Source organism: Oncorhynchus kisutch, linkage group LG16 (genome assembly GCF_002021735.2).
Source record: "Oncorhynchus kisutch isolate 150728-3 linkage group LG16, Okis_V2, whole genome shotgun sequence".
NCBI lineage: Eukaryota > Metazoa > Chordata > Actinopteri > Salmoniformes > Salmonidae > Oncorhynchus > Oncorhynchus kisutch.
Window position 1 is genome coordinate 40,047,311 of NC_034189.2, and position 144,179 is coordinate 40,191,489.

The window sequence follows — 144,179 nt, forward strand, 5'->3', positions numbered from 1 at the left end:
CACCCAATACCATGTGTTTGAAATGTGTCAAATATACCATGGGCGGGGGTATAGCACGAAAAAAACGACAAACCCCAAATGCTATGTAAAAAAATCATTCAGGGGTTTTTCTCTAGGTCGTAGGGTACAAAAGCGCTAGAAACCATGGGCAATGTTAGCAGCGTTTTAGTTCCGATGCAAACAGCACCTCCAGAAACTCCAAGAATCGTTATCGGACTGAAGCGTTAAAAAAGATAATCGGGGAAAACAGTCTAATGGATCTATCGCAAGGTGAGTTCTTGAAATAAATCTTTATTAGATTTGATTGTTGTGGGGAATTGTTTGAAAAGCGTGGGATGTTATTATAATATTAAACAATCATTAGGATCAGTATGCTTACCGTATAACAAGGCAATATTAGCTAAAGTGATTATAGCTTTAATATTGTCGAATGTTTTATAGATTCTGAAGCATTCACGCAGATACTCCGAGGTATAACTGAGCTCGAATCATCCCATGGGGCTCCGAAACAAAGTGCCGACAAACAAACGCCTGCCCTGAATTGTCAACGTAAGTAAGCTCCAAGAATTCCATACATAAAAATATTTATACCTTAAAAACAAAAAGTGTGGGCATCTTATATTAAAAGTTATTTTATATGTTTACAGAGGACCTAAAGCCTAGAAGGTTAAACGATGCCCTATGGAGCCTGAACGGTTTCTGCGAAGCATATGACTACGAGACAATTCTGCCCTACTCCCAGGATGTATTTACACAAAAGCAGCGAACAGAGCCTTTAAACGGCAGGTCAACTCCCCTTGGCCAGGACAACGTTGTCCCCCATATTTCTAAACACCAAAGGATAATTAGTGCTCAGATCCACAGTTCCGCTTCACCCGAACAATTCTACTTGGCCGATATTCACGAGACGTCGTTCCAAGGACTAGGTATGAATCAATTATATATTATTATTTATATATATTATTATTTTAATATTTATATATTTTTTTTATGCCGGAATATGTTAAAACAAGGCCTAATGCTGTTTTTTTGTTTTTTTCAGGCTCCCCATCTACCGGACCTGCAGATGTTGTAATACAGGTTGAACAAAGACAAAAGCCCCTGGTTTCAGAGCTTCTTCAGAACAGCCCTCGTCAAAAAAGCCGAGGTATTTAATTAATGTATTGTTAATATATAGGCTTATATCTGAAATGTATTTGGCATTTTTAACATATTTTAGGGTTAATAACCTATTTGTGTATGTATTATTTTTATTTCAGACTCCTCACCGGCTTATGAACACAACGCACAAACATCGGAGGATGCCCAGACAAGCATCCCCGAGGAGGCTCCAAAGACACCAGCGAAACCTGATGATGTCAAAGATTTAAATGACATTTCTGAGGTAGACGATTTGATGTTCTGTGAAGCTGCCAACCTTCTTGAATCGGCCAATTCTGTGGGGGAAACAGCAGATTCTGAAATAGACCAAGAACGTTTTTTCAAAGCGTTTACCCTGGGTTTAAAATCACGAAAGGCTCTACTCCAGAGGCGCATGTGTATTCTACTCGAGCATCAATACAATCAGGATGTGTCATTCTGGCGTAGCGAGCTACCCCGTATGTTAAAAAACATTAGGGCTAAAACAAGCAAATACCGCCGTTAAAAAACACACATGTAAACACACACACACACACACACACATCCTTAATTAGACAGATGGCGCCCCCTATAGACCAAAGTGAGACAATTGAAACACTCTTAGCCAGGATCCCTACAGAGCTCCAAGATATAGTTAACCATATGAATGATTCGGGGGTAATTGACATAATGACAATAGATGAAAATCTATTATCCCAGATTCCCTCCGAACTCATAGACATTATTACACGTATGAATGAGTCAGGGCCTTCCGAGGAAAACATGTTAACACAGATTCCCGAAACCATCATATCTCTAATTACCCAGCTTAACGCGAGCCCTAGGTTTAATTCGGCCCCACAGACACCTCTAAGACAGCCTTTAACAACATTGTCCGAAGAGTCTGAAAGTCAATATGATGTTTTTGAACAGTTGGACAAATGTCTAGCAAATCTGGAGGGGGGCGGTCTTGAGATCAGTGTACAGAACGAGAGCGCTAGGTTTAATTCGGCACCCCAGACACCTATAAATCAGCCTTTAACACCAATGTCCGAAGAGTCTGAAACCCAATACGATGTTTTTGAACAGTTGGACAATTGCCTAGTAAATCTGGAGGGGGGAGGTCTTGATCGAAGTGTACATGTTTTGCGTCGAAATAAATTCAACAATATTGAGGTTCGCCAGTTTTTCAATTTCGCATGGGGGGGTCAGATTCGGGAATATGCTGTGTTTTACGTAATGCTTATGGACACTTTGAATGAACTGTTAGCGAGGATTAGAGATTATAGCGAACCTAGGGATCTCTTACAGTTGGAAATTTGTGGAGACAGTCTACAGAGCAAGGTATCGCTTATTTTACAGAATGGTGAAGCAGAGCTTGAACAATTTGTTAAACTGCTAGAACGCCTTGTACAGTCAAATTTAAACGTGCTAGCAGATAGGACCCTCGAACTTGTAGTACAATTAGTAAGCCAACCACAAGGGGGCGGGGGTCAGAGACGAAAGCTCGAGAGTTTAATGCAGTCCGAAATCATAAGCAATAAAAGGGCCTATCTCATAAACGTTCACAATCCAGGTAATAAGCTATGTTTTGCCATAGGTTTGGCCCACTTACTCAGCCCCGGATGTACGGATCAAGCCGCGTTACATAAAGCTCTCGAGCTACAAACTGCGGTGGGTCTCGGTATACAGGATGCTGTGGCTTTCTCAGACATAGTCAAATTTGAAAACTTTCTGAACATCAAGATTGTGGTTTTGTACCACAGTAGGGCTAATGACGCTCTCCTCAAGTTCCAAAATATACCCGAACCACATCCTAAGACTATGTACTTTTATGTGCAAAATGAGCATTACTATGCCGTAACTAACATCACAGCCTTTTTAGGCGCGCCATATGTCTGTCCAGCCTGTCATACCGGCTACACACGCATGGGGGGGCACTCGTGCCGTTACAACTGTTCAGTATGTCTGGATAAACATTGCCCTATGCAGCCGCTAAACTTGACCCCCTGTGCGGATTGTCACCGCACATGTCGTTCGGCCTACTGTTACGAAAAACACAAAACTGAAACATGGCATCCCAAGGCATGTAAATCTGTAAGCAGTTGTGACATTAACAAGAAATGTCCAAAATGTCATTGCAATTACAACCTTAAAATAGATAGCCCTAAACCTCATGTTTGTGGAATTATACACTGCCCAATCTGTAAAGGTCCTTTGAAAAGCAGAGACGCGGAAGCGGTTCAAGAAGTAACACATGAGTGTTACATTCAGCCCTTGGCTGAAGATGAACATACAGAGAAATATGTGTTTTATGATTTTGAGACAACTCAGCAATCAGGGGTTCATTTGCCTATTTTTGTGTCAACCATGACTTTCAAGGGTGAAAAATGGTCGGCCGAGGGACCCGATTGTGCCCGACTCTTTCTAAAACATTTTAGAAAAGCCCAGTACAGAAACTTCACGTTTATAGCTCACAATGCTAGGGCCTATGACTCCTATCTGCTTCTGAACCCTTTGATACAGCAAGGCGTGGCACCCAGTGTCATAGCTCAAGGGAGTAAAATATTATGCTTTGTTGACCCCGCCTTCAAACAGAGATACATTGACAGCTTAAGCTTCTTACCCATGAGATTGGCTCAAATGCCAGAGGCCTTGGGTTTTGAAAACTCTGTCAAAGGCTATTTCCCTCATTTCTTCACATCTGAGGAGAATCTACATTATATAGGATCTTATCCAGCCCCCGAAATGTACGGGTGTGATCAAATGTCTCCCAAAGAGCGTGAGAGATTCATGACATGGTACGAGACCGTAAGACATGGCACTTTTGATTTCCATAAAGAGATGGAATCATACTGTGACAATGACGTTGTTATACTTCGTGAAGGATGCCTCAGATTCAGAGAAGAGGTAATCAAAGATGCGGGCATTGACCCCTGGAGCTGTACAACTATTGCATCAGCGTGCATGAAAACCTATCGTACACACTATCTAACTCCTGAATCTATAGCTATCCCATCGCCAGACAACTACCGACGCCAATTCAAGGCCTACTCTAGTGGTTCCATTCAATGGTTGGAGTACTTGGCCCAGGATAAAGATATTTTTATCCAACATGCTTTGAATCGGGGGGAGAAGGCTTTTGGGCCTTACCATGTAGATGGATACACACAGATTGACGGGGTTGAGACAGTGTATGAGTACAACGGTTGTTTCTTCCACGGTTGTAAATTATGCTTTGTCCCCCACACCTTGTGTGTCCTAACCCAAAAGACTTTTGGGGAAATGTACCAAGAGTTTCAAGACAAACTGAATTCTTTAAAGGCTACTTACGGGTTAAAAGTTGTGGTTTTGTGGGAGCACGAATGGACAGCCCTCAAAAAGGCAGATCCTAGTGTTAAGGCCTTCCTTACCCATTATGACCCTCCAGAGCCCCTGGAACCGCGACAGGCCTTGTTTGGAGGCCGGACCAATGCTTTGACATTGCGTTATGTAGCTCAACCCGACGAGACAATAGGCTATGTAGATTTTACATCCCTATATCCTCATGTAATGAGTTCCTCATTCTATCCTATAGGGCATCCTGAAATTATTCACAGCGACTTTGACGAACCCCAAAATTATTTTGGTTTAATCAAAGCGACTGTCTACCCTCCTAGGGGGCTGTTTATACCTGTGTTGCCTTACAAGGGTCCTAAAGGAAAACTTTTCTTTCCCCTTTGTCGCACATGCTGTGAAAACCACAACCAGGAAAACCCCTGTGATCACACAGATCAAGAAAGAGCCCTGACCGGTGTATGGGTCACTGTAGAATTCTCTAAGGCTTTAGAGAAGGGGTATCGTGTGGCCAAAATCTTTGAAGTGTGGAACTTTTCCAGGAAATCAGACACACTTTTTAAAGAGTACATCAAAACCTTCTTGAGATGCAAGCAGATGGCTTCAGGCTATCCTGCATCGGTCACAGATCAAGAAAGTAAAGACCAGTACATTCAAGACTACCATGACAGAGAAGGCATACTTCTTGACCCTGACAGAATAGAGGTCAACAAAACCAAAAGAAATGTGTCGAAATTGTACTTGAACCCCCCCACTTAGCAACTATCTTGGGGGTTTAACGAGTGAACTCGAAGAGGGTGACCATATTACAGAATGGTCCTCATGTGGTCCAAAAAGCTATGCTTTTAGGACTAAAGCCAATCACGTGGTGTTGAAAGCCAAAGGCGTGACTCAAAACTATGAAAATGCACCGCGTGTAAACTTGGAATCAATCACGCGCTTGGTCGAGGGGTTCGTAAAGGACAAGAATAGTGACTTGGAGATTTTGAGCTCCTACAACAAAATAGTGAGGGATAAAAAGGGGTTCCATCTAAGAAACGCACCACTCACTAAAAGATTCAGGGTAGTCTATGACAAGAGACAGCTATTGCCTGACGGTACCACATTGCCCTTTGGCTACTGACTTATGCTACAAGCCCCAGTGTGTCTTAAAGCTTAAGATATTATGACTGCTGTCGAGGGTTTTGACCCCCGGCTACAATTGCCTTTTTCAGCATTAATTGCCGGCCCTTCAAACAGTGGCAAAACTTTTTTTGTAAAAAGTATTTTAGAGAATTCTGAACATGTGTTATCTCAAAAGCCTGACAATATTGTATGGTGTTATTCATGTTACCAACCTCTGTATGATGAATTATTGAAGACAATAAAAATCAAGTTTGTTGAAGGAATACCCGATTCTCTGTCTGATGATGAACTTCTCCCCCCACATGTAAATAATCTGCTGGTTTTGGACGATATGCTATTTGCTGGTAGCGAACACCCTGAAATTGCACGAGCTTTTACCCAATATACTCATCATAGAAACCTGTCCGTGCTTTACTTGGTCCAGAATGTGTTTCACCAAGGTAAAAATAGTCGGACCATTAGCTTGAATGCCAACTACATGGTATTGTTTAAAAATCCTAGAGACAAACTGCAAATTAGCACTCTAGCTCAGCAGATGTACCCTGGACGGAAATCATACTTTATGGAGAGCTATGAGGACGCTACCAAAGAGCCATTTTCTTATTTAATCGTGGATTTAAAAGCAAATACTCCAGAACACCTTAGGCTACGTACAGGGCTGTTTCCGGGGGAGAGGCCTGCTGCATACCTTCCTAAAAAGTAAACGCTATGTCTCTGCGTTTAAAAAGAAACCTCCCCCTCTTGAGAAGGCTAGTAGGTTCTACAGCTAAAGAACGGAAGGCCATCTTGGGTCGCTGTTCTTCAGATCTCATATTAGCCCTATGTGAGATTGCTTTGAATCTTCTCAAAGGACGCATTCCACTCACCCTGAACCAATTGAAAAAATTAAGGAGACAAAAGACAGCGATCAAACTCTTTGCCAATAAAAGGGCCAGTCTTCAAAAGAAAAGACATAGTATACAACAGTCTGGGGGTTTTCTTCTACCTTTACTCAGTATAGCCGTGCCCTTCATCACCAGCCTTATTGCGGCCAGACGTGGTGGTTGAACACGTGGGTGTGATGGCCACTAAAATGTACTTGGTGCCTCAACAAGAGTTGGATAGACTTAAAAAACAAATGCAGGGTCCTGAAGATATCAGACAAACAGCGGAAAATGATTTGGATACGGCCATGAAGGATGTTTTGAACCGAAAAGGATTGAACCCCTATGATAAGATTCAAAAATACACAAACCTAATGCAAAGGTATTTGACTCGGGTAAAGCAAGGGGAGAGAGAGACTAACCATTTAACCCTTTCCCTACCGGACCCTTTAACAGATGTCGAACCTAACGATAGCCATGCCCCTGTAAGGCCTGTACCGTCGATCTTACCTAGTGGCGATAATATGTCGGGTGAAGCTCAAATGCCATTTGAAGATAAAGTTATGCATGACCTACTGACACATGTGCCTTTACGTAACAGGAAGAATGTTAAATACATTATGAACAAGATAAAAGACTCAAAGGGGATAGCTGCTTGGAACGACTCTGGAGAGTTTATCCTTCAGGGCTCTGTGGTTAGGGGGTCCCATATGCAGGACTTGCTTAAAAGTACCACGGCTGCCCACAAGGTTGCTGATGACCGAAGGCCTCCCGGCTGGCGTCAGTTTCTTAAGGCCCTGGCAATCCTCAACATCCCCCTCTCCGGTGTACCCAACCATAAGCTTCGTCAACAGATTCAAGCTTTAAAACAAAAGCCTTCAACGAGATACAGCACCCCTAAAGATGCCCCAACGACACCGGCCCCATATGAAAGCGATGATGCTAACTCATTTACTCCCATGAACGTCTCAGGACCTTTTCCTAAACCCGATCTCTCGGCGTGGTTAGACTTTTGAAAATGACTTTTGAATGACTATGATTAAATTCAATAAATTTTTTATTTGAAAAATAAGCAAGTTAACATTTGTGGCATTCTTGAAACATATGACGTGAGCATACGCCTTGATTACGCGTTCTTAAAGGACACACATTTGAACACTTTTGATATTTTCTAACAAAACAAGATACAAGGTTATCATTACTTCTTAAATCATCCTTATAAAGAGACATAACATCTTCAAAAGAAACTCCCCGGGCTCTTTGGCACAGGTAAAATACACAGTGGTGACCGCATGTAGTGGAAAGGTTATCTTGCACTTGTTTGATGTTGTAGTAGATCTTTGTACCGTTTAGGGTCAAAAAATCTTTAATAGATTTAGGGAAATGTGAAAAACCGGGGGGAAAGCCATAGGAATCAAAAAAAGTTGAGATTTTTCGTCCACCTTCCTGTTCTAATGTCATAGCTAGCCAATGTTCACCAGGCATGTGTTTAGGATGGGTATTGACAATAAACATTGCAGGCCTCTCAGACCATATCTCCATAGGTAATTCATCACAAGCCAACACTCCACAAAATTGTTTTCCAATCAAGCGGCTCATGAGCCCGTCCAACTCTTGGGTATTCATGTCTTTGTTCAAAGGTCCTTAATAATAATCCACTAAGACCTGTCTTCGGGCATTCACTTCCAAGATTGAATCAGAGCATGCGTAAACAATCATGCTAACTGTACAGGCTAAAGGTGTACGGAAACGCATTTCCAGCCTGAGGTTACCTTGGGACACCACAGACAGATTTCCTGAGGTGTCATCATCAGGTGATAAATTGAAAGCATACAATGTGTAACCCTCTGCAAAATCATTTCTGTCAATAGGTAAAGAGAGATCTTTTAGATGTCGCCCTGTAGCCAGGAATAGATTGTAAAATTCTCGCACAGATATGTTGTTATTAAATTGTGGTTGGAAAGCCTTCGCCGGAACCTGACGTCCGTCCTGACAGAGCGCTACATACTCTGCATTGAAGTGCTGAAAATTAAAGGGGTTTTTATCTAAACTGCCCGTATTAGAGGCGTGATCAACCAGACCTATAACCACATATCTAGGTAAAGGGCCTAGAAATAGGTTTTCTTGACTGCAGATTCTACTGCCCACAGGTATGCTAAAGGTTTTCATGGTAATTCTTTGGAGAGGGTAAAGGGCATTTCCTTTCATCAAAGCATGTGAGTGACCCAGGCGCACGGCCGGAGATACAGATACTTTTTTAATAAAAAGGGTTGCCCCCAACACTTTCAAACTAAAATCCCCGTCTTGGGGAGACATCAGGCAAAAATCATCCTTGGCCCTGGTTAATTTTAATCTTAAATCAACCGAATTTAAGAGTAACCGTTCTTGAAAGAAAATGTCAGAGTGTATAGGGCCTAGCAAATGAAACTCTCGAGATTCGGCGCAGTAGCGAGCTCGTGCCGCTAGTCCTTTGTTTGCACCGGTGGAAGGGTCTGTCGATTCCATAGAGGCTCCTGCAGTATCCTTGCTAAACAGCCCGGCGCTAAATTGGGTTTTGAGAGTGTCTTCGGAGTAGTTTAGTAAACACTCCATGATGGCTCTATAAGGGTATGTAGCGCTGCTTTGACTGATTAGGCGTTCACCCAAAGTCACATCAACTTGGGAGAAAATGGTGGCCAAGGGGTAATTAATGAGACTCACTTTGGCATCGTCTGCAATATTAGACCCATCTCTTTTGGTCACTTTTAGACGTAAATGCACCAAGGTGTTGTTGAGGTCCAGATAGTTGTCACCATGGCCTGGTATGAAAAATTCGATAGGCCCGTTATCGGTAATAGCAGAGAGAGGGGCTATCTCCACATAACTGGATCTATCTATTGAATGCTGCGTTAACGGTGCCGTGAAAAGATCAAGTTCTGTCTTTATAGCTTCAGAGGACATTCGATGTAAAAGAGCCATGTCACTTATTCTTTTAGAAAATACTTCCTAGTATTCTTTTAGCCTGTTTTGGTACAGACCTCCTCACTTTACCCCGTCTTTGACTTACTGAGGTTCTTTTAACAGTTAACCGCCGCTTTTTAGGTGCAGGTCTACGCCTTAAACCAGGAGGTCTCTTTTTTGGCCTTCGAGACAATATCATAAGCCCCGAGCCTTCTTGATGCTCCACCTCTGGTGACGCCCTTCGGGTCATAGCATTGGCTACAACCTCACTTACTATATTTTTAGCCGCTGATTTTAAATGTGGTTTGGCTATGCTGAAGCCTCTCTTCATAAACGGTAAAACCATCCTGAAGAGGTTACGGAATATACCTCCTATCCCCGAACCATACATTGTCGGCGCTCCATGATATCCTGGTAGTCCATTACCCACTTGATCCACATAGTATGAAACATAACGGTTAGGGTCGAGCTGATGGTGCTCCATAACCCTTTTATTTGTATTATGTTTATAAATATAATACAGCTATTATATATGTAGAGAGGTTTTGGTGGGTCTAAAGTGGAGTTTTACAATCGTTTTACCATAAGTAAATTCAATGTTTTCGTTCTGATCCGTTTTAAGCTCAACCAGAATGTTTTCAATATAGTTCTTGCTGACATGTACGTAGTGCGGCTTGTCATAATTGACAGTGACGATGTCCCCATCCTTGCCGTCTATATGAACTGTTCGCAGGAGGGGCACACAGCTGTCTCCGACCCTTTGATAGGTTATGATGTCGGTATAGACAAATATGTTGTAAAAGCCTGCATGTATATCCGCAGGGAATGGGAATAATTTATCGTTCACATACGTCCATTTATTGGGACCCATCCCCAACATGTAGGATAAATTACCGCTGGTCTTTATACCTCCGTTAGCAGGCCCTGAGATTTGTATCCTTTTATGGATTGGATTGTAGAATAGGAATATTTCCATCTTGTTCAGGGTTAGGTGTTCATTCAACTCTGAGACGATCCTGTCGACGGTTCTATAGAAACCTTTTTTAAGCTTAATAAGTTTCGCAGGTTCCGAGAACCTTTTGCAATAAAAATCACGGTCCTTAGCTTTGATATTATACCAACTATGGGGGTATGTAATCTCGCTGAGACCTACTTCCCAAGCCTCTGATAACTCTATAGGCTTTGGAAAATTGGTTGTATACTTCGAACTCTGATTATTACGATATATCTGTGCCGACGCATTACTGGGGAGAGTCAGGTAGAAGCCGCTGTGTTCCATGATGCCCAACTGTGTACACGCGAATGATGCGCTAGTTATCATGACTAGGGGTTTAAATTAACCCCCGTTGCCTCCACCACATCCTGCTCCAATACCCAACTGTTGAACTTTTGAGGCCAGTTTTTCCAGCGGACCAGCAACCATTTTTTACCCTTTTCTCTCTTCTGATCTAGAATCTCCTCCACGTGAAAGACTTTGTCTTTACCCAACTGGACCTTCTGTAATTCCTTCTCATAAAAAGATCCCTCTATAAGATCCCCGTCATAATCTTTTAATTTGTAGACCGGCGGAATGCGTGGCAGACATTCGGTAACGGTAAACAACTCCGAGCTAAAGCCTTGTTCGTATTTTTTGTCGAAAACACCCCTCAACTTTGATATACGCACCAAGTCACCCACTAGGAATTTAAAAGTCATTTTTTTCTTACGGCGAAGTGGGAACAAACCATACATATTTTTAAAGACTTGAAAAGAGTTTTCCGAAGAGACCTCCGAGGGCTTCATACGTATAGTCTTATGGTAGCTGTGGTTGTAACCGTTTACTAAATCCTGAACTATGTCTGTATATCGGTTGGTGTTGTGAGCTGTAAAATAGCGCCACATCCGCTCTTTCAAAGTCCTATTAAAGCGTTCCACAACCGAAGCTTTCAAATCAGAGCCTGTAGCAAAATGTACTATATTATACTTATTCATTAGCTTCTGAAATGTTTTATTAAAAAATTCTTTTCCGCCATCCGTCTGCACTTTCTTGGGGGCGCCTCCTGCCTTCAAGATCGATTCAAAGGCCCTGGTCACCTCTGCCCCGCTCTTATTTTTTAACACCCTTACATAGGCTAATTTAGAGAAAATATCTATAACCGTTAGCATGTAGCGATTTCCATCATTTTTATCGGCAAGGGACTGCATGTCACATAGATCCGCCTGAAATTGGGATAATGGATGCGTAGAAAAAACTCTATTTCTTGGAAAATGTTTTCTTACAGGTTTATGTAGAGTGTAGGCATCTTGCTCTGATAACCATTCATTCACTTTAGCATCGCTTAACAGACTACCTGTTTCTTCGACTATAGCTCTCTGTAAACGCTCTTTACCCCCATAAGACCCGGGGTTAGAGGGATTATAATATATGTTTTTCAACAGCTGCTCAGCCATCCTTCTTGCCTCTCTGAGGTACAATAACTGTAATGAGCCACTTTCATATAACGACAACATTTCAGTTTGTGAATTTTTATTTTAAGAATGCAACAATTATTACGTATACAGACAATTCAGGATTTGTTGCAAGATACAAGTCCCCGTTTTCTCAACAATCACAGCATGCAACACCCTGTATATATTGTTTAGATTTACAGGTTTGTTTCGCTGAATTTTTAAAACACACACGTCTGATATATAAGTATATAAACAACAAATATGATACACATTCACATTAAAGGGTGGTTCAAACAAATAATGTAAAATCTTAGCCAAAGTTATTTCTAGTTCTTCAGAATCCTCAACAAGCCTTGATACCATATGTGACCATTGTAAACTCTCGCCCGTATGTCGGACATGTTTCATGATTTGCTCCATTTTTAACACACGCTCTACAATAACCCCTGTATTGTGGGTTGTGTAGAACTTTACATTGTTCACTTTATTTTCAATAATCTGATGCATAACATTTGTAAGGTCTCTCAAAAGAAAAAATGTATTTATTCGCTCAAACATCGTAGACACATAGTTACCCATAGCTCTAAATAAACAAAATGTCACTCGGTCTCTTGGGATTTATTGAGCCAGAAAAGCATCACATCAGCCATCACAGCTTCCCTGTATTTGTTGTCGTCCACCAGGGTGTGTCGGATTTCTTTGAGTTTCTCATGGATGAAGAGGGCCTCCTTCAGTTCATGTAGGAAGGCTTCGGTTACCCCGTAAACTCTAGGGATAGACGGCGCAATACCCATAGACTCCAGGGCGATGACCAGCGCTGGTATAAAACGGCAGGACCACAGTCTTTTCACCAGCTCCTCAAAATGATTGAAAAAGTAGTATCTAGGAGGGTCGTAGAGGCAAGGATGACGACGCTGGCTGGGATGATTGATCTCACAGCCGATGCATTTTTCTCGTATATATTCGCCAATCACCACGTTTAAAAGTGTAGCTACAGAGGCCTTGATTGTATCCACAAAAACAGTACTGGCCACACCATCAAACACATCCTCAGGCTGGGTAAATGTCGGGGGTGTCACGGGTCTTGCCAGGGGTGCGTAGAGTGTAGGGCTTCGTGGCATAGAGTCTTTAGTGTCGGGCCCCCATGACGTAGTGGCTTCCTCGTAGATGGTCTGGAGATCCATGGTGTATGCTGAAATGAAGAACTGTCTGCTTTTTTTCTTTTTATTGTAGAACAAGGCCCTTGGGTATCTGGGGGGGCGGGGTTAAAGCATCCGCTTACTTAGTTTTCTTCTGACGCTGTATCTTCTTGAGGCTCTTTTGCATCGTAATCTTTACGATTCGTATATATTATGCACTTCTTTAAATGAACAAGGCTCTGACGCTGTTGGCTCTGTACAAAGAGAGCATCCAACGGTTGCAACATTTTCAATTCCAGTACATCCCAACTGTTAAAAGGAATAAGCAGACGCAGTCGGGTATCCCCAGTCAGGCCACCACCCCTAAGTTTGTGGTTTCGGATTGCCTCGGTGCCGATATAGAACTCCACGCTGCCGCACGGTCGGCCATTCTTTCTTTGTATTTTCACCCTGTGAAATATTTGTCCTGAGGAGTCCGGGGTACCTTCCCAACGGGTCTCGTGGCCCGTGAACACACTATACCCCTTGGTGATAAGGCTCAGTTCAGGACACACAACCTTGCGAAAAACCGACCAGTCTTCAACCCCATATTCCAAGCCTACAGTCTGGTCTGTATATTCTTCTCCTTCATCTACCGTATAGAGGGTCACTCTACAGGCCAGGTAATCAAACCGATACCCCCACTGCTGGCCATTAGACATCAACACTTGATCTGTCAGAGCATTTGCTGGCGGTATTTGGGTTCTATACACATTTAAAAAACGTTTTTTTGGCGCATCATATATTGCTGGTTGATACTTTGCCCTTGCTCTATGGGCAACCCGAAGGCCTGTTTCAGTTGTTACAGTCATCACTGCTTTGGTACCGATCCCAAATTCCATGGTTATTCTTAAGATCTTGTGCACTCTTAAACAGGTATTGTTCAGCGGCTTTATAAGGGGCCTTAACCAACCCAAACCGTGAGAAACAGTAACAGGTTGACCTGACACATGGTCACTTACTCAACCCAGGGCATGCACCCTTCTACATGACATAGGGTCATAAATCATTACATAGGGTCATAAATCAGGCTTGGGTCATCAATCATTAACGGCCTGTCAAAGGGACCCTTACTCACCCCATAGCCCCCACCTAACCAGGCTTGTCTATCAGGCTTGGGTCATCAATCATTAACGGCCTGTCAAATGGACCCTTACTCACCCCATAGCCCCCACCTAACCAGGCTTGCCTGACCAGAAGACATGCACACGTCATCACTACATAGGGTTCACATAGAGTTCACATAGGGTCATCAATCAAAATTTTGACCCGTGACATCTACTCTATTCTCTCTAAGGGATCTCAACAGCCATGTCATTCTCCAACAGAACATGTTAAGGAAGAAGCATTAAGTATGAGGAAATAATAATAACAATAATGTATTAAACTTTTATAGTACTTTTTATTACAGACAGAATCTCAAAGCACTTGGTAAACAAAATAAACAATTTAAAAAATACATTTTAGTGGACACTCTTATCCAGAGTGACTTACTGTACAGGAGCAATTAGGTTTCAGCTTGATCAAATCTGTTTGAGGGCTTCTTGAAGCATCCAGCAGATGGGTAGCCATGGTCATGAGGGGATCTGGAAGCTCATAGCACTGGTAGATGGTCAGCGGAGGTGGTGGTCGGAGGTAGTGGTCATGTCAGCATGTCCAAGGGCAGGCAGGCAGCTTGATGGCATCAGGGCGTGTCCGCTGTTTGCAGGTTCTCTGTATTGAGACTCAGTGATGAAGTTGGAGCTCCCCACAGCCCACTCCTTACTTCAGAAGTATCATCTTGACCAGCAAAAGCTGACCCATTGCCAACTCAGGGGTCACCATTGGTGGAAAACAACCCAAATTCAGTAGGTATAATTCAAATTAAAACACACTCCTGCTAGCTAGCATTAGCTAGCTTGTTGACAACGCTGATTTTCATCACGTTACGGCCAGGAATCCAGTTCATGATATCAAGACTTGAATTGCAGTAATTTCTTCAGCTATTTACATAAAACCTATTAAGTATGATTAAATATGTACAATTGGTGCATTCGGGAAGAATTCAGACCCCTTGACTTTTTCCACATTTTGTTGCATAACAGTCTAAACTGGAAAATGGATTCTAAACTAGTTATTTTCCCTCATCAATCTACACACAAAACCACATAATGGCAAAGCAAAAACAGGTTTTTAGAAATGTTTGCTTTAGAAATATCACATTTACATACAGTGAAAGTCGGAAGTTTACAAACACCTTAGCCAATTCCTGACATTTGATCCTAGTAATAATTCCCTGTTTAAATTGGGGGAATTTTGGCCTATTCCTCCTGACAGAGCTGGTGTAACTGATCAGGTTTGTAGGCCTCCTGTCAGGTTCTGACCTTAGTTCCTTTGTTTTGTCTTTGTTTTAGTATGGTCAGGGTGTGAGTTGGGGTGGGCAGTCTGTTTGTTTTTCTATGTTGGTTTTTGAGTTCGGCCTAGTATGGTTCTCAATCAGAGGCAGCTGTCAATTGTTGTCCCTGATTGAGAATCAATCTGAGGTAGCCTGGGTTTCACTTTTGGTTTGTGGGCGTTTGTTTTCCGTGTGAGTGTTTGGTCCACACGGTACTGTTTCGGTTTTCGTTCGTTCACTTTATTGTTTTGTATCTCAGTGTTCAGTTCGTTTCATTAAATATTACATCATGGCAAATATATATGCAAATTGCCATCATACAAACTGAGGCAGCAGAATTTGTGAAAATTAATATTTGTGTCATTCTTAACTTTTGGCCACGACTGTAGACTAGCAAGAGGTCATTTATATTTTGAGATGTTTTGTGTTAGTCATTTGATTTCTCTATCTAGCTATCTTTATGCATGAGAGAGAGAATGGAAGATTTATCACACTGTTTTTCATAGCCTCAACAGTGTATACAACAGATTTTTCTCCTTTTAAAACACATTATCCTACAACAATGTTTCTAGCTCCTGTACATTGAAAAGATGTTATCGGTGTTGTACTTTTGAGTGCTTATTCCGCAACCTCCTTATTCCTACCATATCCATCTCTGCCACCAGTTATATTTAATTGAAAACCTGATAACATTTTAAAACCTCCATTTGGTACAATGTAATGTTGGCTTTTTTGAAAGCAACTACCCATGGGACTTTGAAGTTCACATAGCCAAGCAGTATCTGTATCTGAAAGAGGTCACTAGGTTATCCTTAACTCTATCACCGTGGTCGTGTGAAAGAGGGATAGCTTCTATTAAAAAGAGGAGGATCCCATCAGCTTTCTATAGGATAGGCCTACTACAGTGCATTCAGAAAGTATTCAGACCCCTTGACCTTTTCTACATTTTGTCACGTTAAAGCCTTATTCTAAAATTTATTAAATTGGCTTTTTTTCCCTCCTCAATCTTCATTCAATACCCCATAATTACAAAGCAAAAACAGGTTTTTAGAAATATTTGCAAATGTATTTAAAATGCAAAACTGAAATATCCCATCAGACCCTTTACTCAAGTACTTTGTTGAAGCACCTTTGGCAGCGATTAAAGCCTCGAGTCTTTTTGGGTATGACGCCCCAAGCTTGGCACACCTGTATTTGGGGAGTTTCTCCCTTTCTTCTCTGCAGCTCTTCTCATGTTCTGTCAGGTTGGATGGGGAGTGATGCTGCACAGCTATTTTCAGGTCTCTCCAGAGATGTTTGATCGGTTTCAAGTCCGGGATCTGGCTGGGCCACTCAAGGACATTCAGAGACTTCCCCCGAAGCCACTCCTGCGTTGTCTTGGCTGTGTGCTTAGGGTCGTTGTCCTGTTGGAAGGTGAACCTTCGACCCAGTCTGACGTCCTGTGCACTCTGGAGCAGGTTTTCATCAAGGATCTCTCTGTACTTTTCTCCATTCATCTTTCCCTCAATCCTGTCTAGTCTCCCAGTCTCTGCCGCTGAAAAACATCCCCACATTATGTTTCTGCCACCGCCATGCTTCACCGTAGGGATGGTGCCAGGTTTCCTCCAGATGTGAAACTTGGCATTCAGGTCAAATAGTTATATCTTTGCTTCATCAAATCAACTAATCTTGTTTCTCATGGTCTGAGAGCCTTTTAGGTGCCTTTTGGCAAACTGCACATATTATTTAGATTAAATTAAGAATACTCTGATGGGTGACAATAGTAGCCTATCACTTATGAATTATATATTATCACTTGTGAATAATGCCCAGGTTAAGGCAAGAAACAATGCATACCTTTTTTTTGTGACATTTTCAAATCATAGTTGGGCTAGGCTACATGAGGTGCGGAACTAAAGTGGCCAAATAACTTCTTAAAATTAAGCACATTAATCTGCTTTACAATGGGTGTAGAGCCTAACTGGCATACATAAGCAGCACGTGAGTTTGTGGAAGATAATTGTCACCATAAAAACGCACCTTTATAATAAAAAGCATTACATGCATATCGCATTTGCTGTCACTTTTGATGGTGTTTTACGCTCATGGAACATTTGCGTTTATAGCCTACTACCATGTGCGCATTGTTGCTCATTGAGTAAAAAACGTTTTTTTTTATGCTAGTGGTTGTATTCATTTGGGATCTATCGCATTCCACAACTGTCCCAGACTATGTTTGGAGTATTTCTTTCTCGCAGAGAATAGGTCAACTCTTGTTCTATCGGGGATACTAGATTGACATAGCCTAGTGTTTTTACTGTTCATTAGGCCTACTCATCTTGTTGGTTGAGGAAAAGTAAATGTGGACAGTTCTTCCAATATCTTCAATATATTCCTCCGAATTAGATAAGGACGCGTGCGTTTGCGTCCCCGATGTGTTGTCTTCACTTGTAGCCTGTGAGAAAGACCCAAACGCACGCCTCTCCGACGGAGAGCCATGTGAATGAGACGTGCTTCGGAGCAAGCAGCACGCAGGGAGAAGCAAGCAGCACGCATGGCCTAAAAAGGCATGGATGTTTTTAGGGGGCATTATGCCAGACATAGGGATGCAGCTGGGAAATTTGAGGCATTATTAAGTGCAAATTGTGAATGAGAGACTGATGAAGAGTGTATAGCCTGCGTTAAAAAAAACAAAGCAGAGCTCATGTCTTTCATGCAACTTTTTTCAAATCATCAATATAAAGAATGTATTAAAAATCTAAACCTATAGTCCAACGTTTGCATCGCAACTAAATAAAGCATATAGGAGTACCTGTTTCTTTGTTAACTGCTCAACACAGAATAGTGCACACTACCTCAAATTGTTTGGAGACAATATCCTTTCTATTTTATTCAGCTTTGTTCAATTGTACTCTTTGTACTATAAAATACTACAAAATAATGCCACGTTATTCTAAGCAAATCTTGTCTGCTAAATTAACTAGGGTAGCCCACAAAAATACAATACAACAACATGATCCAGCCTAAAAAAAGCATGTACACTCCTCTGTGAGAGGGAGAGTCTCCTATCAATATTTTAAATTCATTCAGTGGCATTAACATATCTAGATGACGCATGGAATGTAGATTATTCCATGCATCTGGTGCACAAGCAGAGAAGGCAGTCTTGCCTAATACTGTGAATATAGTGGGGACTTTAAGTAGCAACCACCTAGCAGACTGTGTATGGTAACTGCTGGTGTAGAAGGAGACCAGACTACAGAGGTAAAGAGGGAGTTTACCCAAAAGGGTTTTGTAGATGAACACATACAAATGTATCTTTCTGCACATATAAAGTGAGGTCCAACCTACCATTTGGTGCAATGGTGGGTGAGTGACTTGGCATTTGTAATAAAGAGCAAGGATGCATGATAAACAGTCCAGTCTCTGTAAGACGGAGGAGGTTTTATGCATATACAACAAGTAACCATAATCAATTACAGAGAGAAAAGTGGCCTGAAAAAGCTTCTTTCTAGCCATAAGCGAGCCTTATTACGAAGCCTTATTACGAAAATAAAAACCCAATTTGAATTTAAGCGTTGTCACAAGATTATCCACATGAACTTTAAAGGACATCTTGTCATCCAACCAAATACCTAGGTATTTGTAGGATGACACTTTTTCAATGGATAAGCCACCTGATGTGACAATGTTAACGTTCTCTGGCAGAGTTCTAGCTCTGGTTGTTTTTTGTACATTCAAGACCAGTTTGAGACCATAAAGGGAGGCCTGCAGTGACTGAAAAGCAGTCTGGAGCTCTTCAAAAGAATGAACCCGACAAGGAGCACATGAATATATGACTGTGTCATCTGCGTATAGATGCAACTTTGCTGGTTGCATCCCATTTCCCAAATCATTAATAAAAATTGAGAACAAGACAGGAGCTAAAATTGAACCCTGGGGCACACCTCTATTCATCTCAAGAAAGCTAGACTTGTGATTGTCTGTATATGCACATTGTGTTCTGTCAGAAAGATAGTTCCTAAACCAATTTACTGCCCCTTCACTGAAACCAAGGTTTCTGAGTCTATCTAGCAACAATTCATGGTCTCCTGAATCAAAGGCCTTTGATAAATCCACATACAGAACAGCACAATGCTGCTTTTCATCAAGTGCATTAATGATGTCGTTTGCCACTGCCGTAGCTGCAGTTGTGGTGCTGTTCCCCGATCTAAAGCCAGACTGAACCCGCTCAGTTCCGCTTATGTTCTTTCCAATTAAGACGTTTAGAAAAAAAAACTAGTTCACCAGGGATTCATAGACCTAACATAAGGACAACTCAGAGTATGCTACTCTGTTCTTCTGAAATACATTCTCTTCATATCATGTTTAAAAATTTTTTTTTTTAGACATGACTAAAATAAATAATGGATTTATTGTGAAGGTCTACATGGATTTACTAGACTAATGTTCTAAAGGTCTGCATCAGTGGCTTGCAGGCTATGTGTGGAAGCCAGGCTATGTGTGGAAGCCAGGCTATGTGTGGAAGCCAGGAGATGCTAAATGTTATTTAGCGGTCAATTATCGTGAGACTGGAAGTTATTTGCTTGACAACCGTCGTTTGGCGAAATGACATGACAGCCACAAGCCTATCTGCATATCTGTCAACCATCTACAGTTTCTACTACTTTGTACAGAATGTGTTGAGAACTGTGCCTTACAGTTAATTTGGCTCTTGGGAACATCCGTATTTCTCTCTCTGCTGTCCACCCAAATGACTATGCTTGAGTCATGTTAAACTGTAAATTGCAGGATATTAGCTCAAAAAAAGTGTCTCTCTGCCCTGTGGCCGCCCAGAAATATCATCCTAGAATCAGCCCGGCCTATGACCATTCTGTATGGTCAGTAACAATGCAGAAGAAAAAGTAGGAATGAAATTAAGAGAAGATACTTGAGGGAAATTGTCCCATTTTTAAAACAGAATCACTGAGAGCAATAACACAAAATTGATCTCTGAATAAATAACCCTGCTGTGATGATGTGGAGTAAGGAGGTTAATCTGAATATGACACTTTTATAAAGCGGACCATGATGTTCTGAAGTGGATTCTATTGTCCCTTAGTAACGACCACTGATCTCCACACATGTTCAAGGTAGTTACAGGAATCAATACTAAAAGGACAACCACTATTCAGTTTTGACACCAACAGAGAGCCACTGATACAGAGACTAGATACAATATTGGTTGACGTACCACAGCAGTCTTTTTACAGCACAGAATAATCTGTGCTATAAAATGTGTGGCCTGGATGGATAGCCTTTGAGAACACTAACGCTGAAAGAGCCAAGGACTGTTGTACAAAGCGTTAGTCTCTCTCCTCTCCTTCAAACTCCCGACTTCACGTCACTGCTAGGTTTTATTTATTCCGTTATTTGTGTTTTGTTTTTTTCAATACACAGAAGGAACCGTTGAGTGCGTTTCTGAGGAGAGCTATTTTGTGTTTATCACAACCCAATGATGTCTGCCTGAGCCAATTACTCACTTTCTTATTTCCATTCTTCAACACAAAAAAGGACCGTGTCTAACAACTGCTGCTCAGGGCACGTCCATGACAACAGTGACTGTATGGGGCTGTAGCTATGGCTTAGTTTACTCTGCAGACAGTGAAACCCAGTGAAAGAGAAAGGACCGCCACTCTTCAGGTTGTTCCAGCTAGCATAAATGCATAATGTGGAGAACATTTTTAAAAACATTTTTAAACAGACTTTACATTTATACGCTTGAATGGAAACTTGACATGAGTGAGCCACTATATGTTCAAGCATATATTTCCATATATTGAGTGACAAACTGCTGTAGATTGAAAAGCATAGTCCTAACAGAGCTGTAACTAACCTCAGCCAACATCACTAAATAATGTTCCCACGGATGCACAGTATGTTATGCTCTCTCTCTGTTGATATAATTGGTGCCAAAAAGAACAGTCTCCAACTGCACTGTGGTAGCTCTCTGTCCCTGTCTCTCTGGTTCTCTCTGCCTCTCTCTGTCTCTCTGTTTTCTCTCCGCCTCTCTCCGTCTCTCTGTTTTCGCTCTGCCTCTCTCTGTTTCTCTGTTTCTCTGCCTCTTTCTGTCTCTGTTTTCTCTCTGCCTCTCTCTGTCTCTCTGTTTTCTCTCTGCCTCTCTGTCTCTCTGTTTTCTCTCTGTCTTCTCTCTGCCTCTTTCTGTCTCTCTGTTTTCTCTCTGCCTCTGTTCTCTCGGCCTCTCTCTCTCTCACACACTCTCTGTCTCTGTCTCTGTCTCTGTCTCTGTCTCTGTCTCTGTCTCTGTCTCTCTGTCTCTGTCTCTGTCTCTCTGTCTCTGTCTCTGTCTCTGTCTCTCTCTCTGTCTCTGTCTCTCTCTCTGTCTCTCTCTCTCTCAATTCAATTCAATTCAATTCAATTACATTACATTACATTTGCTTTATTGGCATGACGCAACAATGTACACATTGCCAAAGCTTACTTTGGAGATTTACAATATGAACAAAATTAAAATTAAAATAATCAATATTGTCATCGGGACAACAGTAACAACAATAATCAAGGGTCCAAATAACCATACATTGAACAATAACAACGGCATAGAGGACATATGCAGGTTGGTTGGTCTGCCAACCCGCAGCTCTCGGAGTCCTCCCCCCAGCAGGATGGGTAGTCTAAGGGTTTCAAATTTGTGGAAATGACACTCTAATTGTTTTATATTTTTTACATTTTGTCAGGAAATGCATCTCCGTCTCGGGTTCTGCTGTGGTGCAATGGGTGAGCAGCCTTTCCTCTACAGGGGACCAGGTTTTCCTGTGTCTTCCTGAGCCTGTACTTTGACCAGGATTTTGTTGTTGTTTATTTACCCCCTTTTCTCCCCAATTTCGTGGTATTCGTGGTATTCAATTGGTAGTTACAGTCTTGTCTCATTGCTACAGGCGAAGGTCGAGAGCCGTGCGTCCTCTGAAAAACAACCCAACCAAGCCACACTGCTTTTTGACACAATGCCCACTTAACCCGGGAGCCAGGCGCACCAATGTGTTGGAAGAAACACAATACCCCTGGTGACCATGTCAGCGTGTGGGACAAGTACTTCCCTGCCGGCCTAACCCTCCCCTAACCGGGACAACGCTTGGCCAATTGTGCACCGCCCCATGGGTCTCCCGGTCGCGGTCGGCTGCGACAGATCCTGGAACCCAGAATCTCTACTGGCACAGCTAGCACTGTGATGCAGTGCCTGAGACCACTGCGCCACTCGGGAGGCCCATCAAGATCTTTCTAAGGTTTCGATCAGTAACCATGGTCAAATAGTTTGCCAAGGCGTACTGGTGATTTAAGGCCAGATAGCACTGCATTTTGCTTTGTGCTTCCCAATAAGTGATGTAGTTTTGTTTTGACTGTGTTGTAATTTGGTTTATTCTCTCTCTCTCTCTCTCATTGTTCAGGCAGCAGCAAGAGAGTAGGCAGTTGTTCTGTGCTAATGCTTAAACCATGTATTGTTAATTGAAGTCTTGAAAGGAGTTCTTTCCAATGGGCTGTGTTCCTTCACATCACCAACTGCAAAAGTAGCACACTACATAGGGAATACGTTGCCATTTGGGATGCAGAAGAAAGAAGCCAACCCAGGAACTTGGGTAGCAGAGAGAGTGCATTCATAAATAATGCAGAAATTATCTTTAATTAAAAGTTTTCTCCCCGTGTGATCCCAGCTCAAGTAGAGCATCCTTCCTTCCTTCCTTCCTTCCTTCCTTCCTTCCTTCCTTCCTTCCTTCCTTCCTTCCTTCCTTCCTTCCTTCCTTCCTTCCTTCCTTCCTTCCTTCCTTCCTTCCTTCCTTCCTTCCTTCCTTCCTTCCTTCCTTCCTTCCTTCCTTCCTTCCTTCCTTCCTTCCTTCCTTCCTTCCTTCCTTCCTTCCTTCCTTCCTTCCTTCCTTTCTTTGTCTCCTTTCTTCCTTTCTCTCCCTCCTTCCTCCCTCTTCCCTCCTTCTCTCCCTCCCTCCTTCCCTCCCTCCTCTCCCTCCTTCAAATGGCGTGGGTGGGTAATTCAAGGAGAGAGGTTTCATGTTTTAGAGGTTGGGAACAACTAATACTCTTTGTCTTTATCAATGAACAGTTAGGACTGTTTCCCTGGACACAGAATAAGCCTAGTCCTGGACTAAAAAAACACTTTTAGTGGAGATTCCCCATTGAGTTTGCTTTCAGTGGAGATTCTCCATTGAGTTTGCAGGACTAGGCCTAATCTGTAACCAGGAAACTGCACCTTTGCTTGTCTTTCTATTAATACGTCTTTTCAAAAAGTGCTTGATATCACAGTGCACGTTTTTTAAAATTGTTTGACATGGAGTTATCACTTGTTTCAATGAATCATGGCTACATCTACTTTTCCAAACTCAAACTGCGCGTCAGATCGCATATTTTTCCATTGGCACTTTTGGGTAGCAAATGTTTTCTTCTGTTTTGATAGAGACCTTGAGACTTTGTTGGTGTCTGCAGAAGCCATTGGCTTTTAATGTGCAAAACACACAATGCATGTTGTATTCATGACCAAGACCGGATATATTTGAAGCCTGGTGGATGTACAAATTGTAAGCAAACTTGATCACTGCAGCCAACAAACACACACAGCCCATCCCCATCTCCTCTTCCAGTTTTAGTCACGTCAATTGCCTTTTACTGTATAGACCGTTCATCAAACATTCAATTGAATCCAGCCTGTCTAAACCTCCTCACCAATGTCACATATGACATACTCTCCGCCAAATCTTGATCTGCTATGAAAAAGCCAATGTTCCATCATGGCTTACAAATGAGTTTTGTGCCATCGGCCAGAGAGCGAGGCTACTGTTCAGATATAGGCTGTGTACCAAATGGCACCCGTAGTGTTTATAGACACTGTCTGCAGTCGCTGCTTCAGCCTCATGCTCTAACTCGGACTGAATTAGACAGGCTTAATGCCAGAGAGCACTGGATTTGGGGAGGCTTTTCACACTGTTGCAGATCTAGAACAATGCAAAGCGAATGAACAAAATAATGAATAATCTTCTTTCTGAGAGTTTGGAATGGATATTTCAATGAGAATAAAATGGGCCGGCTTAATGAATTATTATTCAGAATCAGAAATACTTCCGTTGGGCTATTCTGTAACTTAATATTATAATGAAGCAAGTGAATATCCTTGTTTTTTTTCTCTCATTACAAGCAAAATAAAGTATTGTTGGCTTGTGAGTCATTTGTTGGTCTGAGACTAGGCTAGTTTAGAGACCAGCTGGTGGAACATGGTACCCAAGCCAAACTGAATTATTCTAAAATGTAGACAGCCATAAGATCAATAGCAATTAAATGCCTATTACAATTCACTTTATTCAGGTTGATTAATAATTAGAATACTGCAGGAACGTTTACAGGGTTGAGTCGAGTTTAATGTGATGATGGATGAACTTGATAGTTACTTCAAAATAAAGAATAGAACCCAAAGCACATTAGTCCACACATACTTTTTGTATTGGTGGAAAGAATTAAACCCATGATCCTGGCATTGCAAGTGCTACGCTCTACCAACATAGCCACACAGGTGTAGGATCTGAAATGGACTTACACTGAGTACAGTATGCCAACATTAGGAACGCCTTCCCAATATTGAGTTGCATGCCCGCCATACCCTGTTTCAAGGCACTTCAATATTTTGCCCATTCACACTCTGCATGGCACACAAACACAATCTATGTCTCAATGCTTAAAAATCCTTCTTTAACCTGTCTCCTGACCTTCAGCTACACTGATTGAAGTGTACTAACATCAATATCAAATCAAATTTATTTATATAGCCCTTCGTACATCAGCTGATATCTCAAAGTGATGTACAGAAACCCAGCCTAAAACCCCAAACAGCAAGCAATGCAGGTGTAAGGGATAGCATAGCTTTCACCAGAGAGAGAGAGACAGACACAGAGAGACAGAGAGACAGACAGACCAGCTGCAACATTACTGTCAGCCAACAGTCCAGCTCGGAGATATTATTGTCAACCATTCACTACGACTTAATCATGAGGAAAAGCATGGGATCATTTTCAGCACAATTAAAATAAATATTTGATGATTATAACCTGAAGCATCATAATTTAATGGACGGTCTCTTGAATTGTGATGACTAATGTGTCTATTCACTGTAACATAATAACACAAAAAGCATTGAATCATTTTGAGAATAATTCAAAATAAATGATGTGTTGATTATTTAATTGCGTTGTCTGATGTGTCCTTGGCTGTGGAAGACATTTCAGGAAGACGGGGGAGGCAGCATCTGCCTGTCTGTCTTTTGTAATAACCCTACTTCATGGCTGTCAAATCCAGGACATGTTCTGTAATTGTTGACAAATCCGCCTAGCAACTACTATAGTCCAAGCGGGGATTAGTTTTCCACCTGTGATCCAATTACTTATTTGCCCATAGGGTTCTGAGTAAGTCTCACTGGAACTCCTGAGCATGGGCAGTTCCAGGCACGGTTGAACCGAGGTCATGTAATATCAGACTTTTCACATAGTAAACTTTCAATTGACACGTTTTAGACACCGAACTATAAAGCTGATGGAACTTACTCAGTGGCACTCAGGCACGCACATACACACACACACACACACACACACACACACACACACACACACACACACACACACACACACACACACACACACACACACACACACACACACACACACACACACACACACACACACACACACACACACACACACACAGAGAGGTGACTGTTCTAATCTCCACACACAATTTCCACCTTCAAATGAAGACATCATTGGCAGCATCCCCATGGGTTGCACTGCAACCACAGTATTTCTAGATAGATCCAATGACTGACCATTACTGGATGGGAGAGTGTATCTGGGGACACTATGGTCAGCCTCTCCTTACGATCCTGTGGCTAGAGCTGTATAGAGTAATCAGTAATGCCTGTGAAGGATTGGGACACACACAGATTGTGATTTATGCAATCGCCAAATGTCTGTTTAGGCCCAGTTAAATGGTTGCTATTAGCCCGGAGGCTAGTTCAATACTTAACTGAACCTCCCAGCCCATGGAGTCTACTATGATTAATCAATCAGAACCATGTTAAGATGTTTCTGATTGATATTGCATGACTTCCACACTCTCCGGTTAAAGTGTTGCCTGTTTCCTGATTTAAAAGAAATGTGAATGAGTGAAGATTTGTTAGTCTGAAGAGATAACAAGAAGTGGCTAATTCAGAAGCTTCATTTGGCATGAATGGTTCAATGAAATGTGTCCTTTGGAGTCTAGAAGTCACCAGTCACTCCGTCTGAACCCATCGTGATGGAAGTAATGTGCTGTACTACTGCTTCCCTCAACATAGGCACCTGTAGCCTATAAAGATAGTCTGGGAGAGTTGATGGACGGTCCAAGCTAAGGCCCCCTTCCTAGCTCAGCAGAATGGAGACGTTGTATTGGCCAGGTTAGCTCAGAGGGCAAGGCCTCCCTCCCATCACATGGTTCACATATCTGACACCAATTCAAAAGTAGTTAAGTATCTTTGTAAAAATGTCACATTTTAAAGAAGCTAATTTCAATAATGGGAGATAAATTACGAAGCATTTTTCTTACTTTATTTCTCCAAGATTGATTATGACACAAGACAGAACAACAACAACTACAAAACAGGAACCAGCGTAACGAAGACGCAGGGAGTTAGGAAGCAAGTGCAGTTGGTGAGTTTAATAACAAGAACATGAAGAAATAGAAAACAAGAGACGCGTACTGGACATAAAAACAAAACCAATACCGCCTGTAGACTGAGGCCACTGAGGGCCGGTGGTTAGTGGACCGGCGACGTTGAGAGCCGGAGCGGGAGTAGGCGTGACAACCACGTCCAGAGCCATGACTATATATTAAGGCTATATATGGCTCTGACCCCCCCATTGCCCTCTTAGCAGAGGAAGTTGTAACTGCTTGGACAGTGAGCTTTCTCCAGGAGAAGCTGCAGGGTTAGACAGGCGGCACACAGGTGTTAACGTGAGGGATGGAGCCAGCAACACATTACAGATGGGCAGCAGGTGGTGACTGCATCGACCCGAACCAAAACCCATCAAGTCATTCCAAGAAAATGTCCCATGGATCCAACACCCTGTTCATGGCTCGTTCTAGATGTATCCCAATTGGCACTGCAATAGTACACTACTTTTGACCAGGGACCATAAGGGGATGAAGGGGCTCTGTTTAAAAGTAGTGCACTATGTAGGGAGTAGGGTGTCATTTGGGAAGGAGCCTCTGTGATCCGTTGTCCCTTACTGATGTGCACTCTGCTGTACATCATAAAAGGACATAAGCCAAGCTATTCTATCCTTCTTTGATGCGTTTGGTTGAATGATTTTTCTCCTACCTTGATCAGCTTCTGTGATCCTAGAGTAATATCCACAAACATACAGAAGACGACTCTCGTGTACAATATCTAACATCAAGATGTCATATTACTGCAGACGCTACATACAATACACTACATAGAATGTACCCAACAGCAGAAATATTCGATACTCTCATTAAATATAGAAACAAATACACGCCAAGTCGTTAAAAAAAACTTTTTTTTTACACTGTGCATACAACTCCCAACATGTCCAGCAGCATATCCTTTCCTCTCTTGTTTTATAAGAGGTTTTCTGTGTCAGTGAATTTTCTGCGTCTGTGCCCTCGTCCACACACTAACCTCTGGGGCTCAGCTCAGTCTTGTTTTATGCATGTCCTCTCTCGGCGCGGGCGGGCGCCGAGAGAGGACATGCATAATGCTTTCACAACGGGAGGGAGAAGTGGGGCAGTGCTGCGAGCCAGTTACATGGGGTGTGGAGAGCCATTGGTTGTGGAGAGATGCTGCATGTCAGAGGGAGTGTTGCCCAAAGCAGAGCCTCTGAGTCTGAAGTGAGGGGTGGGCATTCTCTGCCTCTCTCTTTCACGGCCTGGATGGCTCGGAGTCAGTCATGGGCCAATCATGGGCCAGTCATGTCCTCACATCATGTCATGCACAGTATGAGAGCACAAGGTTAGAGACAACAACAACCAAAATAACAAGAGAAACACAATGAATTCCCAGAGCTAGACAACTACAGTTACATTGTCCCAGACACATGGAAGACCTAAGAGGTTTCAGAGAGTTGATGAATAAAAAACAGAGAGAGAACCTCAGGGAAAGGTGTATAGGTTGGACCCTATGCACCTTGGCTGGCCAAGTTCACATTACCAAGCCATGTGGAAGAGCAGTGTACATTGTGTGTGTGTCACGTGAGTTGAATCTGTACTCCATGTTAGCTGGTTGTTATGTTTAATTAAACTGACCGTCATCAATTCACTGGTACACTAGGCTACTATTATGCTTTAGTTTTGCTTTAAAGACCAGAACCCATGAGCCCACTGGGCCTCTACCTTAAAGATCTTCACAGTTGATATAACTGGTTTGGTGATGTCATACATGACCAACTATCTGCTATTTTATAAAAATGCATTTTATAAATAAAAAGTTGGTTCCCTGTGTGTTCGACTGCAGCAAAGAGAGCAGGAATGGTTGAGGCTGTGCTACACAGTATTTAACAAGGTCAGAATGTTCTGGTCAAACGGCGAGATATGAGAAAGCACAGGGTGCTTCACAAAATGGCACCCTATCTCATATGTTGTGCACTACTTTTGAACAGAGTTCTATGGGTTTCCCTAAAGTTTCCCTTTGCTCCTTTGCACCCCATTTTATTTCTACTTTGCACATTCTTCCATTGCAAAACTACCATTCCAGTGTTTTACTTGCTATATTGTATTTACTTTGCCATCATGGCCTTTTTTGCCTTTACCTCCCTTCTCACCACATTTGCTCACATTGTATATAGACTTGTTTATACTGTATTATTGACTGTATGTTTGTTTTACTCCATGTGTAACTCTGTGTCGTTGTATCTGTCGAACTGCTTTGCTTTATCTTGGCCAGGTCGCAATTGTAAATGAGAACTTGTTCTCAACTTGCCTACCTGGTTAAATAAAGGTAAAAAAATAAATAAATAATAAAAAAAAGGCTCTGGCCAAAAGTAGTGCACTAAATAGGGAAGATGGTGCCATTTGGGACACAGACACAGTCTATTACACAGGTCTCTGTGACAACATGTATAAAACATGGGAGTGAGATGGACTCCTACAGGAATCATAGTGGGAAAACAGCCTATCTAAGTATGGTTCTCAATCAGAGACAACGATTGACAGCTGCCTCTGATTGGGAACCATACCAGGACAAACATAGAAATACAAAACCTAGAACAAAAACATAGAATGCCCACCCCAACTCACGCCCTGACCAAACTAAAACAGAGACATAAAAAAGGAACTAAGGTCAGGACGTGACATTGACAATGTGAAATACATGACAAAAAGGGGTTGAGGGGTGACGGTTCTTTTTCAGATAGACGTTTAGTCCCAATGCAAAAAAAACACATGCTGGTGAAGGATTTCATGCTTGGTGCCCATATCTAAATATATTGTAGCTTCAGTGCCATATTTCATGGTATTTTACTGTAAATTGATACAGTCATTGATATAGCAGTAATTGTTTTATGTAATATCTGTCTTTCATAATAGGCAATGGGTTTCTTCTCAATGAGTGGAATAGTGTTGCCAAAGCAGACAATTACGGCAGATGACAAATTGGAACCATGTATTTAACGGTGTTTGGTGATCATACTGTATTTTGGTTTTGCTTGGAAAAAATACAAGGCCTGCAGCTATGTGTTTAGGAACCCCTTCCCCTGATCCACTTTCAGTGGGAATCTCTTTTTATTCCACATATAAACAGTGGGGAGAACAAGTATTTGATACACTGCCGATTTTGCAGGTTTTCCTACTTACAAAGCATGTAGAGGTCTGTAATTTGTATCATAGGTACACTTCAACTGTGAGAGACGGAATCTAAAACAAAAATCCAGAAAATCACATTGTATGATTTTTAAGTAATTAATTAGCATTTTATTGCATGACTTAAGTATTTGATACATCAGAAAAGCAGAACTTAATATTTGGTACAGAAACCTTTGTTTGCAATTACAAAGATCACATGTTTCCTGTAGTTCTTGACCAGGTTTGCACACACTGCAGCAGGGATTTTGGCCCACTCCTCCATACAGACCTTCTCCAGATCCTTCAGGTTTCGGGGCTGTCGCTGGGCAATACGGACTTTCAGCTCCCTCCAAAGATGTTCTATTGGGTTCAGGTCTAGAGACTGGCTAGGCCACTCCAGGACCTTGAGATGCTTCTTACGGAGCCACTCCTTAGTTGCCCTGGCTGTGTGTTTCGGGTTGTTGTAATGCTGGAAGACTCAGCCACGACCCATCTTCAATGCTCTTACTGAGGGAAGGAGGTTGTTGGCCAAGATCTCGCGATACATGGCCCCATCCATCCTCCCCTCAATACGGTGCAGTCATCCTGTCCCCTTTGCAGAAAAGCATCCCCAAAGAATGATGTTTCCACCTCCATGCTTCATGGTTGGGATGTTGTTCTTAGGGTTGTACTCATCCTTCTTCTTCCTCCAAACATGGCGAGTGTAGTTTAGACCAAAAATCTCTATTTTTGTCTCATCAGACCACATGACCTTCTCCCATTCCTCCTCTGGATCATCCAGATGGTCATTGGCAAACTTCAGACGGGCCTGGACATTCGCTGGCTTGAGCAGGGGGACCTTGCGTGCGCTGCAGGATTTTAATCCATGACGGCATAGTGTGTTACTAATGGTTTTCTTTGAGACTGTGGTCCCAGCTCTCTTCAGGTCATTGACCAGGTCCTGCCGTGTAGTTCTGGGCTGATCCCTCACCTTCCTCATGATCATTGATGCCCCACGAGGTGAGATCTTGCATGGAGCCCCAGACCGAGGGTGATTGACCGTCATCTTGAACATTTTCCATTTTCTAATAATTGCGCCAACAGTTGTTGTTGCCTTCTCACCAAGCTGCTTGCCTATTGTCATGTAGCCCATCCCAGCCTTGTGCAGGTCTACAATTTTATCCCTGATGTCCTTACACAGCACTCTGGTCTTGGCCATTGTGGAGAGGTTGGAGTCTGTTTGATTGAGTGTGTGGACAGGTGTCTTTTATACAGGTAACGAGTTCAAACAGTTGCAGTTAATACAGGTAATGAGTGGAGAACAGGAGAGCTTCTTAAAGAAAAACTAACAGGTCTGTGAGAGCCAGAATTCTTACTGGTTGGTAGGTGATCAAATTCTTATGTCATGCAATAAAATGCAAATGAATTACTTAAAAATCATACAATGTGATTTTCTGGATTTTTGATTCCGTCTCTCACAGTTGAAGTGTACCTATGATAAAAATTACAGACCTCTACATGCTTTGCAAGTAGGAAAACCTGCAAAATCGGCAGTGCATCAAATACTTGTTCTCCTCACTGTATATATATATATCTCGCTAAACTTGCCCAGATCTTCTTCCCTGGTGTCCTCTCTCTTGTCTCTCTTTCTGTGACACTTCACGCTGTTTTGAGGAAGAGACATCAACGTGAAGACCATTAGAGTCATTAATAACGAACAAACCAGAAAATCACAGCAACAGTAAAAAACATGTACAAAAGGCAAATTGAACTGTTAAGTGCAATTAAAAGCTTTAAAAGCTTTATCGCATTTCTCTGACGTTTATCTGTCACACCCCGATCTGTTTCACCTGTCTTTCTGATTGTCTCCACCCCCCTCCAGGTGTCACCCATCTTCCCCATAATCCCCTGTGTATTTATCCCTGTGTTCTCCATTTGTCTTTGCCAGTTCGTCTTGTTTGTGAAGTCAACCAGCATTTTTGTACTCACCTCTTGCTTTTTCCCAGTCTCTCTTTTCTCATCCTCCTGGTTTTTGACCCTTGCCTGTCCTGACACTGTACCTGCCCACCTGACCACTCTGTCTGCCACTGACCCTGAGCCTGCTTGCCATCCTGTACCTTTGCCCCAACTCTGGATTATCGACCTCTGCCTGACCTGACCCTGAGGCCTGCCTGCTGTCCTGTACCTTTGCCCCTGTTAATGTAATAAACATTGCTTCTTCGACACAGTCTGCATCTGGGTCTTACCTTGATCCCTGATATTATCGGTGTTCACAAATGTGAAATGAATGAATAAATGAATAGGTATAGCTGTTTTGCTACTTAATTCAGCACCTGCAGCATTTTGACATCCCTAGATAGACACCACCAATAGGCTTCAACAAATTAGCTATCAGATTGCTTAAGGCAAATAAATACATAAAATATAATTGTTTTTCATGGCAGTGGCAATCATAACATGTTTTGCATAGAGCCGAGGGTAAGTACATGAGAATTTCCATGAACAGTCTGTTTTCCCAGGCTACAGCTCGTCAGGAACCACTCCAAGTTGCCATGTTTGTCCCGCTGCCCCTCAATGATCTTGACATCGATGCTACTGATCCAAACTAACACCCTTAAACAAAACCTCTAGGGCCGGTTTGCCAGATACAGATTAAGCCTAATCGTAGACTAAAAAGCACTTTAAATGGCAGAAATCCATTAAATATGCTTCTTGCTAGGCTTACTCGAGAAACTTGAGAAACCGTTTCCTAAAACAGTGAAAGACAGGAACTCTGAGGATAAATGTTGAACGAAGCTGTCATTCACTGAGGCCCACTATGGAAGACCCTCTCAGTTTAGCCTTTTAGATCTTAATGAATAAGACTATATTGACAGAGAAGACCTGATCCTAGATCAGCTCACTGTTTTATGTATACGGGCTCAGGTGTTCTGCAGACTCCTCATGGAGGCAACAGAACCTGAGGCCTCCTGTGCATTCCACACTCCACAGTCACCTAGGACAAGAGGTGACTTAGGGGCTTAGGTAAGAGCATTGCATGTTATATTAGGTAATCACCGACTGAAGTGGAAGGTACAAGGGTATAGCGCGAACATTACTTTTAGAGGCCGGTTTACACTTTACACTACAGTAATGTTCGGAAAACAAAGTATGAAACCATACAATTAAACAAATCATCAAAAAATATGGATATGGGGAAAGATTGAAGGCTACCCCTGTGACAACAGAAGTCATTGCTACTAATGATTTTTCAATGTGTTCCAGAGTCCAGTCAATCATCATAAACCCCATTTAGGAGGGGATTTTGAATCCACATGGTCAACATTCCTCGTCATCTCCTTCCCCTGATTAACAGAGTCCTTTATTGAGCATCCCAGGCCTTTATTCACAGTCCAACCATTGAAGGGGCCTCTCATTGACAAATTAGCTAGGCTAAAGACTTCCTAATCACCCTCAGAATGGAGGAATTTCACACTCCTCCCCACTGTGTTATAGATCAGGGATCAACATAATCTGGCTGAAAGCCATTTTACTGTAGACCAGACATACAGAGAACTTCATTAATTCACCACACTGTGATCCAGTATGTTACTGTAGGATCCAGATTCAGTCATAGAAGAGGTTGTGACTGGAGATGATTTGTGGTGATCATAGCCAAGTTTATTGGGAAATGGTGAGTCAGTAGAGGTCATATTTGACCAGGATCCAACATGTACACTATAGTCAAGACATCGTAGATGCGGCTAAAGGGGATCAGTGGCGCAATAAATGACGAGAGAGAATCCAGTAAGAAATACCTAACAGCGATAGTCAGAGGACTTTGACCTTTCTTCCTTATTGTGATCGTGGTCTTTTGTTATGTTGTATATCTACCAAACCTATTTCTATCTGAGTGTATAATAAACCATTTGCCTTTCGTGCTCACTTGCTGTGGCAGCTGCCATTTGTGATTTTGATCAAAAGGTCTGGACTTTCCATGGTTAGAGGTGGGGCTGGGGAAACCCTTGATGGGCATAAAATCACTCCAAGTTCATGAGGCTCAGTGTCGTCTAGGCAACTCACTCTCCTCATTCAAATACAATGATCACAGTAAGATCAAGGAGGAGCCAAGGCCAGAGTCAGGAGAAAAAGAACACAATTGAAAATCCAGAAATAGCTTTGTATTTTAGAGTAAACAGACCACTGACATGCAGGGGCAGATACCAAGCAGTTTACAAAGCCACTTAGCTCCTTACTGTATGTCTACCGGTGTGACCATTGACCTGTTGTGTTCCTGTTCATTTAAAAAAGGAAAATGACATGAATATTACATCATTACAGTAGCTTTAGCAACTCTTACCTCCAGTAACTGTTTTATTTAATCATTTGCATAACATTAGAATCCGAAAGAAACCTATAACTGTTGAATAATTTCTTGCATTAAAGAATCCCCTTTAATTTATCTAGGCAGAGCAAGTAATTATGAATTCATTCATATTTAACAGACACATTAACATTCGTATAGCAGCTCTGCATTTCTATATTTACTAAGCCAAGTAGATACCCAAACTCAAGGCTGTAAGTAATTCCTGTTTCAATAGAACTTAGACTGATGTGCGGCCTGGTGTTCAATGCTCAACCCAAATGATACATCTGTTGCAAGTTTTTTCAAACATTATTGTGGAGATAGAATTGGGGTCTATGTTTGATGTAAATCACTCCTCCGAAATAGGAACAAAAGGAAAAAGGAAAAAGTTGTTATAATTTACGCACAATGCTGTTGGCAATGCTGCATTTCTTGGAGAAACTCAAACATCCCAAATATTGTATGAGTGAATCTATGTATGGTGGTAGATGCAGTATACACCAGAGGCTGGTGGGAGGAGCTATAGGACGGGCTCATTGTAATGGCTGGAATGAACTCTAGGGAGTCAAACACACTGTTTCCATTTGTTTGATGTGTTTGGTACTAGTCCATTCCAGCCATTACAATGAGCCCGTCCTCCTATAGCTCCTCCCATAGATTCTGCAGGAAGGGGAACATTTTTGTTGAGACAAGAACAGTGCATTCAAAGAGTGAAGAGAGAGAATGGTTGTCATCTACAGACTAGGCAAACTTTCAGTTTCCAGCAGGTAATTGGCTAAAAATGATTATCAGAACACATCGGATTTTGTATTAACAATTTTTTTTTTTATTATGTCATTGTTAACAAAAGGATGTAATTGTTAACTAAATTATGTCATTGTTAACATGTGATGAGAATGATCATGTTTATATTTCTGACTAGAATGTTTGATGGTCCTGCTTGACACTTACCTTACGTAGATTGTACAGGTGTGTGTGTGTGTGTGTGTGTGTGTGTGTGTGTGTGTGTGTGTGTGTGTGTGTGTGTGTGTGTGTGTGTGTGTGTGTGTGTGTGTGTAAAGGGATAGTTAGGGATTTTGTCAATGAAGTCCTTTATCAACTTCTCCAGAGTCAGATTAACTTTGTGTCCAGTATGGAGGAAATTATCCCTTTAAGGCTAGCTGTTTCCATAGACTTGGAGTAATTGCGCTAATGCTAGTTGGCAACTTCCTTCAAACTGCACGCAGTGACATTAAAATGATATCCACTAGTTCATCAGACTCTGAGGAAGTAGATAAAGGACTTCATTGCCAAAATCCCTAACAAAAATAGTGCACTATGTAGAGAATAGTGTGCCATTTGGGACACAAAGTACGTGATTCTGTCCACACTGACCTCTGACTGGGACACCCATGATGTGGTGAGGTGTTATAGTGATTATGAGGAATTTGGCAACCCAACCCTAGGGGGAAATGGTAAACATGCCTTGAAGGCAATTCATTAGCCTACTATAGTGACGTTTCCTTATTTAGAAAGTTCAGATGTGTAGGCCTGAACATACAAGCAAACAGTGGTGAGAGGTTATTTCAGCACCACGGACAGCGGCACAATTTGGATCCCGCGATCTAATGTTCAGCTCCAAAGGACGTTGGGCAGCGACCGTAAAGTGCAGTCAGAGGATCCCTGAAGAGAAGCACAGGAAGTATTTACCTTTCACAAACTCATTCAGCACAGGCTACATGCCTTGGTGAATTAGAAACAGGCTACATGCCTTGGTGAATTAGAGACGGACTTACACACAATTCATTGACATCTAGGCTACTTTGTAGGCTAATCTCTGCCTTAAATAGACAGAAATGTCAAATGATTAGACATAGGTTCGGTGCGCTAGCTAGCTCAGTGGGACTGAGGGAATTGAGGGTTTCCTTATTTCCTTATTGCCGTCTCAATAAAGCTGGGCGATGGGCACGGAATGGGCAAGGTAGAGAGAACCGCGTGGGACCAAAGTTGGGGAAAGCTGAACTTTATACAAATACTCCGTGACATCGCGTTGCTATTGACCAATCGAAGCTCACTATAGTTTCCTGCCCCTACTGGATTGGCTATTGATACCTAGCACTACTTAGCTTGCTTGCTAGCACCAACATGTTGGCAAAGCAAGCTTGGCTGTCCGTATTTACGTTAGTCTGCCCGAGGCGACCGCATTCATCTATGCCTGGAAACAAAACTCAGAGGGAGATCTCCTGGTCCCTTTGATCATGTCTTATGTGGTCTGTCTTTCTGCATGTGTGTGATAATCCATACTGTACTTAACTGTGACATGTTTTCTCTGCAATGCAGGATAAAATATGTATAGCGTTGGGCCAGTAACTGAAAGGTTGCTGGTTCGAATCCCCGAGACAAACAGATAAAAAATCTGCCGATGCGCCCTTGAACAGGGCACTTAACCCCAATTGCTCTTCTAAATCGTACTGTGTAAGAGCGTCTGCTAAATAACTCAAATGTAAATGTGGGTTTCCGTATAATTGTTTCTTGCGTTTTGGCTCTGTTGGCTTCTCTTTGCTTGTTGAAAATCCCAAATGACTTTTCACGTTGTGTTATTATTCAGTTATTGATAGCTATAGGGCACGGTGTCTCAGCCAGTTTAAGGGCTGATTACCTCAATTTAACCTTAATGAAATATATATGAAAACACTAACAGTTCAAATAGGATATGCTAGTGCTTGGCTACTTTTTCGAAACTTTGCTTAAGCTGAATTCATGTTGCATATCAGGTGTAATGAATTGGCTCATTGTAAAGCTGAATAGTTGGTTAATAGATTTTTGATACACGTTTCATTACAGGTACCTACATGGGTATAACAGCCAGCCTGGGTGAATATGATCAGCAAAACAAAACTACAGTATGCCCTACTACACCTGCTACCCTCCTGTCCTTTTCCTCACGGATGCCAAAACTGGTCCATACTGGCAGCTGGTTAACAGTGATGGAGAGAATGCGGCAATCCATTGGCTGCAGGCTTTGTACATTTCATTTAGTGTAGTCCAATAGCAACTGGAGCTAGAGAGAGGGAGAAAGTGAGAGAGAGAGAGAGAGAGAGAGGGGGGCGCGACTGAACAACCCTGGTCTATCTATCCTTAATCTCTAGTCATTGCTGTCCGATCTCTCCGCGCTTTCTCTCTATTACGGCAATTAGATTCTGCACAATTGACCGTGCTACTACAATGACTCACTGAAATTACCGTATAGGCAATGTGTGTCATTAACAAACGGAAAGCTACATTTTTCTTTTCTGCATACAACCTGAAGCGGAGTTTGACTGTTTTTATCTGGACCGCACTATCACGTTGGGATTTTCAGAGGAGCGCACACTGTTGAGATTTATTTTTTCCTGTGTGGTGGTGTATATTTTATTATCACATCCCTTGAAGTCAGGACTACGAGCTAAATAAATACAGTGGGAATACCGCAAAGGTAAGTATTGTTATTAGCCTACAAATAGTCAGTAAACCCATTTTCTCTTTTACACTGTTTAGTTTCATTTAGACCACCTATAATGTGTTTGTTTTCTGGATGTTTTCTGGCGGCTTTCCAGTTATATGGCTTGTCCGGACTCGCGCTGCAGACATTTTGAGAAGAGCTTGCTACCACCGGGAATTCATTCTGTCATTTGCTTAAAGTGCGTGGCGCGCAACCAGTTTTTCAGAAATGTGTATGATCATCATTCAATGTAATTATGAAAACAAGCCATGTGTTGAACAAAATCGCCTGGCATTGCAAAGACGATTGATCCATGTTCTACGCACTTTATAGACGTGTTGAGGGGTTTCTTTGCTCAAAGCCAGAATGATCCAATTGGGGTTTTGTCGCTTGTTATGTAGAGCCACAGCAACATGCGTTGGATTCGATAATGACGAATTGGTTATGGAGACAAACGCGCAAAAACGCATTATAGCCTAAGGGACATGCCATTCATAACCCTAATCGCATGTGGCCACATTATTTCACACAAGCCCTAGGAAAGGGCTATCTGTGTTTGAACAGAGAGCAGCACCCATAATATCCAGTGCTATTTAATCCCTGCAGACGACAAAGCGGCTCTTGGCAGCACTGCTATGGAGATGCCATAATTAATGCCATTTATGAACATAGGCTGCTATGAGTGCAACTGTAACCATACACTCACCATCAGTGTTGAGGGGCCAGGTCCACTGTCTGTCTGTCTGTCTGTCTGTCTGTCTGTCTGTCTGTCTGTCTGTCTGTCTGTCTGTCTGTCTGTCTGTCTGTCTGTCTGTCTGTCTGTCTGTCTGTCTGTCTGTCTGTCTGTCTGTCTGTCTGTCTGTCTGTCTGTCTGTCTGTCTGCCTGTCTGTCTGTCTGTCATCTGGATTCCATACAATAGCAGACTTTTAGAATGGAAGAGGAGCGTCTTGCAGTGAATGTGTGTTTGACCCACCATTCAGCATAATTGGAACTCCTCCGTATACCTATTAAAAGGTGCGAGGTGCATTGTAGACTGCAGATTCCCATCCAGGCTGAAATTTGGCACCACATCACCAGAGTGAGTTCAGCGGAGAACCACAAGATGGTACTGTGGATATCTGGTGGATATTTGGGGATGAGACAAATTGGGTAAAATGCACTTGCTACTGTTTTGAACATTCACCTTAAAGAATCCTGCTATGTTCTGCTACCTTGCACACTGGAAACCCTTTTAGAAAATTGTATCTCGGTTCCATTCTAGTGAGCCATTTAAAGATGTTTTATCTTTGGGAAAGCTAGATATCATATTCTCATGTCTATGTAGGCAGTAACCTACAGTATGTAGGTGGGAAAGCATGAGAGAAGGCTGTCACTCTCCTATGAAGGATTCGTCAAGCTGTCTTCAAGTCTATTCCACCAACCCCTTGCCTTCTGCCAGATTACAAATCGGCGTGCGCTATTCGAATTGACACTGAGAATAACATTATAGACATGGTTATGAATGTACCAGGGTTGAACAGTATTATTTGTAATGAATGAAATGTCAAAACTCTAATATTACGTCAATATAAAGGCAATCTGCATTTTGATTAGATGTGATGGTTGACTGAAAGCTTTGGAGAGGTATCCGGTCTCAACCCAAATACTTATTGTAAATAATTGGTCTAAATTGTCATAACACATTATAAGTGTATTTATGCACAAAATACGTTATAAAGAATCATAGGTATGTTCTTTATGGAAAGTTTGACCAAATAGTCCTACTTTTGACATTATTTGAACATTAGGCCTATTTCAAATACACTTGCCATATTTGGAGTGACACACTGTTATCATAGCTCTCCCAGTTGGTGACATCATTATAGGCCTATTTGAGTCAGTCAGTCAGGCAGGCCTCGGAAAATAAGAAATGTAATTCACAATTGGGAGACGTTTTACCTCACTAGTGCAATTCTCATCAGGAATAGGCCTATGGGTGACAGGCCTATGGGTGACATCCTGGTTATAATATGGCATAAGTGTCAAAATAGAACGTAGGCCTGTGCAGCATTTCAATTTGGAATCCAATGTTAGGCATAGTCATTCACTGCAAGACTGCATAAAACAACTGTATTATTATAATATACAATTATACATCCTTTAGCTAACATTTTTCTCCAAAGTGACTATTGTGCCTGCATACATTTTTGTATGGGTGGCCACAGTGGGAATCAAACCGACAACTCTGGCAAGTGCCATGCTCTACCAACTGAGCCACACAGGACCTACACAGTGTTACCCTACCGAAGTTCAACAACTTTGTTCCATGTATCCATGTATATTTGGACGTTACTGGAACACACATTTGACCCATGTCCGCTGGCATGGTTACACAGAGCAAGGTTATTACAGATTCACAACGGCATGGTTACACAGAGCAAGGTTATTACAGTATCACAACGTCATGATCTATCCTTATCGAATCGTTCCTGTTTAAAAAAAAACAAATGTCTGCTCTGACCAAGTTCAACATGAATTGTCAACAAAACTATCATTACAAATGACGCACACGCACGCACACGCATGCACATACACACACACACTTTTTTTCCAGTGTGGGCTCAGCGGTTGACAATACCTTTGTGTTCAGTACTGTCACCTTTGATAAATATCATTCCTTTATTGGTTGTCAAGGGGTCTCTGTTGGCCCTCTATCTCGTTTTAGTCAGGGAGGAAGTCTGGCTTCCTTTCTATTGTGCAGTGCTTATCACCATCTTTAAGAGGCCAGTGAAAGATGTCCTGTATGTGCGTCATGAGAAGGTCAAGTAAAGTTCATGTTGAGTTTTGTTTTGGGGCTCGTGTCCCAAATGGCACCCTATTCCCAATGTGCCCTGGTCAAAAGTAGTGCACTATATATGGAATAGGGTACCATTTTGGACGTCACCTATTGATGTTATTTTTTGGTCCGTTCAAGGACACTGGCACCTGAAGAGTGTTACAAGATTTTCTACCGGCTACCTACTTCAGTGAGGAGATACATCTCCCTGAACCACATGTTTTGGAATAATTAAAATGCAAATGATGGATTCAGGCTTTATTGAAATTCAAAAGAATTATCTCTTGTAATCTTACCGAGAGTGCGAATAGTATGCCCCATCTCTCCAATCTCTTCATATTCCATCTCTCTCCTTTTCTCCTCACTCTCTCTTTCTTGTGTATTACTGGTAAGGAGGCAGACTGGAATGTATTGCATTTATACAGGAACTGCTGAAATATATGAACATAGTCCATTCCATCTTATTAATTCCTCAATCAACATTAAACTGGACCATATTCTTGGATCACATTCTTTATCCTGTCTTTGTTAAGATTCTGGTTCTGTTTCTCACATTAAACTCTTACTTATTTATTGAATTATTCAATTTTTGATGTCAAACAGAATATATGAAGTCAACAATGGCAGTTAGGCATCGGATGTAATCCCCCCTGGCAGTGTGAGTACCATTGTCATGCTGTGTTACGAGAGCGGGAAAGTAATTCATCGACGTCCCTGATTTGACTAGCAGACCACCATCGTCTCAGTCTCAACCCCATCCGAGGGCATGTAGGGGAATGAGGCGAGAGAGGAGAGTCTCTTCTTCCTCCTCCGAAATGAAATTACCTGCTGCATGCATAAGCCATCTGCTTCTGACACAAATGTCTGTGAGAGGCTTCTTAACCGTCCAGCTCTCCTATTCATGAGGCTTCACACATAAGCTCCTTGGTGGACTAAAGTACCCTAAGAGAAATAATCTACTCAGTAGACTGGAGTATATTCCCCCCCTTGCTTGGCTATGATACTACTAACAGAATACTGATAGGTTGTATTGAAGTGTAGGAGGACCTAGGTTGGCTAGTTTTGTGAATGGGGTGCTCTAGATTTATATGGATAACCACGAGGAAATGTTTCCTACACTATGTAGTGATTAGATGATTAGGCACCTTCTCATATGAAAAAAAAAATACTATAGTGTATATACTATGGTAGGAATACAATAGTATTCACTGTAGTGTTTGATGACTTTACTGTAGTATTCACTGTAGTGTTTTTGCGACTGAAGTCCTCAAAAACACTACAGTGAATACTGTAGTATTTACAGTTTACTATAGTATAAATACTGTAGTAAAAAAAGAGTAGTATGTACTATAGTAATTACTATAGTGTTTTTTTGGACTATAGTGCGGTATACTGTCATATTTACTCGAGTGTGTTTGGGGACAATACTGTAGTATTTAGTATAGTGTTTTTGTTTTATCATATTTTACATAGTAGTCGGGGGCTTTTTCCTAGAGGAAACCTACTGGAGAAATGCTAAACACTGTATGCACATTTTTGGGATATGGGAGTGGGGAATGGGTAGGGTATATGCCAATTAAATACTGTCATATTTACTATAGTTTTTTATAGTGTTTTTGTGGACTGTAGTGTTTTTGCAGACATTTCTGTAGTATTTACTATATTTACTATATTTTTTTTGCGTGGATAATACTGTAGTATCCAACAGTACTACGCACTATAGTACACATGATCAAGGGATACTACAGTGTGTAGTAAGGTACTGTAGTATTCTATAGTAAACTGAAAATATTTTTGTTGTGTGTGTTGTCAAATTTTGGACGGCATCCCTTTTCTCCCCCCTTTTCCAGAAGTGTGTACTTGCAGACTTCCTGTCATGAATTTGCAAGCATTGGATTGCTGTAATCATTGGCTAGAGAGTTTCCACCATTGTTAACTCCATAATGGCAAGTGTGCAAGTGCACACTTTGGGAAATGGGTTGAGAATCATCAGGATGCAGCCTTGGAGTTTTCTTTTATTGAAACTGCTGCTATGTGCAACATTATCCTGACCATAACGATGATGTGACACAACGAAATAAAGCAGTTTGACAATATAGTATCTCTGTTGTTGATTCCACTCGAAATCACACTTTTATGTTGTTGTCTTTTCCAGGCTATTGATTTGTTAGAAAGATACAATTTCATGCCTTGCATCTCTTGCACATTTTGATTATACACAGAGGGGACTTGCAGTGATATATTTGCTATATGCTCAACAAGTGGACATCTATTGGAAGGGATTTGGAAATCATACTGTATGTAGCCTTTGATGTGTCGAGGATTAATTTACATGTCCCATTCTGTCTTCCCTGCAGGGTAACCAACCAAGCTGGAATTGGGTCGACGAGCAAAGACATCTGGAGACAAATACAGGCACTGCTCCCGACCAACAATCTATAAGTAGACCCACTCTCTTAGGATGGGGGGCACCGAGTTGCACAAAGCTGCTCTGATTGGCTGGAGCTCTGTCTGTCAGTTGTCAATCACTGCCTGAGGAGCAGGTTATTGGTCTGGGAGCTGTGGGGGGGGTGGGAGAGGAGTTCCAGAATTTCCAGGACCACAATCTGCTTGGCTGACCGCAGCAGGAGCATGTTGAGAGGAAGCAGGCCAGTGGGATGCAGTACCTCTCCATGGAGCTCTGGAGGAGCCAATATGGCCCATGGAATGGGGATGGTCTACCTATCCAAGGTCTATCTTCTCTTATGGATTGGCTTCCTGTTAGAGTCTGTTTGTCTGCCGGTCGTGGCTCAGACCCCAGTCCACCCTGTTGTCACCACGAATTACGGGAAGCTGCGGGGGTTAAAGACGACACTGCCCAATGAGATCCTAGGGCCCGTGGAGCAGTACTTGGGGATCCCGTACGCTTTGGCCCCTACAGGGGAGAGACGCTTCCAGCCCCCCGAGCCGCCCATGTCCTGGCCTGGGATCAGGAATGCTACCCAGTTCGCCCCTGTGTGTCCACAGTACCTGGAGGAAAAGTTACTCAACGATATGCTGCCGGTGTGGTTCACAGCGAACTTGGATACAGTGGTAACCTATATGCAGGACCAGAACGAGGACTGCCTGTATTTAAACATATACGTGCCAACTGAGGATGGTATGTCACACCTTGATTAACACAAATATCTTGTTATCCTCTGTTTGCCTCTGTGTTTGCTTTGGCATTTCACTTTGCAGGTCCATTTGTTCTGAAGCAGCTCTAAATTGGCTGGGATAACTTCTTGAACCAGAAACGTTGGTGCACTTTTGATCAAAGTGCGATACTTTGACCAAAGGGCAAAATGCTTTTTTTGACTGAAGGCTTGAAATGAATGTGGTCTAATAGAGAGAGAAAATAGATATTTAGACCTCCCTACTGTCTGAGGGCGTAGGATGTCCCACTCCTGTCTATTCTATTCTGTAGCAGTTAGCCTTCTCTCCTGTTGATAAGGTGCAGTGCAGAGTGAGCACTCCTGACTCGGAGTAGTCCTGACACTTACACCACTGATGTAATGCACTTACCCCCTTCAGGCCCCACTATCAGACACCTACAGCAAGATAAAATAAAACGAAGAGTTGGTTAACTTAGCGCAACTGGAACACAGATGTTGAAGGTCGAACATGAACTGTTGCTGGGTTGTCGCCGTCTCTTCTGGAGAGACAGACTCTTTCTGGTCTATGAAGGTCAATGTGAAGAGAATTCTCTAATGTATTCATACCGAACTCTACACCTCTCTATGCTACATTTAGTCTGAGCTCTTGCTAGATTAAATACCACAGGAGGGGATAGAAAATCTGACAATCCCAGTCCGGATGCACAGCCTGGGTCGTTACTCTGACATACTATTCCACAATCTCCAGAGACTTTTGAAGAAAAGTTATTATAAATCACTGACATGAACTGAAATCCCTGTGTACTTTTTTTTTCATTTACATGTAGGCAATTGGACTCAAATACGTAGGATGTCCAAGTTGATCCATTATATCCAGTCAATTCTGTTGTAGTGTGGCATTAGCAATAATGTGATAGGAAAGCGACGTAGAAGTGGAGTGGATGGACCAAGGGTTAGGATTCTTGTGGACAGACAGTGCTGCTGTCTATCCATTGGTTTAGTGGAGGCATCTGAACTCCTTGGTCTGTGTATTGGTAGTATTAGACCTTCAGGTGATATAACTAGCCTCAGGTATCTTTCATTTTGATACATTATGCCTTCTAACCTGAATTCATAGATGTCAATTACAGAATGAAGGCAGTTTCAGTATCAGTATATTACGATACGTTTGCTGGCATTAAAATGTATGAATGCGGAACATGAATGTTGATGTATTGAAAATCAACTGACCTAAAGCTACAGTTCTTAGCTTAATGTAATTGGCCTGAAGGAAAAACTCAACAGCTCTTCTTCAGGAGTCAAGACGACATCTCTCTCCATATTCTTTTTTTGTCCTGCATCCCAAATGGCACCCTATTCCCTACACAGTGCACTACTTTTGGCCAGGGCCCTATTCCCTACTACATGGCAAACGTAGTGCACCATTTGGGACACAAACTCTGTCTTCTCTTGAGGAGTCAGTCAGTGCTTCATGGAAGACATCTCTCTCTCCCTGTTCTGTTCATCTTCTCCTCCTCCATACTGCCCGGCTGCCCGTCATCCTTACAGACAGTGTTGGCCTTTTCAAATCCCGTGTAACGTGGAGACGTCCTGCCAGCCCAGGATCAGGAAAGAGGATTTATAGTTTTATAGTTGTCCTCTTGAAATGGACTGACGGATTAAGAAAAGGCCTTCCATTGTGTCATCTGATTTAAGTGCAAAAGACTACGCCATATATGGTTAAGTCTTGTATCACGACACAAGGCGAGACCCAGATGCAGACACAGGAGGCAGATGGTTTGAGCTCTGGTATTTATTATAATCCAAGGGATAGACAAAAGGCAGGTCAAGGACAGGCAAGCGCTCATAGCCAGGGCAGAGTCCAAAACGGCACAGGGCGGCAGGCATGCTCGAGGTCAGGGGCAGGCAGAGTGGTCAGGCAGGCGGGCTCAGAGTCAGGACAGGCAAGGGTCAAAACCAGGAGGATGAGAAAAAGAGAGACTGGGAAAACCAGGAGCTGAGAGAAAAATGCTGGTTGACTTGGCAAACAAGACAAACTGGCACAGACAGACAGAAAACACAGGTATAAATACCCAGGGGATAAGGGGGGAAGATGGGTGACACCTGGAGGGGGGTGGAGACAAGGACAGGTGAAACAGATCAGGGTGTGACATATTGATAACCTGCACAAGTTCTGTTCTTTTGTATCCTTTTTGATTGTGCAGTGTGGGTGGTGAATGCCATTTTGTCCAGCAGGGGTTGGCTTGTGAAAAGTGGCACATTTGGGATTGTATTTTAATGCCAGAGCTACTTTAATTTTGGATGCTATGTTTGTCTGTGCAGACAAAAAGCTGCAGTGTCTCTGTGTGTGTTTGTGTGTTTGTGCGTGCGTGCGTGCTAGCTCCTGGAGCTGTTGCTGGAGCTGGCTCTATCTGTCTCTGCAGTGGCTGCAGATTGGGTACTACTGCGGAGACCCGCGAGGTGATCCTGTTTTATTGTGAATTAATCAGAGTGAATATGGAGCCTCTTGAGGGCTCTTCTGGGTGAGAAGACAATACCACAGCAGGGCCGCGTCCCAAATGGCACCCTTTTCCCCTATGTAGTGCACTACTTTTGGCCAGGGCCCATAGGGCTCTGGTCAAAAGTAGTGTACTATGCAGAATGCATGCCAGGCCTCATCTCTTTCTCCCTCCATCTTTAATTATGAACACCGTCCTACATTAGTTCTGTTTTAGTATTCAACACTGGAACAGAAATAGAAAGCAGAAATTACAATAAATCTACTGCTTGTTACCTTCATGTGTGCTCCCAGAGATAATGGCCTCTCTACAATTCAATGGCGAGCTGTGATTTATCAGATCTTTGTTGGTTATAGGGGTGTATGGCTGTGGCCCACACCTTTGCTACAGTACATCCAAAATGCCCCCCTGTTCCCTATATACGGTACCGGGCTCTGTTCTTGAGGCTCTGGTCAAAGGTAATGCGTTCTATAGGGAATAGGGTGCCGTTTCAGACTCACATCCATCAATGGGATAGTGCAGCAGATAACTTGAATTATTGTATTTCATTATGAATCCAATTCTCCTTTGCATAGAAACACAGGAGGGAGAAAAGCTACAGTACATTGAAGAAAGAGAACAAATACATTGACAGGGCTTGAATGACAGCTCAATACAGTATTATAGTAGGTTTACCTTGCTCTAATGCTTTTTCTTGTGTGAGTGGCTTGTGTAAGAGAGAGCCGTGCTCTTTGGGTCCTTCCCAAATGGCACCCTATTCCCTATATAGTGCACTACTTTTACCAGGACCCATAGGGAATGTCCTCTAAAAGGGAATGGGGAGCCATTTGGGACGCAGGCCCTTCTCTGAGCATAAGTAGCCTGCCAATGCCAGTTGGGTTCACAGCACTGGAGCCTGAGCTATTAGCTTCCAGTCTGTCTGTTGTGAGTGTGTGATTCAGACAGCCAGTCATATGCATGGAGAGGCAGGCAAGACCAGGCAGGCTGAGAGGGGACAATATCTCCAGGCTAGGTCATGAGGCAGCACAATTGTGCCACAGAGGGCTCTGGTCAAAAGTTAGTCAACTATAAGGACTAGAGGTCGACCGATTAATCGGAATGGCCGATTAATTAGGGCTGATTTCAAGTTTTCATAAAAATCGGTAATCTGTATTTTTGGACACCGGTCATGGCCGATTACATTGCACTCCACGAGGAGACTGCGTGGCAGGCTGACTACCTGTTATGCGAGTGCAGCAAGGAGCCAAGGTAAGGTGCTAGCTAGCATTAAACGTATCTTATAAAAAACAATAAATCTTGACATAATCCCTAGTTAACTACACATGGTTGATGATATTACTAGTTTATCTAGCTTGTCCTGCGTTGCATATAATCGATGCGGTGCCTGTTAATTTATCATTGAATCAGAGCCTACTTCGCCAAACGGGTGATTTAACAAGCGCATTCTTGAAAAAAGCACTGTCGTTTCACCAATGTGTACCTAACCACAAATATCAACGCCTTTCTTAAAATCAATACACAAGTATATATTTTTAAACCTGCATAATTAGTTAATATTGCCTGCTAACATGAATTTCTTTTAACTAGGGAAATTGTGTCACTTCACTTCTCTGCAACAGAGGCAGGGTATATGCAGCAGTTTGGGCCGGCTGGCTAATTGCGAACTGTGTGAAGACTATTTCTGCCTAACAAAGACAGCCAACTTCGCCAAACAGGGGATGATTTAACAAAAGCGCATTTGCGAAAAAAGCACAATCGTTGCACGACTGTACCTAACCATAAGCATCATTGTCTTTCTTAAAATCAATATGCACAATACACAGAAGTATATTTTTTCAAACCTGCATATTTAGTTAAAAGAAATCCAGGTTAGCAGGCAATATTAAACTAGGGAAATTGTCGCTTCTCTTGCCTTCATTGCACACAGAGTCAGGGTATATGCAACAGTTTGGGCCACCTGACTCGTTGCGAACTATTTTGCCAGAATTTTTACGTAATTATGACATTGAACATTGAAGGTTGTGCAATGGAACAGGAATATTTCGACTTATGGAAGCCACCCGTTAGATAAAATACGGAACGGTTCTGTATTTCACTGAAAGAATAAACGTTTTGTTTTCGAAATGATCGTTTCCGAATTTGACCATATTAATGACCTAAGACTCGTATTTCTGTGTGTTATTATGTTAGAATTAAGTCTAGGATTTGATATTTTATAGAGCAGTCTGACTGAGCGGTGGTAGGCAGCAGCAGGCTCGTAAGCATTCATTCAAACAGCACTTTTGTGCGTTTGCCAGCAGCTCTTCGCTGTGCTTCAAACATTGAGCTGTTTATGACTTCAAGCCTATCATCTCCCGAGATTAGGCTGGTGTAACCGATGTGAAATGGCTAGCTAGTTAGCGAGGTGCGCGATAATATAATTTCAATCGGGGACGTCACTCGCTCTGAGACCTTGAAGTAGTTGTTCACCTTGCAGAGCGATGTCTAACGATGCTTCGAGGGTGGCTGTTGTCGAGGTGTTCCTGGTTCGAGCCCAGGTAGGGGTGAGGAGAGGGACGGAAGCTATACTGTTACACTGGCAATACTAAAGTGCCTATAAGAACATCCAATAGTCAAAGGTATATGAAATACAAATGGTATAGAGAGAAATGGTCCTATAATTCATATAATAACTACAACCTAAAACTTCTTACCTGGGAATATTGAAGACTTATGTTAAAAGAGACCACCAGCTTTCATATGCTCTCATGTTCTGAGCAAGGAACTTAAACTTTTTTTACATGGCACATATTGTACTTTTACTTTATTCTCCAACACTTTGTTTTTGCATTATTAAACCAAATTTAACATGTTTCATTATTTATTTGAGTCTAAATTGATTTTATTTATGTATTATATTAAGTTAAAAAAGAAGTGTTCATTCAATATTGTTGTAATTGTCATTGTTACAAATAAATCAAATACTTAAAAAAAAATTGGCCGATTAATCGGTAACAGCTTCTTTTGGTCCTCCAATAATCGGTATCGGTATCGGCGTTGAAAAATCATAATCGGTCGACCTCTAATAGGGATAGGTGCCTATTTAGGAAAGAGGAAGAGGGCTCTGGTCAAAAGTAGTGCACTATATGGAATGGGGTGCCATTCGCGATTCAGCCTTCAAAGACGTGCATCACTACAAACCTTGGATAACTCTGCATGCTCTCAGTTTTCCCTTTGACTTTTACAAGGGAAACCAACAAACTAAGACTCGATTCTTCTTTCATCTGTTCTGACAGATGTGCTGGGTGTCTGTCTGATGGTCATAAAGTGAGTGTGTGCACGAGTGCATGCATGTGTATGTGCACGTGTGTGGGTGTGTGTATGGACATTCTGTACAGGACAGATGTGGGAGTTTATGCTTTGCTGCATTAAACTGACATGCCACTTGCCTTTGTTTGTACAGCTTGAGATACCGTTAACTGTGAGATTACAGGCCTGTTCAGTTGTGTGTGTGTGTGTGTGTTGTGTTAAGCCTTAGGCCTCATTATGTACCAACCAGCTAGCGATCTAGCGCCTCAGAGACACCAGACCAACATAGTGTCAAAACAAACAGTTATCATAGCAATATTTGTTGCTTTTTTAAAATGAGATAATATATTAATTGGTACTAGGAAGCAATCCAAATGGCATCCGATACCCTGTATAGTTAACTACTTGTCACCAGGGCCTATAGGGCTTTGTGCACTATATAGAGGATAGACCCTTCTGTAAAGACCACATGAATTTCACATGAACATGTGAAGTGTTCCAAAAACACATGTTTTCATGTGATCACGTGATCTTATGTGAAGTTATTGTGATAACGTGACAACATGTAAAGCGACACTGTGAAACTACATTTAAAAACTACACGTGAAAACATGTGATCACATCCCACTGGGCACAGATGTCAACTCAACATCTATTCCACACGGGTTGAAATGACACGGAAACAACACTGATTCAACCAGTGTGTGCCCAGTGGGATACAAAGTGTTCCAAAAAAGATGTTTTCACATGTCAAATCATGTGTTTTTTTCTTGAAGGCGGGTGGGATGCAACTGCAGTCTGAGACCAGCAAAGTGGCTACTCAATGTTACAGGATGCTACTCCTGTCTCAGCTGTCTTAATCTTAACGATCATCGTTATTACTCTGATGGGTCTGTCAGTGAGTCAATCTGTAGTGCTTATCTGAGAATTAAGTCTATTATCAACCAGGTATTCTCACACCACAGCAGGCTAACGGTCCAGTTGAACATCTAGAAATGGCTAATCACGTCATCTAAATTTAACAACACGCCCACCTCAAACAGCATAAGACCCCAATCAGACCCCTGTAGATAAGGGGTCTAACACTACCTGCACATGACAGTACAGAACATATTACAACCCTTTTAATCCCTGTATTCATAAATCGCACAGTGTCTCTAAGGCCATGAGGTCATAACACTACTAAATCAAATCAAATGTCATGTGTCACATGTGCCGAATACAACAGGTGTACAACAGGATGTACCAGTGACTAGAACCATTCAACGCTGGTCTGAACAATCAGAATCCATGCTTCAAGATTGTTTTGATCACACTGACTGGGATATGTTAAGGTCAGCCTCAGAGTACAACATCAATATATACGCTGATTCAGTGAGTGAATTTATAAGGAAGCGCATTGGAGATGTTGTACCCACTGTGACTTTTAAAACCCACCCTAACCAGAAACTGTGGATGGATGACATCATTCGCACAAAACTGAAAGTGTGAACCACCTCATTTAACCATGGAAAGAGGTCTGGGAAAATGGCTGAATATAAACAGTGTAGTTATTCCCTCTGCAAGGCATTCAAACAAGCGAAATGCCGGTAAAGGGACAAAGTGGAGACGCAATTCAACGGCTCAGACATGAGACTTATATGCCAAGGTCTACAGGAAATCACGGACTACAAAAAGAAAACCAGCCACGTCACGGATACCGTGACGCTTTGACGCTTCCAGACAAACTGAACACCTTCTTTGCCCATTTTAAGGATAATACAGTGCCACCGCCAAGGCCCGCTAATTAAGGATCAGTGTCCCGCTAGCAGGACAACTTTCAGTGAAACTGGAGGGCGCGTAATTCAAATATATTCTAATAGTTAGTATGGATTTTAAACATTTAGGTACATATAAGTGTCTTATATAGGCTGAAAGCTAAACTTTTTGTTAATCTAACTGCACTGTCTGATTTACAGTAGCTATTACAGCGAAAACATGCCATTCGATTGTTTGAGGACCGCGCCCCACATAAATATATTTTTCCACAGGTTTCATACATTCACATTTAAAGATGAAATATTCACGTACTTTTTTGAAAATCTTCCACTGATTTGTCATCCAAAGCATCCAAGCTATAACATGTAGCGTCGTTTTGTTAGATAAAATCCTTCTTTATATCCCAAAAAGTATGTTTAGTTGGCGCAATTGATTGAAGTAATCCCCTCGTTCAACTTGCAGAGAAAGGAATCCATAAATCTACCCCTAAACTGTATTTCAACAAGTCAAAATACGGTTCTATTTACTCCTCAGACACCCTAAAATGTAATCAAACTATAATATTATTTTCGGAAAGAAGTATGTTCAATAGGAAACCGATTTTAGTAGGTGCGCAACTTCCTCGTGGAGTGCAAAGACACGGATTTCCAAGTGTGTCATCATACAAAAACGGTAATTTTTTATTCGTTTTTGAAGTTACAAGCCTGAAACCTTGAACATAGACTGCTGTGAAAGCCATGGCAATTGCATCCAGGGAGCTATTTTACAATATGAACTTTCTCTTGCATTTCCAAGAGGATGTCTCATTACTAAAATAATGGTTTGTCTTTGGATTTTCTCCTACCATATCTATTGTGTTATATCCTCCTACATTATTTAAACATTTCTACAAACATCAAAGTGTTTTCTTTCCAATGGTACCAATTATATGCATATCCTGATTTCAGGGCCTGAGCTACAGGCAGTTTACTTTGGGCACGTCATTCAGGCGGAAATTGACGTGCCCAAAGTACGTTTTACTCATATCCGTGGCCAATATGAGTAAAACATTTAAACATGTTAACCCTCGCAAGGCTGCTGGCCCAGAGGGCATCCCTAGCTGCATCCTCAGAGCATGCGCAGACCAGCTGCCTGGTGTATTTACGGACATATTCAATTGCTACCTATCCCAGTCTGCTGTCCCCACATGCTTCAAGATGGCCACCATTGTTCCTTGTACCCAAGAAGGCAAAGATAACTGAACTAAATGACTACCGCCCGCCCCGTAGCACTCACTTCTGTCATCATGAAGAGCTTTGAAAGACAAGTCAAGGATCATATCACCTCCACCTTACCGGCCACCATAGACCTACTTCAGTTTACATACTGCCCCAACAGGTACACAGACGATGCAATCGCCATCACACTGCACACTGCCCTATCCCATCTGGACAAGAGGGATACCTATGTAAGAATGTTGTTTGTTGATTACAGCTCAGCATTCGATGCCATAGTACCCTCCAAGCTCATCATCAAGTTGGAGGCCCTGGGTCTCAACCACGCCCTGTGCAATTGGGCCCTGTCCTTTCTTAGGCCACATACGTTTACAGCTGAAGCTGATAACTTGACTTCTAGGATGTATCACTTCTTCTTTGGTGAATAATAGTTTAAAGTTCATACCAAGTTGCCATAATTTGCTCGTGCTGTATTCTGGCTGGTCTAGTCAAAGTTCACCAATCCAGTGTGGTGATCGTCACCTCCACGTGATCTGGTCTCAAGTACATTTTGTTAGACAGAGCAGTCGTTTGACCATTTGCATCCACAGCTCACACCGGGGTTTGCTTAGTCCAATGTGAATTTAGGTCACGGGGGCTTTTGTACTGGAGAAGAGAAGGGTATGATTCCTCCCTCTCCAACCAATGTCTGTTCACTTGGGCGTGACCACTGAATGAGCATAAGTTAACTTATGAAAACAATTCTCTCATTTAGGAGCTAAAATCACATTTCATCTTCTCACAAATAGTGTCATCTTTAAACATTTAAATTGCACAACAATTTCATGTGAATCTGATAACTAGAATGTGTAGACTTTCCAAGATTCAATTTGTCGTCCTATCATCAGATATAATGTCCCAGACAACAACTGATCTGACATCATATTCTTTAAGTACCAACGGACACTTTCAACTGTTTGAGAAAGGGAAATATTGTTCCATTCCCCAACCTTTTGAGGTTACTATACTTTCTCTGTGGTAACACAGGGCTTTCCAAGAGTCCATTCTGTAGAGTGGAGAGAAAAGAGGGAAAGGTATTTATGGGGGGGGGGGTCATAAATCTCACCCAACAAGGAAACGTCATGACAACAGTGTCCCTAAGGGGCAATTCATTTTAAAAGCTCCTATGCCCTTTAGGGCCACCATATCTATTGTCTAGTAGGAAGGAGAGTTGTTCATTAGATATACTTACCTGTACTAAACAGCTGTGTTTTGTGAACAGTTGTTATTAGAATACTGTGTTGGTGCTCCAAATTTTGTGTGTCATGCTATCCAATTGGTTGAACCACTTACTGTTAGAATGAATATGTTTCCACAAAAAAAAAATGTTTGGGTTTTTATAAGCCTGTCTCCCCTCATCCCCTCTACTTTTCTCCCTCCTGTTGTTGACAGTAGGAGCCAACTCAAACAGTCAAGGCGGTGATTTCACCAATAATGATGGTGACGAAGACAAAGGTATTTTTCTGTCTTTTTCTATTTTTGACCGCAAAAAAGAAAAGCCTGATATTCGTGCATGTACAAAACTATTTATAGATACATTTTTTTGTGACTTTTTTTGTTAATTTTTTTTCTTCTTCTTTTTAACCCTTGAAGTGTGTATCAATGGGCACCTCTGGGATCTTCCTTTTTTTTAACAACCTCTTTCCTCTTTGGAGATGCAGATCATAATTTACAGCGAATCAGAAGGTCGTGTACTAAGGGTGAAAGGTCACCTCTAAATGGGGAATGAGGTGTACGCTCCAATAGTCACCACTTACAAGAATCTCCCGCCTCACTCCCCCTTTGCTGCAAAGTGAAAGATGTTAAATTGAAACTCTGCATGTATTTTCTCTGGCCTCCTCGGAGGTGAAGTTATTAAACAGTCTTGTTTTCCCTTTAGTTTATTTTCTTCTTTCTTTTTCTTCATTGCTCGGTGAAGCATGAGCACTACACTAACCCACGTTTGTTCCGTTTTGACATTTGGAAACCTTGTTCATTTGTAACTCTGTCAAAATCTCTGTCACATGTTTTCTGCTCGCTTTCTTGTGCATGGTACTATTAACCCAAAATGGTGGTTCGATTTGTGTTTCTCTAAAGATCTGAGGATGGCTAGGAAATGAATGAAAGCACTGGGGAAATGTTTCAGGGATGTTAAGGCACAGGTTGTCTTCATGGTTTTAAAATCAAAGGGCAGAGCGCTGACATTTTTCGATCACTGTGCCACGACGGTTGGCATTCTCTTTCTCAAAAGCTGCAACACTAGAAAGTGTCCTTTTTATCTCCTCAGTACATACCAGGCTTTATCTAGGCATTTTCTACCTCTCAATGATGTACTGTAAAACAAATTAATCCAGATTGCCTACTTATAGCCGCCTTGATGATGTGAAATGGTAATAGGCTTAGATAGGTAGGAGTGAAAGCTGTGAATACGGTTCACCTTAAATCCTTATTAGGGGAGATTACTAAAAGGGCATGTTGTGTGCATTACCTTTTCTTCATAACCTTTTTCTCTTGTCATTATCAGCTACGTTTCTTTCTCCTTTTTGTTCCCCTCAGAAATAGTCAAAGGATTTTTCAGAAAGATATATTGTAACCTTTAGAATCTACTGATCATTACCACGAATGCATTTATTACTGTTTTCTCAATGTATATTGTCTGATCAGCTGGGTGAGAATCTATCTCTCGGTGTGTACTTGTGTGTACAGCTACACCATTTTGACTAAACGTTCAGACTAACCTAAACGTGCCTGGATTTTAAGAACTACTCCCGTGTCGTGTCAAACCCACGCCTGTGTTTTCAGGAGTGCTACGACCAGTGCAGGCGGAGGATCGATGCTCACTGACTGTTTGAACGTCTGCCCTGGTGATGAATTACACCCCCCCCCCCCCCACACAGTTCCCCTGAGGTTATAATTCTGCTGCCATAGAGTACAGTGAGACACCTGTGTACACATGCACGCATTCCCATGCACGCGCGCAAAAACATGCATGCGCGCATGGAAAGGACGCACGCGCACAGGCACACTGACACACGGAAGGGACACACACACGCACGCATGCACACCTCGCTCACAGCACAGCAATGCAGCTCACTGAGTCCCTCCTTCCTCTAACTCCCGTCCTCCTCTGCTGCAGTTCCCTCACTAAAAACCCTCACCGCAGGCTTAAATGGGGTAGAAGCGTATTCCTATTCTCTTGGAAATTTTTAATGGCTGCATTTGAAAAACGTTGTTTTGCTCTGCCCTCAAGGAAACTTTGAAATGAGCGATCAAATATATCCTTATTATTTCATGACTTAGTTTGGAGTAAGAAAGAAAGGGTATTATTTGAAATGTCGCTGTAATTGAGACCATGTCTAAGTACATTAGAGGTGTGGAGTGTGTACGTACTTCGATACTCTATAGTGTGGTAGCTAATATAATGCCTTTGAGACATCTGACACTAAGCTTTCTTTTTGGAATTCCTCTTCTGTTTTCCTTGACAGGTCTCGGTATGGCACATGGAGACGTGTGTAGAGATTGTGTTAAAGCAAGATCGTATCCATTAGGCACCAAACTGGAAAAAAGACGTACTGAAACAGAGAGGGATTACATAAGAAACACTAGTTAACGGTTGCGAAACATTTTGCTCCAATATCCTCTCATCATTACGAACCAGCCCTATTAAACAGGAACAGGAAGAGTGACCAGCTACTTCCTGTCTGACTGTAAAAGTGGAGGAGTTCACTGTTCCCCCTGCATGGTCATTAACTGCCATCTTCCAACCCTCCATCCCTTCCTTCCATCTCTCCCTTTCATCCCTCCCTTTCATCCCTCTATCCCATTACTAACACTTGGAAAATGCTGAAACCAATGGAAAATTCTGATGACCCCCCCCCTACTCGATCCCTCCCTTCTCCCCCTTTCTCCCACCTCTCCCTCTCTCCCTACACTCCCTCTCCTTCCTCTCTCTCCTCTCCCTCTCTCCCACCACTCCCTCTCCTTCCTCTCTCTCCTCTCCCTCTCTCCCACCTCTCCCTCTCTCCCACCACTCCCTCTCCTTCCTCTCTCTCCTCTCCCTCTCTCCCACCACTCCCTCTCCTTCCTCTCTCTCCTCTCCCTCTCTCCCACCACTCCCTCCTTCCCACACCATGTAGAGATGAGTAATGTGTACGGCGCCGCTGTGCCCGTGGAGGAATATATTATCCCCCCGGCCCGGTGTGGCAGTGATGAATATCTAGGGCATGCTCACTGCAGAGTCACCCAGCCAGGCAGCTCTCAGCTAGGCAGCTCCATGCAGCTCCTCTACAGAGAGAGCACAGAGAGAAGAGAGAGAGAGAGAGAGAGAGAGAGAGAGAGAGAGGTGTTCCCTTCTCTCTCTCTTTCATGGCACTCTCTCTCCCTCATCTCTGTCTCCACTCTCTCTTTCCTCTCCCTCTCTCTCTCTATTTCTCTGTTTTAAGTGACCGGATGGGGACACGCTGGGACAAGGAGACCCTAAGACGACCCGAAAAGATCAAAAATAAAAACCATGTTCCTAAAATCTGTCATGGTCTTTTGGAATGGATCAAAGTTGCTTATCTGTCTTAATCTCTTCCAGTTCAACCTCCCCAGAGCAAATCAACATTCGAGATGTAGAGTGACAGACAATTTTCCTTCTATGTTCGATCGAAGGCCCGCCAAATTCAATCTCAGAACATAGAACTCAGAGCCTAGCTTTAAAGAAGAGCCTGCATCAGATCAGTATCTGTTTTAGACTGGGGCCACTGACCACTTTATGTACTGCCCCTCTTGTTTAATGTGCATCTGGAATTTTCCACTTGGTTTCAGCAGCTCCTATCCTACCAATGAATACAAGTAAGAACCTCAGCGTGGAATGGAGAAAGTGACCCATTAAATAAGTTAGAAGATATGAGTTAGTTACCCTTTCTCCAACTTGTCTCGTCGACCCAGTCTATCTGTAAAGTGCACTGTATTTGGCCGCCTGCCCAAGAGGAGCGTGGCGGAGGTGAAGGGGGGGTCCTTCTCAAGACGGCCTCGACCTCGGCCACGACAGCAGACTGCAGGCTACACACTGCACAGGCTAGGCTGGTGCTAACATGTGAGGAGTTGTGAAATAGATACATTCACATTGTCGTAACATTAGGCGCCCACTCAGAACACAGCAGAGATTAATTACCACTATGGGTTGTTTTTCACCTCTCCTTTCTATATATTGGTGTTTTTCTTTGCGGAGGAGGGGAAGCGATATAAACACACGCATGCACGCACACAAGCGTACACATACACACCCACACACACTCAGCTGAGCTCCAACGCAAGGCAGTCGTCTGTCTGCCCATAGGCCCTGCTACTCACTGCCAAGCCCGCGGAGGCAGAAGCAATGTGACCTAGAGGCCAGCCAGGCAGCTGGCCCGCCCCCTGGCAGCAGCAGCCAATGGCGGCTGCAACAGAAACCAATAATCGGAGGCCTTGGTTGAATACCAATTACATAGTTCGGGTCATGGCTGGGTAAACCCTGACTTGTTTAGCCCGCTGCCTGCTTCCCTGACCAATAGTTTGGCCCCTGCAACACTAGACCAAGTGGAATCTTATTTATTTGGAATTCTATGATTTGAAATAGCATTGCAGTACACAGACATTTACATTGCTGTACACGCTGACTAACATTATCTCACGCATTCTCACATTGAGGATCATCACACATACTCCAAAATACATTGGTGAGTCACACATACGCACACTCACATGGAATGTCATCCAATCCTGTGGAGGGGCCGTGCTATGATTTTCCATCATTGATGTTCTCATCCATGGTGACATTTTAAAGAATTACATAGAGCCCTGATGATACGCTCACGGATGATGCATAACCCCACTTGTTCAGCCAGTGTAGTAGATATTTACGAGATACACTACAAGCTCAAAAGTTTGTGGACACCTGCTCGTCGAACATCTCATTCCAAAATCATGGGCATTAATATGGAGTTGGTCTCCCCTTTTCTGCTATAACAGCCTCTACTATTCTGAAAAGGCTTTCCACTAGATGTTGGACCATTGCTGTGGGGACTTGCTTTCATTCAGCCACAAGAGCATTAGTGAGGCCGGTCACTGATGTTAGGCAATTAGGTCTGGTTGGCAGTCGGTGTTACAGTTCATCCCAAATGTGTTCGATGTTCTTGAGGTCAGGGCTCTTTACACCTTCACTGGAACTAAGGGGCCTAGCTCAAACCACAAAAATAGCCCCAGACCATTATTCCTCCTCCACCAAACTTTACAGTTGGCACTATGCATTCGGGCAGGTAGTGTTCTCCTGGCATCCGCCAAACTCAGATTCGTCCGTTGGACTGCCAGATGATGAAGCATGATTAATTATGACAGAGAACGCGTTTCCACCGCTCAAGAGTCCAATGGCGGCGAGCTTTACACCCCTCTAGCTGAAGCTTGGCATTGCACGTGGTGATCTTAGGCTTGTGTGAGGCTGCTCGGCCATGGAGACCCATTTCATGAAGCTCCAGACAAACAGATATTGTGCTGAAGTTGCTTCCAGGGCCAGTTTGGAACTCGGTAGGGAGTGTTGCAACCGAGGACACATGATTTTTACTCACTAGGCGATTCAGCACTCGGCGGTCACGTTCTGTGAGCTTGTGTGGCCTACCAATACAAGATCATTGTAGCTCCTTGACGTTTCCACTTCACAATGGCAGCACTTACAGTTGACCAGGTCTAGCACGGCATAAATGTTTTGAACTGACTTGTTGATAGGTGGCCCGGTTGAAAGCCACTGAGCTCTTCAGCAATGTCATTCTACTGGCAATGTTTGTCTATGGAGATTGCATGGCTGTGTGCTTGATTCTATACACTTGTCAGCAATGGGTGTGGCTGACATAGCCGAATCCACTAATTTGAAGGGGTGTCCACATACTTTATACAGTGCATTTGGAAAGCATTCAGACCCCTTTCCCTTTTCCACATTTTGTTACATTACAGCCTTATTCTAAGATGTATTAAATAAATAAAAAAATGATCATCAATCTACACACAATACCCCATAATGACAAAGTGAAAACAGATTTTTAGAAATGTTTGAAAATGTATTTAAAACAAACAGAAATACCTTATTTACATAAGCATTCAGACCATTTGCTATGAGTCTCGAAATTGAGCTCAGGTGCATCCTGTTTCCATTGATCATCCTTGAGATGTTTCTACAAATTGATTGGAGTCCACCTGTGGTAAATTCAATTGATTGGACATGATTTGGAAAGGCACATATAAGCAACCTTTATCCGAGACAGGATTGTGTCAAGGCACAGATCTGGGGAAGGGTACCAAAACATTTCTGCAGCAATGAAGTTTCCCAAGAACACAGTGGCCATCGTTCTTAAATGGAAGAAGTCTGGAACCACCAAGACTCTTCCTAGAGCTGGCTGCCCGGCCAAACTGAGCAATCTGGGGAGATTGGTCTTGGTCAGGAAGGTCACCAAGAACCTGATCATCACTCTGACAGAGCTCCAGAGTTCCTCTGTGGAGATGAGAGAGCCTTCCAGAAGGACAACCATCTGCAACACTCCACCAATCAGGCCTTTATGGTAGATTGGCCGACGGTCAATGAAAGGCACATGACAGCCCGCTTGGAGTTTGCCAAAAGGCACCTAAAGCACCTATGGTGGTGGCAGCATCATGCTGTGGGGATGTTTTTCAGCGGCAGGGACTCGGAGACTAGTCAGGATCGAGGGAAAGAAGAACAGAGCAAAGTACAGAGAGATCCTTGATGAAAGCGCTCAGGACCTCAAATTAGGGTGAAGGTTCAACTTCCAACAGAACTTCAACGCTAAGCACACAGCCAAGACAAAGTAGAAGTGGCTTCGGGGTGTCTTTGAATGTCCTTGAGTGGCCCAAAAAAATTCAAAAAAACAGTTTTACTCTGTCGTTGTGGGGTATTTTGTGTAGATTGATGAGGGGAAAAAACGATTTAATCCATTTTAGAATAAGGCTATAACGTAACAAAATGTGTAAAAAGTCAGGGGGTCTGAGTACTTTCCGAATGCACTGTAAATTGAGGTTTAGATAAAGTTGGTTTGCACTGTATAGTATTTTTACCCAGAGGCTAGAAGAACACCTTTTATTTTTTGTGTTGAAGTAAGGAAATCCTTGAAAATCCCTCCTTCCACAAATCATTGATTCTAAACTCACCACCATGTCTCCACCATGTCCTAAGGAGGTAGAATGTGAAAAGCAGTGGTAGAAGGCTGAGCGATGACTTCTGCGATGCTGGACCCCATAGGAATCAACTATAAGTCATTGAACAACACCTTATTGAGGCCCGTGACTGCTGGCTGAACTGAATTGTGATTTATCCTGCTAGCAGGCTGGTTGTTTGTGGAACATGATATCCCTCTCCAATCTTCTCTCATGCTAAGGCTCTACCCTCTTCATTTATAATCAACTCCTACACATGTACTAATCACCAGCTTTAATCAGAACCAGAGTAGGGACGTTCCGTTATAAAGTACTCACCCTGCCTAATTGTACTGTAGCAGTCATGTTTGTACGCATCTCAAATTACACCCTATTCCCAATATACAGACTCTGTTCAAAAGTGGTGCACTATATAGGAAACATGGTGTCATTTGGGAAACCGTCCTTGTGTGTTGGTGTAACTCCAAGAACATAGACCCTGATATCTGCAGAATGATGCCGCTATCACATATCAAATATGGCAAGTTTCCCCTCTTACAGTATCTCCAATACCACAGTACTTACAGTGGCCCTATCTCGTCCAATAGCGTTTACATATGATGCCCACTTTGAACTACCGATATTCCATTGGCCTGCTGATTTTTAAAATGTCAAATAAACGTATGCATCCAAAGTAAAGTGGCTGGCAACCTTCCTAAGCACCCAAAATGACACCCTATTCCCTTGCGTAGGAGCCTACACTACGTTGGACAAAGGTCCATAGGGCGATGATCAAAAGTAGTGCACTATATACGGAACCGGGTGCCATTTGGGACGTACCACCAGACTCAGTGTTATCTACAGGAGCTCATGCTTGTTGCTCTTCTTTCCAGACATCCACGACGAGAACGGGCTGAAGCCGGTCATGGTGTACATCCACGGTGGATCCTACATGGAGGGAACGGGGAACATGATCGATGGGAGTATCCTGGCGAGCTACGGAAATGTCATCGTAATCACCATAAACTACAGGCTCGGGGTGTTAGGTAAGTCACAGCATAACATTATTCTTGGCGCTTTGTGTTGTGATTTCTATGGATTGATGGATTCATCCATGTTGTGTGTTTGATGTGTGTTTTGGTTGGCTGTAGTTCTGTAAATGCTGGCGATTAAAATTGTGAGGTTTATGTGGTACAATTAGTATTTTTCAAAATGTGTGTTCTTTGTAAAATGTTGGATGTTGGATATCAGTATTTTCTCAACTGACGGCACAGCAGGAAATAAACCCATACAAATTGAATGGGGAGTAAATAAGTTGAGAATTTTTCGATTTTGTTTTTACTTCTACTTCTACCTGATTTGGTAGAATGTGATGGCAGGAGATAATATTTATCATAGGAGAGGTTTCTGGTAAAACAACGTTAAATGTTCCGACATGGAATTAAGCTATTTTACCCCAGCATATCAAGTCCTGTAACTCCAGTATGAACTCTGGGGCGGATGGTGTCGGAGAGGTTACCAAGCTGATAGGCTTTGTCATCCCAGTCCATAGTGATACTGTGCATGTTTTACCAAATTATACCAGACCTGCGAATTGGAAGACAACCAAACACTCATGCTATACTGTCTTGATTATACTATGTGGGCCCACATTATGCTTTGTTCATGGATCTATTTTTTACCAACAGCTATATTAGTCAGAAGCATCTGCAAAATGTATCCATGTTTATTTTCTAAATCCACTGTACAGTACATTTCGCAGTTCTTTCTGCAGTGTTCGGATAAACTCCTAATCTCGTCCACCAGCCGGCTCTGTCTCTGTCACACCTCTCTGTCTATGAGTACTACACCTCACTGTCTATATACGGTAATAATTGAGCCTGGGGACGAGCCGAGACTAAACCTGGTAGTTTCATGGAGGCCAAGATGCTGAAGTGTTGTTAAGCCCATAAGAAAACCAAAGCTACATCCAGGGTGTTCAATTCATATTCACACCCCGGGATCCACTGCTGCTCTGCTTTCCATTTGCTATAAAGCTGAGCTGTCTGCACTGCTCGCTATATTTAGTTTCGCGATTGAGAGCCAGGGGGAAAAGGTGTTCTGGAAAAGTATGCACTGCGGAAGAAAGAAGAAAAAAAAATGTGGAGAGAGGAGAAAGAAGGCCCTTGTTAAGTCTGTCTCTCTGCTTCTTTGATAGACTGGGTGAGGAGAGAGATGAGGTGTGTGTGTGTGTGTGTGTGTGTGTGTGTGTGTGTGTGTGTGTGTGTGTGTGTGTGTGTGTGTGTGTGTGTGTGTGTGTGTGTGTGTGTGTGTGTGTGTGTGTGTGTGTGTGCGTGTGCGTACATTTTTGTGGGTACCTATAAATGCACGCGTATTTGTGTGTCTCTCAGAGTAGAGGTTCATGCTAGAAAATCCCTCAGCTACATGGTCTCTATTCTGCCATATAAATAGAAATGTATTCATCCCAGATAAAGGTAAGGACCAGAATGTAAATTCTCCTCAGACACTCACCACCTTCCTCTCCCAGAACATTGGGCAGTCTCTTGCTAGATAGTCTGAATAGTGTGTTCAGGTAGTCTGATGTCTGAATAGTGTGTCCAGGTAGTCTGACGTCTGAATAGTGTGTTCAGGTAGTCTGATGTCTGAATAGTGTGTCCAGGTAGTCTGATGTCTGAATAGTGTGTCCAGGTAGTCTGATGTCTGAATAGTGTGTCCAGGTAGTCTGACGTCTGAATAGTGTGTCCAGGTAGTCTGATGTCTGAATAGTGTGTCCAGGTAGTCTGATGTCTGAATAGTGTGTTCATTTATTTCAAACTAACTCTAGACTCCGCTTGGTTTGAAGAAGCAATTCATTTTATTAACAAGATAAGTGTTGTATTATGTAACCAACCAGTGCTATATTATGTAACCAACTATCATGGTGACGGATGGTATCTTTAGCCTCTTAATCTCACAAACACGCAGCAGGATTGCATGGTGTCCATGCAGCAGAGTGTGTGTGAGATGGAATCAAGAGCAGTAGGGGGGTCATCTGTGCTGTGTGTGTGTGTGTGTGTGGCATCTCCGGCTCTGTATCCAGTGGCTGGCCCTGGCTGTGACCGCGTTGGTACCATGCCATGCTGCCACGCTGTTTTCGTAACACTGCACCATCTGTGTCCAAGCTCCACATGGGCCGATCTGTTTGACGAGCTCTCCCTGAGCTCCATTACTCTGAGCTGGGATGTGTCAGAGCCACATGGCACTTCGCTCCTCTCCTCCTCTCTCCATCCCATTATGGCGAGACGTGAGGGGCCTGCTGATGTCTCCCTGATTCAGACGCATGTGTCTTGGCTGCCTACACTTAACCCTCTCTATCCTTACCTTCCCCCACACCTTCTCTGCCTATCTCTCTCAGTCTCTATTTCTGTCTCTCGTTCTGTCTCTCGTTCTGTCTCTCTCTCTCTCTCTCTCTCTCTCTCTCTCTCTCTCTCTCTCTCTCTCTCTCTCTCTCTCTCTGCCTGGTAAACACAGGTTCTGAGTATTTGGCATCTAGGTCTTAAAATACAATTAAATACTGACTTAATCCAGTCCAGATATAGGTCCAGACGAGGGCTTTTACACCCTTACAAGGTCTGGAAACATAACGGGGGATTACCAATAGTTTGTTTTACTGGTGAATCTGTAATGGAATGGACATATTGTTTTGGGAACACAATATGTCCAAGATTCTAGGCCTATTCAGTCAGACGAGGAGAACAATTTTAGCACAATATTATTTTAGCTGATTGATCTGGATACAGTGTCCATATTAGGATAGCCTCTGCCTCAGCAGGACTTGTCAGTCTCTCTAGATCTAATACAGCCTGAAGACTCTTTTCCTCCTTGCCCCTGCTGATTGTGTCAGATGACACATATTTAACTGTGGTTTCCTGCACTGTGAAGAGTGTTACAAGAGAGAGCATTACATTTATTCAATGCTATTATATCAAAGAAAATGTAATGTCAAATTGTGTGTCTATCGTAGTTTTGTGTTATATATACCGTATGGTTTACAGTGCATTCGGAAAAGTATTCAGAACCCTTGACTTTTTCCACATTTTGTTACAGCCTTATTCTAAAGTTGATTCATTTGTATTTTTTCCTCATCAATCTACAGACGATACCCAATGATGACAAAACCAAAACAGGTTTAGACATTTTTGCAAATGTAATAAAATATAAAAACTGAAATATCATATTCAAACCCTTTATTCAGTACCTTTTCCTTTGGCAGTGATTACAACCTCAAGTCTTCTTTGGTATGACGCTACAAGTTTGGCACACGTGACTTGCCCCGAAGCCACCCCTGCGTTGTCTTGGCTGGGTGCTTAGGGTCATTGTCCTGTTGGAAGATTAACCACTCTGAGGTCCTGAGCGCTCTGGAACAGGTTTTCATCAGGGATCTCTCTATACTTTGCTCCGTTCGTCTTTCCCTCGATCCTGACTAGTCTCCCAGTCCCTGCCGCTGAAAACATCCCCACAGCATGATGCTGCCACCACCATGCTTCACCATAGGGATGGTGTCAGGTTTCCACCAAACGTGATGCTTGGCATACAGGCCAAAGAGGTCTAAGAGTCCTTTAGGTAACTTTTGGCAAACTCCAAGCAGGCTGTCATGTGCCTTTCATTGACCGTCTGGCCAATCTACCATGAAAGCCTGATTGGAGGAGTGCTGCAGAAATGGTTGTCCTTCCGGGAGGTTCTTCCATGTCCACAGAGAAATTTTGGAGCATTGTCAGAGTGACCATCGGGTTCTTTGTCACCTCCCTGACCAAGGCCCTTCTCCCCAGATTGCTCAGTTTTTCCGGGCAGCCAGCTCTATCTATCTACAGATATACTGCTGTGTTTTTTGTGGTTTCTCTATGCTGATGTTATTTATTAGGGCTGTTGTTGGTCTTTGGTTGTGGCCCTAGGTGCCCCCCCCAGGGGGCCTAAAGGGGTCCCTGCTTGACTTCACTCACACTGGGTCAAGGCCAGCTAGTGCCAGGAGAAGATCTGAACCCCCTGTTGATTTCCCCCAGCTAGTGAGGGTTGAAGACATGTCGGCCATATTACCCTTGTTTGGGAAGAGAATATGTGTGTGGCTGGGAGGCTGTTCATGACATATATTGTACAATAAACACACTAATTCTGAGTCACGGAAAGGAGAGAGGAGAGGCCGCTTTGACGTGACAGAGAAGAGAACAGAGAGACAGCCAACTGCCCCAGTGTTGATGCCTGGTCAGCTCTCTTTCAGCAGCCCCAGCTCATTTAAAAAGGAGAAAACAAACAAACACACATACATTTCCTTTAGGCCTGCACACGCAAGGAATGGGCCGGGGCAGGAAAACGAGGGCAAAGCATTCGTTAGCATGACAAAAAATCTCTCACTACGCTCCTATTGAAAATGTGCACCGGTCTCATGCCTACTCCTTCAAAAGCCTTTATATCAGATTCAGCTCTGATGTGTCTCAGGGACGATGACGGTGTGTGATAGATAGAAAGAGAAATTGACGTGCTCAGCTCAAAAGTTTGTAGCAACAAGTCTTCGGGTGCCGGGTTCAAAAAGCACATCCTGGAAGTAAGTGAAAACATATTCTTTACGTTGCAATGTATTGTTTTTAGCAGCATAGGTCAGAACATTCTGAAACCATTCAAATGTCATATTTCAATGAGTGAGTTTTTCCTTTCTTATGGTGTGTTATGAACCACATTGAGCTACTGTTTGTTTGACTTAGTGCTCCACTAGGCTAGTTCGTTCTTTATTTCACACTAGTTGATTTGGACTTAAACTGTAGTAATGGTAAATAATTGTAAAAGAGAATATATTCTCAGTCAACTTACCTGGTAAAATAAAGTGTATATAAAAATGGCTGTGACTGTTTGTTTATTATTTCATGGTTCATTCAGATCCATGTATAACAATTAACTATCACTATTTTTTTGGAACTGTTACCTTTTAGATAAGAATGAATAAAGTGTATGTGTCACTCTGACCATTATTTGAGTTGTTTGTTTCAATGTTTTGTTTGGTCAGGGTGTGATATGAGTGGGCATTCTATGTTGCATGTCTAGTTGGTCTGTTTCTATGTGTTTTGGCCTGATATGGTTCTCAATCAGTGGCAGGTGTTTGTCGTTGTCTCTGATTGGGAACCATATTTAGGTAGCCTGTTTTGTATTGTGGTTGGTGGGTTATTGTCTATGTTATGTTGCTTGTTAGCACAGTGGTTCTGTAGCAGTCATGGTTGGTTGGTTGGTTGGTTGGTTGGTTGGTTGGTTGGTTGGTTGGTTATAGTGTACTTTGTTTTTTCCCCGTCTTTTCATTAAATCATGCTTTCACACCACGCTGCGCTTTGGTCTACTCAATACGACAATCGTGACAATATGACTGCAACAACAAAGGAGTTGTTAAAAAATGACTTTGCAAATCAAAAATGAAACAAGTCAGCAGTTACTTTGAGTAATTGTCAGATCATTATGGATTACGGATTACGGTTGGCTCTTTATCGTGAATATGAATAGATTGTTTTTGTTCGGAAGACCTTTAGAGGAGGGAGGTGATTGAGCTTTTCACGTCCTGCTTTTTGAAACAATATTTAGCAAAACAAGGCTGATCGCAGACAGGTTCACTTTTAAAGGTCATTACCGTCATGATGGTTCGGTAGAAGAGCGCCCATTGTAATTGTAAACAAAACACTGAAATGTATTGATATTGATATCTTCTGTCTCTTCCCTATGGTCTGTAAATGTTCCTTTCATGGGGATTTTTTTTTTTACTTGGCCAAAAATAGTGGCCATTATTTCCATGTCCTCATAAAGCACATAAATATAAAAAAATAGGCAGTAGCTCAACACACAAGCCAGCTATGTTTTTCTGGAAGTGGGCATGCAGGCTCTCTCCAAGACCGCCATACAGAGATATTTTATCACGTTCACATTCATTCACCTTTAAGTGTTTTTCTTAGCTTTTGAGCTGACACAGTTGTGTCAAGCAAAGCAACAGTACACCAGATGCACTGGAGAGATTTGGGTAGTGCCACACAGGCCCAGATGGAGAGATGAGACATGGACATCATCAGTGTGTGGATCAACACACACACGCACGCACAAATGAACGCATGCGCACACACACACACACACACACCACATGACATACACATACAGATACACACACAAACAGACACACACACACACACACACACACACACACACACACACACACACACACACACACACAGACATTAAGAGTTGCACTGAGGACAGCAAATACTGAATCTCAGAAGAGCAGAAAGATTGAGGGATAATAAAAAGAAAGAAAGTTGGGTGGTATTTTAAATTGATTTGGTCAGTGGCTCAGTAAATCTCCATGTTCTCTGAAAGCATCCTGTTTTTGTTACGCCAGAGGATGAGTGCATGGCTGATGCCCTCCTCTCTCACCCTCTCTGTCTTCCTTTCCTCTACCTAATGCATTGTTTATCCTGTACAGTTTGTTTTAAGTAAGTGGTCTGGTACACAGAGTATAGTGAATGGAATTGCACGCTGCATTGACTTTTGGCAATTACAATCGGTTGATATGACCGGGCATCGCTCGCTCATCTCCCTCCATGGTTTAAAAAAGCCTCAGCCGCCGCTATCCAGTCTGGTGGATAATGAGGCCGGATGGAAAATGCCACGGTAAACATTTTTAAATGAGACTCAGACTGCCGAAAAATGACTGATTTGCAAATGGCTAAGTGGAATGGCAGGTTGGCCGTAATAGCTGTTTAGTTTTGACAGTCACAACACAATGGGGGAGTTGATTTGGTTCTGCTGGGAGCTAGTAAACGGGTAAGGATGGTGGCAATGTTTCCACCTCTGGGTTAACCACTATGGCGGACTGTGCGGCTGAACAACACCAGGTCATCACAGTCTATTTCTCCCTGTGACTCCCTCCGTGTTTGGAGGTCGCACATTTCGCGACCCACACGTTCCAGGTTCAATTGCTATTATACCAGCTGTAATGTGAAGCAGTAGAAGCCTAGGAGAGTGTGGGTGGGTGGGTGTGCCTGCATGTTTCTTGTGGATACTGTTTTCTATCGTTGCAAATATATATCATGTGTCTCTTACAGTTTTATGTATGAAGGTAATTGTCAGAGAGTAACAAAAAGAGCCTAAAACCATAAGACGGGTTTAACATAGCAAACGCGTCATCAGTTGATGATCACTGTCCTTCTGAGATTACAGTGAGTCCGTTGACCTTAGAAGACGTCAAGAGACAGATTAAATCAAAACCCACCCAGCCAAGCAACAATAAACTTATATCGCTCAATGTTATGGTTCCACAGAATGGGACATCACTGTAGAGTGGCTCTGAATTGAATACGCATACAGATTCAAAATATCTGTGATGTTACAGCTATATTAAGCCACATGAGTTGCAACCCAGATATGATTTCCTGTTGCAGTTTACTGAAATATGGCCATACACTTGTGTATGTAGAGGAATAGTGAAGAAAGGTTGTCATATTATTGTTATTTTATATTATGATGATGATGATCATCATCATTATTATTAATATTATTATTATTCTGATTATTATTATTATACTAGTACTGATGCTGTTCATTCCTGGTCAGCTGTGCTGTAGTCTTATTGTAAAAGCTAAGAAATGAGAGAAAATGTTTTGTGTTTGACCTTCTCTTAAACATTATTCAATTTTTAAAGGTTTTGGGAGCCTCTAAGCATCACGATTTAGCAGTGTAAAATGTTTTGCATATTCATGTTCAGAGTTTGTTTATTTGCAAAGCTCAAGGTGTTAAAATGCTTCAGTTCCTGAGGTGGCGATGAAGACTCAATTTAACAGTAACAGACTGGCAATGTATAACATTGAGGAAAGGAATTGAGCTATTGACACGACCAACATCTACATATTTTAATTGTTAGATGCCTTTTTATCATCCTCTTCTCTCCCTCTTCTCTCCCTCACATGATTGACGACCGGGCAGTGTGAAACATCCTATATCACACTTGGTTGGATACTATTCCTTCAAATAGTCTACTTCGCCCTTAACATCCAGGGGTGCAACTTTCACTGGGGACGGGGGGGACATGCCCCCCCCCCCCCACCCCCACAGCAGCAGGGCAGCAGCGTAGCCTAGTGGTTAGAGCATTGGACTAGTAACCGAAAGGTTGCAAGATCGAATCCCGGAGCTGACAAGGTACAAATCTGTCATTCTGCCCCTGAACAAGGCAGTGTTATGGCAAGGCAATCCCAGAGGGGAACTCCACCCCCCCATTCAGCTGAAAAGGTGGCGCAGGGAATTCAAAAATATTCTTTAGAAATATTTAACTTTCACACATTAACAAGTCCAATACCTCAAATGAAAGATAAACATCTTGTTCATCTACCCATCATGTCCATCACACAGCCATTTTTTCCAGCCAAAGATAGAGTCACAAAAGCAGGATTAGAGATTAAATGAATCACTAACCTTTTGAAAATCTTCATCAGATGACACTCATATGACATGTTACACAATACATTTATGTTTTGTTCGATAATATGCATATTTATATCCACAAATCTCGGTTTACATTGACACCATGTTCAGAAATGCCTCCAAAATATCCGGAGGAATTATAGAAAGCTACGCCAGATAACAGAAATACTCACCATAAACTTTGACTAAAGATAAATGTTCTACATATAATTAAAGATACATTGGCTCTTAATGCAACCGCTGTGTCAGATTTTTTTTAAACGTTACGGAAAAAGCCTACCATGCAATAATCTGAGACAGCACTCAGACGTAAAAGTATTTCTCCACCATGTTGGAGTCAACAGAAATACGAAATTACATCATAAATATTCCCTTACCTTTGATGATCTTTGATCAGAATGCAGTGCAAGGAATCCTAGTTCCACAATAAATCGTTGTTTTGTTCCATAATGTCCAATACTAGTGTCCAATTAGCTGCATTTGCTACCACTTTCAGCTCACGTGCCCAAATGCTGACGCTGGTCCAGGACAACTCGCACGAAAACTTCAAAAATATATATTCCAGGTCGAATAAACTGGTCAAACTAAGTAGATAATCAATCTTCAGGATGTTATTTTCATATATATCCAATAACGTTCCAACCGGATCATACGTTTTCAGCTGCAGCCAAATGGAACGACGGTGGCACCCACAGAGAAATGCGCCACAGGGAAATTGCATTCTGTCGGGACAGTGACTATTTCCCCTCCCATTCAGTCAAAGTTCACACCAGAAGCTCCATTCCACATTCTACTAAATGAGGACATCTAGTGGAAGGCGTAGGAAGTGCTACCAGATCCATATCTTATTTGGAATTGGATAGGTGATGACTTGAAATTAGTGTATTCAGAATTTCACTTCCTGTTTGGAAGATTGCCTGCCCTATGAGTTCTGTTATACTCACAGACATAATTCAAACAGTTTTAGAAACTTCAGAGTGTTTTCTATCCAATAGTAATAATAATATGCATATATTAGCAATCTAGGACAGAGTAGGATGCAGTTCACAATGGGCACGCAATTCATCCAAAGTGAAAATACTACCCCCTATCCTCAACAAGTTTTAACCCACTGTTCCTAGGCTCTCGTTGAAAATAAGAATTTGTTCTGAACTGACTTGCCTAGTAAAATAAAATGATGAGATGTCATTTTTGTCCCCCATCAGTTTTATAATTGGAATGTGATAGAAAACTAGGAAACGTGTGCTTTAGGACCATGCGGACGCCTCCGAGCGGACGGGTAGGCTGTTTGGAGTGTTTATCCGACTAGATAAGAACAATTTAAATGATGTCCCCCCCCCCCACTTGCGCCCCTGGTAACATCAGAGACACAGCGCTTCATCCAGTGTAGACTTCTTAAGCTTCTTTTAGAGGATATTACGAAAATGCTCTTATCTGTTCACGGTTATTCCTACACTCAGGTGAAAGTGGTATGGAAATGAGAGAAGGGATATTTCCTGCCATAGCCATATAGCCACAGGGATTATTTGATCAGGTTGTGAACTGTACATGTACCTGTGGGGACAGCCAAAGAACCCTTTAAGGTTCTTGATAGCAATGTTTTTCTAAAAGTGTTGTCAACGTTGCTGTGATGTAAGTAAAAAGTAAGAGATGAAGACATTTTGAATTATGACAGTACAACAGCACCTAGATGAGCACTTTAATGACAGAAAAGCCACACGCAGTATGGCCTGGCTGTATAACTCTGGAAATGATGAGAGAATTGATTATTCTTGATATCTGAAATATTATGGCACTCAAGTACCAGGGAGACGCAACAGGTACTTCCCGCTTTGTGTCCAAAAAATGCACTGTTTTGCAGAGAATGGATTTTTTCCAGATCGTGCTTGGTTAAAGATGTGTTTGATTTGTTGATGAGCAATGGTATTCCCATGTCAGGGGATTATAGTTGATGTGCCTTATGTGTTCTCATAACACATATCGATGTAGGACGTGTATGGTACTCTGATTAAAATGAAGTCTGTAGTGCTATTCGGTTTGTGTAGGATGTTCATGATTAAAGTAAAGTCAATGTTTAAGTATTCAGTTAACAGACATATAAAAGAAAGTTAATAGCTTGACACTAATTACAGCCTGATCCCCGCTGAGTCGTCATTTTAATTTCATGAGCTTGAATCCGATTAGCACTTTTCCTGGATGCCTGCTGGAAAATATTGATCCTGCCGGGCTTTTATTGTTCAAAGAAGCTACTTGTTGAAAAAAATCAAATAAAATGAAGAATGTAATGAAAAGATTATTTAAAGACAAAGTTTAAGAATGTGGATTTATGCCTGGTAACAACCAGGGCCGCGTTATATTGCTAATTAAGTACACTTGAGATATTCTCTTTGCACACTTTAAAAGTCTTCTAAATGCTATGTTCTTTACTTCGGGTGACAAGAGTTTATTATAGCAGTTGGGTACTAAGTCAATGCTATACTGCAGACATTTTAGATATGCCTACTTTAAAAAACAAAAATGTTATTCTTTTAACTTATTTTGAAAAATGTTGCTACTGAATATAACGTTTAGCAGTTCTCACTTGGAAACACCAAGCAACAACATTTGAACCCCAGTAAGGAACAAACTGTATTCTTTTGACGACTAAATACAGATGCTACTTTACTGCAATAGATCAACATGAATCGACTGTGTGTTTATTGCGTTCCAGTCTTTCCTTTGAAGTGTTATCTCTGCTAGTCTGTTCCTTCCTTTCCCACTGTGTTCAATGAGTAAAATGTGATCATGAGCTGGGCACATACAGTACAAGACGTGACTCTAACGGTCGTCGTGGGAAGAAAAAGGTGAGGACCAATGCGCGGCGTGGTACATGTTCATCTTTTTAATAAAGTCAACTGAACACTGAATAACAAAACAAAGAAACAACCAGAACAGTTCTGTCTGGTGTAGACACACAAAGACTGAAAACAAAACACCCACCAAACACAATCAAAAACAGGCTACCTAAATATGGTTCTCAATCAGGGAAAACAATTGACAGCTACCTCTGATTGAGAACCATACCTGGCAGAAATAGAAATAGAAAATAATAGAAAAACTAACATAGACAACCCACCCAACTCACGCCCTGACCATACTAAAAAGACAAAACAAAGTAACTATGGTCAGAACGTGACAATAACCTGAAAGAAAAGTCTTAAAAAGGTTTAAATACAGCCCCAAAATACATCTTTGAATCCATTTTAAGATGCCATCTAATGGTTCACTCTGTCCTCCGCAGTTAAACAAACATTGGCGACACAATTATCTTTGCCCTCATACTGCTCTGACATTTCAGGGCCATTTTGTCTTATAATATCTTCAGAGAGGATATGATATTGTGTTTCTTCAGGCTCTTCCTATACGGATAGGAACATCTAGGAGGTCATGGCTTTATTCTGTCTGGAGCATTTGCCAGTACATTCTGCTGGGGCTTGCTATTGTTGGCCATCGACACACCACTAAGACTTGATAGACAAGGGGGAGGCACAACAAGCCAATGCGAGTGCGCTCACTGACCCAGGTGGCCACCCACACTATGTTTGTTTGTGTGTGTGTGTGTGTGTGTGTGTGTGTGTGTGTGTGTGTGTGTGTGTGTGTGTGTGTGTGTGTGTGTGTGTGTGTGTGTGTGTGTGTGTGTGTGTGTGTGTGAGTGTGTGTCCACCCGCCAGACACCTCTCTGGAGAGGAGCGTCGGATCACTTTCGCTCCATCGAGCTGGAAGCTCAAACAGGCCACCTCACTATGCCCAGAGCTAAATTGGTGGTTAAGGGGTACATTTCTGTTCCTCTAAGGCTGGGGAATAACAGAGGAACCCTCTTATTGGTCAAACTTAACCTGTGCAACCAATCTATGATATTATGTCCTCGCACAGCTGGATACAGTATGTATATTTAACAATACTTTCTGACAAAGATATAACGTGAAACTTTGAGTACCAATTAACTACAGTCTTTGCCACAGTGATTCCTCAGATTAAGAAGTCAATGAAGCAAAGAGTTTTGGGTTGGGTTCATTTGCATCAGAATTCTTCAGGGTAGAATTTTCCTCCCTAAATGAAAAGCTTATTAAAATGTAATGTTGTTCAAAAACTGGAGGGAAGATGGGGAGGGAGAGAGAGAGAGAGAGAGAGAGAGGCCGACCACCTAACGTAGAGTCTTGGATGTTCAGAGACTGTTTGTACTTTCCCTAATTAACCAGACTGAATCCAAATGAATGCGCATACATACATACATGCAGTACATTCTCACCAGATTGCTTTTCCTCTCTGATAGATATTAATTTGGTTAGGAACTCATGTAAATGTTCTCTTTTACAAATAATGCATATTTCTAAAATGTTATTTATCCTTTCACTGTAGTGGGCTAAATAAGGGTCACACAGAGGGATTGTTGGTAGACTTAAACAAATCTACTTTTAAACAAAAGTGTACACCTCACACACATGGTTATGGGCTCCAAAAAAAGAAGAAGACACCTGTACCATGTCAGATATAGAGTTGAAATGTATTCCATTTTGAATTTGCATGTCAACATTACACTTTATATACATCACAGAAGACTGAAATATAACAAAACCGTTTGATAAAGAAACACCAGATTTTCAGTATTTAAAAAAAGATAATGTTTATTAATTATGAAACCCATGTGGACACGAGAGAGTAATTTGGTCATGTGACTGCAGGAAAGGCCTATGCTCACTCAAACAGATTTGATCTAGCTTATCTAGCTACTGTTGTAGCATATATTTATATTTATTTTTAAATTGTAAATTGTTGTTTATTTTGCTTAACAAGCGCTTTGAGATTATCTGTAATGAAAAGCGCTATAAAAGTTTAAGAAATTATTATTATTACTCAACGTAATAACATGTTCTTATTCACAGACAGCGACAAGTGAGCCTAGCATTCGTCAGTTGTCATATACAAAGAAAAGGCTGTCAAAAGCAACAGTCTTTGTCAATCACATCAAAACAGTGCAAAGGTTGTGTGGAGGAGAGAATGAGGTGTTCCAAGAATATGATCTGTGCTTCACCATGACAATGTCACCATGAAAACATAAACTCAGCAAAAAAATAAACATCCTCTCACTGTCAACTGCATTTATTTTCAGCAAACTTAAAATGTGTAAATATGTGTATGAACATAGCAAGATTCAACAACTGAGACATGAACTGCACAAGTTCCACAGACATGTGACTAACAGAAATTGAATAATTTGTCCCTGAACAAATGGGGGGTCAAAAGTAACAGTCAGTAGCTGGTGTGGCCACCAGCTGCATTAAGTACTGCAGTGCATCTCCTTTTGCCAGTCCTGTCTGGTCCAGCGACGGTGGGTTTGTGCCCATAGGCGACGTTGTTGCAGGTGATGTCTGGTAAGGACCTGCCTTACAACAGGCCTACAAGCCCTCAGTCCAGCCTCTCTCAGCCTATTACGGACAGTCTGAGCACTGATGGAGGGATTGTGCGTTCCTGGTGTAACTGGGAAGTTGTTATTGCCATCCTGTACCTGTCCCGCAGGTGTGATGTTCGGATGTACCGATCCTGGTGTTGTTACATGCGGTCAGCCACTGCGACGATCAGCTGTCCGTCCTGTCTCCCTGTAGCTCTGTCTTAGGCATTTCACAGTATGGACATAATATTGAGATATTGACCTGGTCACATCTGCAGTTCTCATGCCTCCTTGCAGCATGCCTAAAGCACGTTCACGCAGATGAGCAGGAACCTGGGCATCTTTCTTTTGGTGTTTTTCAGAGTCAGTAGAAAGGCCTCTTTAGTGTCCTAAGTTTTCATAACTGTGACCTTAATTGCCTACGGTCTGTAAGCTGTTAGTGTCTTCACGACCGTTCCACATGTGTATGTTCATTAATTGTTCATTGAACAAGCATGGGAAACAGTGTTTAAACCCTTTACAATGAAGATCTGTGAAGTTATTTGTATTTTTACGAATGATCTTATAAAGAGTTTATAACTAACAGCAAGAGAAGACAGGGTGTTTTTTCTGGCAAATGACAGTTTGATTATGGAAGGGCAATTATTTTTTTAACATGTCGTAAGGGGAAACCAAGGACAAACAACAAAATAAACAAATAACCATCTATGCAATTACTGCATGACAGGCTTTTTTTATCACTCAATTAGAGCACTGTGGCACATTGATTTTCTAGAGAGGGTTTTTGGAAGCCTCCTCTTCACCTCATTTACACACAGCGCTCGTTCCATTCCAAATGGCACCCTAGTCCCTAGTGCACTACTTATTACTAGGTTCAATAGGGCTCTGGTCAAAAGTAATGCACTTCGTAGGAAGTAGGGTGCCATTTGGGATGCAGACAGCCATCAGACAGTGTTGTTGTTGGATTGAGTCACTGTAAGAGCTGTGTCTCTTGTAGACAAAAAGGATTATCCACTTCTTGACATGGTTATGTATTTGCTTAGTATCGATTCCCTGTGTAATGTGTTCTCTGTCTCGATCCCAGGCACCTACTTCTGTTGACTAAACATTGGTGGAGAGGATGTTTGGAGTTGCACCCTATGTACTGCCAGGCAAGCCAATTAAAAAAATACTGCAACAACCAATGACACGTGCACACTTCGATCAGTGTCACTTTGGGGTCCTTTAACCCCAACGATTCCCATTTTAGATAAACAGTTTGGTCGTATTCCTTTATGTTTTGCAGGCAGTTGCTTGATGTTTTTTATTGTTTAAACTATTTGGGGTAAATCATGCTCAGTGTGGGTCTTGGAGAACCACTCTGAAGGTGCTATAATGGTGCTATAACCCATTATCTGGCAGCATGCTGCTTGGGGCCTCGCATCTACAGTACTTGGGCCAATGCCTGGTTGAGGAAAAACAGATGCATTTCTGTGTTAAGGGTTTGGATGGATGGACCAGTCACAGATAACTGGTAGTACACCATTGTCAAACAGCATTTTATGTACAGCAAATGTATAATTTGGTTGCAGACAATACTGTGTCGTCTTATAGTCTTGTCTGTATAGAAAAGATAGTGCTTACTGCTGTTTCATGTTTTCTAAAAACTCGGTCCCCTCATCCTGACTGGAACAAATAGATGTATAACTGCTGTACCCCATATACTCCATTTATCAATTCCAAAGGAAGGACATTTGGAGTCCCTTATCTCTCTTTGAGCTGTGCCGGGGTGACAATCCGTAGGAGTTCCTCCTCCAACGTGTTTATGTGCCGCTAAACCATTAACTATCTTACTCTGCTGGCTGGCTTGCAAACCTGTTTGCTTTGAAGGTGACAGAGACACTGAACTCCCAAATGCGGTTGAGCTTGAGCTGCAAGATAATGAGGCTGTGCTGGTTCTCCTTATTATGCTGGGGTGTTTTTGTATTTCTGGATTAAATGGTTTAGCCTAAACCAACTAAGAGAGGTCCTATGTACAAGCCTGGGAGAGTGTGATGGTTTCCACTATGTAGATATTGATCTATTTAGGACTCCAGTTAAAAACGGAAAGCAATAGCATAGCTAACAGAGGTGTGGATTATCCTTATGATGCCCTTTAATCTGTTTTCTTCAAAAACCAGTGGGTGTATATCATATATATATAATTGAAATGACTATTGTACCGCTATAAAGATTGCTAATTGTACCTATAACTGAAAGTGGACTATTTTGGCCTTGCATATTGTAGCATGGCTAACAGAGGGGTCAGGGTAGTTTTAGCTGTACCATGGCTAACAGAAGGGTCAGGGTAGTTTTAGCTGTAGCATGGCTAACAGAAGGGTCAGGGTAGTTTTAGGTGTAGCATGGCTAACAGAAGGGTCAGGAATAGTTTTAGCTGTAGCATGGCTAACAGAAGGGTCAGGGTAGTTTTAGCTGTAGCGCGGTTAACAGAGGGGTCAGGGTAATTTTAGCTGTAGCATGGCTAACAGAAGGGTCAGAGTAGTTTTAGCTGTAGCGCAGTTAACAGCAGGGTCAGGGTAATTTTAGCTGTAGCATGGCTAACAGAAGGGTCAGAGTAGTTTTAGCTGTAGCGCAGTTAACAGCAGGGTCAGGGTAGTTTTAGCTGTAGCATGGCTAACAGAGGGGTCAGGGTAGTTTTAGCTGTAGCATGGCTAACAGAAGGGTCAGGGTGGTTTTAGCTGTAGCATGGCTAAAAGAAGGGTCAGGGTAGTTTTAGCTGTAGTATGGCTAACAGAAAGGTCAGGGTAGTTTTAGCTGTAGCATGGCTAACAGAAGGGTCAGGGTAGTTTTATCTGTAGCATGGCTAACAGAAGGGTCAGGGTGGTTTTAGCTGTATCGCGGTTAACAGAGGGGTCAGGGTAGTTTTAGCTGTAGCATGGCTAACAGAAGGGTCAGGGTAGTTTTAGCTGTAGCATGGCTAACAGAAGGGTCAGCGTAGTTTTAGCTGTAGCATGGCTAACAGTAGGGTCAGGGTAGTTTTAGCTGTAGCATGGCTAACAGAAGGGTCAGGGTAGTTTTAGTTGTAGCGCGGTTAACAGAGGGGTCAGGGTAGTTTTAGCTGTAGCATGGCTAACAGAAGGGTCAGGGTAGTTTTAGTTGTAGCATGGCTAACAGAAGGGTCAGGGTAGTTTTAGCTGTAGCATGGCTAAAAGAAGGGTCAGGGTAGTTTTAGCTGTAGTATGGCTAACAGAAAGGTCAGGGTAGTTTTAGCTGTAGCATGGCTAACAGAAGGGTCAGGAATAGTTTTAGCTGTAGCACGGCTAACAGAAAGGTCAGGGTAGTTTTAGCTGTAGCATGGCTAACAGAAGGGTCAGGGTAGTTTTAGCTTTAGCACGGTTAACAGAGGGGTCAGGGCTGTTTTAGCTGTAAGCATGGCTAACAGAAGGGTCAGGGTAGTTTTAGCTGTAGCGCGGTTAACAGATGGGTCAGGGTAATTTTAGCTGTAGCATGGCTAAAAGAAGGGTCAGAGTAGTTTTAGCTGTAGCGCAGTTAACAGCGGTGTCAGGGTAGTTTTAGCTGTAGCATGGCTAACAGAGGGGTCAGGGTAATTTTAGCTGTAGCATGGCTAACAGAAGGGTCAGAGTAGTTTTAGCTGTAGCGCAGTTAACAGCGGGGTCAGGGTAGTTTTAGCTGTAGCATGGCTAACAGAGGGGTCAGGGTAGTTTTAGCTGTAGCATGGCTAACAGAAGGGTTAGGGTAGTTTTAGCTGTAGCATGGCTAACAGAGGGGTCAGGGTAGTTTTAGCTGTAGCATGGCTAACAAAAGGGCCAGGGTAGTTTTAGCTGTAGCATGGCTAAAAGAAGGGTCAGGGTAGTTTGAGCTGTAGTATGGCTAACAGAAAGGTCAGGGTAGTTTCAGCTGTAGCATGGCTAACAGAAGGGTCAGGGTAGTTTTAGCTGTAGCATGGCTAACAGAAGGGTCAGGGTAGTTTTAGCTGTAGCGCGGTTAACAGAGGGGTCAGGGTAGTTTTAGCTGTAGCATGGCTAACAGAAGGGTCAGGGTAGTTTTAGCTGTAGCATGGCTAAAAGAAGGGTCAGGGTAGTTTTAGCTGTAGTATGGCTAACAGAAATGTCAGGGTAGTTTTAGCTGTAGCATGGCTAACAGAAGGGTCAGGGTAGTTTTAGCTGTAGCGCGGTTAACAGAGGGGTCAGGGTAGTTTTAGCTGTAGCATGGCTAACAGAAGGGTCAGGGTAGTTTTAGCTGTAGCATGGCTAAAAGAAGGGTCAGGGTAGTTTTAGCTGTAGTATGGCTAACAGAAAGGTCAGGGTAGTTTTAGCTGTAGCATGGCTAACAGAAGGGTCAGGGTAGTTTTAGCTGTAGCATGGCTAACAGAAGAGTCAGGGTAGTTTTAGGTGTAGCATGGCTAACAGAAGGGTCAGGAATAGTTTTAGCTGTAGCACGGATAACAGAAAGGTCAGGGTAGTTTTAGCTGTAGCATGGCTAACAGAAGGGTCAGGGTAGTTTTAGCTTTAGCACGGTTAACAGAGGGGTCAGGGCAGTTTTAGCTGTAAGCATGGCTAACAGAAGGGTCAGGGTAGTTTTAGCTGTAGCGCGGTTAACAAAGGGGTCAGGGTAATTTTAGCTGTAGCATGGCTAACAGAAGGGTCAGAGTAGTTTTAGCTGTATCGCAGTTAACAGCGTGGTCAGGGTAGTTTTAGCTGTAGCATGGCTAACAGAGGGGTCAGGGTAATTTTAGCTGTAGCATGGCTAACAGAAGGGTCAGAATAGTTTTAGCTGTAGCGCAGTTAATTGCGGGGTCAGGGTAGTTTTAGCTGTAGCATGGCTAACAGAGGGGTCAGGGTAGTTTTAGCTGTAGCATGGCTAACAGAAGGGTTAGGGTAGTTTTAGCTGTAGCATGGCTAACAGAGGGGTCAGGGTAGTTTTAGCTGTAGCATGGCTAACAGAAGGGTCAGGGTAGTTTTAGCTGTAGCGCGGTTAACAGAGGGGTCAGGGTAGTTTTAGCTGTAGCATGGCTAACAGAATGATCAGGGTAGTTCTAGCTGTAGCATGGCTAAAAGAAGGGTCAGGGTAGTTTTAGCTGTAGCATGGCTAACAGAAGGGTCAGAGTAGTTTCAGCTGTAGCGCAGTTAACAGCGGGGTCAGGGTAGTTTTAGCTGTAGCATGGCTAACAGAGGGGTCAGGGTAATTTTTGCTGTAGCATGGCTAACAGAAGGGTCAGAGTAGTTTTAGCTGTAGCGCAGTTAACAGCGGGGTCAGGGTAGTTTTAGCTGTAGCATGGCTAACAGAAGGGTTAGGGTAGTTTTAGCTGTAGCATGGCTAACAGAGGGGTCAGGGTAGTTTTAGCTGTAGCATGGCTAACAGAAGGGCCAGGGTAGTTTTAGCTGTAGCATGGCTAAAAGAAGGGTCAGTGTAGTTTTAGCTGTAGTATGGCTAACAGAAAGGTCAGGGTAGTTTTAGCTGTAGCATGGCTAACAGAAGGGTCAGGGTAGTTTTAGCTGTAGCATGGCTAACAGAAGGGTCAGGGTAGTTTTAGCTGTAGCGCAGTTAACAGAGGGGTCAGGGTAGTTTTAGCTGTAGCATGGCTAACAGAATGATCAGGGTAGTTTTAGCTGTAGCAATGGCACATGCGCGAATGTTCCAAAATGCAATTTGTGGGAAAACACCATTCTAAAATGTACACTGCACATGCAAGCATTTTCATGGACAGCGATGGAAATGTAAAAATAGGGGAGATCTAAAGATGCAACAACTATCATGGGTTGCTAATGTGACTAGGATGATGCCTTTGGCAGCTTGAACAACAATTTTTCTAAAGGCTACTTTGAAGCAAGGTCAGACATTGCAGAATGATATCATGATATCATTTGCACCAATCCAGTGGCCATTTGTTTTGCAAACTCCATTTTATTTATGCTACAGAAACATCACTAACCAAACAACAGTGCTATAGATGTCTTGGTAGTTGAATTAAAGAGTAACTACAAAGAAATAAGTCAATTTCTTGGATTTTTCCAAGACCTCAAAAGTGGTCCTCTGATGTGGTTTAAGCATTGTTGTGTACTTAGAACATCCATTTGTGTTGTTTTTCTATTAGAAAGTGTGACTTTCTAGTCAGAAACCTGGGAATTTCTGACAGACTCATTTATGTTTCGATAGTAGGCCTACTATTAGCCTACTTGCAAAGTACAGCTTGTGTTGGCCTGTCTGGGAAAGACCAATATGTGGGATTTATTTCCAAATTAGAGTATACCCACTTCTCCAGGAACCACTGCTAAACTGTGTCTAACAGGTAGTTCAGAGTAGTTCTGGCCGTAGCATGGCTACCAGAGAGCCCAGGGTGTCTATCAGATGGCTGGTTCATGAGTTCTGTTCCTGCAGAGGGAGAGAGACCCGTCTGTGATGCCGCATTCACATCATGTTGGAAACCCTGGACTTCCGACTTCAAATTAAAGTAGGTAATTTGCATAGAGCTTCCTATTGGTTGATTCTGATACTTCTTAAGTGGGAAACATGGTATCATCTTTCTTTCTACAATGTCCAAGTTTCCGAAATGTCGTGAACGCTGCATGAGGCCCTAATGGATTTTGTAGCCCAGCTTTGGAGGACAGATGGTGTGCATTGAGGTGATGGGCTGTGGCTGTGGTTGTGGTGTGTGTGTGTGTGGAGGAAGGGGATTTAATGCTCCATGACCCAGATCCGCACTGAGCAGTGATGTTTCCCCAGCGTGTGTGTGTGTGTGTGTGTGTGTGTGTGTGGTGACACTCAAATAAAGTGAAGGAAGAGTGACATAGACATTGTGTGTGTGCATGAAATGGTGAAGCTGAAGGGAGGAGTGACTGGGACAGCTGTGAGTGTGTTTGTATGTGTATTTGGGTGTGTGACATCTGGGACGTGTGGCAGAGTGTGTGTGTGCTTGAGCTGCTCTGTATCCCTCCTCCTCCATCACTGTCACACAGCTGTCCCCTTCCTGGACGACCTGTCACTCCACAGAGTCTATAGGATATATATATACAGTATCTCTCTCTCTCTCTCTCTCTCTCTCTCTCTCTCTCTCTCTCACTCTCACTCTCTCTCTCTCAACAGGTGAAATGCTTACTTACAGGCTCTAAACTAAAAGGTATTAGGTGAACAATAGGTAGGTAAAGAAATACAACAACAGTAAAAAGACAGGCTATATACAGTAGCGAGGCTATATACAGTAGCGAGGCTATATACAGTAGCGAGGCTATATACAGTAGCGAGGCTATATACAGTAGCGAGGCTATGTACAGTAGCGAGCCTATAAAAGTAACGAGGCTACATACAGACACCGGTTAGTCAGGCTGATTGAGGTAGTGTGTACATGTAGATATGATTAAAGTGACTATGCATATAGGATGAACAGCGAGTAGCAGTAGTGTAAAAGAGGGCTTGGCGGGGGGTGGGTGGGACACAATGCAGATAGCCCGGTTAGCCAATGTGCGGGAGCACTGGTTGGTCGGCCCTACTGAGGTAATATGTACATGTCATACTACAATACTGTTTTGTCATACAGTACATGCCGTCTGTAGTTACAGCCTCAGACAGCATGTGGAGAAGCTGTGTTCAGTCACAGAGTGTGTTGATGCAGCGCATCACCTGGCCAGAATGGTTGATAACTTCTCTTTACCGTGTCACAAGGACAAGCACAATAAACTAAACTAAACGGATGCAAATTGAGATTTATTTTGTAAACCCTTTACATTTGTCCTGCATGTCATTAACTATTAATTATATACTACCATCTATGTATACGATATTAAAAATGACACGCAGGACATTGAGAGCTGCTTGGGATTTTTTTTTTACGGAGGGATTTTTAACAGCTAGATAGGGTTAATCATTTTATTCGACTTTGGGTCCATTACTCATGCAAAACTCACAGCACAGATATGCATGACACCGTCCAAATTATCACAATCATCTCTGTGTCCTTGTGGAAGGTCCAAAGGGTAATTCTGTCTATATGACTAACCGGCTCGCATCATACCCCCAATGTTATGGAAAAGGAACAGGGCAGCATGTTAGAGGGCCAGGGCTTCCGTAGCAGGGTAGAGTCAGTCAGACAAGTGGGTGGGTGAAGGAGGCCATTCCTTCCTCTTCAGTGATCGTGTTTGGAAGTATGGAGGTTTGTCAGAGATACATCATACTTCATGTTCTCGGTCTCTTGGCAGAATATCATCAGTCACGTGGAGTTCTGTTCTGAGACTGATGATTCCACAAGACTCGATATCATGTGAGAGTCAAAATTAGAGGAGAGCAAACAGCCCTGCCTCAGGCTAAGGGGTAATGGATGTGTCATAGGTGCCATGACAATAAATAAGTAGGAAGTGGCATTGACTCAGGCATGGAGAAGCGGGGTCGTCAATACTTGATTTACATGGCTATTTTTAGAGTAGGGCAACACTTGAGAAGTCATAACTTGTAAACAGACAGACGTGTCAAATTGTCAGGGGTGGAATTTAGTATACTGTTATTTTTCTTATATTGATTTGTCTTTGGTTATTCTTTTATACATTCACAGTAGGCATACATAAATTGGGCTTACAAGCTGTTGAACACCCTATACTTGTGTTGTACCTCATACTGCAGCATTTCCTGTAAAACAGTTGCTATTGTAAATGCAGTTCAGAGCTGTGCGGCCTGGGGAATGTTTGTGCAGTTCTGAACTCTGCAAGCAGTGCAAATGTCTCTGGTCTGGTGTCCGATAGATTCTAATTACCTCTGCACAATTTAATGAACATACGCTGGTGGATCGCAGGGGTTGTACCCTAACTCCGTGGATGTAACCAATTGCACTCTTCACGGTTGGGAGAAACATACTGCTCTCTCTCTCTCTCGCTCTCTCTCTCTCTCTCTCCCTCTCTCTCTCTCTGTATTACGGAACTTAATTGATTTTTAGCGGAAGGAAAAGTGCTCAGATTTCATGCACATTCTAAGGTATTTGAAATGAGCTGTTCTAATGGTACATACGTAGGATCTTAATTTGAGCCAGTTTGCTACAGCAGCAATATATTCCTGCAGCAACAGGAAATGTTAATTATTATGTGGATTATAATTAATGGACAATTTTTGTAGGGTTCGACACATTTTTCATTAGGGCAAATAAAGTCTTACGTTATTTTTAGACACCTTTTTAAACCTTGAATACACACACAGAGAGAGAGAGAGAGAGAGAGATTATTTGAATGAATGTTATTCATTAAAAAGCATGAATGAATATTATTAATATGTTAATTTCCTCTTGAACCTAATGTTGCCAAATCCATATATTTTCATGAAGGTAACAGAAATGCTGCCGTTTTGACCAGTGAGACATTTGGCTTCATACTGTAAGAGAAGTCAGCTCTCATTGAAAGATGTGTCTTCAAAAACCCATATCAGGTATGCATTGTTCAGCAACATCAAATTGCTTCCAGGAAATAACCACATCTACATGTCACAATAATAATGTAACTCTTAGGAAGAGAGTTTTCCAGGTTAATGAATCAGTCATCAATCCCAACTTTCCATCAAAGCAGAACACGATGACAGGATGTTTTTTTTCTTCATTCATTTTTACTATTATGAAATGTTTACTCCTGATTTGACAACCCAGAGTGACCTGTAATCTTTCCCCTCATCACAAACCTCTAATATGGCGGCTTTAATCCAAATGATTCTGTTTAGCCCCTGGCCTGCCTGCTTGCGCAAACTGAACACACACACACACAAACGTGCAGCAACAGCAGCAACCACATTAGGGCACAGCCTACTGAATGTGTAAACGATGACGGCCGGGGAGGAGAAGAGAACTGGGAGGAAAATGTCCACATTTGTCTTTTTCACTCATAATTATAATGCCATTTGGAGTGTGAATAATCGCTCTGCTGTTATTTTAAATCCGCCAACACTAATATGGCCAAATTTACCAGCATCAGTGAATGCACTTTGACAGCTGCTATGTTTTGCTTCCCCGGGTCGCTGTCTGTCAATCACTGGGGATTATGGGTAAATACGACCAGCCCACCTGCCTCTGGTGTACTCTAATTCTGTACCATCATTATAGACAGAACAAGATAGATAGAAGGACAACGCCGGTTTCCTATGTACGGATTATCTATTACGTTCCCATTTTGCACATTTCCACATTTTCACACACATTATTCCATTGCTATATTAAACAAACAGATACAGGCTCTAACATAGCCACTTGACAAGATAGACAAATATAGCGTACGCTGGATGCAATGTCTTTCATTGTGATGGGGTTATTTGGTGGCTTGCAGATGTACATCTATAAAGGATTCTAAACCACTATACATACATTTGCGTAATGAGGGTTGATATGACAGACTGGCCAGTGATGGCAATGTTGTGAGACTTCCCAATTCCCTGGAACTCGCCAGAGAGATTCAGTTTTGACAGACATACAGACAAAGGTTGGTTTGTAGATATTCACCTCTTTGTGTCCCTAATGGCACCCTATTCCCTACATTCCCTACTACTTTTCACCAGAGCCCTATGGGATAAAGGGAATAGGGTGCCATTTGGGATGCTAGCCAATCACTGGCTTTCACTGAGCTAGCTATAGCTGTGACCTGACCTCCTTGAACAGCTAATTCCAAACATTCCCTGTCACATCTCTCCCTTTGATAATTACCACTTCATCTGGGAGCCACGGGGTGGATTATTCTCTGGACAGAGAGCACAATTAGACACTATTTCCGCCACAATGAATGTCTTGATAGATGGTTAGACGCCGGTCAGAGCTTTTTCTTCCTTGCTCCCATGTGTTCTGTTGATACAAAGAAAGTCAGGCTTGTCAATTCAATACCAACTATGTTTTTTTTTGTCTTGGTGAAAGACAAGGCTTGTGAAAATGAAAAGACTTGTCTCTCTCTCTATTAATAAGAGAGGCGTACAATAGGAAAGGCCAGTGCTATTAACTGGTCAGATCAAGGCGTAGATACAGGCTATGAGCACCAGCTGAAGGCTTGGCAAAAGGTTTGAAAAAACACTGTAATGTTTGGAGTCAAATTGAAATATATTGCTCCAGAAATATAGCAACTTCATATTCTCTGTGCATTGACTTCCATGCATTTACAGACGTGATCCAGCAGTGTACTATACATTGAGTGTACAAAACATCAAGAACACCTTCCTAATATTGTGTTGCACCCCCTTTTACCCTCAGAACAGCCTCAATTCATCGGGGCTTAGACTCTGCAAGGTGTTGAAAGCGTTCCACATGGATGCTGGCCCATGTTGACTCCAATGCTTCCCACAGTTGTGTAAAGTTGGCTGAATGTCCTTTGGGTGGTGGACCATTCTTGATGCACACGGTAAACTGTTGAGCGTGAAAACCCCAGCAGCGTTGCAGTTACATCTTTGTTATCTTTGTTATTACATACAGTGGCTTGTGAAAGTATTCACCCCCTTGGCATTTTTCCTATTTTGTTGCCTTACAACCTGGAATTAAAGTAGATTTTTTGGGAGGTTTGTATCATTTAATTTACACAACATGCCTACCACCTTGAAGATGCATTTATTTATTGTGAAACAAACAAGAAATAAGACAAAAAAAAATGAAAACCTGAGTGTGCATAACTATTGACCCCCCCCAAAGCCAATACTTTGTAGAGCCACCTTTTGTAGCAATTACAGCTGCAAGTCTCTTGTGGTATGGCTCAATATGCTTGGCACATGTAGCCACTGGGATTTTTGCCCAAATTGCTCCAGCTCCTTCAAGTTGGATGGGTTCCACTGGTGTATTCCCCTTAAACCACCCAAGTGTTGTTTTAGCAGTATGCTTAGGGTCGTTGTCCTGCTGGAAGGTGAACCTCCGTCCCAGTCGCAAATCGCTGGAAGACTGACACAGGTTTCCCTCAAGAATTTCCCTGTATTTAGCGCCATCCATCATTCCTTGAATTCTGACCAGTTTCCCAGTCCCTGCCGATGGAAAAACATCCCCACAGCATGATGCTGACCACCATGCTTCACTGTGGGGATGGTGTCCTCAGGATGATGCGAGGTGTTTGGCTTGCGCCAGACATAGCGTTTTCCTTGATGACTAAAAAGCTACATTTTAGTCTTATCTGACCAGAGTACCTTCTTCCATATGTTTGGGGAGTCTCCCACATGCCTTTTGGCAAACACCAAATGTGTTTGCTTATTTTCTTCTTTAAGCAATGGCTTTTTTTCTGGACACTCTTCTGTAAAGCCCAGCTCTGTGGAGTGTACGGCTTAAAGTGGCCCGGCTTAAAGTGGCCCTCTCTTGGCAGGTTTATGGACAGATACTCCAATCTCTGCTGTGGAGCTTTGTAGCTCCTTCATGGTTATCTTTGGTCTCTTTGTTGCCTCTCTGATTAATGCCCTCCTTGCCTGGTCTGTGAGTTTTGGTGGGCGGCCCTCTCTTGGCATGTTTGCAGTGGTGCCATATTCTTTCCATTATTTAATAATGGATTTAATGGTGTTCTGTGGGATGTTAAAAGTTTCAGATATTTTTTTTATAACCCAAACCTGATCTGTACTTCTCCACAACTTTGTCCCTGACCTGTTTGGAGAGCTCCTTGGTCTTCATGGTGCCGCTTGCTTGGTGGTGTCCCTTGCTTAGTGGTGTTGCAGACTCTGGGGCCTTTCAGAGCAGGTGTATATATACTGAGATTATGTTACAGATCATGTGACAGGTGGACTTTACAGGTGGACTTTATTGAACTAATTATGTGACTTCTGAAGGTAATTGGTTGCACCAGATCATATTTAGGGGCTTCATAGCAAAGGGGTGAACACATACACACACACCACTTTTCTGTTGTGGTTTTTTCTCAATTATTTGATACAAGTAATTTTTTTCTCCATTTCACTTCACCAATTTGGACTATTTTGTGTATGTCTTACATGAAATCCAAATAAAAATCCATTCAAATGACACGTTGTAATTGAACAAAATAGGAAAAATACCAAGGGGTATGAATACTTTTGCAAGGCACTGTACACAATCGATGTCTCAATTGTCTCAAGGCTTACAAATCCTTCTTTAACCTGTCTCTTTCCGTTCATCTACATCTACACTGATTGAAGTGGATTTAACAAGTGGCATCAATGAGCAATCCTAACTTTCACCTGGATTCACCTGGTCACACTAAGCCATGGTTTTTAATGTTCTGTACACTCAGTGTGCTCTTAGCCTACATTGCATCTGGCCAATAGGCTAGCACAGTACATGGAAAATATGCAGACCCATGGTGTGTAATCGGTGCAATCGTCCTGTCAATGCACAGCATGGCTCCACAGGATCAATACCATTTAGGTAAAGTGTCCAACACAGGAGGTTGGTGGCATCTTAATTGGAGAGGACTGGCTTGTTGTAATGGCTGGAGCGGAATGAGTGGAATGATATCAAATACATAAAACACATGGTTTGATGCCGCTCCGTTCCAGCCATTATTACAAGCCGTTCCCCCCTCAGCAACTTCCACTGGTGTCTAAACATATCCAATAGACAGCAGCACCAAATGGCCTGAACATGGAAAGGATGTGTGTGTGACTACAGTATCTTGACATTTCAATGAGAGTACATGCATTTGTCATAGTCCTGTATTATACTGTAGGCCTTTGGCACACACAGTATCAAAGAAAAACAACTGCATGAAGATTGTAGCTTGTACTTCATTTTAATGCTTCACTCACCTTCATACTCACAATAATTCTATGTCTACACAAAGCACAGGAAATGCATTCTGGAATAAATACCCCTCCCCCCAAAAAACTCCATAGGCAATGCATGTGTCACCCAGTATCATGCAGGGGAGAATAAATGCTTTATTGTCTCAAAGAGACATTTGCTTAGTAACATCACATTTTACCAGTGGCTCTTATCCAGCGCATCTAGGGTAAAGTGCCTTGCTCAAGGGCATATCGACAGATTTCTCAACTAGTTGGCTCGGGGATTCGAACCAGCGATCTTTACCTGCCCAACACTCTTAATCGTTAGGCTACCTGCCGCTACATGCTTGGTAACATGGATGGAGCCCTTTACTTGCCTTTCAAAGTGACATTAAATGACAGTGTGGCCAAGCAGACCTCTTATGTCCCTGCTGCCATTCAAACCCAGATCTGTCCGAGCTGTACTGTGGTGAGGCTGAATGATGGCTGTCCGACTTCCATTAAGCTTGCAGCCCCTTGCCCTGCCGCAGCATCAGCATTAGTACAAGGCTGGCTGAGAGAAAGAGCGAGAGAGAGAGATAGATTAGTCTGATGGTGCAATCTCCCTCTAAAAGAGTCGGCATGCTTCAGTTCGGCTGGCAGACCTTCGCTTGACAGAAAAAATGTCAATAGTACTGTTTGGCCATTTTGAGACACCATAGCCAGTATACACTTTCTTAAAGAATGATCCTGGACTCCATCCACATCGATGGGACAGTAGTGGAGAAGATGGAAAGTTGTAAGTTCCTCGGCGTACACATCACGGACAAACTGAAACGGTCCACCCACACAGACAGTATGGTGAAGAAGGCGCAGCAGTGCTTCTTCAACCTCAGGAGGCTGAAGAAATGTGGCTTGTCATCTAAAACACTCACAAGCTTTTACAGATGCACAATCGAGAGCATCCTGTCGGGCTGTATCACCACCTGGTACGGTAACTGCTCTGCCCACAACCGTAAGGCTCTCCAGAGGGTAGTGAGGTCTGCACAACGCATCACAGGGGGCAAACTACCTGCCCTCCAAGACACCTACACCACCCGATGTCACAGGAAGGCCAAAAAGAACATCAAGGACAGCAACCACGCAAGCCACTGCCTGTTCATGCCACTATCATCCAGAAGGCGAGGTCAGTACAGGTGCATCAAAGCTGGGACCGAGAGACTGAAAAATAGCTTCCATCTCAAGGCCATCAGACTGTTTGTTATACAGCCATCACTAACATAGAGAGGATGTTGCCAACATACAGACTCAAATCTCTGGCCACTTAAATAAACAGACTTAATAGAGGTATCGCTAGTCACTTTAAATAACACCACTTTAGTAATGGTTACATGGTGGTATCGCTAGTCACTTTAAATAACACCACTTTTATTTATTTTATTTCACCTTTATTTAACCAGGTAGGCTAGTTGAGAACAAGTTCTCATTTGCAACTGCGACCTGGCCAAGATAAAGCATAGCAGTGTGAGCATACAACAAAGAGTTACACATGGAGTAAACCATTAACAAGTCAATAACACAGTAGAAAACAAAGGGGGGGTCTATATACAATGTGTGCAACTTTAATAATGGTTACATGGTGGTATCACAAGTCACTTTAAATAACACCACTTTAGTAATGGTTACATGGTGGTATCACAAGTCACTTTAAATAACACCACTTTAGTAATGGTTACATGGTGGTATCACAAGTCACTTTAAATAACACCACTTTAGTAATGGTTACATGGTGGTATCACAAGTCACTTTAAATAACACCACTTTAGTAATGGTTACATGGTGGTATCGCTAGTCACTTTAAATAACACCACTTTAGTAATGTTTACATGGTGGTATCACAAGTCACTTTAAATAACACCACTTTAATAATGGTTACATGGTGGTATCGCTAGTCACTTTAAATAACACCACTTTAGTAATGGTTACATGGTGGTATCACAAGTCACTTTAAATAACACCACTTTAATAATGGTTACATGGTGGTATCGCTAGTCACTTTAAATAACACCACCTTAATAATGGTTACATGGTGGTATCGCTAGTCACTTTAAATAACACCACTTTAATAATGGTTACATGGTTGTATCACAAGTCACTTTAAATAACACCACTTTAGTAATGGTTACATGGTGGTATCACAAGTCACTTTAAATAACGCCACTTTTGTAATGGTTACATGGTGGTATCACAAGTCACTTTAAATAACACCACTTTAGTAATGGTTACATGGTGGTATCACAAGTCACTTTAAATAACACCACTTTAGTAATGGTTACATGGTGGTATCACAAGTCACTTTAAATAACACCACTGTAATAATGGTTACATGGTGGTATCGCTAGTCACTTTAAATAACACCACTTTAGTAATGGTTACATGGTGGTATCACAAGTCACTTTAAATAACGTCACTTTAGTAATGGTTACATGGTGGTATCACAAGTCACTTTAAATAACACCACTTTAGTAATGTTTACATGGTGGTATCACAAGTCACTTTAAATAACACCACTTTAATAATGGTTACATGGTGGTATCGCTAGTCACTTTAAATAACACCACTTTAGTAATGGTTACATGGTGGTATCACAAGTCACTTTAAATAACACCACTTTAATAATGGTTACATGGTGGTATCGCTAGTCACTTTAAATAACACCACCTTAATAATGGTTACATGGTGGTATCGCTAGTCACTTTAAATAACACCACTTTAATAATGGTTACATGGTGGTATCACAAGTCACTTTAAATAACACCACTTTAGTAATGGTTACATGGTGGTATCACAAGTCACTTTAAATAACGCCACTTTTGTAATGGTTACATGGTGGTATCACAAGTCACTTTAAATAACACCACTTTAGTAATGGTTACATGGTGGTATCGCTAGTCACTTTAAATAACACCACTTTAATAATGGTTACATGGTGGTATCACAAGTCACTTTAAATAACACCACTTTAGTAATGGTTACATGGTGGTATCACAAGTCACTTTAAATAACACCACTTTAGTAATGGTTACATGGTGGTATCACAAGTCACTTTAAATAACACCACTTTAGTAATGGTTACATGGTGGTATCACAAGTCACTTTAAATAACACCACTTTAGTAATGGTTACATGGTGGTATCGCTAGTCACTTTAAATAACACCACTTTAGTAATGTTTACATGGTGGTATCACAAGTCACTTTAAATAACACCACTTTAATAATGGTTACATGGTGGTATCGCTAGTCACTTTAAATAACACCACTTTAGTAATGGTTACATGGTGGTATCACAAGTCACTTTAAATAACACCACTTTAATAATGGTTACATGGTGGTATCGCTAGTCACTTTAAATAACACCACCTTAATAATGGTTACATGGTGGTATCGCTAGTCACTTTAAATAACACCACTTTAATAATGGTTACATGGTGGTATCACAAGTCACTTTAAATAACACCACTTTAGTAATGGTTACATGGTGGTATCACAAGTCACTTTAAATAACGCCACTTTTGTAATGGTTACATGGTGGTATCACAAGTCACTTTAAATAACACCACTTTAGTAATGGTTACATGGTGGTATCACAAGTCACTTTAAATAACACCACTTTAGTAATGGTTACATGGTGGTATCACAAGTCACTTTAAATAACACCACTGTAATAATGGTTACATGGTGGTATCGCTAGTCACTTTAAATAACACCACTTTAGTAATGGTTACATGGTGGTATCACAAGTCACTTTAAATAACGCCACTTTAGTAATGGTTACATGGTGGTATCACAAGTCACTTTAAATAACACCACTTTAGTAATGGTTACATGGTGGTATCGCTAGTCACTTTAAATAACACCACTTTAGTAATGGTTACATGGTGGTATCGCTAGTCACTTTAAATAACACCACTTTAGTAATGTTTACATGGTGGTATCACAAGTCACTTTAAATAACACCACTTTAATAATGGTTACATGGTGGTATCGCTAGTCACTTTAAATAACACCACTTTAGTAATGGTTACATGGTGGTATCGCAAGTCACTTTAAATAACACCACTTTAATAATGGTTACATGGTGGTATCGCTAGTCACTTTAAATAACACCACTTTAATAATGGTTACATGGTGGTATCGCAAGTCACTTTAAATAACACCACTTTAATAATGGTTACATGGTGGTATCGCTAGTCACTTTAAATAACACCACTTTAATAATGGTTACATGGTGGTATCACAAGTCACTTTAAATAACACCACTTTAGTAATGGTTACATGGTGGTATCACAAGTCACTTTAAATAACGCCACTTTTGTAATGGTTACATGGTGGTATCACAAGTCACTTTAAATAACACCACTTTAGTAATGGTTACATGGTGGTATCACAAGTCACTTTAAATAACACCACTTTAGTAATGGTTACATGGTGGTATCGCAAGTCACTTTAAATAACACCACTTTAGTAATGGTTACATGGTGGTATCGCTAGTCACTTTAAATAACACCACTTTAGTAATGGTTACATGGTGGTATCGCAAGTCACTTTAAATAACACCACTTTAGTAATGGTTACATGGTGGTATCGCGAGTCACTTTAAATAACACCACTTTAGTAATGGTTACATGGTGGTATCGCTAGTCACTTTAAATAACACCACTTTAATAATGGTTACATGGTGGTATCACAAGTCACTTTAAATAACACCACTTTAGTAATGGTTACATGGTGGTATCACAAGTCACTTTAAATAACACCACTTTAGTAATGGTTACATGGTGGTATCACAAGTCACTTTAAATAACACCACTTTAGTAATGTTACATGGTGGTATCACAAGTCACTTTAAATAACACCACTTTAATAATGGTTACATGGTGGTATCACAAGTCACTTTAAATAACACCACTTTAATAATGGTTACATAGTGGTATCACAAGTCACTTTAAATAACACCACTTTAGTAATGGTTACATGGTGGTATCACAAGTCTCTTTAAATAACACCACTTTAGTAATGGTTACATGGTGGTATCACAAGTCACTTTAAATAACATCACTTTAGTAATGGTTACATGGTGGTATCACAAGTCACTTTAAATAACGCCGATGTAATAATGGTTACGTGGTGGTATCGCTAGTCACTTTAAATAACACCACTTTAGTAATGGTTACATGGTGGTATCACAAGTCACTTTAAATAACACCACTTTAATAATGGTTACATGGTGGTATCGCTAGTCACTTTAAATAACACCACTTTAATAATGTTTACATATCCTACATTATTCATCTCATATGTATATACTGTATTCTACACCATCTACTGCATCTTGCCTATGCCGCATGCCATCACTCATCCATATATTTATATGTACATATTCTTATTCATCCCTTTACATTTTTGTTTATTAGGTAGTTGTTGTGAATTTGTTAGATTTCTTGTTAGATATTACTGCGTAGTCGGAACTAGAAGCACAAGCATTTCGCTACGCTCGCATTAACATCTGCTAACCATGTGTATGTGACCCGATAAAATTTGATTTGATTTGAGACTTCGGTTCCCAAACTTCGGCTGGCCCTCGAGATAAAATGTTGTGTGCCCGAACAGCCGGAAAAAAAACCTTCCAAAGTTCAAAACTAACAAAACGTCACAAAATGTCTGGGATGCGTGCGGATGCCTTAAGCCAGAGACATGAAAAATGCATTGGAAAGACATTGTCGACCCTGTGATATTGTTGTTACAATATTAACATTCTGCACATTGTGAGGCCAACCCTGCAAATAACATTTTACTCAGATGCATTCCCAGGCAGAGTAAGATCAATACTAATATATTATTGCTCAAGGAATATTTTATTTCTGAAGAGCATGTTTGATTAGCTACATTTTTATGGAGGTTTAAGCTGTGTTGTCTGTGACAGTGAATTTAATCAGGCATTGCGTTGCACTTCTTTTGATACAGATGAAGATAGGCTCTTCCATGCAAAACATTGATATTGATGTTAAATATACTAGCATAGAGTGTTTTTACAAGCTTTGTAATATCAGTTATAGCAGTTATCAATATCAGTTCAAATAGTAGAAAATAGCTTCAAAGCTCATGTCCATAAATACATCTTAATGCAATGTTCTCCTCAGTAATATCCCCAGCAACTTCTTGAAATGGAAGCTTTCACTAATCTTTTCACACACCCTGGGGAGTTACTGGTGGGCTATCCTGTCTGCTCACCTTCTCCCCGGCTCCTCTTCTCAGACAGGGGTGGTGAGTGGAGACTGAGGAGAGAGAGAGAGAGGGAGTAGGGGAGAGAGAGGACCAAGCTGAGGCCTGGAGGTCATACACCCAGGAGTGTGAGTCCTGCCAGGGGCCTTGTAATCCCACAACACCCTCTGCTGCTTTCCCCTCCACCACCCGTCTGTCCTCTCCCTGTATCCCCCTATCCCTCCTGCATCCCCCTATCCCCTCCTCCATCACTCTACCCCCACCTCCATCCCTTCTACTCGCCCCTCCATCTCTCTATCCCCTCCACCCCTCATCCAGCCCCTCCACCCCTCCTCCATCCCTTCCACCCTTCCTCATCCCTCCATCCCTCTATCCCCACCACCATACAGCCAGACCATGACTAACTGGATCTGCTCCCTATCACAGGGCCACAGGACATCTTTCCTCTTCTCCCTTCTCCTCTGTTTCCTCCTTCCCTCCATCCTTTCATCCGATTTGTCCTGTAGCCTGTAGACTGCTCTGTCTAGGCTCTCCCCCCTGGGATGGAGGCCGAGAGCCGAGCCTGAGTCCCAAAGGGAACCCTATTCCCTACATTACCAGTGCTCTGGTTAAAGTAGTGCACTATGTAGGGAATAGGGGACCATTTGGGACACTGCCTGGGGGCTGTCTGTGCCAGGGACTCGGCTAAGACATCCAAGGCCTGGCGCTTGCGAGGACCAGACACCCCGGTGGCCGTCTCTCGCAGACTCTAAAGGCCCACCACCTAATGGGTTTAGACTAATCAGCTAATTTGTCAACAAGTTTCTGATTTCGACAAGCATATCAACAAGCTTGTCTGTCTGGCCTGACACTCGGCTGTATAGAGTCAAATTCAAGTCAAAGCCGTGCGGTTGAATTCAGACTATGAAAAGGGAACTTTCCTTCTCTCTCTGTCTCTCTCTATCTGCACATTCGACTGTATAGTCGAAGCCAAACCAAGTGAATGTTGACTATGAAAAGGAGCTTTGCCTCGCTCTGTCTGTCTCTCTGTCTCCTCTTCCGCTACTCTCAGTATAATGGTGGTTCGGTTAGAATCACTCCTGCCAGCTCAGGTTGAATGACTGAGGGAGTACAATCCTACATTATCCTACATTATTCTCTTGATCTAAACAGCAAGGGATGATTCCCAGGTCATTAGGAACCACTGTGACTTACTGAAGAGTTTTGCTATTTGACTGGATAATAAGACTAGAAGCACGCGGGTGTTGCTGACTCGCTGAGTGCTTAAATTCTTATAGAACAGTAACAATTGGTTCCATAAGAAGGGTTCCTTGAGAATGCCAGGTAATTCCCTTTGTGTTGTGCATGCCATTTATCCCCCCAGGGGGGGGGGTTATCCATTATTTCACTGATCGTTGGAACTTCAATGTATTCACATGCAGTCACATTTACCTCCATTCGTTGTGGTGATAAATATAGTCTAAGACGGGCTATTACTGTATGTAGTGAGACAGCCCCTAGCGATGTAAGTACTGTTCTTTGTGTGTGCCTCTAACAGTACTGTGTTTCCTTGTCCCATGTTCCCAAAGACGACAATATCTACAATGAAAAGTGTTAGCAGGTGCAATAATGTATTCATTTAAATTCAGTTTCATTGCATTTACACTTTATGCTTTATTTATTTAATTTGCTTTATGATACATTTGTAAATCACCACCAGGTACAGAATATTGTCCAATAGGAATTGTCCCTCTGTCTCCCCTCTGTTTCAATGACAAGCTGTTTTTTAGAGGGAGATCAAGAAGGAGGTGATCAATGAGTTTGTTCCCGTCTCTTGTTGTTCACACAGGCTTCCTAAGCACAGGGGACCAGGCAGCCAAGGGGAACTATGGACTGCTGGACCAGATCCAAGCCCTGAGGTGGATCAAAGAGAACATTCAGGCCTTCAAAGGAGATCCAAAGAGAGTGACAATCTTCGGCTCTGGTGCAGGGGCATCGTGTGTTAGCTTGCTCACGCTCTCTCACTACTCAGAAGGTATGTATGGTCCCCAAAAATATTCCCTTACCTCCTTGGAAATCATTGAGATGATATAGTATTTTTTATATAAGTCAGTGACTTATGAATCAGAAAATGAATGATTCTCGGCGTCCACTGTGAGATTTATACGCTGGACTGAATGCGTATTAATTCACGTCATATGGTCATATGAAATTCAGTAATCATTTTAGATTATGGTAATTAAATAAATACCCGTGCCAACATATTTTACTATATGTAGTGCTTTATTTGATAGATATCTACAGAGGGATTTTGTTTCAAACAGGAATATCTCTCTCACTGGGAGGGTATTTGTGTGTCCCAAATGGCACCCTATTCCCTACATGGTGCCTGATCAAACATACTGCATTACATAGGGAAAACAGTTCCATTTGGGACGCAAACCTATGCGTTATTTAAACAGTCAGGATGCACCATTGTGACTGTTCAGAGAACGCGGCGTCACATTTGATGGCCACATAGCAGAGATAACAACTAGAGTGTGTTCACAGGTTCACTCAAGTGTACAATATTGCCTACCTCAGTCACTAGATATTTGTGCGACCAGCCAAGTGGTCGGTGGATATCAAGAATATTAGAATGGCTCACCGCCGTAACATTACAGTACGTTTACATCTCGCTGTTTAAAAAAAATTATCATTAGAAAGTAGTATCCTAGAAATGTGAGTGTCATTAAGTGTCATTGTTGTTCTCCTCAGCCTAGTGCACAGCACATTGTAGAGAGGCAAACAAAGTCAGTGTCCAGAAATGGTATCACATTCCCTATAGTGGTCAGAAGTAGTGCACTATATAGGGAATAGGATGACATTTGGGATGCAAACGGAGATAGACAATTGAATAGCTAGCTGTACTTTCTCGCTCTCTTTCTCTGCAGCTGAATCTCACCAGGAGCTATTTGAGTAAATGACTGTGAAAACAGCATTACCTACTCAGTCTCCATAGGGCAAATCCCCAGATGGATCTTAACCCAACACATCTCGCAACTTCAGGCTTTATTTCCGTCAATATAAATCATTATCAGTTACGGCAGGAAATGGACATGTCTTGCACTCGTCAATGGACTTTAATTTCTCTCCATGCCCGCTGCTGCTAAAAAAACATAAATCCTCTGCTTAGGAAAACCTGGAGGGGCTCTCGCTGTCTTATTTGATCGCCACAGAGTTATAGCTGAGTCGGTTCAAACATAGGTTAATGATACTCTTTGCTTACTTTAGACACACAGTTACGACATTCTTCCACAACATTCTTCCACAATGGTTATCATTTCCAATTACCCCTTATCCATGCTAACATAACATTATTATTATTATTAATTAATAACTAACATTATTATTATTATTTATTTGTACTTTTTTAGAATTTTACCCTGTTTTCTCCCCAATTTCATGGTATCTAATTGCTTAGTAGCTACTATCTTGTCTCATCGCTACAACTCCTGTACAGAGGAAACACCGTGCACCTGGCAACCTTGGTTTGCGCGCACTGCGCCCAGCCCGCCACAGGAATCGCTGGTGCGCGATGAGACAAGGATATCCCTACCGGCCAACCCCTCCCTAACCCGGGTGACGTTAGGCCAAGTGTGTCGCCCCCACGGACCTCCCGGTCACGAACCCAGAGTCTGGTGGCACAGCTGGCGCTGCAGTACAGCGCCCTTAACCATTGCGCCACCCGGGAGGCTCCAGGAACTAACATTATTAATCAGATATTGTAAAACAGGGTAGAGTTTAATTAGTTATAGTTCTGGCTACATTGAAGACTCTCAAATATAAAATATATTTGATTTGTTTAACACTTTTTTGGTTACTACATGATTCCATATGTGTTATTGCATAGTTGTGATTATCTTCACTGTTATTCTACCATGTAGAAAATAGTCAAAATAAAAACCCTTTTTTTGGGACTGTATCAAAAGTGGACTAATGAAACAATTGATTCCTTTAAGGAGAGACCACTACTGGGCTAAAAGGGACAAGAGAGTTTTTGAGTTGATTATGTCTTTAACATCCGCCAGCCTGGTTCCATCACTGACACTAGGCCATACTATACCCCCCCCCCCCAACACAATTGGTGTTGTGATAGAATTGGATTTGCTAGGGCTGTTGTTAGTCAGGCAGCTATGTCCCTGCATCACTCCCTTTAGCCAGACCCAGGTGGCATGGGAGCCGTAGCCCCTCATCGCTGCTCCCTTTGTCGGACATGATATGTTTCTGTTTCACGGCTCCACCGGCATGCCTCAGCAAGCAGAATGAGGTAAACACAGGAGGCAGATGCAACATATTTAAATTAACTTCTGGTGAGTCAGGCTTTAACTGATATTCTTTAACCAGAGGAAATGGGGGGGGGGGGGAAGCTAAATAAACCTCTGTTGCTAACTAGGCCTTGAGGGAGACTTCATCTTCTGCGGCTCGGAAACATACTTTTCAAGTCGTCCTTGTTGAGTCACCATCAAAAGGATATAAATAGAACTTAGAAAATACTGGGGGAAAAATGTAACATACAAGAAGTGTTCCTAGTGCGTTGTGGCCTATTTGCAGAGTGGCAGTGGTAGACAGATCGTGAAGCTACATGCAGCTCCAACATAATTCAGGATGAATAATTGGCCCGAGGCCTCATTTCAGAATAAACAAATGTGTCTTTCATTTTCAGTCTGATTCATTTATTATGACCAGGGTTGACAAGATGTGGTGTCCCTGTCCATGTCCTTAATCATCCTTTTGCTGCATATTTTGTCAGTACCGGAGGATATGCAGTAAACATGTATCTATGTCTGACCATAACTTCCGTGCCGACAGAGATGGCCGCCTCGCTTCGCGTTCCTAGGAAACTATGCAGTATTTTGTTTTTTTACGTGTTATTTCTCACATTGGTACCCCAGGTAATCTTAGGTTTCATTACATAGTCGGGAGGAACTACTGAATATAAGAGCAATGTCAACTCACCATCATTACAACCAGCCGGCGAACCTAAACAACGTCGCCGTAAAAGGGGCAAACGAAGCGGTCTTCTGGTCAGGCTCTGGAGACGGGCACATTGCGCACTCACTCCCTAGCATACTACTCGCCAACGTCCAGTCTCTTGACAACAAGGTTGATGAAATCCGAGCAAGGGTAGCATTCCAGAGAGACATCAGAGACTGTAACGTTCTTTGCTTCACGGAAACATGGCTCACTCGAGAGACGCTATCGGAGTCGGTGAAGCCAGCTAGTTTCTTCACGCATCGCGCCGACAGAAACAGACATCTTTCTGGTAAGAAGAGGGGCGGGGAGGTATGCCTTATGATTAACGAGACGTGGTGTGATCATAACAACATACAGGAACTCGAGTCCTTCTGTTGACCTGACTTAGAATTCCTCACAATCAAATGTCGACCGCATTATCTACCAAGGGAATTCTCTTTGATTATAATCACAGCCGTATATATTCCTCCCCAAACAGACACATCGATGGCCCTGAACAAACTATATTTGTCTCTATGTAAACTGGAAACCACATATCCTGAGGCTGCATTCATTGTAGCTGGGGAGATTAACAAGGCTAATCTGAAATCAAGACTCCCTAAAATCTATCAGCATATCGATTATGCAACCAGGGCTGGTAAAACCCTGGATCATTGTTATTCTAAGTTCCACGACGCATATAATGCCCTCCCCCGCCCTCCTTTCAGAAAAGCTGACCACGACTCCATTTTGTTACTTCCAGCCTACACACAGAAACTAAAACAAGAAGCTCCCACACTCAGGTCTGTTCAACGCTGGTCCGACCAATCTGATTCCACGCTTCAAGACTGCTTCGATCACGTGGATTGGGATATGTTCCGCATTGCTTCCAACAACAACATTGACAAATATGCTGATTTGGTGAGCGAGTTCATTAGAAAGTGCATCGGCGATATCATACCCACAGCAACTATTAAAACATTCCCAAACCAGAAACTGTGGATTGATGGCAGCATTCACGCGAAACTGAAAGAGCGAACCACTACTTTTAACCATGGCAAGGTGACCGGAAACATGACCGAATACAAACAGTGTAGCTATTCCCTCCGCAAGGCAATCAAACAAGCTAAGCGTCAGTATATAGACAAAGTAGAGTTGCACTTCAACGGCTCAGACACAAGAGGTATGTGGCAGGGTCTACTGTCAATCGCGGATTACAAAAAGAAAACCATCCCCGTCGCGGGCCAGGATGTCTTGCTCCCAGACAGACTAAATAACTTCTTTGCTCGCTTTGAGGACAATACAGTGCCACTGACAGGGCCCACTACCAAAACCTGTGGACTCTTCTTCACTGCAGCCGACGTGAGTAAAATATTTAAATGTGTTAACCCTCGCAAGGCTGCAGGCCCAGACGGCATCCCCAGCCGCGTCCTCAGATCATACGCAGACCAGCTGGCTGGTGTGTTTACGGACATATTCAATCAATCCTCAACACTGGGGCCCCACAAGGGTGCGTTCTGAGCCCTCTCCTGTACTCCCTGTTCACCCACGACTGCGTGGCCATGCACGCCTCCAACTCAATCATCAAGTTTGCGGATGACACTAAAGTGGTAGGCTTGATTACCAATAATGACAAGACGGCCTACAGGGAGGAGCCGAGGGCCCTCGGAGTGTGGTGTCAGGACAATAACTTCACACTCAACGTCAACAAAACAAAGGAGATGATTGTGGACTTCAGGAAACAGCAGAGGCAGCACCCCCCTATTCACATCAATGGGACAGTAGTGGAGAGGGTAATAAGTTTTAAGTTCCTCGGGGTACACATCACGGACAAACTGAATTGGTCCACCCACACAGACAGCGTTGTGAAGAAGGCTTAACTATGGCTAAGACCAAAGAGCTGTCAAAGGATACTAGAAACAAAATTCTAGACCTTCACCAGGCATGGAAAAATGAATCTGCAATAAGTAAGCAGCTTGGTTTGAAGAAATCAACTGTGGGAGCAATTATTAGGAGATGGAAGACATACAAGACCACTGATAATCACCCTCGATCTGGGGATCCACGCAAGATCTCACCCCGTGGGGTCCAAATGACACACAAGAACGGTGAGTAAAAATCCCAGAACCACATGGGGGACCTAGTGAATGACCTGCAGAGAGCTGGGACCGCCAGGGACTCAAATCCTGCAGTGCCAGACGTGTCCCCCTGCTTAAGCCAATACATGTCCAGGCCCGTCTGAAGTTTGCTAGAGAGCATTTGGATGATCCAGAAGAAGATTGGGAGAATGTCATATGGTCAGATGAAACCAAAATATAACTTTTTGGTAAAAACTCAACTCGTCGTGTTTGGAGGACAAAGAATGCCGAGTTGCATCCAAAGAACACCATACCTACTGTGAAGCATGGGAGTGGAAACATCATGCTTTGGGGCTGTTTTTCTGCAAAGGGACCAGCATGACTGATCCGTGTAAAGGAAAGAATGAATGGGGCCATGTATCGTGAGATTTTGAGTGAAAACCTCCTTCCATCAGCAAGGGCATTGAAGATGAAACGTGGCTGGGTCTTTCAGCATGACAATGATCCCAAACGCAACAAAGGAGTGGCTGAATTAATTAATTACATTTTACTTTTGCGTCAGATCGCCAATTGGCAACCCATCCCCTATGGGATTAATTGACACATTACATACATTACAATAATTCACTATGTTAATTACACGTTAATTCTTCTTGTGGCATTCTCTGCATTGAGCATCACATAGAATGAAAAGAATACAATACATAATAGTCTGTAAGGTTATCCAAACAATATTTACATCCCTAGAGCAGTACAATGATACACACATACACACTGCATACATACATACATACATACATACATACATACATACATACACACTGCATAAAAACACATATCTACCATAAACAGAACAGAAAATACAAATGATTAATATACTGAGTAAATACCAATGTGGATGTTCCAGGTGTGTGTATTTTCTTTTAGTAGTTTTAATTGCAAAAAAATGTTTTACATTTGTGAAAAACACCAAACACCATGTGTGAGATTTGTTGTGTCTAACATCAGTTTTCTCCCTTTCAGATCTCTTCCAGAAAGCCATCATCCAGAGTGGTACAGCTCTGTCCAGCTGGGCAGTTAACTACCAGCCTGCCAAGTACACACGGATGCTGGCTGAGAAGGTGGGCTGCAACATGCTGGACACCATCGACCTGGTGGAGTGCCTCCAGAGCAAGAACTACAAGGAGCTGATCGAACAGAACATCTTACCCGCAAAGTACCACATCGCCTTCGGCCCCGTCATCGACGGCGATGTCATCCCGGATGACCCCCAGATCCTCATGGAGCAGGGAGAGTTCCTCAACTACGACATCATGCTGGGGGTCAACCAAGGCGAAGGGTTCAAGTTTGTGGAGGGCAGCGTGGACAGCGAGGACGGCGTCTCGGCCAACGACTTTGACTTTGCCGTGTCGGACTTTGTGGATCACCTCTATGGCTACCCGGAGGGCAAGGACACACTAAGGGAGACCATTAAGTTCATGTACACTGACTGGGCCGACAAGGAGAACCCAGAGACAAGGAGGAAGACGTTAGTCGCACTCTTCACCGACCACCAGTGGGTGGCGCCGGCCGTAGCCACAGCGGACCTCCATGCCCAGTATGGTTCGCCAACGTATTTTTACGCCTTCTACCACCACTGCCAGAGTGACATGAAGCCTAGCTGGGCTGACTCGGCACATGGGGACGAGGTGCCCTATGTGTTCGGGATCCCGATGATCGGACCCACGGACCTGTTCAACTGCAACTTTTCCAAGAACGACGTCATGCTCAGCGCGGTTGTTATGACTTACTGGACTAACTTCGCCAAGACAGGGTAGGTTGTCCAATTCTGTTTTTACTACTGTCTGTCAGATTGTTTATTTGAAGTGGATAAATGTCCGTCATGAATCGAGAAGACACGTAGAAAGTTATGAGAGCATAGCTTCAACTAAACTGAACAAATCAGTGCTCCTACAAGTCTTATAGAGGCTTTGGTTTTCATTAAGGCTTTGCCGTTTGCAGATATCACTTGATATTTGGATCACGTCTTTGTTTCCTGAACCCTGGGATTAGCCAGGTAGCAGGATGTTTGCGACCCAGTCACACTGAAAATTAATTTTAAGGTGAATAAATAAATTCTTGAACAGCTTCATAGGCTGTACCATTCCCTCCCCCAGCTCTCCGGCTTGGCTAGCGTCCAACTGATCCCAGTTCAGCAGGGGATAGATTGGCAACGTTATTGACACGGGGAGGCTCTTTTACTCCAAGTGCTTTTTGCTTTCCTATAGTGCTGCTTCAAACAAAGCAGGAACCCAAAGCAAATTCATGTCATTCGAGAGTGTCCGTTTTTCACAAGAGTCTCTCCAACTGCAGGCAAACACTCCCGTTGCGATCCTCAATTTCCTCGCTTGATAGAGGGTTTTCCAGAAAAACGGCTCCCAACAACAGACAGGGGATACGGAGGGATGAGAGGCATATCATTAACTACTCATCTCAGTGCTTTGAAATGGGGTGATGTACAAAATAGAAAAGTACAATACACAGGGAAGCCTTCTTCCTATTCGTAGTGGATAGAGGACTGAACAATGAGTGAGGCTTGTGTGTATGTGTATCCGTGCGTGTTTCTTAGTATACACTGCACATGCAGGCTATAGTCAACTAAAAATGAAGACAGCTGGGAACACATGGCAGACTGGAAAAGCAGATGTTTTATTTCACCTGCAAAGAGAGGCTTTGTGTCAAACAGAGGGAGATAGGATTGGATACATTTGTGAGCATCTGAGCTTGCCATACATGTAAGTAGTATGTGCAAGCCATCTCCCTCTGGTGAAAAAGCAGAGGCTGGGTAGACCGACATGCGGTTTATTTATATCTATGACTTTGCTATTTCCATAAACCTGCGACGACGAAGTCTCTTAGGAGGTGTAGACTAGCCCTCCATCTGAATGTACTTCTGTTATCACACAAAACAGACTGACAGCATGGTGAAAGCATATGTTTTATGGACCTTCCGAGATACATGTGAATAGCTTGCTAAGTATTTATCAGTCCGATGGGCATGGGATGCCTGGAGCGTTGTCTTTATTCCAAGTCTTTGGTATCGGCATATTGTTACAGCAGACGCTTCCATATGCTACTATTACGGCTTAAGTGATATTGTACTGGGATTCACATGCTAGCTGGAACAGCTATTGCTAGACAGTCACTGAATCCATTTCAGGAAGATTAGCTTAATTTACCAAGAGGTGAGATTTTGACAGTGTAAAACATGTCAATGGGAAGATGTTACTAACAAAGACTGTAGTGTAATATTCAGCAAGGCACTAGGGTTTGACACAAAGTACTGCGAGCAATATACCCATTTTGGAAATGTCTTTGCAATTGTGGAATGGCCCATGACGTTCAGAGTGATGCAAACAAATATACAAGTTATCTCGAATAGAATGACATAGCAAAATGTCACAAGATTAGCTTTGTATTGAATAATAGCATATTGAATCAGATCTAATTGAATCCTACTCTCCAGGGATGCACAGACATAATTTCCTATTTTTTCTCTCTCTCTGTCCATCCTTCCATTTACAAATGAATGACATACTTAGATCCTGCTGTGATCGGTAAGGACAGGATTAAACAGTGATCCATCAGCCGGAGATACTGTCATGCTGGATTAGCCAGTTAAATGTATCCTGATCCCCTGAGACCACTGTTATCTAGTAGGCCACCTGATGGGACGGATGGAGCTGTGATAAAAGCAGCCGTCTCCCAGTCTCCCAGTCTCTCTGTACTCGAAGAGCTCGTTTTGTAAGCAGAGCAGACCTCTGGGTACATACCTATTTTCACGTCTATCAAATGTATTTTAGCATTGGCTCTAGTCTGCCTGGAGTGCCAGGTGGGGGGGGTTGCTGTTTTCCTCCTAATCAATCAGTTTTATTGGATCAGGCAAGCAAAATCAAACCCCGCTAAAGTATTTTAGATGATCTCAAATCGTATTTGAACCCATGTCTGCTTCGGAGGTCATCTTGAATGGTCTGATGGGTCCTGAGTGTCCCCTGGTGCCTGAGTGCAGTGTATGACTCAAGATAAGGCCTTTTTTTTCTGTTCAGCATTCAGCTGGACATTCCCCCTTCCCATTCCATTCCTTTTACGCTTCCACTCACTCAACAGTATCAGGCTCCAAGGTTGTCGTCTCGATTGTGCTCCTTGCATCTGCCTCCCTTTGAAAGTTAATGAAATCACAGTCACAATGTCACAGGAAAGTTGCTCGATTCCAACTCTGAGGCAGTCCACTATAATATCTACTTTAAAATGTCAATGGGAGAATAAAAAGGCTATGCTACAGTGAAATGTTAACATGATCTAGGATATTGGGACATTTCATACTATTGCAGATTTGTTCTATGAATAACAGAGGTGTTTGTTATTAACGTTAAAAATGGCGGCACAGGATATGCTTTGCATTAATCAATTATATGAGTCTTGTAACTGTACAGTAGGATGACTCAGCTCTAAAGTGAATCTAATGGGTCGTTTTAGTGGCCATTTGTGACTTCATCTTCTTTTTACTTTAATGAAGATTCCCTTCAGTGGGCTTAAAGAAAAAAAAATATATATATATATATTACAGAGGTAATAATGACCACATTGACTCACTTGGGAGGAATATAACATAACATGTCTTTCTAGTATATTTTAATATTTTGGGTCAATAATTTTCAATTTCACGAGCATTGACTTCACAAGCCTAGAGATAAAATAATGCTTAGGTGGCCATTATTCAGAATGCTGTCCTTTTTTTTCTATATTTTTAAAAACATTTTGTAGAACACTGTCCTGGAAAGGACAATTGTATAATAATTTCACAATGACTCATGTTTTTTATCTTCTCTATTTCAGAGATCCAAACCAGCCCGTTCCTCAGGACACCAAGTTCATCCATACAAAACCCAACCGCTTTGAAGAGGTTGCCTGGTCGAAGTACAACCCCAAGGACCAGCTCTACCTGCACATCGGCCTGAAACCCAGGGTCAGGGACCACTACCGGGCTACTAAGGTAGCCTTCTGGCTGGAACTAGTTCCACACCTCCACAACATAAATGAGTTGTTCCAATATGTATCCACAACGACCAAGATACCGCCGCAGGACACCACCCCGTTTCCTTACACCAAGCGTTTCCCGGGGAATCGGCCTTCTACCACCCGCCACCCTGGGGTTCCCTCCGCTAACACCAAGCAGACCACCGACCAGCGGAAAGGTGAGGACCTCACAGACGAATCAGCCGTGGTTATCGAGACTAAACGGGACTATTCCACGGAGCTGAGCGTCACCATCGCCGTGGGAGCCTCGCTGCTCTTCCTCAACATCCTGGCGTTCGCCGCGCTCTACTACAAGAAGGACAAGCGGCGCCACGAGTCAAACCGGCGTGGGCCAAGCCCACAGCGTATCTCCGCCGGGCCGGCCAACGCGGCGGCCAACGCCAATGACATCGCCCACCTGCAGAGCGAGGAGCTGATGTCCCTGCAGATGAAGCAGCAGCAGCAGATGGATCATGAGCACCACCACGAGTGTGAGTCGCTCCAGGCCCACGACACGCTGCGCCTCACCTGCCCGCCCGACTACACCCTCACGCTGCGTAGGTCGCCAGACGACATCCCCCTCATGACGCCCAGCACCATAACCATGATCCCCAACTCGCTGGCCGCCATGCAGCCGCTTCACAACTTCAACACGTTTGGCGGCAGTCAGAACAGTACCAACCTGCCCCATGGACACTCCACCACCAGGGTATAGCTCTTTGTGGAGAAGTCAAACGTCCATGTTGCCTGGCCTATGTTGGACAAACACTAAGGAAAGACTGACTGTGTTTCACACCGAACTCGTCTCAGTGGACGAGATGTTATTTTGCTACCATGCCTTCTTGAACAGTATATATCAAAGTCAAATATGAACTTCTAATGACGTGTTTGAAAAGTGACTGTTACCATAGTAACACCGTTTTCGGAGTGAAGCTTCTCGAATGAATCGAAGAGAGTTTTACCAAAAGAGCAACACCTGAAGACAAGTGGAATAATCTGCTGTAGAATGCTTGAATAGACAATACGAAACATGAAGGGTTACAGTGATGATAAGGATTACTCCAAAACCTTTTTGTGCCATCAAGTACATCATAGGACAACAACACACAATTGTACATTGAATTACCACTCTACTGCATTGGTAAAGTGTGGCAGACTAGTCATGGGCACTGAATTTAAAACTCCCCCCAGCCTGACATGTATTTATGAAAACTTTGTAAAAAAAAAAAAAAGTATATAGTTGTGAGTAAAAATAAACAAAAAAAATAGCCATTTAAAGAGCTTCTATTGTTGTTTGAGTTTAACTATGGCTTTTCCAAGCGTGTTCTTTCTGTTGAGGTGCATGTAAATAAACAGTATCAGTCATTATCCATTGTTTTTGTATTCAAATCTGTGTTTCATTGTTTTCACAGCCAGCAGATAAAAAAGTGCAAACTCTATCCATTTTGGGAGCATACTGTGCATCGTCTAGACAACCATGACATTGTCCTGTGTGTCCTTCGTATCCATTTCTGACACAACGCATGTCCGGGAACTGCTTTATAATCGACATTTTCAGACAGCATTCTGATTCTGTCTCAAAATGAGGTTCGATAGCGTGAGTCCATGTTTTGTCACCCGAATTCGACTTGTTCTGCTTTTAATCATTTTGTTTGTAGGCTATTTATGTCTAGCGGCAATCTCACCACTGTCTGAGCTTCAAATGTGACCAGCAATGTATTACTTAGAAAAAAAGGCAGTGGATTTTGGTATCAATATTAGTTGGATATGTTTGTAAAGAAGTATATGTTAGATATTTCAAATTGTCATATGCTAGCAATATGTAAAGTATTGTGCCAGGCTTTTGATATGTTGGGTTACTACAACACAAGTGAATGAGTGTAAATAATAATAAATGATATTATTAATAATAATAAAAAGTCAACATTAACCCAAATTATTTCCGTTCCGCATCCTATTCCAGAAGAAAACGAAAGCAAGTCCATATAAAAAGGTTTATAATAATGCTACATTTGTAACTTCAATGAAAGATATATCCTTACCATTGGTCCATCAACTGTCAAGATACCAAGGGTTTTGACGTAGGATTTGAAATGATTTAGTTTGTCTGATATTGTTTGCAGTTTTGCCTTCAGTGATAGATGATATTTCTGGCTGGACACCTGTGTAAAGATTTTCTGCAGCATTTTTAATAAAATATCACAGTATTTTCTAAAGAAAAGCTTCATGGACATTTTTTAAACGTGTGTGTGCCAGTCTGTGTAGGAAATGTTGGATGATATGCAGGATTTGCAACACGTGCCTTTGAATAAGACTCCTTCATTTCTTATCTAACACAATGAAGACATGCATTTCCATATAAATGGATATACTGTATCGTGTTGCAATTCCGTCCTCTACTCCTATTCACTTTGTGCAGATGCACTCTTCATGAACCTCATGAAGTTAACAATTTAGAGTTTATCAACACTGGCAATTTAAATGTAACAACCAAAACTTTAAAAATGTTATATTGGAATTTGTAAATAGTTCAGCCAAGAAAAAAACCACTGACTTACAGACTTGATAAATTGCCACTTTGCTCAGGAAGGGGAAAGAAAAAACAGACCCACTTATGAGCTGAATAGCCAAGTGTGTAGCTGCATTGGATTTGCAGGGTCTCTAGTGGTATTTGCATACAAGGGTTTGCTTCCTGTATGGTGTACAATTGCTGTGCAATGCTGTCCCTCTTTCCTTCCCACGGGTCAATGTATGATCTCTCTTCAAACTAACTTGACAGAAGGAAAAATCTACATTTGTAATCTTTTTTTGTTGTTGCAGTTACTGGTGCGAAGTAGATCTCTCTATACAATCTCGTTGACATTTGTAGACCTACAGTGTATAAGGCCCTGATGCAAGAGATTGGGGGCAAAGAAAATTGTTATTGTGAGGCAACAAAAAAAACTTTGCCAAAGTGCCAAGATAATTTAATATGTTGTCTTCATTATCTACAATATCTGTCTAGTCTGGTTATGTCTCAAACTGCATGTTAAAATATGTATCTTAAGACAACCAGTGAAAACACACAACCATGCATGGAGTGTGTCTGTAGAGTAGACCAGGGCGTCCGTCCCAAATTGGACCCTATTCCCTTTACAGTGCACTACTTTTGAAGAGCCCTATGGCCCTATAAAGTGAGTAGGGTATCATTTTGGACGTGCAAACAGCTCTTCTTCTTTAATTGGTAGGTTGTTTATGCTAGGGGTAATGGGGTGGGGTTCACTGAGCATGAATACTCCAGACTCGACTGGAAGTTAATTAAGCTACAGCGTTCCATCACTCAGCTCAGAGTCAGGCAGCTCAGCCTGGGACATGCTCAGCTCGGTCCCACCACTGTCTGTCATTCAAGTCCCTCAGCTCTTCCAAGGAGCCATTACCGAGTGGTATCGATCGCCACGGTGACAAGGTAGCGAACCAAATAAAGAGTGGGCAGGAATGAGGGAGGAGTCTGACTCAATACCATTGGGGAAGGGCCCATGAAGGCATAAAGTCAAACCCAGCCTATAGCTCGCTAGTACACAGCTATTGCTACTACTACACCCCCCCCCCCCTTCACAATATTGCTGTGTGTGGTGTTTTTCTTCCAACCATGAATTAAGATGCAGGTAAATACCTCTTGCATCGAAGTCAGTTGATTGCATTCCCTCCCTAGGTGGCAGGACCCTAATAGATGAATATGAAATCTTCTGAGCCAATATATATGCTGAACAGTTAAGTGGAGAGGAACTCTCATCTGTGTGTGGTGAAGATCTGACCGGCTGCCAAGGTAATGATAATGGCCTAGAGAAAATTCCCTTTAATGGTTTTTATGATTTTTGCTTGGAGAAAAATATTGTCCTCTTTTCACATTCTCAGTACTTGTCAATAGTTTTCAAATCAGTTGTGCAGAGAGAAAGAGAGAGAGATATGGAGCTGTTTCAGTGCCAACTAAAATTGTGTTTGAATTCCATAATGTCAATTTTATATTAGGATGTTAAATAGAATTCCACAATTTACTATTTGTATTAGGATATCGAATTATAATTCCATAATTTTGCATTTGAATTTAAAACCTTTTAATTTGTAATGCCCAAATCTAATCATTGAATTCATAAATCAAGCTTGAATGAACATTGGTTTTAAAATGAAATGTGTCCCGTTTTAAGAAGCTAGGCGTATGTCGCACGTATTCACAGGAGAGGCATTTGAAAGTACACTACCATTCAAAGGTTTGAGGTCACTTAGAAATGTCCTTGTTTTTGAAAGAAAAGCCATTTTTTGACCATTAGAATAACATCAAAAATTCTCATAAATACATAAATACAAATACATAAATACTGTTCCATCACTCCTGACATTGTTCATGTTGTAAATGACTATTGTAGCTGGAAACCTTTTCTATTTAATCCATTTTCAATGGAATATCTACATAGGCGTACAGAGGCCCATTTTCAGCAGCCATCACTCCTGTGTTCCAATGGCACATTGTGTTAGCTAATCCAATTTTATCATTTTAAAAGGCTAATTGATCATTAGAAAACCATTTTGCAATTATGTTAGCACAGCTGAAAACTGTTGTGCTGATTAAAGAAACAATCAAACTGTCCTTCTTTAGACTAGTTGAGTATCTGGAGCATCAGCACTTGTGGGTTCGATTACAGGCTCAAATGGCCAGAAACAAAGAATTTTCTTCTGACATTTGTCAGTCTATTCTTGTTCTGATAAATGAAGGCTATTCCATGTGAGAAATTGCCAATGAACAGAAGATCTCGATCTCGTACAATGCTGTGTACTACTCTAACCAGAATAGAAAGAGGATTGGGAGGCCCCGGTGCACAACTGAGCAAGAGGACAGGTACGTTAGAGTGTCTACTTTGAGAAACAGATGCCTCACAAGTCCTCAACTGGCCAATAAAAATTAAATATTAAGATGAGCATAAGAACACAGACACTGGACAGAGGAACACTGCCTAGAAAGCCAGCATCCTGGAGTCACCTCTTCACTGTTGACGTTGAGACTGGTGTTTTGTGGGTACTATTTTATGAAGATGCCAGTTGAGGACTTGTGAGGCGTCTGTTTCTCAAACTAGACACTCTAATGTACTTGTCCTCTTGCTCAGTGAAAGTTTCAAAACCCACATTTATTCCAATTATTTTTTTCCTGCCAAGAAGTTTCCTTTTCTTTGTTCTGACATGAAGCATTATAACCAACCATCCTGTGTCATTTTACCTGGACTAAGAAAATACACGTCATGACACTGTCAAGAAGCATTATGACCATATTAATGGCAGATAGGCCTATCACGTGCATGCCCTTATATCAGTCATCAGTCAAAAAGAGGGTGCCTTGTCATGCTCCTGAAATCTGCTCCTGCATTCATCCCAGCCATCAGAAATATAGATAGGCACATGTCTGACATCAATGTGTGAGCAATTACAATTATCATTTAAAATGGTCAATTTACATCCTGTTGACATGTAGGTTATGGTGTAATGGAATGTTTTGCCTTGTGTGGTAGGTTTTGTGGGTTTTCACACTCTTTTGTAGGTGTCATAACCAGTCATAGAATAATTACCGTGTTAGGTTTTGTGGGTTTTTACACTCTTATGTAGATGTCATAACCAGCCATATAATAACACAATATATCTAACAACAGGTCTAAATGCACTACCAGTCAAAAGTTTTAGAACACCTACTCATTCAAGGGTTTATCTTTATGTTTTACTAGTCTCTACATTATAGAATAATAGTGAAGACATCAAAACTACGAAATAACACATATGGAATCATGTAGTAACCAAAATGTGTTAAACAAATCAAAATATATTTTGTATTTGAGATTCTTCAAATAGCCACACTTAACTAGCTTTGCACACTCTTGGCATTCTCTAAACCAGCTTCATGAGGTAGTCACCTGGAATGCATTTAAATTAACAGGTGTGCCTTCATAAAAGTTTGTGGAATTTCTTTCCTTCTTATTGCTTTTGAGCCAGTCAGTTGTGTTGTGACAAGACCAAGTCCATATTATGGCAAGAACCGCTCAAATAAGCAAAGAGAAACGAAAGTCCTTCATTACTTTAAGACATGAAGGTCAGTCAATACGGAACATTTCAAGAACTTTGAAAATGTCTTCAAGTGCAGTCGCAAAAACCATCAAGCACTATGACGAAACTGGCTCTCATGAGGACCGCCACAGGAATGGAAGACCCAGAGTTACCTCTGCTGCAGAGGATACATTTATTAGAGTTACCAGCCTCAGAAATTGCAGCCCAAATAAATGCTTCACGGAGTTCAAGTTGCAGACGCATCTCAACGTCAACTGTTCAGTGGAGACTGTGTGAATCAGGCCTTCATGGTCGATTTGCTGCAAAGAAACCACCACTAAAGCACACCAATAAGAAGAAGAGGCTTGCTAGGTCTGGAGTCCAAATTTGAGATTTTTGGTTCCAACCAGCGAGTCTTTGTTAGACGCGGTGTGGGTGAACGGATGATCTCTACATGTTTCCCACCGTAAAGCATGGAGGAGGAGGTGTTATGGTGTGGGGGTGCTTTGCTGGTGACACTGTCTGTGATTGATTTAGAATTCAAGGCACACTTAACAAGCATGGCTACCACAGCATTCTGCAGCAATAAGCCATCCCAACTGATTTGGGCTTAGTGGGACTATCATTGTTTTTCAACAGGACAATAACCCAACACACCTCCAGGCTGTGTAAGGGCTATTTGACCAAGAAGTAGAGTGATGGAGTGCTGCATCAGATGACCTGGCCTCCACAATCCCCCAACCTCAACCAAATGGAGACGGTTAGGGATGAGTCGGACAGCAGAGTGAAGGAAAAGCATGTGCTCAGCATAGTATGTGGGAAATCCTTCAACACTGTTGGAAAAGCAGTCCAGGTGAAGCTGTTTGAGAGAATGCCAAGAGTGTGCAAAGCTGTCATCAAGACAAAGGGTGGCTATCTGAATCATTTAAAGTATAAACGTATTTTGATTTGTTTAACACTTTTTTGGTTGCTAGATGATTCCATATGTGTTATTTAATGTTTTGAAGTCTTCACTATTATTCTACAATGTAAATAAAGAAGAAAAAAATAAGACAAACCCTTGAATGAGTAGGTGTGTCCAAAATTTTGACTGGTACTGTATATGTGTCATGACAGTGTTAATACCATGTTATATTTATTTATTTTATTTCACCTTTATTTAACCAGGTAAGCTGGTTGAGAACAAGTTCTCATTTGCAATTGCGACCTGGCCAAGATAAAGCGTAGAAATTCGACACATACAACAACACAGAGTTACACATGGAATAAACAAAACATACAGTCAATAATACAGTAGAACAAAAGAAAACAAAAAGTCTATATACAGTGAGTGCAAATGAGGTAAGTTAAGGAAATAAATAGCCCATGGTGGCGAAGTAATTACAATATAGCAATTAAACACTGGAATGTTAGATCGGCAGAAGATGAATGTGCAGGTAGAGATACTGGGGTGCAAAGGAGCAAAATAAATAAATAAATACCAGTATGGGTATGAGGTAGGTAGATAGATGGGCTGTTTACAGATAGGCTAAGTACAGGTGCAGTGATCTGTAAAATGCTCTGACAGCTGGTGCTTAAAGCTGGTGAGGGAGATGTGAGTCTCCAGCTTCAGAGATTTTTGCAATTCGTTCCAGTCATGGGCAGCAGAGAACTGGAAGGAAAGACGACCAAAGGAGGAATTGGCTTTGGGGGTGACCAGTGAGATATACCTGCTGCTCCAGGTATCCCAAATGGTATCCTATTCCCTATATATTGCACTACTTTTGATGAGAGCCTTGTGGGCCTGTTTAAAAGGAGTGGTAATATGGTACCATTTGGAACGTATAGCTCTGGGCATCTGGACAGACAGCAGTGCCTCCTTAATGTAGCTCGCTCCTCTCAATGTTTTACTTTCCCACCGTGTCATCATAGCAACATTCGACTAATACCAGTGTGCTACGAGTGGGTGCTGCTATGGTGACCAGTGAGCTGAGATAAGGCTAGCAGAGACTTGCAGATAACCTGTAGCCAGTGGGTTTGGCGACCAGTATGAAGCGAGGGCCAACCAACGAGAGCGTACAGGTCGCAATGGTGGGTAGTGTATGGGGCTTTGGTGACAAAACGGATGGCACTGTGATAGACTGCATCCAGTTTGTTGAGTAGAGTGTTGGAGGCTATTTTATAGATGACATCACCGAAGTCGAGGATCGGTAGGATGGTCAGTTTTACGAGGGTATGTTTGGCAGCATGAGTGAAGGATGCTTTGTTGCGATATAGGAAGCCGATTCTAGATTTAATTTTGGATTGGATATGCTTAATGTGAGTCTGGAAGGAGAGTTTACAGTCTAACCAGACACCCAGGTATTTGTAGTTGTCCACGTATTCTAAGTCAGAGCCGTCCAGAGTAGTGATGCTGGACAGGCGAGCAGGTGCGGGCAGCGATCGATTGAAAAGCATGCATTTAGTTTTACTTGCGTTTAAGAGCAGTTGGAGGCCACGGAAGGAGAGTTGTATGGCATTGAAGCTCGTCTGGAGGTTAGTTAACACAGTGTCCAAGGAGGGGCCAGAAGTATACAGAATGGTGTCGTCTGCGTAGAGGTGGATCAGAGAATCACCAGCAGCAAGAGCAACATCATTGATGTATACAGAAAAGTCGATTTGACACACTGAACTCTATCAGAGAAGAGGTTATAACAGGTGATGACAAGTTATGTCAGCTGTTATGACATATTATAACTTGGTTAAGACCATGTCATCACGTGTTATGACACTGGGTGTCAAGTAAACTGTTACCAATTTCTTTACTTATGTAAATGGATTTTTCTTTATTCTATCAGTGCAGCTTCTGTCATAACAAACACATTCACACCCCCACAGAATAACCATTAGCCGACTGCCTGCTGTTTGATGACTCAGATAGTAATACAACAGGTGTCTGTCTATATGTGTGTGTGTGTGGGTGTGCTTGTGCATGTGTAAGTGTGTGTATGTGTATGTGTGTGTGTATGTGTGTACGTGTGTGTGTGTGCATGCATGTGTGTGGTGGTGGGTGTGCACAATTTTTCATTGACATTTGCAAGTGTTTCTGACTGGTATGTTGTCCTAATTAAATAATCTGCAGCAATTGCAAACTAATGACACTCCCTGATAGCTTTGTCTGTCTCATTGAGGCCTCTCAGCTTGTCTGTTGTTGTCTTCCTAGCTGACAGGCCTCTGAGGAACACAGAATGCGCTAAAGTGGTGTAGATGTTGATGTAACTGGATGTGGTTTCATACCAAGTGATATCGAAGGATCTAAAGGCCTTTCAAGTTCTCTCTTTGGTTTGCCGTCATTCACCATTATACAGTGCATTCGGAAAGTATTCAGACCCCTTGACTTTTTCCTAATTTTGTTGTTTCATTTACCTTATTCTAAAATGTATTCAATTAAACAATTTTACTCATCAATCTACACACAATACCCCATAATGACAAAGTGAAAACAGGTTATTAGACATTTTGAAAATCTATTGTAAATAAAAAACAGAAATACCTTATATACATAAGTATTCAGACCCTTTGCTATGAGACTTGAAATTGAGCTCAGGTGCATCCTGTTTCCATTGATCATCCTTGAGATGTTTCTACAACTTGATTGGAGTCCACCTGTGCTAAATCCAATTGATTGGACATGATTTGAAAAGGCACACAACTGCCAATATATGGTCCCACAGTTGACAGTGCATGTCAGAGCAGAAGAATCAAGGCATGAGGTTGAAGGAATTGTCCGTAGAGCTCAGAGACAGGATTGTGTCGAGGCACAGATCTGGGGAAGGGTACCAAAAAATGTCTGCGGCACTGAAGATCCCCAAGAACACAGTGACCTCCATCATTCTTAAATGGAATAAGTTTGGAACCACCAAGAACCTAAAGCTGTCTGCCAGGCCAAACTGAGCAATCTGGGGAGAAGGACCTTGGTCAGGGAGGTGACCAAGAACCTGATGGTCAGTGTGACAGAGCTCCAGAGTTGCTCTGTGGAGATGAAAAAAAACTTTCAGAAGGACAACCGTCCCTGCAGCACTCCACCAATCAGGCCTTTGTGGTAGAGTGGCCAGACAGAAGCTACTCCTCAGTAGAAGGCACATGACAGCCCGCTTGGAGTTTGCCAAAAGGCACCTAAAGGACTCCCAGACCATGAGAAACAAGATTCCCTGGTCTGATGAATCCAAGATTGAACTCTTTGGCCTGAATGCCAAGCGTCACGTCTGGAGGAAACCTGGCACCATCCCTACGGTGAAGCATGGTGGTGGCAGCATCATGCTGTGTGGATGTTTTTCAGCGGCAGGGACTGGGAGACTAGTCAGGATCAAGGGAAAGATGAACACAGAGAATGAAAACTTGTTCCTGAGCGCTCAGGACCTTAGACTGGGGTGAAGGTTCACCTTCCATCAGGACAACAACCTTAAGCACACAGCCAAGACAACGCAGGAGCGGCTTCAGGACAAGTCTCTGAATGTCCTTGAGTGACCCAGCCATCTGGAGAGACCTGAAAATAGCTGTGCAGCAATGCTTCCGATCCAACATGATAGAGTTTGAGAGGATCTCCAGAGAAGAATGGGAGAAACTCCCCAAATACAGGAGTGCCAAGCTTATAGCGTCATACCCAAGAAGACTCGAGGCTGTAATCACTGCCAAAGGTGCTTCAAAAAAGTACTGAGTAAAGGGTCTGAATACTTATGTAAATTCTGTATTTCAGTTTTCTTTGTTTATACATTTGCAAAAATGTCTAAAAAACTTGTTTTGCTCTGTGATGTGAACAAAGTCAAGGTGTCTGAATACTTTCGAAATGCAGTAGTGGGACTGTACACTCACAAGTGGATAAAACAAGTCTTGTTTGTGTCTAGTACAGTATTTTCTTTATAAACAATATATTTGAGCCTTGGCTCAGGGATTTCGCCTTGTTATTCACAGCATTGTTACTGAAAGGATACTATCATGACTACACAGTAGCTTCTGATTTCCTGTTGTAATGATTTGCTTGGCATTAAGTAGTGAGGCTGAGCAAATACTTTTTTGCGGGACATTCTGCTGAAAAATGTTGAGATTGACCATGCATCCCAAACGGTATCCTATTCCCTATATATTGCACTACTTTTGATGAGAGCCTTGTGGGTCCTGTTTAAAATGAGTGGTAATATGGTACCATTTGGAACGTATAGCTCTGGGCATCTGGACAGACAGCAGTGCCTCCTTAATGTAGCTTGCTCCTCTCAATGTTTTACTTTCCCAACGTCTCATCACAGCAACATTCGACTAATACCAGTCAATTAAATAATGTATAGCGTACCTAGCAAATGCGGAGAGAGAAAGAGAGACAGATGGATACAGAGAGAGGAGGAAAATGAATGAGAAACGTTTTTTCAGGGGAGATGAAATATAATTATGTAATTGGAAGGGTGTGATTTCACAGCACAGATGCAGTGCCATCTTGTGTGCTAAGCAGCTCTGTCATGGATCTGATCCAACTTTTCGCTTTAGCGGATGGCAGACATGTGTGAGGCGTTAAAGAGAGATAGACTGTATTATTATGGTTTGCTCTTCCATTTCTATAGTTGTCAGAAGAATTGCATCTGCTTTTGAGGATATCTATCTGAGCAGCCTGGTCTCATAGACTAGACGTAACATAGTAAACTAAATCCGAGTCGCTTAAATTGTACTGAATAAAACAATAAACGCATATTTTCATGAGCTGAAATGAAAGATCCCACACATTTTCCATATGTACAAAAAGCTTATTTATCAACATTTTTGTACACAAATTTGTTTACATCCCTGTAGTGAGCAGTTCTCCTTTGCCAAGACAATCCAACAACCTGACAAGTTTGGCATGTCAAGAAGCTGATTCAACAGCAAGATCATTACACAGGTGCACCTTGTGCTGGGGACAATAAAATGCCACCCTAAACTGTGCAATTTTGTCACACAAAACAGTGCCACAGATGTCTCAAGTGTTGAGGGAGTGCGCAATTGGCATGCTGACTGTAGGAATGTCCATCAGAGCTGTTGCCAGAGAATGGAATGTTAATTTCTCTACTATAAGCTGCCTCCAACGTTGTTTTAGAAAATTTGGCAGTACGTCCAGCGGCCTCACAACCACGCCAGCCAAGAACCTCCACATCCGGATTCTTCACCTGCGGGATCATCTGAGACCAGCCACCCAGACAGCTGATGAATCTGTGGGTTTGCACAACCAAAGAATTCTGCACAATCTGTCAGAAACCGTCTCATGGAAACTCATCTGCGTGCTTGTCGTCCTCACCAGGGTCACCAGGGTCTTGACCTGACTGCAGTCTGGCGTTGTAACCAACTACAGTGGGAAAATGCTCACCTTCGAGGGCCACTGGCATGCTGGAGAAGTGTGCTCTTCACAGACAAATCCCGGTTTCAACTGTACCGTGCAGATGGCTTTGTGTGGGCGAGTGGTTTGCTGATGTCAATGTTGTAAATAGAGTGGCCCATGGTAGAGTGCCCCATGCACAGAGATACCGTGCCGAGATCTTGAGGCCCATTGTCATTCATCCACTGCCATCACCTCATGGTTTCAGCATGATAATGACCCCTGTCGCAAATGATCTGTACAAAACAAGCTGAAAATGTCAAAGTTCTTCCACGGCCTGCATACTCACCAGACATGTCACCCATTGAGCGTGTTTGGGATGTTCAGGACCGACGTGTATGACAGAGTATTCCATATCTAGCACAGCCGTTGAAGAGGAGTGGGACAACATTCCACTGGCCACAATCAACAGCCTGATCAACTCAATGCGAAGGAGATGTGTCGTGCTGCATGAGGCAAATGGTAATCACACCAGATGCTGACTGGCTATCTGATCCACGCCCCTAATTTTTTTGTAAAGGTATATGTGACCAACAGAGGAATATCTACAGTATATTCCCAGTCATGTGAAATTCATAGATTAGGGCCTAATTAATTTATTTCTATTGACTGATTTCCTTCCATGACCTGCAACTCAGGAAAATCTTTTAAACGATTGCATGTTATGTTTATATTTGTTGTGTTATGTTACGATTGGTTACGTTATGTTACGTTTGGTACGTTACATAAAACAGAAGGTTACTTATGGCAAAATTGAAAGTAGGGTGGTTGGTCGGGGTGGATGGGTGGCAGTATAATGAAGACATTGTTCGAATCTCATCATGGACAACTTTAGCATTTGAGCTAATTAGCAACTTTTCAATGGCTTACTACTTTTTTAGCTACTTGGTATGTTAGCGAACCCCTCCTCTAACCCTAATCCTAACCCTTTTAGATAATTCCTAACCTTAAACCTAACCTTAACCCTAACCCCTAACCCCTAGCCTAGCTAACGTTAGCCAGCCAGCTAGCGTTAACGTTTGCCAGCTAGCTAACATTAGCCACAACAAATTGGAATTGGTAACATATCATATGTTTACCAACTCATAACATATTGTATGTTTTGCAATTCATAATATATCATACGAATTGTAATTCATAACATATACGAAATGGATCCACAAATGAATACATGCCATAAGAAACGCAACAAATCATACTAAATTGGGTGTTTTCGGATTTACGTATTGAATAATATGAAATGCTCTGAGACTAAGTTGGTCTGAGACCAAGAATGTCACTCATTAGATAAGCTCTTGTTGTTGTTTTGTGTGTCCCATTTGATTCTTAGACACAGCAGGTTTTTTATACAGATTATGCTTAGCCATTTAAACAATAACCATTTAACATTACACATCAGTCAAATGTGTCTTAATATAGTTTTAATTGTGACGGAAACGTTCAAATGAATTCTGATGTGATCAAAATCAAGTACCTGTATAAGTGCACCTAAAATGCACACACTGAATGACAAAAGGGTCGCCAGGGATTATTTTTGCCCCGTCACTTTCCACAGTGAGATAAAATGGCGGCTATGATTTATGTTGTATCTCAGGATGACAAGAGCACGGCGAACAACTTTGCAGTGGCCTAGCAGATGCAACAGAAAATTGGGTTACTCACAAAACGCAAAGGGTTCTGTCTCAGGCTAACAAATTCAATCAGTCATTCCTTCCCGCGAGGTCATTTTAATATTGCGGGATGACAGGGAGCTCTCTGGCCACACAAAATGTAATCTTTCCTCTGCCTCTTTCGGGAATTCAAAAACATGATTTTTTGTTGTTGCCCTAGCTGGTGTGTGATCTGTGGATGTTTGTTGGGTGTTGGTGTGTCTTTCACATATTGAAAAACATATCACCGACAATGACGAGCGTATTAATTCAAATCTTCACTTATAGTATCCTCTCCATTACAAATATTAAGTCATGGGTATTTCTTGTACTATTATCTCCATTCAAATTAGTCAGTGTCTGTTCATTTTGCTCAAATGTCAAATGGACATGGAATTGAGCAAATGCAAGGCAGTTAGTGATCATCTGTCTAAGCTTATCTCACAGATCAAACATTCCAAACAGCCCTACGATACTGGTCTTGATGAGCGATCGAATTAATACATTGTTCACTACTTTGCAACTACCTAGCACTAACCTTAACCATTTAATCTAACTCCAAAAATGAACACTTAACCGTAACCCTAACCCCTGGCTTAGCTAACGTTGACCATGTACTACTGTATCTTTGGCCTCGAGAGGTGTTTCAATTCCTCTTGTGTAATTTAGAATTCTGGCCACTTCAACATTTGCTTAATGTCGGCTTCCGCAGCAAGGGACAGCTCCTTCACAGAAACTCAGCATCAACCCTCGTAGGTTACTGTTGAAGTCAAATGCCTGTAGTGGATTAACTTCATAATGTTTTATGAAAACTGGAATACCTCATTGCAGGTATTACAAAATTGCAGGTATTACAATGATATTTGTCATGGTCTTACAGGATAACAAATCTCTCCTCTCTATATGTAGGGCTTGGGTGTGAATGAATGATATGGCACTTATTTTCACTCCATATTTGCTATATTATTTTATTAAATCTGATAAACCGTGCTCTCAGTGACTGACTTCAATTTGCAGGATCAGAATACTGTAATTACCTGGCTTTGATCGTTTCAGGGATCGTAAAGATCACCCATACTACACACAGCAGTCTCTCTCTCTCTCTCTCTCTCTCTCTCTCTCTCTCTCTCTCTCTCCATAGAGTGAGTAGTGTGTTTGTGAGATTAGAATACTTTTCTTTCATTTCAAAGGGCCAATTCTATCGTTATAAAATAGGCTTTTGGAAATAAGAGGCTGTATCATGCAAGTTCCATTCGCTACGGTTGTTCCATTCTATTATATTATATTTAGGGGATTGGAGTATTTTCTAGGGCCGGGTGTCAACCTCATTCCATGGAGGGCCTAGTGTCTGCAGGTTTTAGTTTTTTCCTTTCAGTTAATAAGCCCTAAACAACCAGGTGTGGGGAGTTCCTTACTAATTAGTCACCTTAATTCATCAATCAAGTACAACGGAGGAGTGGAACCCACAGAAACTTGGCCTTCCTGTGGAATGAGTTTGATACCTGTGTTCTAGGGCTTCCATTCAACAGTATCTTTAGTTCAATGTTCTAAGTTCTAAGTTATGTCACAGTAATTGAAAGCTACTGTACATGTCAACATGTTTACAGCTATTGCTTGGCTTATGGAAAGTCTATGTAAAATGCAATTGGTATTGTAGTCGCAGAGTGCTGAGTAAGGCCTCTGACCCTGTCAATAGACAGAGAACAACTTTAAAAAAAGAAAGGATTCACATATGACCAAAAGAGGTCTTATGCGTTCTCGTTAATTTTTTGGGACATTTAAAAATATATATATTTGGCAGACATACTGTATATTCCATTGAATCTCAAAGAAATTGATATGTTGTATACCCAACTCTTATTTCATCATTCCTATTGCCAGAGTATATGCAGACCGATATATTTTGGTTTTAATATTGATACTGAACAAATATTAGGATTGAGGGAAACATTTTGCATTGCTATGTCAAAGGTGGAGGAATACATGCATTATTAAATCCCCACAAAATTTTAATTTCCTCTCCTTTTCATTACGAATGAAACTTTAAGAGTTTTAGGATGGATTAATGAGTGCAGTGAAAACCCCTAGAAAGGACATTATCATCTAGAGCTTTTCTTCTCTCCCATAGAACTATCCTGTGGTTAATGGGGTCACCCGCAATTATCATGCCAATAATGTAACGCCGTGCCCCTTCCTGTATCTCCAGACGAAGAGAGAAGAGGGAAGCAAGCAGCAATCCAACAAAACGATTTGAAAGGTTCTTAACAGAGGACAAAGTTGTTGTCCTTCTCTTTCTCACTTGCTCTCTTTCTTTCTCGCTCTCTCTTCACCTGAGGCCCCTGTTCGCTCTTCGAGATGGACAACATTATCATGCACGCGAGCCTCGCCCTTAGGATGCCAAGGGATCTAATCAGGGCCAGGTAAAGACCTGTCAAAGCGGGAGGAAGACAGGGAGGTAGTGACAGCAGGAGGAGATTGTATTGATTTTCAGTTCACCACCTCCCTCTACTTGTTTAATGTACACAAAGCTCCTGTATATGCAGAAGAAAACAAATAGCAGTGAAGAGGCGCGAGGAGGAAATGAACAACACTGTCTCACAGGTGTACCCAATAAATGAAAAGTGCTAACCCCCACATGAATTGAAAGTAGTTAGATGTGTGGATGTGTGCCACGAATCTATCCCCAGCACCATCTTCACCATCCCCATCAAATGCAACTAAATGCAAAGTTGAATTTTCACACCCGTGCGAGATACACCTCATGTGTATCTGCGGATAGAAAAATGATAGCACCAGGACGTTTACAATCATGTGGTTTCCCTCCATGGGTAACGTGTAAATATCTATGACCTGGTTTGGATGTAGCCGTACCCAGTTGTTTAAACAAATGGGAGATGCTCCATTGATATGATCACTTATGATCAGCACATGATCTACATTTTTTTTTTATTAATTTGTTATTGTCTTTTGCAGTTCATCTCCATTATTCCTACATTTATTTGTCAAACGCTCTATTTTATGGCACGGGAAGGATACTTATATGTTATATATGCTATATACTGTATAATTGTACAATATTTTACTGTACTATATTAATATACAGTGGGGAGAACAAGTATTTGATACACTGCCGATTTTGCAGGCTTTCCTACTTACAAAGCATGTAGAGGTCTGCAATTTTTATCATAGGTACACTTCAACTGTGAGAGACGGAATCTAAAACAAAAATCCAGAAAATCATACAATGTGAATTTAAGTAATTCATTTGCATTTTATTGCATGACGTAAGTATTTGATACATCAGAAAAGCAGAACCTAATATTTGGTACAGAAACATTTGTTTGCAATTACAGAGATCATACATTTCCTGTAGTTCTTGACCAGGTTTGCACACACTGCAGCAGGGATTTTGACCCACTCCTCCATACAGACCTTCTCCAGATCCTTCAAGGTTTCGGGGCTGCCGCTGGGCAATACGGACTTTCAGCTCCCTCCAAAGATTTACTATTGGGTTCAGGTCTGGAGACTGGATAGGCCACTCCAGGACCTTGAGATGCTTCTTACGGAGCCACTACTTAGTTGCCCTGCTGTGTGTTTCGGGTCGTTGTCATGCTGGAAGACCCAGCCACGACCCATCTTCAATGCTCTTACTGAGGGAAGGAGGTTGTTGGCCAAGATCTCGCGATACATGGCCCCATCCATCCTCCCCTCAATACGGTGCAGTCGTCCTGTCCCCTTTGCAGAAAAGCATCCCCAAAGTATGATGTTTCCACCTCCATGCTTCACAGTTGGGATGGTGTTCTTGGGGTTGTACTCATCCTTCTTCTTACTCCAAACACAGCGAGTGGAGTTTAGACCAAAAAGCTATATTTTTGTCTCATCAGACCACATGACCTTCTCCCATTCCTCCTCTGGATCATCCAGATGGTCATTGGCAAACTTCAGATGGGCCTGGACATGCGCTGGCTTGTGCAGGGGGACCTTGCGTGCGCTGCAGGATTTTAATCCATGACGGCGTAGTGTGTTACTAATGGTTTTCTTTGAGACTGTGGTCCCAGCTCTCTTCAGGTCATTGACCAGGTCCTGCCGTGTAGTTCTGGGCTGATCCCTCACCTTCCTCATGATCACTGATGCCCCACGAGGTGAGATCTTGCATGGAGCCCCAGAACGAGGGTGATTGACCGCCATCTTGAACTTCTTCCATTTTCTAATAATTGCGCCAACAGTTGTTGCCTTCTCACCAAGCTGCTTGCCTATTGTCCTGTAGACCATCCCAGCCCTGTGCAGGTCTACAATTTTTCCCTGATTTCCTTACACAACTCCCTGGTCTTGGCCATTGTGGAGAGGTTGGAGTCTGTTTGATTGAGTGTGTGGACAGGTGTCTTTTATACAGGTAACGAGTTCAAACAGGTGCAGTTAATACAGGTAATGAGTGGAGAACAGGAGGGCTTCTTAAATAAAAACTAACAGGTCTGTGGGAGCCGGAATTCTTACTGGTTGGTAGGTGATCAAATACTTCTGTCATGCAATAAAATGCAAATTAATTACTTAAAAATCATACAATGTGATGTTCTGGATTTTTGTTTCTCACAGTTGAAGTGTACCTATGATTAAAAAAATGACAGACCTCTACATGCTTTGTAAGTAGGAAAACCTGCAAAATCGTCAGTGTATCAAATACTTGTTCTCCCCACTGTATATGATTTACAACTCTCCTGATTTGGTTGACAAACTGTAATGTCTCTGACTCTGTAGTAGTATAACTTTTAACCAATCATTGTACAACACACAATTCCCAGGAAGGATTTCTCTTTAGCACAGCGCCTGCTTTTCTCGCAAGTGAACCCATCGAGGAGCAGTGTAGCAGAATAAACAGCTGTTACTCCATCTAATGTCCTTGAGCTGCTCAGAGAGAGACCTCTGGTCTTTAAACATGGGATCCACTGCAGCTCACAAGCAAAGCAAGCCGCAGTACGAAGGAAACCTGTCAACTAAAATCAAGACATTGCATTCCCAGGTCCTGTTCCAGCTGTGTAGCTCCACAGAATGGAAGGCCCTGTAAATTTCCACTGAGATTCTGTTGATTGGGAAAGTAAGAAGGGAATATTACATGCTCTGATGTCAGGCCATATCAGTGAATATGATTTCAATTTGTTAAATCATGATTTAATCAAATGTTAAATATCAGATATCTTGTTTAGCCGATTTTAAGTTAGTAGTCTTGGTTGAGCATGGCACTTGCACTGCCAGGGTTGTGGGTTCGATTCCCACGAGAACCAGTATGAAAATGTATGCGCTCTGGATAAGAGCGTCTGCTAAATGACGTAAATGTAAAATGTCGTACATGAATGTTACTCTTAGGCCTACGATTGGTTGAGAGAGAGGTGTGTGAGTACCCTCACCAAGGCTTACATGTATCCATTGAAAATGGCTGTGACTTCAGACATAAGATAAGGATACGCAGCTTGGGAGCTTTGTTGACATGGCCTACGATTCACATAGAGGAGGCTGGTGGGAGGAGCTATAGCAGGACAGGCTCATTGTAATGGCTGGAATGGAATCAATGGAACGGATGGAGTCATTACATTCCAGCCATTGCAATGAGCCAGTCCTCCTATAGCTCCTCCCACCAGCCTCCTCTGAATTCACAGTATTTATTGAAAAATCTATGTCTATATTTCCCCAGGCAAAAGTGTTGTCTTAAATGTTCTACAATCATAAGCATACAAAGCCTACACGCCTGTATGTAATAACTATAATCACTAATATCCTTCTTTCAGGGCCTTTTATGGTTCAGCATAAACACCACTCACTGATAAAGAGGCATTACCCCTCTCGGAGGGTGTCTCAGGGGGAGTGGGATATGCTAGAAACATATTTCCATTTCACACCACACACTTGTACCGATTAATACTTGTACCGATTGTACCCTAATCTGTTTCACCTGTCTTGTGCTTGTCTCCGCCCCCCCCCCACCAGGTGTCTCCCATTTCTCCCCATTATCCCCTGTGTACTTATACCCTGAGCCTGAGCCTTATACCCTGCCCTGAGCCTGCCTGCCGTTCTGCCCCTGATTGACACTGCCTTCGATTACTGACCTCTGCCTGCACTTGACCTGCCATTTCACTGCCCCTGTTTTGTACTAAACATCTGAGATTCAAACTGTCTGCCTCCTGTCGCTGCATCTGAGTCTTATCACGGCTCGCGTTACATGTATGAAACAGGACAAATATAAGCACCCCCCTATTTGACCTTTGATTAAAGGAGAACTATATGTCACGTAATGTCATAGAAGTTAATTATATTTCCTTGTATTGTAGGTAAATGCTCTGTGCTTTCTCGATAATTCAAAGCAGAGGGAAATGTTAAAATAATGTTCCTTTCTTAAAAAATATAATTCCTATGAGTCATGACCTGACAAATAAAATTCAAAATTGTATCTGTTTTTTTTGTGGCCAATTTCTTTTGCCTTGCGCTCATGTCCTTGCCAGGCTTTTCAAGAACACAACAAGCTAATGCCACCATATTGCCCAGTAAACACATTACTTCGGACAAAAAACAGAATGAGAGCAAGTGAGCAAGAGAGAGAGCGAGAGTAAAACAGACTAATTAGCAATTTGGAGTATGTGTTAATTGCTACAGAGACACAGTGTGAGTCCTAATCAACACTTTACTTGCCTGAGCTACTCATGTGAAAACACGTACAGGCAAGCACACACACTCACTTGCATGCACACATTCACGCATGTACGCACACATTCATGCATGTACGCGCGCACACACTCACAAACACACAACGCACACAGCCACACACACAGGCAGGCGCAAATACACACATGTACACAAAAAACACAAACAAAGTAGGACAGAGCATCTTTCATCTGTGTCTACACTGTACCCCACCCTCACAACAGGGGGTAGCTTTTGTTAAATTAAGGCTTAGCACTGAGGCTGGGTTCTAAACACACACACACACACATACACACACACATACACACACACACACACATACACACACACACACATACACACATACACACACACACCAAATCAATTACAACAACACTGTGTGTGAGAATTTGTTGACAATCCGCCAATATTATCACAGATGTGGATGTTGAGGGGGACAATATTATGTGACACAGGGCTGCAAGAAAGATATTACTTTGTTGTTGTAACATTTAGCAATTTTTTTTGTTGTTTGCACTTAATATGCACAAAGACCAGAACTATGTGTTTTTACAGCCTGACAATCATCCAGCCAGCTCCAGAAGGAGGATAATTGGGTGAGTGTCAGACCATGCTGTCCACTGGCTGAGGGGAGGCTAGCAGGGGGCACACATAATCTATGATAGGTTGAATCGAGGTCACTCAGAAGGTCAACTCTAGCTTGACAGCTGAGTTATTAGTCTGGGTATGGGAAGGTAGGCCTGCTGTACTTTTCCCACATTTTGTTATGTTACAGCCTTATTAAGTATTAAGTATTTAAGTATTTTAAGTATTTAAGTATTTTTTCCCCCTCATCAATCTACATACAATACCCCACATTTTTGCAAATGTATATAAAATAAAAAAATGGAGAATATCACATTTACCTAAGTATTCATACCCTATACTCAGTACTTTGTTGAAGCACCTTTGGCAGCATTTACAGTCTCGGGTCTTCTTGGGAATGACGCTATAAGCTTGGCACAGCTTTATTTTTGGAGTTTCTCAGAGTATTCTCTGCAAATCCTTGCAAGCTCTGTGAGGATGGATGGGGAGCATCGCTGCACAGCTATTTTCAGGTCTCTCCAGAGATGTTCGATCGGGTTCAAGTCCGGGCTCTGGCTGGGCCACTCAAGGACATACAGAGACTTGTTCAAAAACCACTCCTGCATTGTCTTGGCTGTGTGCTTAGGGTCGTTGTCTGTTTGGAAGGTGAACCTTCACCCCAGGTTTTCATCAAAGAACTCTGTACTTTGCTCAGATCTGCTTTCCCTCGATCCTGAGTAGTCTCCCAGTCCCTGCCGCTGAAAAACATCCATCACCATGCTTCACCGTAGGGATGGTGCCAGGATTCCTCGAGACGTGATGCTTGGCATTTAGGCCACTGTGTTCTTGGGGACCTTCAATGCTGCAGACATTTTTTGGTACTCTTCCCCAGATCTGTGCCTCGTCACAATCTTGTCTTGGAACTCTACGAACAATTCCTTCACACTCATGGCTTGGTTTTTGTTCTGACATGCACTTTTTTGTTCTGACATGACATGTCAACATTGGGAACTTATATAGACAGGTGTGTGCCTTTCCAAATCATGTCCAGTCAATTGAATTTACCACAGGTGGACTCCAATCAAGTTGTTAAAACATCTCAAGGATGATCAATGGAAACAGGATGCACCTGAGCTCAATTTCAAGTCTCATAGCAAAGGGTCTGAATTCTAATGTAAATAAGGTATCTGTTTTAATTTTTTTTGAAATTTGCTAAATGTTTAAAAAAATATTTTTTTGCTTCATCATTGTGTGTTGATGTATGAGGATTATTACTATTTTTGAATCAATCTTAGAATACGGCTGTAATGTAACAAAATGTGCAGTAAGGGAAGGGTTTGTAAACTGGAGCTTTGTGTTACTTGTTTCACGCGGTTGAGAACAACAGAACAGACTGAAGGGTGACCAAAAGCGTATTGATTTGAGTAACCTCGGTTCTCTGAAGGAGAGAATGATATGCCCTGACGTCCTTACATCCAATTCAATTACAGTTTTTCTCAATTGCTTAGGCACAATTCTTGAAACAACTCACCATTTGCTCAAATCTTCACACACAATTTTAAAACTCACACACAACGGTACAAACATCTAACTTCTGGGTCCCAATTCAAACTTTTCCCTCAGACAACACACACAAGCTGTCAAAAACAGACTACATGACAGTTTGTTACACGCTGGAGGGATTCATTCAAAACTCTGCCACCAAAAGGTTTAGAATAGGTTTTCAGATAAATTATTTGGCACTGCCTATTCAGATAATCCTTTCAGGAACACCCTGGCGAGAGACATTCAAAACAGTACTGTAATAAATACCTCTTACATTAGTGCATTTGGGAATACTACTGTATATGCTGTTTTGGCCAAAAACGTGACCTTTGAAATGTCACACTGACAAAACATGTAAGGAAGACTCCATGCACAGTAAAATACCCAATTTCCAAAAGCTATATTTCCAAATACAGCAAATGTACAGGTTACTCAGCATCAGCATTCTCATCATCTCATCTCAGGTCTGGGTCAGGCCATAATATCTCATCAAAGTCACACATTATGTTTGCTCTTGCCAGGCAGCATGGGAAAAATGCCCTTGTGTGCCTTAGAAAACCCTGGAGAGATTCCAGACATCACCACAGGCGTCCACCAATGCCTCCAGGAGGATTTGCTGTGCGTAGGGGTTGCTGTCATACACTCTTTACCGCCATGCTGAATTATTCATTATTTTTTTTCAGAAATGGGGAATACGCTGGCAAAAAAAGAAGGGTGAACCTGGGGTGGTCATTGAACCAGGGTCGCGAACCAGAGCAGCCAAATGGAAACTCACGTTATCCCAAATGACAACATATTGGGCTTGGTCTGGTTGCCCTGGCTCCCCTTCCTGTTGAATAATGTTGTGCAGCTGATCTAGAAATTGAAGGAGTTGTGCCGTGTTGTATGGACCCTCTTTGACATGGTGGAGGAGGACGCCACGATTGCTGCACATAGGGTGACGTTGCCTCCCCTCTGGCCAGGAACTTGTATGATGGCACGGTGACCAATGTTGCGCCCCCTTTTGCGCATTTCTATTAGGTTGAACCCTGCCTCGTTGAAGAACATGTACTCCTGTGGGTCAGCCATAGCATCCAGCTCAAAGATTCTCTACAGAAGTCCAAAAACACACATTTGACTGTACTACAAATACAGTACTGTAGTGTGCTACATACTCTACATACTGTAAAAATTCTGTACAGAATAGCAATTACCTGGACATCGTTGCTCTTTAACTCTGTTTGAATTCCTTTCAAAAGGCACACATTACAGCTGCTTTGTCCTTATGTGGTTCTTTTGAACGATCCAGTCAATGGTGGAAATGATGATGGTGTCAATTCCCTGGAAGACTACCTGCTCTTCAACTATTTGGGTTTGAATTCCCCTCAAAAGGATGGCATTATCGGCAGTCACCACATAGTCACCAGGGCAGTCTCCTGCTCAGCTGTGATATGTCTCCGCCTGACCATTACTGACCTATCATCCATTACTGCGGTAAAAGCTACACTGAGAACAAAAGTGGAGATTCAGTCTATATGCACTACAACATTACATGTATCCCAGTAACAACAAGGTAAACGACCTGTTTTCCCTTCTGAAAGTATGGACAATGGATGCAACCGTGTAATGGCTTAGGTTGGGTTGCACTAGCGGTCCAGCTTTTCTCATAGTCCTCCCATGTACGAGCACATGATGAACTAGGGTGGCACGGATTTCAGCTGAGATTACTTGTCTTTGTTGTTGTTGTTGTTGTTGTTGTCGTCCTCTTCCTCTCTGTTGTCTTGCAACTTCGGCATTGTTAGGATCCATTGTTCCAAAGCACATTGACATGCATCTAGGCCATATTTACTGATCCTGCAATTCTGATTGGTGTGTTAACAATTTTGAGGCTTAGTGTTTGCACCTGGAGAAAGGTGTGCTCTTTGAGTTTAGGTTGTGATGACTTGAGTTAATTATATTGAGAGCATGTGGCTGCTGAATGAATATATAGTGCAATGATGATTCATGAGGCCACTTTTGCGTAAGGTTTTGCAGAAAGAGTTTTGAATATTAAAACGTGTGGAAACAGGTGAATCGTGTTTACGGTTATGGGAAATGTGTGTGTTTTTGGGAATGGCGTAAAGGTTTTTGTGCTTCAGGAACCAGTTTTTGCGTTTAAGCAAACGAGAAAAACTGTATAAACATCTCAGGTAGCATGTGCACCACCCTCAGCAGGTTGGCAGAGACGGTATGCAACCGGTTTTCAGGGAAAATGTAAAGAGAGCCTGTGACATCACATCCACTTTTGGACGGTAACAAGGTCGACACTCCATCTTAACTCTTCATCCATATTTACTGAATTGGTTGAACAGTGCAGAAGAGAACCTCCCTGGACAGTTATTTTTTGCTCATCAGGAAAATAAAGAAAGAAACGCCACTATGTTAGGTTAAATATACACTTGAAACAAGCCTTCATCATAAGATCCACGATCTCTTGAATGTAATCCTGAAAGATAAAGTCTAAGGTTTTTTCTTCATTCAAGGACTTGTGAATAATGATGGCCACTTGTGATTTAGCAATACAACTTGGTTTTAGCTTGCAGACAGAGGAAAGGTCATTGTCTTACAGCTCCTCTTGAATGGTAATGAGCAGCTTCTTTGCTCTCATGTTCTTAATTCGTGTGATTCTTCTGTCTGTAGATGCATCCCAAATGGCACCCTATTCCCCTGATAGCACACTACTTTTGACCAGGGCCGATGGGGTTAAGGTCAGGGAGTAGGGTGCCATTTGGGACACAACCATATCTCATTAATAATCCGTCACACATGATTGCCTTCTAGGCTAGAGATCTAGAGGTTATTTGATTCAATCTTTCATGTCACGATGTCAACTACCTGTGAGTAGTGTGATGCAAATTATATATACAAAATAAAAGAAACACTAACATCATGTATTGGCATGGATATTCGTGATGTTATGAGCATTGTTTTGTAAATGTTGTGTTATTTTTGTCACTTGGTTTACAGAGCAGCTGCAATGTGTCCAGTCCTAGTGCAGGTTATCATACGATGTGATTTTACTCTGGACATGGGTGATTGATCTCTCAAAATAACGCAATCCTTCTCATCTATGACATGGTACTTATTTCAGTCAGTGGCAGTGCTGCTGGTGATATCGCACCATGGTCACAGTATCACACATGCCAGTGAGACTTAAAGTGAGTAAAATGGCCCCTGGGAGAAGCATTGCTCTCTAATGGTGCAGAAGGAACAGACAGACAGGCAACCTGTCGCGGCCCTCTGGCAGCTTCTGACACTTCCTGTGTGGAAACTAACGGCCATGTTGGCTTTGCCTGGGGAGCTGCAGAGCCAGAATGGCTGGTCATGGAGTCGATCTGGTCTGGGATCTTCCCATGAAATGTAAATGCTCCCTGACTGATCCGTTGGTGCGGCAACACAATTCAACTTGAACAGAAAGTAAACCCGCTCAAGGCTCAGTGGTAGTTGGTTACTTGAAAGAAATCGAGGAGACATTTGGGAATACTGTATTTCCAGCAAACTGGGAACATTCCTGGATAATTTGCAAAGATTCCCATTAAGTTCAAGTTAGGGTTTTATCTAACATTAGGATGATAACATCCTAAAAACATTCAAATAACGTTTTTGGATTCAAAAGAATTACATCTGGAAATGTTATACATGAAATATCCTTGGAATATTGTCCTAACATTCACTAAAATGTTGTGCACAACATCTGTAGCAACCACCACAGATCAACCACCATTCTCCAAACGTTCTCATTAGGTATCCAGGTAGTGAACCGATTGAATGTGTTCGGAGAAAGTTCTTGCAACATCAGGCAAATGTTTAATACAAACGTTGTATAATCATCAGCACAGTTGGACAGTTTTTTTGTCATGAGAATGTTTGCCACTGTAACAGTGTGTGCGGAGAGTCGGGAAGCAAGTTCAGGGAGTGAGTGTTTTAATAAATCAACGTAACATAATCCAACGCACGAAAACACGAACAACGCACAGACAAGACACAGGAACCGAAATGATGACACTCTCCAGAATCTCCCATAAATGTTAAATTAGGTTGAGCTCTGGTGACTGAGACCGCCATGCCATATGGTTTACATAGTGTTCCTGATCATCAAACCATTCAGTGACCACTCGTGCCCTGTGGCTGAGGGTATTGTCATCCTATGGGGGCATAGCCATGGTAGCTAAAATAATGGTCTTCCCAGCATTTTTATGCATAATTGCTAAATTAACTCATGAACCACACCTGCTTTCAATATACATTGTATCCCTCATGTACTCAAGTGTTTCCATTATTTTGGCAGTTACCTGTAAACCTCCAGTGATCATTACATAACTACAGTGTTCTACAAGGGAGACGTGCCCAAAGAAGACACCACTATTTACTATAATCAGTGAGGTTTTAAACAAACATCACAAATATTTCAGGTGTTGAAAGCTGTATTTTTCCAAAATAGAAAGTTATTCCTATTCATTGTAAAATTGCTACTTGGTCACACTTTTTATTTGGATAGTTCGGATTGTCCATCTAGAAATATTCAACAGATGGTCATACTATCAACAAACTATCTGTTGATAAGCAACTGGTTGCTAAGGTTACAGTTAGGTAAAGAATAGGGGTTAGTAGATAGTTAGTTGAAATGTTACTGATAGGTTGTAGAGCATCTACAGATGGACTATCCACATTTTACCTTTATTTCACTAGGCAACTTAGTTAAGAACAAATTCTTATTTCTTATCAAATTCTTATTTTACATTCTTATTTTATGGACAGCCTATCCTGGCCAAACCCTCCCCTAATCCGGACGACACTGTGCCAATTGTGCACCGTCCTATAGGACTCCCAATCACGGCCAGGTGTGATACAGCCCAGGATCGAACCAGGGTCTGCAATTGATGCCTCTAGCACTAAGATGCAGTGCCTTAGAGCGCTGCGCCACTCGGAAGCCCCAAATAAAGTCTTACATTAGTTTGTATTTAGACTGTTTATAAGGTGAACATCCTGTAGTGAGAATCATTCAGTGCCTTCTGAGGCATTCTGGTTCTAGATACTAGATTGTAAGGTTCATTACTGTAGGCTTCCTGCATCTAACGTTGACCTTGACGCTCCATTTACTGGTTGACATGCTTGGCGCATACATAATGTCCAAAGGGAGTGGGGAAAAAACACAAACAGGGGTATCGCGAGAGAGACCCGAGACAAGAGAAGGAAAAACGAATGTGCTAAAATAAATCAAAACTGCCTTTTACCGTGCCGTGTTAACAAAACAAGTGTCTGCAGGCTTTACATATGGAAGCTCAACAGGGAAACGGTAAAGTAAAACAAAATGGGATTTCGACCGACAGCAGAATACAGTCTGTCCCTCCAGGTGAAACAGCACAGGATCATGTGTGTGTGTGTGCGTGTGTCAATAAGTGTGTGTTTGGCATGTGCAGGAGTGCGTGAAGTGGTAAATGTGTGTGTATGTGTGTGTGTGTGTGTGTGTGTGTGTGTGTGTGTGTGTGTGTGTGTGTGTGTGTGTGTGTGTGTGTGTGTGTGTGTGTGTGTGTGTGTGTGTGTGTGTGTGTGTGTGTGTGTGTGTGTGTGTGGAAATCTCAAGTCAGGGGTTTGCCTTTAGTGTTGAAGAGGTGAACACATGTATTACTACCCAGATGAATTACTACACGTTGGTATAGTAGGCAGATCTTTATTAAGTTGACCACCAACTCTATGGACCTCATTATGACTGACACATTATATTCACTTCGATTCAATCAACTCAGTCAATTTAAAGGAAGGACAGGTTTGAAATTCAAATAATTTCATAAAAATCGACCAACACTTTCACTCTCAGACTGTTTTTTAGTTACTGAAAAAATAAACTGCAAAAAGCTCTAGGGTTACCGGCGCTGTCTGAAGAATAAGACACAAAAAAATATCAATATACATCACCGCCAGAGAAAAGAGATAGTTGGAGCACTGAGGGGGTACAATAATGAATCTATTTCAGATAAAGTTCACTCTGACAATTAAAGATGGGTAGATTACACTAAAGGTCAGATATCAGGAAAGTACAGCTGTCTGGGGAGGCATCGAGCTCCTCTAACCGACAGATCTGTCTGACATTATCAACACGTACTCTCTGACTGATCATATCCACCTTTAATGTTCAGTACCACTGCTAGATGGTCAGATAAACAGGAGCCAATTTTTGTTTCACGAGACCAGGCAGCTGAAACTTTTGTCCTAACATTTGATGGCCGTCTGGAGATGGCTTTCACCAACCCAATCTTAAATATTTGCGTGGTTTACATTTGTATTGGAAAAAAAGTGTGCACACAATATTCATCCACGTGGAACACTTTTATGATTGACTAGGTATTAATGTCGCATGCTGCAGAAAACTGCCAAAGAATGGACATTTGGATACTAGGATCCATTACATTTTATACGTGACTCGTCCAGAAAGATGGGTGCTGTGGTGGAGTGACTGAAGACTGATGCACACAGGCCTTAAAACACAAAGCCACTTTACCCTGATGTCCCTCTAATATAAACAAATGAGCTGCCAGCATCGGGAGAGACACTCCGGGTGAACGTTGCCGACTGATGAATGAATCATAATCAATCAACCCGCTGATCAATCATCAATTCCAACCACTCCACTCCCGGCTGGCGTAACGGAACACAGATGCCGCCGCTGTGCGTCTCTGCGCTTTGCTGTTTATGTTGGGTGGGTTGGGTGTGTGTAATCCGGGGGAGTCGTGTCTGTAAAAGGCACAGTGGTAAATTAGGCACCAGAGCACGCTATGCATTTACCCCAGCAGGCATAACAAGCCTACAGTCAGACACCTAATTCAGCCGTCCTTCAGCACGCCAAGGGAGGGAGAGATGGGGCAGCACTAGTTATGTGTTCTAAAGCACAGAAACCGAAGGGGAAGAGTGCATCTCTTTCCCCTCTCCAACCAGTAAACTTGCTGTCATCCTGCGTGACAGACTTGTGTCTAACAGGACTGTGGATAGCATTTTAATATTCTTGTTTGGAAATCGCAGCATGATGACTGTTATGAGGGAACTGGCAGTGAATAAAACCAAGGCCTTAAAAGTATTGGTAGTATTTCGGCATGTATCATGTCAAATATTTTTTATTCTATGGTTAAATAAAATAGCGACATAGCTTTTGGTTCCACAAAATATTTATTTGAGTTGTTATGATGATTAGCACAGCATGTTACAGTATGATACTGTGAAGAACCATAAGTTATGACACAACCGCCCACAAAAAATGATCGAAACACTCTTAGCCCACTGTAAAGTTCTGGAACAACTCAAAGAGGACTTTAAAACGGTTACTAGAAAAATAGAAGCAGATTGCATGATTCATCTTTAGAAATAATCTTTGTGTTTCTAATTCCTCCAGCTGGGGCCAGACTGCAGTCTGACATGTGTACCTGACAGGGGCTTTTTATGAGAACCAATTCCACTGTCTGTGCCTGTCAAAATGCCAGACACCAACAGGTGGCTAATATAATCTCATGAACGAACACGCAACATATTTGTGTATGTGTGTCGCAATCCTTTTTGTTTTGTACAACAAATTCTAAGGCAGTTCAAACGGAATTACACTGACCACGTTTAAAACAGAGTAGGGCAAGAATCCAGGGTTTTAAGAAAGCCACACTTTTACAGTTCTCCTGATTTTCATAGCCTAAAAAAGGAATAACAATAACCTTGTCTTTCTCTACACTTTAGTTTGATTAGCATCCTAACTTCCATACTCTATTCCCTGGGAGAAAACAACAGGTGCAGAGAGGGTTCTTCAATCTGGCCCCTGTAACACTTATCTTTCTTCTATGGATGCTCATCCCTCTTGTGTGCAAATTCTTCTTGTGTTGCCTTGACGACAGTGAGGTGTTTCAGGCTGTGCTTCCACTGCCAGATCATAAATGTAGATGTGACATTCTCTCTCTCTATCCAGTCAAAGCTGTTGCTTTACTCAGAGGACCCATCCCTTTAACTGTGTTTTTCTCACAGAACGTACAGCTAATGCAAAACGGAGAAAAACTACTTCATATAACCAGGTACAGATGTGTATTTAGCCTGGTAGATCATTCTTTTGGCTACTAATGGTAACAGCAACAGTAGCCTAAGCCAATGAGAGAAGTATTGAGGATTCTTTGGTATACTTAATTTTGGTTATATTTCATTTTTGGTCACAATAGTACTAAATACATTTTAAGGTTATGTAGAAATGTATTTTGTTACTTGCCCACGGGCTTGGTCAGCACAACTCAATGTTTTGGAACGATCAGATAGAAATATGTTACATGGAACAAACATGCCTCTATGACAGACCAAGGAATCATGTTGGCTCTAATCATGGCGTTTCTCTCTTCAATGTTCGACAACTGAACGTGGCCCTGCATTCTGCCCGGGACTGAAATGGACTAATAACAGCAGGCAGCACTGGATCAGACAACCCTAACATGGTATCTCTATCCTCTCTCCTCTCTCTACTGCAGGGTGAGTGAGTGTAATGGTGGTTGGAATGGGCTAGTGTGATTGACAGGTATTGGTGAAGGCCCAGTCAGCATATCTGATAATTGCCCATTGATGAAAGGGAGCGAAAGGGAGATTCCTGTCAGTGACAGGAGAGAACCCTCTCGATTCCATAGCCTTTATCGTCATCTACCATGACCTTTCTTTGGGACATGTAGCTTCCCCAGCCCAGACACACTGTCATGTGGTGTGGGGTGTTTATGTGTGTACTGGCACGCATGTGTGTGTGTGTATGTGCACGTGTGTGTCCACGGCGCGCACGTGTATGTGTGTATGGCGTGAGCGACTCATACCCTCATTAGTTTGAATGAAGTCGGCTGGGTAACAGGGTGACTGGGAATCTTGCCCTTGAATCTTGCCCACTGCCATAACCTCTCAACAACAGTACTGCCAAAGTCTACCATACTTCAGCAATTAATACAGAATATAACCCTTTTCCCTCCAGTAACATAAACAAAAGGATTACTGGGTTATATTGATATCATTACTCCTACAACAAATGAGTGGGATTGCCCTGTCTAACAGTCGGCTGTCTAGCATGTCAGTGTTTAACTGTGTCTGTCTGTCACTGAAAAAGCGAGATAGGAACAAATCCATCTCCATCTCTCTCTGTCTGTCTGTTCACCTACTAATTACGTTGGCATTAGTATTGTGGGCCTCTCCCTACCTTGAGGTGGGTGTCGCCGCCCACGCACGACTCCCACTGCCGACCCCTTTCTCCCTCTTTCGCTCTATCTCTGCTCACTTTACCTCTCCTCTCTGTCTGAGTGGGTGAGATGACATGCACTAATGACAGGGCCCTTGTTTCCTACTCAAATTACCATGCAAAGGAGGCTGCTGCATCAGCCCGCAGCCCTTGGCTCCCCTCTCCTCCACTCTCCTCTCGACAAGGATGGGATGCCATTTCTGTATCAGAGATGCAGCCCCGAAGATGCCTCTTCAGTGTGTGAAACTCTAACACCAGGGTCGAGTGACACAGTGAAGAGGAACCCTCTCGTTCCCTCTCTCTCTTCCTCTTTTACCCTCTTTCTCTCCCTGTCTCTCTCCTTTGTCTCTATTTTTGTATCTCTCCCTTTCTGCCTCTCTCCCCCTTGCCTTCTCTCCTATCTCCTCCCACCTCTCCTTCTCTCTCCCCCTTTCCCCCTCTCCTTCTCTATCGCTCCCTCTCTTTCTCTCTCCCCCTCTCTCTCCCACTCTTCTCCGAGAGGCTCATTTCAAGGAAATTCTTCATGAACCAGCCGATGTACAGTAATCACTTGCTCAGTCCCTCAAAATATCAATTTGTTGTAAGTGGCTGTAAATGAATTTCTTAGATGGGTGCTATGAAGTGGCAATATTCGCAAGGAAATTCATATGCAGAGTAATCTGGCCACGATGCCTCTTTGCGCACAGTGTAGACATGGTCTGGGGGGGGGGGGGGGGGGGGGGCACGATCCTCGTCTTGTTCCATTGAAGCATTTGATTTGGTTCTATTTCTGGCATTGAAATTATCCCTAGTGCACTGTTTGATTATAAAATATGGGGCTTAGGAGCCCATTTGTGTCTTGACATTTTAATTCCAGTGATGGGCATTTTGCATCGAAAGGGAACTGCAGAGTCTATATTCATAAGATCCAAAGGACAGTTCAGCTTTATTTGAACATTTCATACTACCATGGGGCAGGTTTTGTAGTGCAAACAAGTAGTGTGATCTGTGATGCTTGTTGTTTCTAAGGGTTGTGAACGCAAACACGAAGCACACACATACACACACTACAAAAAAAAAAATCTTCATAGTAATTGAAAATGATTTAATAGATTAGAGCAACTGTTGACTCAAGCAGCTGACTCACTGAGCTTCTTATCCTGCTCGCAATAGCAGTAGCCTCATATTCATCTCACCATCAGACTCTGATCAGAGTGTGGGATGTTGCTGCTTCTTCGGATAAACTCATGAAGCTGTCTTTTGAAAAAAGGAGAGAGAGAGAGAGAGAGAGAGAGAAAGAGAGAAAGAGAGAGAGCATTATTTATCACACGGAGAAGAGGGGATCTGTGGGTGAGAACTAATGAACTTTAAATGAACAAGAGCAGGAATAGAAGCAAGGGAATTTGAAAATAAGAGATGTCTCTGATAGAGAACAAGGTAAAAGAGTCTATTCCCAAAAGGAAACACAAAAGGAAGACCTTGCTCAGGTCCCTATGGTATTATGTGTTCCAGACATATCAGGAAAACTATGCTAACAGAAAAGCACTTTGAGTTCAAAGCCTTTTTTTATTTTTTATTTAACTAGGCAAGTCAGTTAAGAACAAATTCTTATTTTCATTGACGGCCTAGGAACAGTGGGTTAACTGCCTTATTCAGTGGCAGCACGGCAGATGTTTACCTTGTCAGCACAGGGATTTGATCTTGCAACCTTCCAGTTACTAGTCCAAAGCTCTAACCACTAGGGTACCTGCCACCCCAAACATACATACATACAGAAATGGCATTTTTGAAGATTCGTCTGATGGGTGCACTTGAGGTTGACACACAACCATGTATGAACTCTGCTAGCCAACATGTTCATCTAAACTGACTAAACTGTAGTGGGTACACCTAAACAGTAGTGGGTACACCTAAACAGTAGTGGGTACACCTAGACTGTAGTGGGTGCGCCTAAACTGTAGTGGGTACACCTAAACTGTAGTGGGTGCACCTAAACTGTAGTGGATACACCTAAACTGTAGTGGGTACACCTAAACTGTAGTGGGTGCACCTAAACTGGAGTGGGTACACCTAAACTGTAGTGGGTGCACCTAAACTGTAGTGTGTAAACCTGAAACTAGCGATTGTAATAAGTACACATAAAAAAATCTTTTTTTTGTGGATGAACCATCATTAGTTGTAAAGCATTGTGTCATTTTAATGATTCACGTCTCATCGAGGTGTATTTCTTAAGAGAGAGAATCACTACACTAGTCTCCACATCAGACCATAATAATACACCCACCTGCCGTAATATCTCGGGTCTTCAGGAGAAAATATACTGTATGACCCGTGTACACTTGACTGACTCTGATTGGAACTATTAATAGCCAGAATATGCATGGCGTGTTAGAGGGTCGTGTACTGTAGAGATGTAGAGGGTATACCATTTTAGTCCTAGGCTCTATGACCTTTGCAGTGGCTCATTAAAGTCAAAAGAACTGAGTAGCTGGCACAGTCCAGGAAACCTGTATTTTTGGGGGGTATTTTTTTAAACTTCCCTCCCCCTTACCCTGTTTGATCTATAGATACATTGGGGCAAACAATTATTTAGTCAGCCACCAATTGTGCAAGTTATTCCACTTAAAAAGATGAGAGAGTCCTGTAATCTTCATCATAGGTACACTTCAACTATGACAGACAAAATGAGAAAAAAAATCCAGAAAATCACATTGTAGGATTTTTAATGAATTTATTTGCAAATTATGGTGGAAAATAAGTATTTGGTCAATAACAAAAGTTTATCTCAATACTTTGTTATATATCCTTTGTTGGCAATGACAGAGGTCAAACGTTTTCTGTAAGTCTTCACAAGGTTTTCACACAATGTTGCTGGTATTTTGGCCCATTCCTCCATGCAGATCTCCTAGAGCAGTGATGTTTTGGGGCTGGTGCTGGGCAACACGGACTTTCAACTCCCTCCAAAGATTTTCTATGGGGTTGAGATCTGGAGACTGGCTAGGCCACTCCAGGACCTTGAAATGCTTCTTACGAAGCCACTCCTTCGTTGCCAAGGCGGTGTGTTTGGGATCATTGTCATGCTGAAAGACCCAGCCACGTTTCATCTTCAATGCCCTTGCTGATGGAAGGAGTTTTTCACTCAAAATCACACGATACATAGCCCCATTCATTCTTTCCTTTACACGGATCAGTCGTTCTGGTCCCTTTGCAGAAAAACATATATGGTGTGGTATGGTGTTCTTTGGAGGCAACTCAGCATTCTTTGTCCTCCAAACACGACGAGTTGAGTTTTTACCAAAAAGTTATATTTTGGTTTCATCTGACCATATGACATTCTCCCAATCTTCTTCTCCCAATCTTCTTCTGGATCATCCAAATGCTCTCTAGCAAACTTCAGACGGGCTTGGACATGTACTGGCTTAAGCAGGGGGGACATGTCTGGCACTGCAGGATTTGAGTCGCTGGCGGCATAGTGTGTTACTGATGGTAGGCTTTGTTACTTCGGTCCCAGCTCTCTGCAGGTCATTCACTAGGTCCCCCCGTGTAGTTCTGGGATTCCCAGCCTGGTGCAGGTCTACAATTTTGTTTCTGGTGTCCTTTGACAGCTCTTTGGTCTTGGCCATAGTAGAGTTTGGAGTGTGACTGTTTGAGGTTGTGGACAGGTGCCTTTTATACTGATAACAAGTTCAAACAGGTGCCATTAATACAGGTGGAGGACAGAGGAGCCTCTTAAAGAAGTTACAGGTCTGTAAGAGCCAGGATTCTTGCTTGTTTGTCAGTGACCAAATACTTATTTTCCACCCTAATTTGCAAATAAATTCATTAAAAATCCTACAATGTGATTTTCTGGATTTCTTTTCTCATTTTGTCTGTCATCGTTGATGTGTACCCACGATGAAAATTACAGGCCTCTCTCATCTTTTTAAGTGGGAGAACTTGCACAATTGTGGCTGACTAAATACTTTTTGCCCCACTGTATGTATAGGAAAATATAGTTAAATATTTGTCACTGCACATTCCACAGCTGTTCTCAGATGTATTGTTACCCTCTCCCCCCCTTTCCCCCTTTCCTCTTCCCCCTCCCCCAGATTCACTGAGTAAGAGATGTTAGACCAAAATGACACCAGAGGGAGAGAAGAAAGATAAACGGCCATAATGGATTCGGAGGTAGGAGGTGTTTGACGAGTTGAATTGTGTTCATCTCCCTCCTCCTGTCAACAGTACTGATAAAACTGGCATATTGAGCTGCTA

At 42.3% G+C, this 144,179-nt stretch overlaps 1 protein-coding gene across 2 annotated transcripts; it reads left to right on the top strand.

Annotated features, from left to right (window-relative positions):
- Positions 1-37,628: 37,628 nt before the first annotated feature.
- Positions 37,629-108,752, top strand: nlgn4xa (neuroligin 4 X-linked a). Of its 2 annotated transcripts, XM_020504542.2 has the most exons (6): positions 37,629-38,005; positions 43,185-43,966; positions 61,791-61,943; positions 97,558-97,743; positions 103,805-104,594; positions 107,657-108,752. In XM_020504542.2, exons 2-6 carry the CDS (start codon positions 43,459-43,461, stop codon positions 108,549-108,551), a joined length of 2,532 nt encoding a protein of 843 aa, XP_020360131.2. In that variant the 5' UTR covers positions 37,629-38,005; positions 43,185-43,458; the 3' UTR covers positions 108,552-108,752. The 2 variants fall into 2 exon arrangements, with proteins under 2 accessions (XP_020360131.2, XP_031648240.1); XM_031792380.1 differs by lacking the exons at positions 37,629-38,005; positions 43,185-43,966 and adding an exon at positions 54,154-54,213.
- The last annotated feature ends 35,427 nt before the right edge of the window (positions 108,753-144,179 follow it).

Excerpts from the sequence above, each read along its gene's own strand:
- nlgn4xa (XM_020504542.2), top strand. The coding sequence starts at position 43,459 with ATGTTGAGAGGAAGCAGGCCAGTGGGATGCAGTACCTCTCCATGGAGC. Across the intron at positions 61,944-97,557 it reads CTACAGGCTCGGGGTGTTAG|GCTTCCTAAGCACAGGGGAC; the intron begins GTAAGTCACAGC and ends TTGTTCACACAG. Across the intron at positions 104,595-107,656 it reads ACTAACTTCGCCAAGACAGG|AGATCCAAACCAGCCCGTTC; the intron begins GTAGGTTGTCCA and ends TCTCTATTTCAG.